This window comes from Triticum urartu, chromosome 4 (genome assembly GCF_003073215.2).
Source record: "Triticum urartu cultivar G1812 chromosome 4, Tu2.1, whole genome shotgun sequence".
In the NCBI taxonomy this organism is placed as follows: domain Eukaryota; kingdom Viridiplantae; phylum Streptophyta; class Magnoliopsida; order Poales; family Poaceae; genus Triticum; species Triticum urartu.
In genome coordinates, this window is record NC_053025.1 from 155509289 (window position 1) to 155653467 (window position 144179).

Below are 144179 nucleotides of genomic sequence, written 5' to 3' on the forward strand. Positions count from 1 at the left end.
GGAGAGAGGGAGTGAGGAGGGGAGGCGGCGGCTCACAGGGGTGCTGCAGGGGTTCGGGCAGCGGGGGAACGAGGAGGTGGACGGGGACGACGCGCGTAGACAGGGAAGTCCGGCGGCGTCCGGGACGGCTTCGGGCGACGGAGTCGGGGTCGAGGCGGCGATGGCGGGGCGGCGCCAGGAGGAAGCAGAGGCGCTAGGAGGTCGGTCGGGGAGGAGGGTTGAGGAGGCGGTGTGGGGAGGCGACGAGGAGGCGCCGGCGGAGACGGGCGGCGCCTGCCGACGACGGGGCGTAGGGATGAGGCAGCGGTGTTGGGGCGCCGTTTCCCCCGATCTAGATCGGGGGGAGCGAGGGAGACGCGCGGGGTGGGACGAGTGGGGGAGTGGGGTGCGCTAGGGTTTGGGTTCGGTCGCCCAGGGGAGTTAACGGAGTGGGGTGGGCCGGCTAGGTTAGAGGGCTGGCCGGCTGGGCCGTTTGGCCCAGTTGGCCAGGGGGTTTCTTTTTTTTTTGTTTTTTTACTACTTTTATGTTCTTTTTGGTTTATCTACTTTTTACTATTTTACTTTATTTCCAATTATTTTAGTTTTAGTAAAATATACACTTAGCTCCAAAAATAGTGTTTCAAAGTAACCCACTACCCTAAAAAGTTCCACCTCAAAATAAAATAGTTTATGATTTTATAAAATATCAAAGGCACTTATTTAATCATTTCAACTACTGTTTTAATCATTTTAGAGTATTAAAACATTTTATAAAAGTGGGGTTTCCAAACCACAATTAACTTTGCATTACTTGGCACAACCCAGACATTTTAGTTTTAAAGTTTGAAAACTTTTGTTGTTTGCCTTTAATTCAATTTTGAATTTGAATCGGTTTTGAACTAACGCGAGATTAACAACAGTAACCGTGGTGATGTGGCATCGTTAACGTGGGATTACTGTAGCCTAATTATCCGGGCGTCACAGCAACCTACGTGCAACAATGGCTCCCAAGTTATAAGATTTATCTCCTAACACAGCACTCCTGAGAAAACTGAGGTCAGGGACACACATATGACATGCTTCATCTTTACCATGTAGGCACCTACCTATGAAGAGAGCAAAATAATGTAGAGCAGGAAAATGAATGCTCCCTATGGTAGCTTGTGCTATATCTCTAGATTCCCCCACAGTTATACTCGCAAGAAAATCTCTAAATTCAGATTTGCGAGGCTCACTAGCACTACCCCATTGTGGAAGTTTGCAAGCAGTGGTAAAATCCTCTAAGTCCATACTATAAGAATTTTCATAAAGATCAAACAGGACAGTTTGAGAATTACGTGAAGATGAAAATTCAAACCTCCTCACAAAGGAACTAGTGAGATAGTGGTACTGACGGTATTTTTCTGCCCCGAAGCTCACAAGATCAGCATTACGCAAATATGTGTTAAATTCTTCCTTAATTCCTGCTCGATCCATGAAGTCCTCTAAAGGCCATTCACAAGGCCACACTGGAGCGTCCCTTGGTGGCTCATCATCAGCATCACGCATTGCAAGCCTGGGTCATTGTTTCCTTGAAGAACCACCTTGGTACATTTTCCTAAACATATTTCTTCCTCTGAAAAATTCTGAAATGTTTAGTAACTTCAGATAAAAGTAAACCAAACTCAACAAAATTGGTAGCAACTACTCCTACAAGTGCCTAGAGCCTATATCATGCATCAAAACAACTTTGGAACATATAAATTTGACATGCAAGCTCAAGAACAGGGTCACCTAAGCAGCAAAAAAATGCAATGAATAAAGCACTAGAACAAAAACTAATTGGACCAATGGAGGAGTCACATACCAAGGAACAATCCCCCAAAGCAGTTTTGTGAGAGGTGGTATGAGCAAGGAGATAGAAAATTGCAGCAAAATGAGCTAGAACTCGTGCTTGAGCTGGATGGTGGTGTTTGTGGGAGGAAGAAGAAATTTGTGGGTGCGGGAATAAGTGGAGGGGAGCCACCATGGGACCACGAGGTAGGGGGCAAGCCCAGGGGTGTGGGCGCGCCGTGGACCCTCGTGGCCAGGTGCTTGCTCCCCCTGTTGTGTTCTCAGTGCGAGATATTCTCAAATATTCCAGAAAAAATCATATTTAAATTTCAGGGCATTTGGAGAACTTTTATTTTCGGGGTATTTTTATATTGCATGGATAATCAGAAAATAGACAGAAATTACTATTTTTGCTTTATTTAATATAAATAACAGAAAGTAACAAGAGGGTACAGAGAGTTGTGTTTTCTAACTTCATCCGTCTCATGCTCATCAAAAGGAATCCACTAACAAGGTTGATCAGGTCTTGTTAACAAACTCATTCCGAATAGCATGGAAACGGAGAATTTTCGAATAACACTAGGTTACCTCAACGGGGATATGCACATCCCCAACAATAAGAATATCATATTTGTTCCTGACAGTAGATAGAGGAAATTCAAAACCTCCAAAAATAATCGATGGAATTTTTCCAATAGAATTGATACTGTGGTCTTGAGGTTGTTTCCTCGGAAAGTGTACCGTATGCTCATTACCATTAACATGAAAAGTGACATTGCCTTTGGTGCAATCAATAACAGCCCCAGCAGTATTCAAAAAGGGTCTTCCAAGAATAATAGACATACTATCATCCTTAGGAATATCAAGAATAACAGAGTCCGTTAAAATAGTAACGTTTGCAACCACAACAGGCACATCCTCACAAATACCGACAGGTATAGCAGTTGATTTATCAGCCATTTGCAAAGATATTTCAGTAGGTGTCAACTTATTCAAATCAATTCTACGATATAAAGAGAGAGGCATAACACTAACACCGGCTCCAAGATCACATAAAGCAGTTTTAACATAGTTTCTTTTAATGGAGCATGGTATAGTTGGTACTCCTGGATCTCCTAGTTTCTTAGGTATTCCACCCTTAAAAGTATAATTAGCAAGCATGGTGGAAATTTCAGCTTCCAGTATCTTTCTTTTATTAGTGACAATATCTTTCATATACTTAGCATAAGGATTCATTTTGAGCATATCAGTTAATCGCATATGCAAAAAGATAGGTCTAATCATTTCAGCAAAGCGCTCAAAATCTTCATCATCCTTTTTCTTGGATGGCTTAGGAGGAAAAGGAATGGGTTTCTGAACCCAAGGCTCTCTTTCCTTACCATGTTTCCTAGCAACAAAGTCTTTCTTATCATAACGTTGATTCTTTGATTGTGGGTTATCAAGATCAACAGCAGGTTCAATTTCTATACCATTGTCATTACTAGGTTGAGCATCAATATAAACATCATCATTAACATTATCACTAGTTTCATGTTCATTACCAGATTGTGTTTCAGCATCAGAAATAGAAATATCATTGGGATTCTCAGGTGGTTTAACAATAGGTTCACTAGAAGCATGCAAAGTCCTATCATTTTTCTTTTTCTTCCTTTTAGAAGGACTAGGTGCATCTATATTATTTCTCTGAGAATCTTGATCAATTCCCTTAGGGTGGCCTTCAGGATACAAAGGTTCCTGAGTCATTTTACCAGTTCTAGTAGCCACTCTAACAGCATAGTCATTGTTCTTAGTATTCAATTCATTGAGCAAATCATTTTGAGCTTTAAGTACTTGTTCTACTTGAGTGGTAACCATAGAAGCATGTTTACTAATAAGTTTAAGTTCACCTTTAACATTAGCCATATAATCACCCAAGTTTTCAAGCATATTAGCATAGCGTTTTAATTCTCTACCAAGATAAGCATTGAAGTTTTCTTGTTTAACCATAAAGTCATCAAACTCATCCAAGCATGGGCTAGCAAACTTAGTAAATGGGATTTCAGCTTTATCGTATCTATAGAGAGAATTTACCTTTACTACCGGTATCGGGTTATCAAAACCATGTGTTTCTTCAATAGGCGGTAAATTAAGACCATGTATTTCTTCAATAGAGGTAAATTCTTAACATCTTCAGCTTTAATACCCTTTTCTCTCATGGATTTCTTTGCCTCTTGCATATCTTCAGGACCGAGAAATAAAACACCCCTTTTCTTTGGAGTTGGTTTAGGAATAGGCTCAGGAGTTGACTCAGGAAGTGTCCAATTATTTTCATTTGTCAACATATTATTCAATAGAATTTCAGCTTCATCTGGTGTTCTTTCCCTGAAAACAGAACCAGCACAACTATCCAGGTAATCTCTGGAAGCATCGGTTAGTCCATTATAAAAGATATCGAGTATTTCATTTTTCTTAAGAGGATGATCAGGCAAAGCATTAAGTAATTAGAGAAGCCTCCCCCAAGCTTGTGGGGGACTCTCTTCTTCAATTTGCACAAAATTATATATATCCCTTAAGGCAGCTTGTTTCTTATGACCAGGGAAATATTTAGCAGAGAAGTAATAAATCATATCCTGGGGACTACGCACACAACCTGGATCAAGAGAATTAAACCATATCTTAGCATCACCCTTTAATGAGAACGGAAATATTTTAAGGATATAAAAGTAGCGAGTTCTCTCATCATTAGTGAACATGGTGGATATATCATTTAATTTAGTAAGATGTGCCACAACAGTTTCAGATTCATAGCCATAAAAAGGATCAGATTCAACCAAAGTAATTATATCAGGATCAATAGAGAATTCATAATCCTTATCAGTAACGAAGATAGGTGAAGTAGCATAAGAAGGATCATATTTCATTCTAGCATTCAGAATTTTTTGTTTAAGCTTAGCTAATAATTTCTTAAGATCACTTCTATCATTGCAAGCAAGAAAGTCTCTTTTAGTTTCTTCATCCATAACATAGCCCTCAGGCACAACAGGTAATTCATATTTATTAGGAGAGCCTTCATCATCACTGTCATCGGTATTATCTGTTTCAATGATTTCATTCTCTCTAGCCCTAGCAAGTTGTTCATCAAGAAATTCACCAAGTGGCACAGTAGTATCAAGCATAGAAGTAGTTTCATCATAAGTATCATGCATAGCAGAAGTGGCATCATCAATAATATGCGACATATCAGAATTAATAGCAGAAGCAGGTCTAGGTGTGGCAAGCTTACTCAAAACAGAAGGTGAATCAAGTGCAGAGCTAGATGGCAGTTCCTTACCTCCCCTCGTAGTTGAGGGATAAATCTTGGTTTTTGGATCTCTCAAGTTCTTCATAATGGTAAGAAGATATAAATCCCAAGTGACTCAAAGAATAGAACTATGCTCCCTAGAAATGTCGCCAGAAAATAGTCTTGATAACCCACAAGTATAGGGGATCACAACAGTTTTCGAGGGTAGAGTATTCAACCCAAATTTATTGATTCGACACAAGGGGAGCCAAAGAATATTCTCAAGTATTAGCAACTGAGTTGTCAATTCAACCACGCCTGGATAACTTAATATCTGCAGCGAAGTGTTTAGTAGTAAAGTAATATGATAGTAGTGGTAACGGTAGCAAAAGGTAACGATAGCAAAAGTAATATTTTTGGTGTTTTGTAGTGATGATAGCAATAGCAACGAAAAAGTAAATAAGCGAAGAACAATATATGGAAAGCTCGTAGGCAATGGATCGGTGATAGGAAATTATGCCGGATGTGGTTCATCATGTAACAGTCATAACCTAGGGTGACACAGAACTAGCTCCAATTCATCAATGTAATGTAGGCATGTATTCCGAATATAGTCATACGTGCTTATGGAAAAGAACTTGCATGACATCTTTTGTCCTACCCTCCCATGGCAGCGGGGTCCTAGCGGAAACTAAGGGATATTAAGGCCTCCTTTTAGTAGAGTACCGGACCAAAGCATTGACACATAGTGAATACATGAACTCCTCAAACTACGGTCATCACCGGAAGTGGTCCCGATTATTGTCACTTTGGGGTTGCTGGATAATAACACATAGTAGGTGACTATAGACTTGCAAGATAGGATCAAGAACTCTCATATATTCATGAAAACATAATAGGCTCAGATCTGAAATCATGGCACTCGGGCCCTAGTGACAAGCATTAAGCATAGCAAAGTCATAGCAACATCAATCTCAGAACATAGTGGATACTAGGGATCAAACCCTAACAAAACTAACTCGATTGCATGATAAATATCATCCAACCCATCACCGTCCAGCAAGCCTACGATGGAATTACTCACGCACGACGGTGAGCATCATGAAATTGGTAATGGAGGATGGTTGATGATGACGATGGCGACAGATTCCCCTCTCCGGAGCCCCAAACAGACTCCATATCAGCCCTCCCGAGAGAGTTTAGGGCTTGGCTGTGGCTCCGTATTGTAAAACGCGATGAATCCTTCTCCTTTATTTTTTTCTCCCTGAACATGAATATATGGAGTCAGGGTTTAGGTCGGTGGAGCTCCAGGGGGCCCACGAGGTAGGGCGCGCCCCCACCCTCGTGGCTAGGGTGTGGGCCCCCTGGCCTTGATCTTTTGCTAGTATTTTTTATTATTTCCAAAAATATGGTCTATGGAGTTTCAGGTCATTCCGAGAACTTTTGTTTCTGCACATAAATAACACCATGGCAATTCTGCTGAAAACAGCGTCATTCCGGGTTAGTACCATTCAAATCATGCAAGTTAGAGTCCAAAACAAGGGCAAAAGTGTTTGGAAAAGTAGATATGACGGAGACGTATCATTGCTTCCCTTCAATCATAAGAGCCCTGTCATACTAACTCCTGGTAGTTAGTGAATGTTGCTACCATCAATTGCATGCTCATCTCATCATTCAACCCTTCCATAAACTTCTCCTGCTTCGCAGCATCTGTGGCCACATCATATGGGGCATAGCGAGATAACTTATTGAACTCATCTACGTACTGAGCCACAGTACGATTTCCCTGGTAAGTTGCGAAACTCACGCTTCTTCATACTCATAGCTCCAGTTGAGACATGAGCAGTGTGGAATGCTTGCTGAAACTGATCCCAAGTGATATTGGCTATAGGGAAAGTGGCTGTGTAATTGTCCCACCACGAGGCTGCTGGTCCATCCAACTGATGTGCGGCAAAACGCACCTTCTCTACATCTGTGCAACCTGCGGTGGTCAACTCCCTTCCAATCTTGCGTAGCCAGTCATCCGCAACTATTGGCTCGGTGCTACTGGAAAACACCGGTGGCTGCAACCTTAGAAAACGGGCTAAGTTGTCAACTGGAGGTGGTGGTGGCGGGTTGTTGTTGTTGTGTTGGTTCTGGACTAATAGCTGCATCAAGGCATTCTGCTGCTGGATCAACTAGGTGAGCTCCGGTGGGAAGGCAAATCCGGGGTCATGTCTCGGAGGCATCTGATGGGTTTAGTGGGGAGAGATTAGAATAGAATGAGGTCTAGTGAGGAAACACTACCCATATGCACATGAGTCAAACACAATCATATCACACCAAATCAATTCAAGCAAGGGCATACAATCAGTCTAGAACTATTGTTACAAAAGTGCTCGGACTACTACTATGTACACGGGGAATACTACTAATCTTATGGTGGTCATCTAGAAATTTTGTTCGATGGAAGACTCCATGATATCCGCTCCAGCTTCGTCTTCATAATCATCATCACTATTGTCAGGGTCGGAGTCTTTGTCGTCGATGATGATGTAGTCTTCAGAATGAATTTCCTTGGGTTCGTCATCTTCTCCTCCTGGCGCGGGGTCTCCCATGAATACTCTGAGCTTCCTTGTCAGGTTGTCATTCATCTCCACTAGTATTGCGATTTCCTCCTCATATTCGTCGCATTTAGACTTGAGTTCCTCATCTAGCTCCATGTTCCTGGTCATCGCCTTCTTCAAATCTATCATGCTTGCGCACATCTGGTTCTCCTGTCAACGGATGTGCTGGTTTAACTCCTGGATGAAAGCTGCAATGGACTTGTTCTTCTTGGTGCTGATCATCTCCCATTGCTCATATCGGTGCCCACATATCTGGTAGATAGTGTCCTTCAGCTCCTGTTTGTAGACTTCTCCAATTTGTCCCATTGCAATGTGGGCTGCCATGCTCTTGCCTTGACTCCAGGTGGGTGCATCAAAGGAAAACTCTATGGGCTCAGTGACTGGCATGAATGTCCTTCCTGGAACTTGAACTCGAATCATCCAACACTCCTCTTCTGGTAAAGTGGTGGTGTAGGTCCTAGTGAAGCTTGGTATTCCGATGTTAAGGTACCTAGTGACTTCCTTCAAGTGTCGTGCAAAAAGTGTGTCTTCATCCGGTTGTGCAAACTTGTTCCTTGAGTCCGCCATCCTAAAGGGTAGAAAATGGAGAGGAGTCAGAAATGAGTAGAGAAGAGTGACCTATGGCTCATCTTAGTGGGTGTGTCCTACATTCAACGTGTGCTCTGAGACCATCTTCTAGCGATCCGACCTCAGACGGTCAAATCTCTGTGTTCAGTGTCATCCCTGGATCGGTAATGCTGACACACACAGTACTCGAAGGATTTATAACAGAGTAGCAATCACACACTTATTACATCGAATGTCTCAAAATGAGAACTTATTACAATAAATATGGCTTAAGCTTAAGGCCACCTAGATAAGATAACAGCGGAAGGCTTGGAAGATAAAGTGAGTCCATCAACTCCAACGGCATAGCTGAGTGCATGACAAACGACCTAGCGCACCTTACTCCTCGTCTGAAAAGTCTGCAACATGATATGTTGCAGCCCGAAAACGGGTCAGCACATGGAATATGCTGGCAATATAACACAGTAGAGCAATGAACAGATAAATGCTATCACCATATGCATATATGGTTGGTGGATGCTCTATGGTTATAATTTTTACAATTTTCCCTACAACAAAGGAATATATTTTATTTAACTATCATTGTGGTTGAGACATTGAGAATGGTAACCCCATCTCAATCCCAATTAAAAAGTGTACATTAGCAACCCAACAAATTAATTTAGAGTGATGAGATCAAACCTATAATTCAAGTACCAGATACTCAAGTTGTCCATAACCGGGGACACGGCTAACCATGATTAGTTTGTACACTTTGCAGAGGTTTGCGCACTTTTCCCCACAAGACTCGGTCTCCTTTGTTGGATTTCTCGCACTACATGGTGTTTGAGAAATGGATGACCAAGACACAGTCTTTCAGAAGCATTAACTCTAACCCCGGGTAGACAGTACCAACCTACATCGCCTACATCTGCTAGCCTACCACTTGAAGAGGTCATGCAACATCCTCAACTATGCTAGAGCCCATAATAGCTTGTGGCTGCACGTGGAAGTTTCTAGCATGAATAATCTTATGATCCCTTTGAGCCTGGGTGGAAGACCATAGGAGGATCACACGGTATAACCCCGGGATCTCCTAGGACAACATCCGTATAACCCCAGGTGCCCAAACCAACAATCCACCCAGATGTGTATTAAAGTTGCCACCTTAAGTTGCACCATTAGTTAACAATCTCACATCCGTCATGGATACACTCAAACCCAATCCACGTCTATGAGCATCGAATGGCGATATAAGCATAACGTAGAAGTAACTCACAAGGTTTGATAATAAAACAGGTAATAGGTTCTACCTCATCATCTACTTCCCAATACCCACAAGTTAAACACTCCTAATCATCCAGTGTTTGAGGATTGTAACTAATGCATAAAAACTGGGTATGAAAAGAGTATGATCAATGTATTAATTGCCTTGCTGATGATCCGCAAAACCTAGTGACTCGCAGTAGCACGCTTTGCACTCCGGGAATTCTACCGCAAACAAACAATAGCATACATAAACACTCAAGCAAAGATGCACAGGTAAAACTCAAATAAGAAGATATAACTAGAAATTTCAACTGAAGAACTCCGGTTTGGAAAAAGAATCAAATCAAACGGAGCAACAAAACTCAAACTACAAAAGAAACAAGATCCGTTTACTAATCTGGACTAAAGTCAAATTTTACAGTACCAAATCTTGTTCAAGTTGGTTAAACAGAAAGAGGGCTTCAAGACGAAGATCTAGGCGCTTGTTTCACCTGATTTGGATAAACGAGCGAAAAGATAAACTAAAATGAAGATCAGGGCAGAAATCGCGATCGAAAATAATCGCGGAAAAACCCTGGAAAATAAAACGAGACGAACAGACTAACGAACAAACGCTCGCTGTCTGGGGCTAACTGACGAACAGCGTTCGTTAAAACGAACGTTCGGACGAACTTCTGCTATTTAACTGAACCGAAGAAAACCGAACAAAAAGCGATCTAAAAATAGAACCGATCTAGGGTTTTTACTGAAAACAAAATCGATGAAAACCGGCAAAGAAAACCGGCGACGTGAACTCCGGCGAGGCGGCGGGCGGCGGCGCGGGAGGCAGCGCAGCGGCAGCTGCGCGCGGCTGTGGTGGCGGCGGTGGCTGGGCGGCGCTAGGGTTGGGGTTTGGGGCGGCGGCGGCAGCGGCTGGGCCTCGGGGCGCCTCGGGCTTATAAAGCCTGAGCTCGGACGAGTCCGGCTCGGGCACGACCCGATAGGTCGGTTGACTTTTTTTTAAATAATCCTGACACGGGAAAACTAACAAAACAAATACTAAACGGAGTCCAAAAATCCTGAAATAAATTTTCACGCTCCTCTAATAATATTGCGGACAAAGTGAACATTTATTTGGGCCTCTAATGCAATTTTGAAAAACGCATATTTTTCCTAATCAAAATAAAATAGCAATAAAATCCAAATCAAATTATTTATTTGATTTTAACATTTTCCTCCAATATTTATTTTATTTTGTAGAAGTCATATTATCTCCTCTCATATATTTTAATATGAAATATTTTCAAAGGGAAAATAATTAAAACCAAAATGATCCTTGTTTCGATATTTGAAAAAAAAATCAAATATGAAAAATCGTGAAATCCCCAACTCTCTTCGTGGGTCATTGAGTTGCTTAGGATTTTCTTGGATTGCAAAACAAAATGCAGTAAAATATGATATGCATGAATGACCTATTTATAACATTCCAAATTGAAAATTTGGGATGTTATAAAAATTCTCCACACCGCCACCTCGATCTCCCTCCTCTTCCCCATTCGATGGGCTCGTTAGCGGCAAGAGGAGTGGGGACTCATCCATTTTGTTTTTTCCCTTCATTTTTGTTTTATTCGCGGCATCAATGGCGTGTTGGAATAAGGTCTCTCCAGCTCTCCCTAGCTTGACGACGTCTGATTTGGGCCTATGAATGGCATGTAAAGTTTGTGTCACCAAATCGGTTGGCTCTCTTTGGATCTTGGCATTTTGTGTGTCTGTCAAGGAGTGCAATTGGATGGCTATTGTTGCAAAAACCTCGACATCTTCTTCTGCATTGCTCTACGCAGAATTTGGTTTCTCCAACTCTCTGGCAGTGGTGATGGATTACAAACCTGTACTGTGATGCTTAAATTGATGATTCTTCAACTACTTTCATATCTCATGTTGAGCAGTGAGTGGCTATTGTGGTATTTAAAGCCTAGTATGATGAGAGCATTTGTGTGTGTCCCTATTCTTTACTGTTGGTTTGGTGCAATTTTCAATATACGACGGGTGAGTGAGGAACTATAGCTGAAGTGTGCTGCCACAATGTTCATGTTTTAGTTGACGCCCTTGTTGCATGGCTCCTAGACACAATATATCCACTTCGCCATGTTGAAGCAAACTAAAGCCAGAAAACACCAAACTAAGACGATGAAATGCTAACAATGATAACCCACACCTCACACCACTTTTCCCCATCACTTATGTTTTTTGAACGAAGGTAGAAGATGAGCTTGGTATTATATAGGCAATGCCATCAACCGACCAAGATCGTAGGAACCAAAACTACAAACAGAAGAAAAATAGGGATGCAACATTTCAACCCCAAATAGGTACACAGTGTTGAAGCAAAAAAGATACATATTTGAGGCCCTCAACCACTAACACTCTAACAATAGAGAAAGAAATAGAACTCTCAAGGGGAGTCACACCACTAGAAATGGATCCCCCCTTTGAAGGCTCCGTGTTGATGGTTTGATACCATAGCATCATTCGCCTCCATCTCTAACGAAGGCCCCTGCTCCCATTGTCCTGGATAGAAGAGCGCACACTATCGGTAAGGTAGAACTGCTCACCCAAGAGCATGCATGAACATTGGTAATGCTGCCAAATAGAAGAAAAAACATCAGGCATGCCCACCCACCAAGCACACTCGCGGACCAAAGTAGCCACCCACACCACTAATCACGCTGAAGATGCAACATCATTATCGCCATAGAGCGGGTCCCCTCTCGCCCAAGCTTGAGGGCTCCGTCCCATCGAACAAACTGGGATATATGGGGAAGAAGAGCATGGAAGGTGAGGATCATACCGACCCTGCATGGAGGTGTGTCACCCTTATAAATTGAAACAAGCCGCCACGAGACATATGCCAAGCATGTATCAGCCCCCACACCATCCCACAGACCCAAGATGGTGCATCCAAGGAGGTGAGGACATCGTAGCACCGCCACCACCCAATCATAGGGATTGAGAGTTCTCACCTAGGCGCATGGGAGGTAGGAAAGAGGGATATATACCTCGATGTCGCCTCCAAGGGGGCGAACGATACCTAAAGCATCATCAACGTCGTAGCCTCCTACTTCTTGAGCTTGTGTTGGTTTTTTCCTTGAAGAGTAAAGGGTGATGCAGCAAAGTAGAGATAAGTATTTCCCTTAGTTTGAGAACCAAGGTATCAATCCAGTAGGAGACAACGCACAAATCACTGAATACCTGCACAAACAATCAAACAACTTGCACCCAACGTGATAAAGGGTTTGTCAATCCCTTCATGGTTATTTGTAAAGGTGAGATCTGATAGAGATAGATAAATGATAAAGTAAATATTTTTGGTATTTTTTCTTTATAGATCGGAAAGTAAAAGATTGTAAAAATAGTAGATCGGAAACTAATATAGTAGATCGGAAACTTATATGATGGAAAATAGACCCGGGGGCCATAGGTTTCACTAGAGGCTTCTCTCAAGATAGCAAATAATACGGTGGGTGAACAAAGTACTGCCAAGCATAGAAAAGTGCAAAGTTATGATGATATCTAAGGCAATGATCATGAATATAGGCATCATGTCCGTGTCAAGTAGACCGAAATAATTCTGCATCTACTACTATTACTCCACACATCGACCGACTCCTACCTGCATCTAGAGTATTAAGTTCATGAAAAACAGAGTAACGCATTAAGTAAGATGACATGATGTAGAGGAATTAACTCAAGCAATATGATGAAACCCCCATCTTTTTATCATCGATGGCAACAATACAATACGTGCCTTGCAGCCCCTACTATCACTGGGAAAGGACACCGGAAGATTGAACCCAAAGCTAAGCACTTCTCCCATTGCAAGAAAAACCAATCTAGTTAGCCAAACCGAACCGATAGTTCGAAGAGAATTACAAAGATATCAAATCATGCATAAAATAATTCAGAGAAGATTCAAATAATATTCATAGATAAGCTGATCAGAAATCCACAATTCATCGGATCTCGGAAAACACACTGCAAAAAAGTATTACATCGAATATATCTCCAAGAACATCGAGGAGAACATGGTATTGAGAATCAAAGAGAGAGAAGAAGCCATTTAGCTACTAGCTATGGACCCGTGGGTCTGTGGTAAACTACTCACGCTTCATCGGAAGGGCAATATAGTTGATGTAGAAGCCCTCCATGATCGAATCCCCCTCCGGCAGGGTGCCAGAAAAGGTCCCTATATGGGATCTCACGGGTACAGAAGGTTGCGGCGGTGGAAAAGTGTTTTCGTGGATGCCTATAGTGGTTTGGGGATATTTGGGAATATATAGGCGAAAGAATTAGGTCAGGAGGGTCACGGGGGGCCACAAGGGTGGGGGCGCGCCCTACCCCCCTGGGCGCGCCCTCCGTCCTTTTGTCCGCCTCGTGGCTCCTCCGACTTCATCTCCAAGTCTCCTGGTTTTCTTCTGGTCCAAGAAAAATCATCGCGAAGGTTTCATTCCGTTTGGACTCCGTTTGGTATTCCTTTTTTGTGAAACTCAAAAACAAGGAAAAAACAGGAACTGACACTGGCTCTAGGTTAATAGGTTAGTCCCAAAAATAATATAAATGGCATATTAATGGATATAAAACATCCAAAACAGATAATATAATAGCATGGAACAATCAAAAATTATAGATACGTTGGAGATGTTTCAAGCATCCCCAAGCTTAATTCCTGCTCGTCTCGAGTAGGTGAATGATAAAACAGAATTTTTGATGTGGAATGCTACCTGACATACTTATTCATGTAATTCTCTTTATTGTGGCATGATTGTTCAGATCCATAAGATTCAAAACAAAAGTTTAATATTGACATAAAAACAATAATACTTCAAGAATACTAACAAGGAAATTATGTCTTCTCAAAATAACATGGCCAAAGAAAGCTTATCCCTACAAAATCATATAGTGTGGCTATGCTCCATCTTCATCACACAAAATAATCAAGTCATGGACAACCCTAATGACAAGCCAAGCAATTGTTTCATACTTTTGGTGTTCTCAAACCTTTTCAACTTCCACGCAATACATGATCCCGAGCCATGTACATAGCACTATAGGTGGAATAGATGGTGGTTGTGGAGAAGACAAAAGGAAGGAGATAGTCTCACATCAACTAGGTGTATCAACGGGCTATGGAGATGCCCATCAATAGATATCAATGTGAGTGAGTAGGGATTACCATGCAACGGATGCACTAGAGCTATAAGTTTATGAAAACTCAAAAAAGAAAACTAAGTGGGTGTGCATCCAACTTGCTTGCTCATGAAGATCTAGGGCAATTTGAGGAAGCCCATCATTGGAATATACAAGCCAAGTCTATAATGAAAAATTCCCACTAGCATATGAAAGTGACAACATAGGAGACTCTATATCATGAAGATCATGGTGCTACTCTGAAGCACAACTGTGGAAAAAGGATAGTAACATTGCCCCTTCTCTCTTTTTCTCTCATTTTTTGTTCCTTCTCTTTTTTTTGGAGACTCCTTTGGCCTCTTTTTTATTTCCTCACATGGGACAATGCTCTAATAATGAAGATCATCACACTTCTATTTACTTAGAACTCAAAAATTACAACTCGATACTAGAACAAAATATGACTCTATATGAATGCCTCCGGCGGTGTACCAGGATGTGCAATGACTCAAGAGCGACATGTATAAAAAATGATGAAAGGTGGATTTGCCACAAATACGATGTCAACTACATGATCATGTAAAGCAATATGACAATGATGGAACGTGTCTTAATAAATGGAACGGTGGAAAGTTGCATGGCAATATATCTCGGAATGGCTATGGAAATGCCATGATAGGTAGGTATGGTGGCTGTTTTGAGGAAGGTGTATGGTGGGTTTAAGGTACCGGCGAAAGTTGTGCGGCACTAGAGAGGCTAGCAATGGTGGAAGGGTGAGAGTGCGTATAATCCATGGAATCAACATTAGTCATAAAGAACTCACATAATTATTGCAAAAATCTATTAGTCATCGAAACAAAGTACTGCGCGCATGCTCCTAGGGGGATAGATAGGTAGTAAAAGACCATCGCTTGTCCCCGACCGCCACTCATAAGGAAGACAATCAAAAAATATCTCATGCTCCAACTTTGTTGCATAACGGTTCACCATACGTGCATGCTACTGGACTCACAAACCTTAACATGAGTATTTCTCAAATTCACAACTACTCACTAGCATGACTCTAATATCACCATCTTTATATCTTAAAACAATCATAAGGAGTCAAACTTCTCATAGTATTCAATGCACTTTATATGAACGTTTTTATTATATCCCTCTTGGATGCCTATCATATTAGGACTAAATTTATAACCAAAGCAAATTACCATGTTGTATAAAGAATCTCAAAATAATATAAGTGAAGCATGAGAGTTCAACAATTTCTATAAAATAAAACCACCGCCGTGCTCTAAAAAGATACAAGTGAAGCACTAGAGCAAAATTGCCCAGCTCAAAAGACATATTTGAAGCACATAGAGTATTCTAATAAATCATGATACATGCATGCCCCTCTAAAAAGGTGTGTACAGCAAGGATGATTGTGGCAAACTAAAAAGCAAATACTCAAATCATACAAGACGCTCCAAGAAAAACACATATCATGTGGTGAATAAAAATATAGCCTCAAGTGAAGTTACCGATAGATGAAGACGAAAGAGGGGATGCCTTCCAGGGCATCCCCAAGCTTAGGCTCTTGGTTGTCCTTGAATATTACCTTGGGGTGCCTTGAGCATCGCCAATCTTAGGCTCTTGCAGTCCTTATTCCATAGTCCATCAAATCCTTACCCAAAACTTGAAAACTTCACAATACAAAACTCAACAAAAAATCACATAAGCTTCATTAGTATAAGAAAATAAATCACCACTTTTGGTACTTTTGTGAACTCATTATTTATTTATATTGGTGTAATATCTACTATATTACAACTTTCCATGGTTCATACCCCCCGGTACTACTCATAGAATCATCAAAATAAGCAAACAACACATAGAAAACATAATCTGTCAAAAATAGAACAATCTGTAGCAATATGTAACTCTCTAACAGTTCTGTGACACCAAAAATTCTAAAACATTAGGAAAACATAAGCAATTTTTTTATTAATCTTATGTGAAAAGAATCAGTATTTTATTATGCTTCTATAAAAAATGAAAATTATTTTCCTGGGCGCAAAAGTTTCTATTTTTACTAAGATCAAATCAACTATCACCGTAAGCCATCCCAAAGGTCTTACTTGGCATAAACACTAATTAAAATACAAAACCACATCTAAACAGAGCCTAGCTGAATTATTTATTGAAAAATAGCAAGGAAAAGTATTGGGTTGTCTCCCAACAAGCGCTTTTCTTTAAAGCCTTTTAGCTAAGAATTGATAACTTCGATGATGCTCACATGAAAGACAAGAATTGAAGCACAAAGATAGCATCATATAGCATGTGACAAACACATCTAAGTCTAACATACTTCCTGTACATAGGCATCTTATAGGAAAATAAATTATCAAGACAAGGAAAAACTACCATATGTAAGGAAGAAGAAACGAACAATAGCAATCTCAACATAACGAGAGGTAATTTAGTAACATGAAAATTTCTACAACCATATTTTCCTCTCTCATAATAATTACATGTATGATCATAATCAAATTCAACAATATAACTATCACATAACATATTCTCTACATGATCCACATGCATGCCAAGTTGACACTTGTCGGTGTACTAGAGTAGGGGTACCCCAGTACCCCGAACTTGTGCACGGGCAGTCGCAGCACTCCCGTGGCAAGGCTTGCCGGGTGACCGCCAAGACCCTCCGCGGCTACCTTGAAGACCATTCTAGAGCATAGTACTCAAACCAAGGCCCCGGCAAGAGGAGCTTGCCGGGAAGAATACAAGACCCCGGCAAGAGGAGCTTGCCGGGAAGGCTATCAGAAGCGTCCCAAGGCCCCGGCAAGAGGCGCTTGCCAGGAAGGCCAACCAAGGCGTACCAGGAAAACTTGCCGCGGCGCCCCATGCGCCCCGGCAAGGCCCGGTGAGCGACAAGCTCCCGGACATGACAAGACGACGACCGCGGCAAGGAGCTTGCCGCGGGAAGCCCCCACTTCGTGCCCACGCTCCAGCACACCCGCCCACGTGTCGCTCTGGGGCCCCTCCCAAGCGCACGTGGCGGGAGGCCGCGCAGCGAGGGGTGCGCAGTGGCAAGCAGGCGCTGACAAGATAACCACCATGGCTAACGGTGGCGTCCCTAGCAAGCCTCTTTCGGTACTGTTTAGGCGACACAGACGGGCATTTAATGCCCTTGTCCCCTGCCGTCAGGGTTAGGTACGATAGCACTGTAGCAGGTAGCTGTGCCTGCTACAGCACCTAGCTGCCCCTACTACGGCACCTTTCCATTTTTGCCCTTGACCCCCGTTGCTCTATGTCGGTAACCCCTTGAGCATATAAAAGGAGGCCCGAGTGCAACGGGAGGGAGGAGAAGGGGGACGGCCATTTTCATACACACACGCAAGGTCTCGTTAGCGGCCGGAGAGTACTGTAGCGCTCCACGCTCCCGAGCTAGAAAGCAATACAATCCACAAAGCAGGAGTAGGGTTTTACGCATCCGTGCGGCCCGAACCTGGGTAAATCGCCCGCGTGTTTCGCCTCGATCTGCTCTTTGCGCGACCTCCGCCCCCCGCCGAACCGAAAGGGACCCAGTCCGCCGGTCCCATAGGTGTCCGTGGATCAGCTACCCCGGCATCCTTGGCGCGCCAGGTAGGGGGCGTCGAAGTTGTGCGAACCAGATCCGGCGTTCTCGCGGGTTAGATCTTCATCGTCTTCAGATCCGGCGTTTCCGCGAGCTAGATCTCCATCATCTTCACCAACATGCCGCCAAAGAAGAAAGTTTCGGAGGCAGCTGCTCCATCCGCGCCGAGCCACCCGCCGCCGGAGCAAACGGTTGGTGAGGCAGGCGCCGGCGGAAGGGCACGCGTCGACGAGGGAGCTCGCGGTGCTGCCGGGTCCAAGGACAAGGCTGCGCTGCCCATCGGTGGCGTAGCCGGCTCCCACAACGACCGGGCGCACTCCAAGACCTCGGCGTCCGTGCATGCACCGCGCCCATCTCAGGAGGCGCGGGACCGGCAGCGTCATGGTACTCACGGTACCATGCGTTCGCTAGATCAAGACCGAGCTGGTGGATCTCGGAGCGCTCAAGACCACCATGCACGTCCACACGCCGGCGCGAGCGACACACGGTCGCCCGGACGGGATACTGCTCCTTCTAACGTGGTTAGAAGTCCGAGCATATCCCGCTCCTCGCACCGTTCGCTACCGCCGCCCGCCACCGCAGCAAAAGCTCTAGCGTGAGCTCAGCTGCTCCTAGACTACCCTCCAGCGGCAGACAAGATCGACGACTGGAGGGCCACTATCCAAAGTCTCATCGGCTTTGCAAATGGCGACACTCCTCGGCAGCCGGGCACGTCACAGCTGCAGCGAGTCAGCCAGGCGCGGACCGGTGGTGACAAGACGGGTGGGGGTGCGACTACTGTGCACTCCCCACCCCGAAGGCCAAGATCGCCGACTCGCCGGATCCACCTCGACAGCGACTCCGCCGCGTCGTCAGATCTGCGAGCTCGTCGCGATCAACGCCAAGTTCTTCAAGAACGACAGCAGGAAGAGGCTCGTACTCGCATCGAGCGTCGGAGAGAAGCGCGGCGTCAGTCAGACCAGCGCGCTGGGCCCTCTGTTGACATGCATGTGCCAGGGGAACCAGGTGACTTGCCGTACACGGTAGGTTGCCCTACGTTCACTCATGAGCTGCAAGTCCAGTGGCCCAGTACGAAGAACTTCAAACCGGACGTACCAGAGAAGTACGACGGCAAGTTGCATCCGTCGGAGTTCCTCAGCATCTACACCATCGCGGTGCAGGCTGCCGGGGGACGGGACGACAAGATCCTTGCCAACTACTTCCCGCTGGTGCTCAAGCCCAACGTCAGGTCCTGGCTCATGCACTTGCCGGACAACTCCATATCCTCCTGGGCTGATCTGTGCCATCAGTTTGTCGGCGCCTTCACAGGCGGCCACAAACCTCATGGCCAAGAGAGCGATCTTCATCTGCTCGTCCAGAAGGAAGGAGAGCCCCTGCGCCAGTACATCCAGAGGTTCAGCCGTGTACACCACAACATCCCAAATATCCACCCTGCCGCGGTAATCAGCGCGTTCCATCAGAACGTGCGTAACCGCAGGATGCGAGAGGAGATGGCGATGTGCAAGATTCGGGACGTCAGCGAGCTATATGCCCTGGCCGACAAGTGTGCACGCGCTGAGGAAGGGAGGAAATTCCCCGGAGAAAGCGCTGGTGCAGAAGGATCTGACAGTGAGGATGCTGCCCCGGCAAAGAAAAACTGGTGGCGCAACAGGAAGAAGAGAGGCAAAGAGGTGCTGGTCGTTGAGCAGTCCGGCGATGAAGGTGGCGCCAAGAAGGCTACGGTTGGCAGCTCCGGCAAAGAAGTTGCCGCCTGCACCAACTGTCAGGCCGTGGCAGTCGCCGACAAGCGGGACGGCTCCGGCAAGCAATATTGCAAGATTCACCGCACCAAGGGCCATGACCTCCAGAGCTGCAAGAAGGTCGAGCAGCTTGTCCAGCAACAGAAGGCTGAGTACGAGCGACGCGACAAGGAGAGAGCCCAAGGCGGTGCAGAGAGACCTGGCCAGAAGCGCACCGGCCAGGAAGGACGCCGCGGCAAGGCCAAGCAGCGGCAAGGAGACAGACCTCCCCGCGGCCGCGACAAGGATGAAGACGACGATGACGACGAAGACATGGATGACGTTGAGACCAGTGAGCAGGAGTTTCAGAAAGCCACAGAGGTCTTGTGCGTTGACGGTGGTGCTTCTCTGCATACCTCGCACCGCCAACTCAAACAGTGGGTGCGGGAAGTCAATGCAGCAGAACCACCCATCGAATCGCGCAAGCTTCTGAAGTGGTCCAGCACGCCTATCATCTTTGACATTGAGGACCACCCTGATCGCACAACTGCGGTCAGGTGTCTGCCGATGTTGGTTTCACCAACTATCCGCAACCTCAAGGTCACCAAGATGCTAGTTGACGGCGGGGCCGGCTTAAACCTGATCTCCTCCGCTGTACTCCGAAAACTCCAGATCCCTGACAGCGAGCTCGAAGAGACCGGTACATTCCAAGGAATCAATCCGGGAAAGAGCAAGCCGAAGGGGAAGGTCACGCTGCCGGTAACATTCGGCAGCGAGCTAAACTTCAGGACTGAGAAGGTCACGTTTGACGTTGCCGACATTCCATTGCCCTACAATGGGATACTTGGCCGTCCAGCACTCGCCAAGTTCATGGTGGCCTCTCACTATGCATATAACGTCCTGAAGATGCCAGGCCCGATAAGCGTCATTTCTGTCCCTGGCGACAAGAAAGATGCTCTTATCTGTGCTGACAAGATCTACCGGGAAGCAGCAGCCACGGCAGATCGCGACCCACTTGCCGCTGAAGCTCCCGGAGGGAAGAAGACCAAGTCCGGCAAGAGTTCTAGTGCCCACTCCGGCAAGCGCACCTCCTCGGAGTGCTGCGCTGCCATCGAGGACGCACCATCGAGCTCCGCCGGCAAGACCAAGTCCGGCAAGAGTTCTGGTGCCCACTCCGGCAAGCGCACCTCCTCGGAGTGCTGCGCTGCCGTCGAGGACGCACCATCGAGCTCCACCGGCAAGCGCGAGAAGACGATGGCAGCTCCGCCTGAGATGAAGAGGGTATCCGCCAAGGAGGACGGCACTGGTGGTACCTTCACCATCAGTGCCACGCTTGACCCTAAATAGGAAAGCGCGCTCGTTGCTTTCCTGCGGGCGAATGTCGACGTGTTTGCATGGCAGCCGTCTGACATCCCGGGTGTTCCCAGGAAAGTGATTGAGCACCACCTTGCCATTTGCCCCCATGCGCGGCCCGTCAAGCAGAGGGTCAGGAAGCAGGCAGTGGAGCGCCAAGAATTCATTGCAGAAGAGATCAAGAAACTGGAAGCAGCAGGCCTCGTCAGAGGAGTGCTCCATCCCACGTGGTTGGCCAATCCTGTAGTCGTGCGCAAGGCAAACGGGAAATGGAGGCTTTGTATCGATTTTACCGATGTTAACAAAGCTTTTCCCAAAGACCCATTTCCTTTGCCGCGCATTGACCAGATTGTTGACTCCACAGCCGGATGTGATTTGCTTTCGTTTCTTGATGCATACTCAGGATATCATCAGATCTTCATGGCAGAAGAGGATGAGGAGAAGACCGCATTTATTACTCCATGTGGCACGTACTGTTTTGTACGGATGCCTTTCGGATTAAAAAATGTTGGTTCAACGTTTGCAAGAGTAGTCCATATTGCTCTTGGGCCACAAATACACAGAAATGTGGAAGCCTACATGGATGATATAGTGGTCAAGATCAAGAACAGAGCAACCCTGACTCAAGATTTAGACGAGACCTTCGCAAATCTGCGCAAGATCAGCCTCAAGCTCAACCCAGAGAAGTGCGTGTTTGGAGTTCCCTCCGGCAAGCTTCTCGGGTTCTTCGTGTCTCAGCGGGGAATTGAAGCCAATCCCGACAAGATCAAGGCCATTGAGAAGATTGAAGCACCAAAGCGTGTCAAGGATGTACAGAAACTTGCCGGTTGCGTGGCTGCTCTCAGCAGGTTCATCTCTCGGTCTGCTGAGCGCACCTTGCCGTTTTTCAAATTATTGAAAAAGGCAGGTCCAATGAAATGGACCCCGGAAGCGGAGGCTGCGCTGCAAGACCTGAAGAGATACCTGTCCTCCCCTCCAATACTTGTCGCGCCTAAGCCACAAGAGAAGTTGCTGCTGTACATAGCGGCAACCAATCAAGTGGTTAGTGCTGCGTTAGTAGCAGAGAGGGAAGCAGATGATGAGCCAGCAACCACGGCAAGCGCATCCAGCGACAAGCAGGGGGCTTCCCCGGCAAGCTCTGGTCCTGACAAAGATGAATCTGCGCCGATGCAAGAGGAGATACGGAAGAAAATGGTGCAGCGCCCAGTTTACTTTGTCAGTTCCCTCCTGCAGGGGGCTAGGACAAGGTACTCTGGTGTGTAGAAATTGCTTTTCGGCCTTCTCATGGCCTCGAGAAAGCTGCGCCATTACTTCCAAGCACACGAGATCACAGTTGTCACTCGCTTTCCGCTGAAGAGGATACTGCAGAATCCAGAAGCGACAGGCAGGATTGTTGAGTGGGCACTGGAACTGTCAAGCTTTGGCCTCAAGTTTGAAAGCACTTCAACTATCCAGAGCAGAGCATTGGCAGAATTCATAGCAGAATGGACGGCAACACCAGATGAAGAAATTCCAGAAACGAGCATCCCCGACAAAGAAGCAGGCAGAGAGTGGCTGATGTACTTTGATGGTGCCTTTTCGCTGCAAGGCGCCGGCGCTGGCGTGCTGCTTGTCGCACCCGCCGGAGAGCACCTCAAGTACGCAGTCCAGATGCACTTTCCCAAGGAGCAAGCAACAAATAATACTGCAGAGTATGAAGGCTTGCTTGCCGGTCTCCGGATCGCGGCAGACCTTGGGATCAAGAAGCTCATTGTCAGGGGTGACTCACAGCTTGTCGTTCGCCAAGTAAACAAGAGTTATCAGAGTCCATTGATGGAAGCCTACGTCGACGAAGTGAGAAAGCTGGAAGAGCGTTTTGACGGCCTGCAGATGGAACATGTTCCAAGAGCTCAGAACGTCATCGCCGATGGCCTGTCAAAATGCGCTGCACTTAAGTTACCTGTGGAACCAGGGACTTTGTGCTCAAGCTGACTCAACCGTCCGTAACACCATCAGCTGGGCAGAGCAAGAAGAGGAAGTTGATTCCTGGTGACTATTTGCCGGCAGAGCTTCCCGAAGCCGCCGCCAAGAAGGTCCCCAAGATCAACGCCAAGAGTGCTGAGGAGCAGTCTGCTCCGGCAAGCCCTAGGGTTTGTTCCGTTGTAGCAGAAGTTCCCGACGAGTTTTGCTCCGGCAAGCTTGTCGGGGAACGTCACGCTCCGGCTGAGCCACAGGTTCTCGCCGTAGAAGCGGACGTTCCCGCAGCAATCCCCAAGATCAACGCCAAGACCGCTGAGGAGCAGTCTGCTCCGGCAAACCCCAGGGTTTGTTCCGTTGTAGCAGAAGCTCCCGACAAGTTTTGCTCCGGCAAACTTGCCGGGGAACGTCACGCTCCGGCGGACCCGCAACTTCTTGCCGTAGAAGCGGACGTTCTCGCAGCCGCAGAATTTCCTTTAGTCCTTGTTGTCGAGCCACAAGCTCCAGCATGGGCACAGCAGATCGTCCATTTCCTCCAGACAGGAGAACTTCCCGAAGAGCAAGAAGAAGCCGAAAGAGTAGCCCGGCAGTCAAGTATGTACCAGTTCGTCGACAAGACACTGTACAGAAGAAGACTCAACGGTGTGAAATTGAGGTGTATTCCCCGGGAAGATGGACAAAAGCTGTTGGCAGAGATACACGGAGGCATATGTGGTCACCACATTGGCGCAAGAGCACTTGTCGGCAAAGCATTCCGGCAAGGTTTCTTCTGGCCGACAGCCTTCCAGGATGCAACTGCACAAGTAACCAAGTGTGAAGCATGCCAGTTCCATTCCAAGCAGATACACCAGCCAGCTCAAGCTCTCCAGACGATCCCTTTATCCTGGCCATTTTCGTTCTGGGGGCTCGACATCCTCGGCCCCTTTCCCCGCACTGTCGGGGGCTTTGAGTACTTGTACGTTGCAATCGACAAGTTCACAAAGTGGCCGGAAGTGGAACCAGTGAGGAAGGTGACCGCACAGTCAGCAGTCAAGTTCTTCAGGTCGATTGTTTGCCGCTTCGGGATCCCTAACAGGATAATCACCGACAACGGTACGCAGTTCACAAGCCACGCCTTCATACAGTACGTCCAAGATCTCAGCGCCAAGGTCTGCTTCGCTTCTGTTGCTCACCCGAGAAGAAACGGTCAAGCAGAGAGGGCAAATGCTGAGGTGCTGCGCGAGCTCAAGACCAGAACTTTCGACAGGTTGCACAAGTGCGGAAGAAACTGGATCGAGGAGCTACCGGTGGTTCTTTGGTCGATCAGAACGACACCAAATCGAGCCACTGGACAGACACCCTTTGCTCTAGTCTATGGAGCAGAGGCAGTTATCCCCACGGAACTCGTACACGGGTCACCTCGAGTGCTCGCTTACGATGAGCTTGAGCAAGAGCGGCTGCGGCAGGATGACGCGCTGCTCCTTGAGGAAGATCGTCTTCAGGCTGCTGTGCGAGCTGCTCGCTACCAGCAAGCTTTGCGCCGCTACCATAGCCGCAAAGTTAATGCCAGAAGTCTCGAGGAAGGCGACCTTGTTCTTCGGCGCGTTCAGTCGGCCAAGAATTCCAACAAGTTGAAGCCGAAGTGGGAAGGCCCTTACCGGGTGAAACGAGTCACAAGGCCTGGCGCTGTCCGCCTTGAGACCGAAGATGGCGTTCCGGTGAGCAACTCCTGGAACATCGAGCAACTTCGTAAGTTTTACCCGTAAGGCGCGGTTGTCGGACCCTATCCGGCAACCACCCTTTTGTACAAGTCTTGCCGCTGTTGCATGTAATCCTTTGTACAAAGCCAGGCGCAGACCCTGAGCACCAGAAAATGAAGCGCTGCCACCCCGGGGTTATAGCATGCATGCTAGGTCGAGTCTCGTCCTTGGTTAGGGTTGATAGTGCCTAACAGCGGCTAACCCCTAACTTAGAGGTCGAGTGTCCGTCCCTTTGCTTTTCCTTTCGTTCGCAGGGCTCGCATATCCTGGCCAGACCGCTTAAGGACGAAAAGGAGAAGAAGGGCGCGCCGGCACTGGGGCCCCGGCAAGTCAGCGTTGCTAGGGGCTGCGAGTGCCAAGGGTCATCCCCGGCAAGCCAGGGTTGCCGGGGGCTGCGATATCAGATAAGTCTTTCATCCCTCATCATGCACCCTCTTATGGACTGGGGCGTGCGAAACCGCATTTCTTCCCGAAAATTGCCGTGCTCCCTCAACTCTAGGCCCTGGAGCGCGTTCCCAGGGCCAAGTTGGGTCGTAGTCGCGGCAGGAAAGGGATGAAACGAAGGGGCCGCACCCACCTTGTTCCCACCTCCGTCAAAGGCGTGAGAAAGGTCGAGCGACGTGGGAAGGCGGCAGGGCCTGTTGCCAGGAGATGAAACGTCTGTCTGAAGGACACCAAGGATTTGCTCCTTGGCATGGGTTCAACCCGCGAGACAAGTAACCCGGCAAGCATCCCCTTTTCATTAAAAAACATCCCGTACAGGTACAGTCCGTAGAGGATGAAAAACATGAAAGAGAGGATCACAAGTTTTAGATGCAGCTAAGGCCCGAGGGCTTACAAATTAAAAAGATAAGATGCCCGTAATCCCTTTCCTGTCCCTCTCTTCAGGAGGTAGGTCAAGGAGGCGGGAAGGGCAAAAGAGGCGCCTAGGCGAACTACGGGTGCCAGAAGACACCAAGAGAACATCCGGGGGGAGCCGACCGAGGGCTTGACGGTGATGGCGACGCCGGAAGCGGCGCTCGAAGATGGGGCGGCAGGACGTCAGCATGCTGTCGAGGGCACCACGCCCTCGTACTCCGACCTGACGGCCCTGTCGCCAGCCCTCTTCCCCTTCCGTGGCCTCCCTACGCCAGCCGCCAAAGGAGACGCCCCCGGGGAGTTCAAGGAGCCGGCGACGCGGATGATGGGGTCGCCGGTGCCGCGCGGAGCGGCGCCCGATACCTAGTCGGACCCGCCATCCCGCCACCCGCTACCCTCATCATCGCTGTCGCTCTCCTCCTCGTCACTCTCGCCCGAGGGGGAGCCTTCACTATCGGAGGAGCTGTCCACGCAGCACTTCGCCCGAGTGCCGAAGCACCCGAAGGCCTTGACGGAGAGGAGATCGCCCTCCATTAACTTGAAATGGAGGGTTAACCCGTTCATCAGGTTGTGGATACGGGCGAACGTCTTCCACCCTCGATCAAGATACATCACATTAGGGGCTGGGAACACAACGCGGACTCGCGTGCCGCTGATCCCACAGCCCCTCATGTGCAGTCTCAATGTCTCGGGCGGGTCCAACTCCATTGCGCTCGCAAATGGAGCTGGAAGCCGGAGGCGACGACGAGGCGCCCGGCGCAGCCTGACGAAGAACTCGCAAGGGTTGTCCCCTATATGGACCGCCGTGGGGAGAGGGACCGCCGGTGAGGCGAAGCTGGCGCGCCGCCCCGTCCGCCTCTTCCCCGAGCGCCTCGACCCCGTCCTCGACCTCGTCCACGGCCTCGCCCCCTCCCTCTTCCCCTTGTGGCTAGCTCTGCCACCACGAGCGCGGGAGAGGGAGGAGGGCGCTGCCTAGCGGCGACCCTCGCCGCCACCGATGAAGGGCCAGGGTTCCTTTTCTCCATGGCGAAAGAGAGAAAGGGGAGCAGAAGCTGAAGAAAGGAGGAGATGGGAGAGTGCGGGCTTCTATGCCCCTCTCCCGCTCCTTATAAAGGAGTGAGGCGGGGGCGCGGCCGGCCCGCTCGGCGAATCAAGGCACGAGAAGAGCAGGGGGTCAGGGCCAACCCACTGCCTCTGCTCGCGGCGGCCCAGCTTCCCACTTCCACCGTCCGCGACTCCAAGCGCATGAGAGCCGCGTGGCGAGGATGCGGAACCGAGGCGACGAATGAGGCGGCCTCGCCCCCACCCCGTGATCGCGGGGAGTGGGCGCCTCAGAAACCGCGCACTGGCCCCGTCCAGTAAATGCACCACGCCCCCACGCCTACCTCCGTTTAAGAAGGAGGGCGTAAACCGTTCCCTTCATCATGGCCTGACGCATGCTCGCGGGGCTTAGCCCCGCACACGCTGCCCACGTCACCCACGACGCCGCGTTTGACGCGTGCCGTTCTGGGCGTGCGCGGTGGAAGCGGAGAGATATGCGGCGCGACCCAGGCCGCGCGTGCCCGTGCACTGTTTTTGGGCCTGGCCCAACAGCGCTCGGCACCGTGTCTGGCCCAGGCCCGGGGGCTCCTGTCAGTGTACTAGAGTAGGGGTACCCCAGTACCCCGAACTTGTGCACGGGCAGTCGTAGCACTCCCGCGGCAAGGCTTGCCGGGTGACCGCCAAGACCCTCCGCGGCTACCTTGAAGACCATTCAAGAGCAAAGTACTCAAACCAAGGCCCTGGCAAGAGGAGCTTGCCGGGAAGAATACAAGACCCCGGCAAGAGGAGCTTGCCAGGAAGGCTATCAGAAGCGTCCCAAGGCCCCGGCAAGAGGCGCTTGCCGGGAAGGCCAACCAAGGCGTACCAGGAAAACTTGCCGCGGCGCCCCATGCGCCCCGGCAAGGCCCGGTGAGCGACAAGCTCCCGGACACGACAAGACGACGACCGCGGCAAGGAGCTTGCCGCGGGAAGCCCCCACTTCGTGCCCACGCTCCAGCACACCCGCCCACGTGTCGCTCTGGGGCCCCTCCCAAGCGCACGTGGCGGGAGGCCGCGCAGCGAGGGGTGCATAGTGGCAAGCAAGCGCTGACAAGATAACCACAGTGGCTAACGGTGGCGTCCCTAGAAAGCCTCTTTCGGTACTGTTTAGGCGACACAGACGGGCATTTAATGCCCTTGTCCCCTGCCGTCAGGGTTAGGTACGATAGCACTGTAGCAGGTAGCTGTGCCTGCTACAGCACCTAGCTGCCCCTACTACGGCACCTTTCCATTTTTGCCCTTGACCCCCGTTGCTCTATGTCGGTAACCCCTTGAGCATATAAAAGGAGGCCCGAGTGCAACGGGAGGGAGGAGAAGGGGGACGGCCATTTTCATACACACACGCAAGGTCTCGTTAGCGGCCGGAGAGTACTGTAGCGCTCCACGCTCCCGAGCTAGAAAGCAATACGATCCACAAAGCAGGAGTAGGGTTTTACGCATCCGTGCGGCCCGAACCTGGGTAAATCGCCCGCGTGTTTCACCTCGATCTGCTCTTTGCGCGACCTCCGCCCCCCACCGAACCGAAAGGGACCCGGTCCGCCGGTCCCATAGGTGTCCGTGGATCAGCTACCCCGGCAACACTCTTCTGAAATAGTGGGATTATCATAAAATAAAGTCATGACCTCTCTAACAGTTCTGTGACACCAAAAATTCTAAAACATTAGGCAAACATAAGCAATTTTTTTATTAATCTTATGTGAAAAGAATCAGTATTTTATCATGCTTCTATAAAAAATGAAAATTATTTTCCTGGGCGCAAAAGTTTCTATTTTTAGTAAGATCAAATCAACTATCACCGTAAGCCATCCCAAAGGTCTTACTTGGCATAAACACTAATTAAAATACAAAACCACATCTAAAGAGAGCCTAGCTGAATTATTTATTGAAAAATAGCAAGGAAAAGTATTGGGTTGTCTCCCAACAAGCGCTTTTCTTTAAAGCCTTTTAGCTAAGAATTGATAACTTCGATGATGCTCACATGAAAGACAAGAATTGAAGCACAAAGATAGCATCATATAGCATGTGACAAACACATCTAAGTCTAACATACTTCCTGTACATAGGCATCTTATAGGCAAATAAATTATCAAGACAAGGAAAAACTACCATATGTAAGGAAGAAGAAACGAACAATAGCAATCTCAACATAACGAGAGGTAATTTAGTAACATGAAAATTTCTACAACCATATTTTCCTCTCTCATAATAATTACATGTATGATCATAATCAAATTCAACAATATAACTATCACATAACATATTCTCTACATGACCACATGCATGCCAAGTTGACACTCTTCCGAAATAGTGGGATTATCATAAAATAAAGTCATGACCTCTCCAAACCCACTTTTATCAAAAACTTCATAAGATTGAACGTTATCCAAATATGTGGGATCTAAAGTTGACACTCTTCCAAAACCACTTTCAATATTATTGCAAACATTATTATCAATCTTATATTCATCATGGGGCTTAAATAAATTTTCAAGATCATAAGAAGAATCACCCCAATCATGATCATTGCAACTAGTAGACATAGAAAAATTAGCATACCCAAGCTTAGGGTTTTGCGTATTATTAGCACAATTGAAATTAATAGAATTTATAACATCATTGCAATCATGCTTTTCATTCAAGGAGCTATCGGGAATCACTTCTTTCAACACTTCATCACAAATTTCAGATTCACAATTTTCAAGCAAAACTTCATAAAGATAATCTAGCGCACTCAAATCACTAGAAATTGGTTCATCAAAATTGGATCTCTTAAAAAGATTATCAAGGGGATGAGGATCCATATCAATAGATTTTTAGAAAGCAAAGATGCAAGCACATGGCAACACAAGCAAAAGGCATACGGAAAAGCGGACGGAAAGAAGGGCGAAGAAAAAGGCAAATATTTTTGAAAATCATTTTAGAAGCGGGGGATAGGAAAACGAGAGGCGAATGGCGAATAATGTAATGCAAGAGATGAGAATTTATGATGGGTACTTGGTATGTCTTTACTTGGCATAGATCTCCCCGGCAACGGCGCCAGAAAGTCTTCCTGCTACTTCTTAAGCTTGCGCTAGTTTTTCCCTTGAAGAGGAAGGGGTGATGCAGCAAAGTAGAGATAAGTATTTCCCTCAGTTTGAAAACCAAGGTATCAATCCAGTAGGAGACAACACACAAATCACCGAATACCCGCACAAACAATCAAACAACTTGCACCCAACACGATAAAGGGGTTGTCAATCCCTTCACGGTTATTTGCAAAGGTGAGATCTGGTACAGATAGATAATCGATAAAGTAAATATTTTTGGTATTTTTGGTTTATAGATCGAAAAGTAAAAGATTGCAAAAATAGTAAATCGGAAACTAATATTGTAGATCGGAAACTTATATGATGGAAAATGGACCCAGGGGCCATAGGTTTCACTAGAGGCTTCTCTCAAGATAGCAAATAATACGGTGGGTGAACAAATTACTGCCGAGCAATTGATAGAAAAGCACAAAGTTATGGCGATATCTAAGGCAATGATCGTGAATATAGGCATCACATCCGTTTCAAGTAGACCGATACGATTCTGTATCTACTACTATTACCGCACACATCGACCGACTCCTACCTTCATCTTGAGTATTAAGTTCATGAAGAACAGAGTAACGCAGTAAGTAAGATGACATGATGTAGAGGAAATAACTCAAGCAATATGATGAAAACCCCATCCTTTTATCCTCGATGGCAACAATACAATACGTGCCTTGCTGCCCCTACTGTCAATGGGAAAGGACACCGCAAGATTGAACCCAAAGCTAAGCACTTCTCCCATTGCAAGAAAAACCAATCTAGTTGGCCAAACCAAACCGATAGTTTGAAGAGAATTACAAAGATATCAAATCATGCATGAAAGAATTCAGAGAAGATTCAAATAATATTCATAGATAAGCTGATCATAAATCCACAATTCATCAGATCTCGGCAAACACACCACAGAAAAGTATTACATTGAATATATCTCTAAGAACATCGAGGAGAACATGGTATTGAGAATCAAAGAGAGAGAAGAAGCCATCTAGCTACTAGCTATGGACCCATAGGTCTGTGGTAAACTAGTCACGCTTCATCAGAAGGGCAATAGAGTTGATGTAGAAGCCCTCCATGATCAAATCCCCCTCCGGCAGGGTGCCAAAAAAGGTCCCTAGATGGGATCTCACGGGCATAGAAGGTTGCAGCGGTGGAAAAGTGTTTTCGTGGATGCTTCTTGTGGTTTGGGGATATTTGGGAATATATAGGCGGAAGAATTAGGTCATGAGGGTCACGGGGGCCCCACAAGGGTGGGGTCACGCCCTCCATCCTTGTGTCCGCCTCGTGGCTCCTCCGACTTCATCTACAAGTCTCCTGGTTTGCTTCTGGTCCAAGAAAAATCATCGCGAAGGTTTCATTCCGTTTGGACTCCATTTGGTATTCCTTTTCTGCGAAACTCAAAAACAAGGAAAAAACGGGAACTGGCACTGGGCTCTAGGTTCATAGGTTAATCCCAAAAATAATATAAAATAGCATATTAATACATATAAAATATCCAAAACAGATAATATAATAGCATGGAACAATAAAAAAATTATAGATATGTTGGAGACGTATCATAGCCGCTGTCATTAGCCAATGGATTACCCTGGTCTAGAGCTCCCAGCCCATCTCACACCAAGCTAGTCACTAGATCCAAATATACCGAACATGTGGAGCGAGCAACTAACATCGCACTCGTCGCCTTCAAATCCAAAGTAGGAGGATTGAGGGACACCCTCTGCATGATAACCCATGTTCATCTTCCCATGGCCGAAGGAAATGACTCCTAGCACCGGCGCACACAACTCATCATCGTATGGACATTGTATTCTCCACTTGAGGCTGCCACCTCGGAATCACTCTCACCAGCGGTCATGTGGCCCTTCTAGTGGCTACAATGGTGGTGAGGTAAGATAAAAAGGGGAGTGGATTATCCCAGGAGGATTCCCATTCACCCTCAGAAGGACGATGAAAGGGCTGAGACAAATTCTTATTATAATCTAGTCCAATCTTTTCACTCCAACATCGCTCATCTCAGATGGTCAATAAGAGAGGTTTCTTCCACTCCAACATGTATTTGAGTTCCTTGCGCTTCTTACACGACTCCTATGAGGAGGCATCTATCTATAGATATGGCCGAATGGAGATGGTTGCCCCTCCCTCTTTTGGTTTCACGGGGAATTAGCCTATTCTTCAGGCCGACTGGGCCCATGGCAGCAACACATATTGTTCTTTGGGCGTGTGAAGCTTTGGTTGTGATGGCTCCAATTTGTTTTGGCTATTCAGGTTGGATGGATTACCAAGTGAAGTGTCACACATGGTGAGATCTTGTTATAGTGCATTCACTTGCCATGCTTCGTATTCGCAGGAACTCCGACATTGGCTCCAGCTCATTCTGCCCTTTATGTGAGGTGGTGGTTTCGACCCCGATCACGTCTTGGGAGTGTCTTACTGCTGTTTTGAGCTGTCCTAGAGGTAGTGTTGGCCCATTTGTCCTACTCCCTTATGCAAGCAGTGGTCAGATCTTTGGTGGTTGCCCATGAGGTGATGTATATACGCAAGGGGGGTACAAAAGAATAAGAACCCGAGGACCTCTTCATAATTTCTTTTCTTTCTTTGTTTTTTCTTATAAGTCGGCCCGCTCCATACTGTTTTTCCCCAAGTATTAATGACAAGGTTATATTGCGAGATAGTTGTCCTAGCTACAAGAGCTGAAATTAATAAAGAAAAGGGGGGGGGGGGGGGGGTTGTTTGAGAGGATAAATAAGAGAGGGTTCTTTCACTCCAACTGTTGTATTCAATATTATTTCCCAAGAATGTTTACATGCTTAACAGGTTAAGAGTTGAAAAAGCGGACAATTAAACTCCGTTGTACCTATTCACTAGAATGAGCCTCATAGCAGGTTAAGAGACTCCAAAAAATTATCCACACTGATAAATGAAAAAATATGAGTTCAGACACTCTCCCCTGCCCCAGTCGCAGCTGGAAAATGTTGCCGAGCAAAGCTCACTAGTGGTGGCAGGACTCTCTTTCCTGTGAGGCGTTGGGGTCTTGCATTCCAACGTGGCATGGCGCCGCCTCGGCGGCGACGTGGCCTAGGCAATCGGTGGCCACTCCTTCCAGGCGCGGCTCCTCCCAGGTAGCATGACACAACACTCGGCAGAGCGACATGGATAACGATGACATCGTCTCTCTTCATTGTCGATGTGTCTTCGCCTCCTGGTGGTGTGCCTTTGGGTGTGCCCTGTAGCATCACCCTGGTTCCAACTTGTCACTTGGGTGCTCCTGCTGCTCACCAATAGGGCTCGGGCAACCCAGATCTGGTTGTTGCGGGCTCCTTGCTTTGACTGGCTTGGCCTCGTCTTGCAGGGTGAAGCGATGGCGGAAGATCTGTGGGACAACATGACTAGGTGAGTTCCGTGGGAGTTCCAAGATAAAGCCTTCCAACCACAACACTTGTTGGTGTTCAAACCTTCGCGAAGACGTCTCCAATGTAAGATTTTGGCGGTATCATCTTCTTTCTCCCCACAATCTCCGCCACTCGTACGTTGAAAGATGTTTTTGGCTCCATGGATGGCTCTTGCAGAGTGGCTTGTTGTCTAGTGTGTGGTTTTAGTCGCGTATCCACGTCTAGACTGTGTGTACTTGCATCATCTTCATTTGTCCAGTAGTTGTTCAGCAATGACCAATTTCTCTATTTTTTCCTACTTTTTCCTCCACTATGGCATATCTTGATGGGGAACGTTGCATGAAAAGTAAAAAAAATCGACAAACACCAAAGATCCAATCTAGAAGATTGAAAGGATCGAGAAGAGGTGTCTAGAGGGGGTGAATAGACTCTTAACAAAGAAAAGTAGCAGTTTTTAATTTCTTCAAGTTAAGGTGGAGTTTTAGCACAAGTTTAAACATTCACAATACATTTCAAGCAAGCATGGAAAGAGTATATGAGCAGCAGAAAGTAAATCATGCAAGTTGCAAGAATGTAAAGGGATGGCATTGGATTATGCAAATGCAATTGGAGACACAGAGATTTTGGCGTGGTTCCGATAGGTGGTGCTATCGTACATCCACGTTGATGGAGACTTCAACCCACGAAGGGTAACGGTTGCGCGAGTCCACGGAGGGCTCCACCCATAAAGGGTCCACGAAGAAGCAACCTTGTCTATCCCACCATGGCCATCGCCCATGAAGGACTTGCCTCACTAGGGTAGATCTTCACGAAGTAGGCGATCTCCTTGCCCGTACAAACTCCTTGGTTCAACTCCACAATCTTGTCGGAGGCTCCCAAGTGACACCTAACCAATCTAGGAGACACCACTCTCCAAAAGGTAATAGATGGTGTGTTGATGATGAACTCCTTGCTCTTGTACTTCAAATGATAGTCTCCCCAACACTCAACTCTCTCTCACGGATTTGTATTTAGTGGAAAGATGATTTGAGTGGAAAGAGACTTGGGGAAGGTTAGAGATCAAGATTCATATGGTTGGAATGGAATATCTTGGTCTCAACACATGAGTAGGTGGTTCTCTCTCTGAAAATGAATGCTGGAAGTGTAGGCATGATCTGATGGCTCTCTCCATGAATGAAGAGTGGGTGGAGGGGTATTTATATCCTCCACACAGAATCTAACCGTTACACACAATTTACCAAACTCGGCGGGACCGAATCAGAAAACTCGGTCAGACCGATTCAGTTCATAATGTGACCATTAGGCATTTTGATGGGACTGATATGATCAACTCGGTGGGACCGATGTGCTAGGGTTAGGGTAAAAGCTCAACTCGGTTTGACCAATTACACAAACTTGGTGGGACCGATTTTGGTAATAAGCAAAACAGAGAGTTGGTCAAGCAAACTCGATGGGACCAATTGCATATCTCGGTGGGACCGAGATTATTGCAACAGGTAACAGAGAGTTTGTGAGCCCACCTCGGTGAGATCGAGATCCCATCGGTGAGACCGAACTGATTTGGGTTTCTGGCAGTGGCTATGTCAAGTGAACTCGGTGGCGCAGAATAGATCAAATCGGTGCGGCCGAGTTTGACTTTTTGTTTGGGACATATGTGGAAATGAGAAAGTGGTTGAGGATTTTGGAGCATATCACTAAGCACTTTGAGCAAGCAAGCCATTAAGCATAACCTCATCCCCTTTTAATAGTATTGGCTTTTCCTATGGACTCAATGTGATCTTGGATCACTAAAATGAAAATGTAGAGTCTTAGCTTGAGCCAATCTTTGTCCTTAGCATCTTGAAGGGGTTCCGCATCCTCTTGTCCAAGCCACTCCACTGTTGAACTCATCTGAAATATACTAGATAAAAGTATTAGACCAACAAGAGATATGTTGACATTGATTACCAAAACCACCCAGGGAGCACTTGTTCTTTCAATCTCCCCCTTTTTGGTAATTGATGACAACATACATCAAAGATTTAGATAAAGATATAAAGAATAGTAGGTAAAGCTTTGGAAAAACATGTAACATGCATAGGCTCCCCCTACATGTATGCAATCATGTAAATATAGAATACAAGAGCATGTGAATGCATAATCATGATAGAGCAAGCAGTGAGTTACATGTATCTTGGCTATATGCATCAGAGCAAATGATGTGGATATAGGAATTTTACCTTCATGTTCATGAGTCCTTCTAGCAAACAATATGTACATCAGCAAGAGATCATCATGCACATTAGTGTGATGCATATACTTACCTTGTTGTCTTAAGCTGGCTTAGGAAGAGATGAACCTGATTAAACAAGGTTATATAACACAGATACATCCACTAGACAGAGCAAACAGTAAACCACAAGAGTACCAAGATTGGGATGACATGTAGAGAATGAGTACTAGGTACTCCATTAGATATAGACATGTCCCCAAAGGAAAAAAATATGCAATGAATTCAAGATTTCCTTCCCAAGAAGTCTTTATCCCCTTGAATCTTATATTGGGTAATGGGAGAATATAGGGAAAGGAGAATTAGAGCAAAACAAATCAGAGCACAAAAAAACATAACACAAACTAACATGTCTTTCCCCTCTTAAAGACATGTGACTTCTCTCCTCTTGAATACCAAGCATCTGGGGTCTCTGGGGTCTCTCTCTCTGTTTGATGTGATCAAGCATTTCTCCCCTTTGAAGTACTCTCCCCCTTTGAAGTACTCTCCCCCTTTTGAAGTAAGTAAGCTTTGATGTGATCTCTCTCTCCCCCTTTGACATCAATTTCCAAGAAGGATCTTCTGGAGGGTGAGTCAAGATAGGTTTGGTCCTTGAGTCACAGAGCAAAGTAGCATATAGAATGTGATGCTGGTAGAGGAAACGAATCATTGAGTGGAGCTGGAACAACTATGCAGGATGCAAGTGAAAAAGTGTCTGCTCAGCACTGAAATCGCTAACACTAGTTGTTTACTTCGGTAGCACCGAAATGGTTCGGTTTGACCGAAAGTAGCAACCCGGTGTGTCCGAGTTCAACACAGAAACACCATTTTGTCACCTCAACTCACTAGGCAGATAAAATCTCACAAGGATTTGCAAGGAATTAACTGAATTTACAATGAATTGGATGCAGGAAATGCAGAACAAATCAAGAAAACAAATCTAGATGAAGTATGCAAGAGACAAATGCAAGAACACAGAGAAGCACTAGGGAACTTTATCTAGAATTGGTCGGCGACAAAGTCACCTATGTTAGAGTATATTGACTGAGGAGTCAAGTGAGAACACTTGATCGTAGGTCATACTCATCGTTTAAGCTCAAAATGGGGTTACCATTTTTTGTTTAAGCATTTTGATGTATTCACATCTCGTTGAGCTGCTTTGACCCATGACTTGGGGTAAAGCTTCTCTAAGATGGAATAACATACCTTGGGTGGTGGTGTTGAACTTCATCATGTAGTTGAACTTCTGTGGAATGCTCAAGGTTGATGTAGCTCATCAATGGTTGGGAGCACCACTTGTAGTTTGAGTTCATCTACCTACATGGGTTAGTCTTGCAAGGAAGAGCACTTGTGTATCCAAAATGACAATCATGAAATTTGATACCAAATGAAATTTGATATATAGGATTTGTCAAAGGATATGTTTGAAGGGATTCATGCTTCCTTGTCTTCAACCATCATATTGTAGAGACTTGGTGATGTAGATATTGCTCAAGATGTGAGTGATTTGCAATCTCATAGATTTAGATTCATCCAAGTAGCTACAAGGGTTAGATAGCATGCAAAGGTGAAAATATATCCAAGACATATGATCATCATCATAAGAGAAATATTAAGGAATGGTCAAAGGCTCATGCCTTGCATGTATCCAAATGGAGTTTCTACTCCAAGTTTGAAGCATCAATGATGTTCAATTCACCTCTCAACCAGCAAAACACTTTCTCATCAACTGGTTTGGTGAATATATCCGCCAATTGCTTATCGGTACGAACATGCTTAAGATCAATGTCACCTTTAGCAACATGATCTCAAATGAAATGATGATGAACTTCAATATGCTTAGTTCGAGAATGTTGCACATGATTATGATCAATCTTAATAGGACCTTCATTGTCACAAAGCAATGGAACATGTTTCTGTTGGGGATCGTAGCAGAAATTTAAAATTTTGTACGCATCACCAAGATCAATCTATGGAGTAATCTAGCAACAAGGGGAAGGGGAGTGCATCTACATACCCTTGTAGATCTCTAAGCGGAAGCGTTACTAGAACGCGGATGAGGTAGTCGTACTCGTAGCGATTCAGATCGCGGTCGATTCCGATCTAAGCGCCGAACAAAAGCGCCTCCGCGTTCAACACACGTACAGCCCGGGGACGTCTCCTCCTTCTTGATCCAGCAAGAGGAGAGGAGAAGTTGAGGGAGAACTCCAGCAGCACGATGGCGTGGTGGTGGAGTTTGTGGTATTCCTGCAGGTCTTCGCCAAGCTCTACAGAGGAGAAGGAAGAGTTGGAGGAGGGAGGGGCTGCGCCAGGGAAGGGGTGCGGCTGCCCTCCCACCCCTCCACTATATATAGGGGCAAGGGGAGAGGGGGAGGCTCCCTAGGGTTTCCCCTAGGGGCGGCGGCCAGGCAGATTGGATCTCCCTAGGGAAAATCCTAGGGACTTGCCCCCCAAGCCAAGCAGGTGGAGGCTTGCCTCCCAAGCCAGGTGGAGGCGCCCCACCTCCCCATGTAACGTGGGAAAGGGTGTGGGGGGCGCACCACCCCTTAGTGGGCTGGTTTGCCCCTTCCCCTTTGGCCCATGAGGCCCTCCAACACTTGCTGGGGCTCCCGAAACACCTTTCGGTCATGCTGGCCATAGCCTGGTACCCCTGGAACATTTCCGGACTCCAATACCCTTCGTCCAATATATCGATCTTCACCTCCGGACCATTCCGGAACTCCTCGTGACGTCCGAAATCTCATCCGGGACTCTGAACTACCTTCAGTAACCACATACTATTTCCCATAACAACTCTAGCGTCACCGAACCTTAAGTGTGTAGACCCTACGGGTTCAGGAACCATGCAGACATGACCGAGACACCTCTCCGGCCAATAACCAATAGCGGGATCTGGATACCCATATTGGCTCCCACATGTTCCACGATGATCTCATCGGATGAACCACGATGTCGGGGATTCGATCAATCACGTATTCAATTCCCTTTGTCAATTGGTATGTTACTTGCGAGAGATTCGATCGTCGGTATCCCAATACCTCGTTCAATCTCGTTACCGGCAAGTCACTTTACTCGTTCCGTAACGCATGATCCCGTGACTAACTGCTTTGTCACATTGAGCTCATTATGATGATGCATTACCGAGTGGGCCTAGAGATACCTCTCTGTCATACGGAGTGACAAATCCCAGTCTCGATTCATGCCAACCCAACAGACACTTTCAGAGATACCTGTAGTGCACCTTTATAGTCACCCAGTTACGTTGTGACGTTTGATACACCCAAAGCACTCCCACGGTATCCGGGAGTTGCACAATCTCATGGTCTAAGGAAATGATACTTGACATTAGAAAAGCTCTAGCAAACGAACTACACGATCTTGTGCTATGCTTAGGATTGGGTCTTGTCCATCACATCATTCTCCTAATGATGTGACCCCATTATCAATGACATCCAATGTCCATGGTCAGGAAACCATAACCATCTATTGATCAACGAGCTAGTCAACTAGAGGCTTACTAGGGACATGTTGTGGTCTATGTATTCACACATGTATTACGGTTTCCAGTTAATACAATTATAGCATGAACAATAGAAAATTATCATGAACAAGGAAATACAATAATAACCATTTTATTATTGCCTCTAGGGCATATTTCCAACAGTTTCATGTAGATCCCATAATCTTTAAGAGTTTGGGTCATCCAAAGTAATTGAGCACAACATGAACCAGCGGTAATGTATTCCGCTTCGGCGGTGGATAAGGATACCGAGTTTTGTTTCTTGGAGGACCAAGAGACAAGAGATCTACCAAGAAATTGACAAGTACCCGAAGTGGACTTTCTATCAACCTTGTCATAGGCATAGTCCGATTTGGAATAGCCAACAAGATCAAAAGAAGACCTCTTAGGATACCAGATGCCAAAATTTGGTGTATGAATTAGGTGTCTCACTATCCTTTTCACAGCCTTAAGATGACATTCTTTGGGGGGCGCTTGATATCGTGCACACATGCACACACTTAGCATAATATCGGGATGGGAGGCACATAGATATAACAATGAACCAATCATAGAGAGATAAACCTTTTGGTCAACCGGTTTGCCATCCTTACTCAAGTCAACATGTCCACTAGTAGGCATGGGTGTATTCATACCTTTGCATTCTTGCATGTTGAACTTCTTGAATAAGTCCTTGGTATACTTTGTTTGAGAAACAAAGGAACCCTCCTTGGTTTGCTTGATTTGCAACCCAAGAAAGAACTTGAGTTCACTCATCATAGACATCTCAAACTTCTCCGACATCAGCTTTCCAAACTTTTCACTAAAATGAGGGTTAGTCGAACCAAATATGATATCATCAACATAAATTTGGCACACAAATAATTCACCATTAACCCTTTTAGTAAAAAGAGTAGAATCAATCTTTCCAATCTCAAAGCCTTTTTCAATAAGGAACTTGGTCAAGCATTTATACCACACTCTAGGAGCTTGTTTAAGACCATAAAGGGCTTTGTGAAGTTTGTAAACATGATCGGGTTTCTTAGGATTAACAAAGCCGAGAGGTTGTTTAACATAAATTTTATCCTCAATTTCACCATTTAGAAAAAGCACTTTTAATGTCCATTTGGTACAAGGTAATATCATGGTGATTTAAGTAAGATGTGGATGGACTCAAGTCTAGCAATGGGGGCATATATCTCACCATAGTCCATACCTTCGACTTGAGTGTAGCCTTGGGCGACGAGACGTGCTTTGTTGTGAATGACTTGTCCATCTTCGTCTTGCTTGTTGCGAAACACCCATTTGGTACCGATGATGTTGTGGTTGTTGTTGGGCTTCTCGACCAATGTCCACACTTGGTTCCTCTCGAAGTTATGTAGCTCTTCATGCATGGCATTTATCCAATCCGGATCTTCCAATGCTTCTTCAGCCTTCATAGGTTCAATTCTAGAGATGAATGAATAATGTTCACAAAAATTAGCAAAACGAGTTTTAGAGCAAGTGATTCTCCCGGTTTGGATATCATTGAAGATTTGTTCGACGGGATAGTCTCTTGGGACTCTTGCTCGAACTCGTGAGAGCTTTTGCTTGGGTCGGGGTGGAACATCTTCTTCATCATATTTTTCTTCTCCTTGGCCTTCTTCATTCTTGGCATTGTTGTTCTCTTGTCTAGGTGCAGAAGGAGGTTGATGAGGTTCATCTTGGTGTACTTCCTTGTTTTCTTCATATTGGCGTGTCCCACTTGTGGATGCTTCCATGTCAACTCTTGGTTCACCTTGTCGTGATGTAGAAACTTCCACTTGGACGGACGAGGTACTCTCCTTCACCTCCGTTGGACGAATCTTGCCAATAGACAAGTCTTGGATTGCTTCCGAAGGGTCTTTGTCTCCTACCTCAATTGGCAATTGCTCTACTTGCGAGCCATTAGATTCATCAGACTTCACATCTACCGTATCTTCAACCTTTCGGGTGAAATTGTTGTAGACACGGTAAGTGTGAGAGTTTGAGCCATAACCAAGTAGGAAACCCTCATGAGATTTTGGAGCAAATTTAGAACGATGAAGCTTATCAAGAATGTAGCACTTTGAGCCGAATACCCGAAAGTATCCAACTTGGGGTTTGTTACCGATGAGAAGCTCATATGCCGTCCTGTCGAGTAGCTTGTGAAGATACAAGTGATTTTTTGCATGACAAGCTGTCTCAATCGCTTTTGCCCAAAAGTGTTTTGGCGTCTTGTACTCATCAAGCATCATTCTCGCCATCTCAAGAACAGTCCGGTTCTTCCTCTCAACAATTCCATTTTGGTGAGGAGTGTACGTAGCCGAGAACTCATGTCAAATCCCTTCTTCGTCAAGAAAGTTATCCACTTTTGCATTCTTGAACTCCGTTCCGTTGTCGCTTCAAACCTTCTTGATCTTCACTTCAAATTGATTTTGGGCCTTTATAGCAAAGTTCTTGAATACCTTTTGGACCTGTGATTTATCATCAAGAAAGAACACCCACGTAAATCTTGAAAAATCATCGACTATGACTAGACCAAATGAGTTACCACCGAGACTTTTATAGGCATTGGGACCAAAGAGATCCATATGAAGTAGCTTGAGCGGTCTTCTCATGGTCATGATGTTCTTCACGGGGTGGCTTCCTCCAACTTGTTTTCCTGCTTGACAAGCACTGCACAATCTATCCTTGTCAAATATAACATCTTTCACTCCAAGGATATGATCACCTTTAATTAGCTTATCAAGATTTCATATGCCCACATGACCTAACCTTCTATGCCACAACCAACCTTTAGAAGACTTAGCAATTAAGCAAGTTCTAGGTTGAGCCTTTTTAGTGAAATCAACAATATATAGATCACCTCTACGTATACCGGTAAAGACCATATTATGATTATCTCTTCGAAACACTTGGCAATCTACTTCAGTAAATAGGACATTGAAACCAAAATCAACAAGTCTAGATACGAAAATTAGATTATATCCAAGCGATTCAATGAACATAACATTTTGTATGGAGCTATCATGTGAGATGGCCACCTTACCAAGGCCAACCACCTGACCCTTTGAGTTATCATCAAAAGTGACATACTTTTGAGGGTCGTCGTTTTCAGCAAGCTCACGAAACATATCCTTATCTCCGGTCATGTGATCGGTACATCCACTATCAAGGACCCATTCCTTTCCTCCATCCATGTAGCCGCGAAGATTAGCCATGAGGCCAAAGTGTCTCATAGACTCGTCGAGATCAAAGTCACTATCATCATCCCCATCATAATATCCATGTTCAACATCGTCTTGTGATGAATCAATTCCTAGAGAGAATGATTCATTAGATAAATGATCATCACAATAATCATCTTTATGAATTCTAATGGCTTTGGAGATGATATTGTTAATGATTCCAACATCTACTTTGGCACGCATGAGGTTAGTAAACTCAAATAGACAATCACCAAACTTAGGATCATTGGAATTCATCTTACTCAAGGCAATAGACTTATGAAGAATTTCATCTATATTTTGCAAGGAATAGTTTGGAATTGTTCCTCAAGAAATTTCCATATAGTGTAGGCACAATCAAGAGTAGGCAAGCAACCAATCAAGTTTTCAGGCAAACCTCTAGTGATAAGATTAACAGTTCTAAGGTTGCAGATCATGTCAATAGACTCTTCAAGGGTACGTTGCAAAGGATCAACATGGGGTGCACAAGGGCTAGTAATGTAATTGTTCAAATGATATTCATTGAAAATTTCAAGCATGTCAATTTTCCACTCATGAAAGAATTCTCCATCAAGTATAGGCACTCTATGTCTAAGACTCCCCAACGTAGACTCATCCATCTTCCTCCAATGGTGATTAAACCAAAGCAATGGAGACCAATGCTCTGATACCAATTGAAAGGATCGAGAAGAGGTGTCCAGAGGGGGGTGAATAGACTCTTAACAAAGAAAAGTAGAAGTTTTTAATTTCTTCAAGTTAAGGTGGAGTTTTAGCACAAGTTTAAATATTCACAATACATTTCTAGCAAGCATGGCAAGAGTATATGAGCAGCGGAAAGTAAAGCATGCAAGTTGCAAGAATGTAAAGGGATGGGATTGGAGTATGCAAACGCAATTGGAGACATGGGGATTTTGGCGTGGTTCCGATAGGTGGTGCTATCGTACATCCACGTTGATGGAGACTTCAACCCATGAAGGGTAACGGTTGCGCGAGTCCACGGAGGGCTCCACCCACGAAGGGTCCATGAAGAAGCAACCTTGTCTATCCCACCATGGCCATCGCCCACGAAGGACTTGCCTCACTAGGGTAGATCTTCACGAAGTAGGCGATCTCCTTGCCCGTACAAACTCCTTGGTTCAACTCCACAATCTTGTCGGGGGCTCCCAAGTGACACCTAACCAATCTAGGAGACACCACTCTCCAAAAGGTAATAGATGGTGTGTTGATGATGAACTCCTTGCTCTTGTGCTTTGGTGTGTTGATAAAAGGTAATAGTCTCCCCAACACTCGACTCTCTCTCACGGATTTGGATTTGGTGGAAAGATGATTTGAGTGGAAAGCGACTTGGGGAAGGCTCGAGATCAAGATTTTCGTATGGTTGAAATGGAATATCTTGGTCTCAACACATTAGTAGGTGGTTCTCTCTTAGAAAATTAACGCTGGAAGTGTAGGCACGATCTGATGGCTCTCTCCACGAATGAAGAGCGGGTGGAGGGGTATTTATAGCCTCCACACAGAATCTAACCATTACACACAATTTACCAAACGTGGGACCGAATCAGAAAACTCGGTTAGACCGATTCAGTTCATAATGTAACCGTTAGGCATTTTGGTGGGACCGATGTGCTAGGGTTAGGGTAAAACCTCAACTCGGTTTGACCGATTACACAAACTCAGTGGGACCGATTTTGGTAATAAGCAAAACAGAGAGTTGGTCAAGCAAACTCGGTGGGACCGATTTCATATCTCGGTGGGACCGAGATTATTGCAACAGGTAACAGAGAGTTTGCGAGCCCATCTCGGTGAGACCGAGATCCCATCGGTGAGACCGAACTGATTAGGGTTTCTGGCAGTGGCTATGTCAAGTGAACTCGGTGGTGCCGAATAGATCAAATCGGTGGGGCCGAGTTTGACTTTTGGTTTGGGACATATGTGGAAATGAGAAAGTGGTTGAGGGTTTTGGAGCATATCACTAAGCACTTTGAGCAAGCAAGCCATTAAGCAACACCTCATCCCCTTTAAATAGTATTGGCTTTTCCTATGGACTCAATGTGATCTTAGATTACTAAAATGAAAATGTAGAGTCTTGAGCTTGAGCCAATCTTTGTCCTTAGCATCTTGAAGGGGTTCCACATCCTCTTGTCCAAGCCACTCCATTGTTGAACTCATCTGAAATATACTAGACAAAAGTATTAGTCCAACAAGAGATAGGTTGACATTGATTACCAAAACCACCCAGGGAGCACTTGTGCTTTCAAATATGCATAGATACGAGAGAGGAGTGTGTCTACATACCCTTGTAGACCGAATGCGTTAGTGTCGTAACACGGTTGATGTAGTCGTACTCTTCACGATCCAATCATGATCCAATCCGATCTAGTACCGCACGTGCGGCCCGCCGATTTTAGCACACGTACGGCTTGGCGGCGTCCACTCCTTCTTGATCCAGCAAGCGAGGGAAAGGAGGTAGATGAGATATGAACCAACACGATGGCATGCTTGTGGTGGTGGCAGCGGCATTCCGGCAGGGCTTCGCCAAGCGCGTACTGGTGAAACATGGAAGGAGTTGGGAGAGGTAACGGCCGAGGGTGGAAGGTTGGCTGCCCTCAAAGCCTCCCCACCTTTATATAGGCGTGAAGGGGGCTGGTGGCTTGACCTCCAAGCCCCTAGGGTCATTGGCCAACGTGGGAAGAAGGAAATCTCTCATTTCCTTCCACACCGATTGCTATCCCCCCTTTTTAGGGATACTGATCTTATCCCGTTGGGATATGATACTATTCCTTTTAAGGGGGATCTTGGTGCACCTAGAATAGGGGTTTGGGGCCTTTCCCCACTACCCACATTCATGTGGGTCTCCCCATGCAGGTGGCCCCCGCTCTGGAACCTTCTAGAACCTTCCTGGCATAGTACCGAAAAACCTGAACTTTTCTGAAACCCCGATAACAACTTGCCATATATGAATTTTTACCTCCAGACTATTCCGGAGCTCCTCGTGATGTCCCGGTTCCCATTCAGGACTCCAAACAACATTCGGATTTTCCACTATTAATATCTCAATACTACCCTAACGCTACTAAACATTAAGCATGCGAGGCTACGGGTTCGAGAATCATGTAGACATGACTGAGACTCCTGTTTGATCAATAATCAATAGCGGGGCCTAGATGCCCATATTGATTCCCACATATTTAGCAAAGATCTTTATCGGTTGAACAACGATGTCAAGGATTCAATTAATCCCGTATGTAATTCCCTTTGTCCGATGATATGTTACTTGCCCGAGATTCAATCGTCGGTATCTCCATACCTAGTTCAATCTCGTTACTGGTAAGTCTCTTTACTCGTTCCGTAATACAAGATCTTGTGACTAAACTCATAGTCACATGAAGCTTCTTAGGATGCTGTATTACCGAGAGGGCCCAGAGATATCTCTCTGTCACATGGAGCGACAAATTCCAGTCTCGATCCATGCAACCCAACAGACACCTTCGGAAATACCTGTAGAGCACCTTTATGATCACCCAGTTACCAAGTGATGTTTGATTGCACACAAAGTATTCCTCCGATATCCGGGAGTGGCATGATCTTATGGTCTAAGGAACTGATACTTGACATGAAGAAAGTTGTAGCAAATAAGTAAACGTTCTGATGCTTAGCTTATGATTGGGTCTGTCCATCACATCTTTACACATTTTTTTACGAATCATTGACACAACATGCCGATCCTATCTAACATAAACAAGTAAAATGCAAAACTAGGGTAAACCTGTGTTAAAAGTCTCCAAAATCTGATATTTCGATAGAAGTTCCACTAAATGGGGTAGTATGTCTCACAAATGCGCAACTACAGGGTAAAATGTGGAATTCACTCCCGAAAAATATATAAAATATTGGTTCAGGTTTGGCTCCACGGCATGGCGTAGGTGATACTGCCAATTGTGTGTTTCATTGTAGTGATTTCCTTAAACCTCTTGTCACCAGCTACCTAGTAGTACCAGTCTATCGTCCCCTAGTTTTGGTGGTAAATTAATTCACCGTGTACTACACATACATACCTACCTTTGACGGGATGCATGGCTACTACAGGAAACATGTTTAAACAGATGTAAACAAGACCTGCTGTTTATGACTTTAAGACACTCCTGATGGAGAAAGCTTGCATGATTCGGCCAGACCAGAGGGCCCCCCTGCCCCGCCTGATTGTTTTGCCAGGAAGGATCAAGGTACAAGGTTGGGCTGGCTGCACACAGATTTTAGTTGTGGTTTTTGACATGGGAGAGTGCCAACAAGCGAAGTGGATGTAGAAGGTAGTAGCACGAACCCCACTTGCTAGTGCAGGGGAGAACAGTGGTTATGAACATGACGGACTCATGTACGTCTGTGCCGATCGATGCAGTTCATCAGTTCACCCTGAGTCAGTGTGTACAGCCGAAGAACAATCATATGGCAAAAGAGCTCGACTAATCCTGCTGGACATGCGAGCAAATAAACAAAATGTTACTTATCATTTACAACACGTGCTGAAAAAAGGCATCCGGTTGCGGAGACCAGTTATGTAGTAGGTGACCATGCTGTTCTCGTGCATGCACCAGGAGCTACATGACCTCGTCGAGGCCCGCGTTCCCACTTCATGCCTTTTTTGCCTTGTAATTATTGTTTGCTATTTTATTTTGTTTAACTCAAGCCGATTCATGTCTGGTGCTTGTGTATGTGCGCGCGCGCGATTTTGGGGGGCGGTTCGCTTGTTCCACATGCCGTCCCAAGCCACGCTACCCGGGGAACCTTGTGTGAGATCCTCCGCAGGAGGGGTGGCGGCGGGTGCCGCCCGGTGGGTGGGTCAATTCGACTCAACAGGGGTGTAAGACGCTACATCTAGAGTTCAGCGGTATACATCCCAGATGTATACTTAACTTTTGCGACGCCCCATTCATAACCGTGCACTGATCAAACGTATATCATGCACTATCACGAACGATGACTCCACGTTAATATCACAATAACTTTTGAAATTTTCATGCCTATATCTAGTGGACGAGCTTGCAGGGTAGGTCAATCTGCAACAAATTGGGCTTTCCTCGGCCCATTGGCTGACAGTAATAGGCGTGAATGCTTCAAAGCTGGATAAGCAATGACCCATGTAGCCTTGATGTATCTCCGCAAGTGCCCATATCTTATCAAATTCTGCAAAGAAAAAAAAGTCTATTGGGACTAGCCTATTGATAAAGTGCGAGAAAGCCTAGTTGCGTGTTTACGTGTTTGCTTGCAGGAACTTCTAAGCCTTTGTAAATTATATATAAAAATGAACATACGTCGATACATAACATTTAGGGGAGGCCACACTGTATATAAATGGACCGAACAAGAGGGCCGGGGGGGCACGAGGGCACCTCACATGGCCTCACACTATGGCCATGAGACCCACATGCGCGGGTCCCTTAGAATTTTTTCCCTGAGGTCTCTTTTTACAACAAGGCAGGTCACGATCAAGCCTTCATATTTTTTTTTAAAGATTTTCTGGAGTTGTGGATTTTCAGATATTAAGAGACAACGATGGGAGGCAGAATTCAGCATCCAGAAGAGCTCCCGGAAAGTTAGATCTAATCTCGGGGGAGTCTCTCGTCGTCCACAACAATGGTCCAAGGAAGGATTCTGCATGCACCACCATCTACTTTTTAGTATGGGCTTTTCCATCACAAAACATGTGTAATCCATTTTGACACTTGATTTCTTGCACTATACATTATGTCTCCATGATTTATTGCATATTATGTTAATTTTTAAGCAGTAACTTGCTCTATGGGATTGGTGATATAGTATGAAGATTAGTTTTTTTTGCGGGGGGGAAGTCTTTCATTACTTAATGTGGTGCATCATTCTTACAAAGACTAACAACTTCATCAGTGCCTCCTCCTAACCACACCGCAGTGCGAGGAATGCACCGTCCATAGGTAGCGAGATAGTTATTAACTTTATTCTGAGAACGACTAATCTTAGTAACGAAGATCTCCCTATCATCTTTCATCATCTCCTGAATCTCTCCGACTAGCACCATATGCCTCGAACGATCAGGTACTGTAGCTTGCAGCATCGCCACCGCCTCGGCGCTATCAAGTTCCAACTGTATGGGGCAGTTGGTGCGGTGTAGGGCAATAGCTAGGCCCTCCTTGCGCGCCTCCAACTCGGCTACAAGAGCGTCATCACGTGCAAATAATTGCCTGCAAGCCGAGTATATGATCTGACCTTGTGCGTCCCGCAGTACCATGCCGCAACCGCCGGTGTTGTTGCTTGCCACATAACTACCATCAGTATTGAGCTTGGCCCAGCCAACAACCGGCTTGCTCCACTTGAGCTCCATGCATGCGTTCCCGGCCGGCCGCTGATCAGGAGCTGGACGTACACGGCTAGGATACAACACCATTTTTCCTTTAGCTTGGTCATGACGTGGAAATTGCTGTAGGCACAACAATGAGTTTATGTAACTCTGAAGAAATCTGCGGGAAGCTTCAGTAGGCGGTGGTAGTTTGTCATGGGTGATTTTGTTTCGGACATGCCACGTACGCCAGGAGACCATCAATAGAACCATGCGACTGAGCTCCGGCAGCTGATCAAGCACCCAAAGGAGCCATTCCGGCCCTATGTTGCACACTTCGTCCACGTTCGGGAGTGGCCAGTCCTGCGCCACGGCTCTTCATAAATCCTTCGCATGTGGGCATCTGCACATCGTGTGGAAACCGTCCTCGCGTTCCAATCCACAAAGGGGACAAACATCATTAGTTTCTAAATTGTGGAAAAATTTGTTTGCCCAAGTAGCAAGAGAATTTGTCGCCAATCTCCAGGCAAAAACTCGCACCTTAGGAGGAGCAGGGCACCCCCATATGGTCTTCCAGATGGCGCGACGGCCGTCCGGTGCCCTGCTCGACGCACTTGTGAAAGTGCAACTATCCCTGGATGGTTTTGGTAATTCCTAACAACATATAGCTCATTGAGCTAACATTATTCCAAGATTAATATTTCAGGAAAAGCTCAATGAATGGCATGGCATGGATGAGGAAAGTGGATCCCTCAAAATTCTAAGGACAAAAAGTTTGGCTCAAGCTTGAAGCTCAAGACTGTACATTTTATATTTTAGTGATCCAAGATCACATTGAGTCTATAGGAAAAGCCAATACTATCAAGGAGGGATGAGGTGTTGCTTAATGGCTTGCTTGCTCAAAATGCTTAGTGATATGCTCCAAAATCCTTAACTACCTTCCCACATCAACATATGACCTAAACCAAAAGTCAAACTCGGCCCCACCGATTCTTTCTATCCGGCGCCACCGAGTTTCAAATGTCATAGCCACTGCCACAAACCCTAGGCAAATCGGTCTCACTGATAGGGATCTCGATCTCACCCAGATGGGATTTTAATCTCTTTGTTTCCCTTCGTAATGTTTCGGTCTTACCGAGATGAGCGATCGGTCCCACCAAGATTGCAATGTAAACTTTCTGTTTCCCATTTGTAACATTTCGGTCTCACCGAGATGAGCGAATCGGTCCCACCGAGTTTACCTGACCAACTCTCTGGTTAGCTTATTACCAAAATCGGTCCCACCGAGTTTGTGTAATCGGTCACACCGAGATTACATTATGCCCTAACCCTAACCATATCGGTCCTACCGAGTTGCATCTCAGTCCCACCGAAAATCCTAACGGTCACTAGGTTTGCTGAATCGGTCCGACCGAGTTTAACCATTCGGTCCCACCGAGTTTGGCAAATTGTGTGTAACGGTTAGATTTTGTGTGGAGGCTATATATACCCCTCCACCCACTCTTCATTCGTGGAGAAAGCCATCAGAACATACCTATACTTCCAATACACATTTTCTGAGAGAGAACCACCTACACTTGTGTTGAGGTCAAGATATTCCATTCCAACCATATATCTTGATCTCTAGCCTTCCCCAAGTTGCTTTCCACTTAAATCTTCTTTCCACCAAATCCAAATCCTGTGAGAGAGAGTTGAGTGTTGGGGAGATTATCATTTGAAGCACAAGAGCAAGGAGTTCATCATCAACACACCATTTGTTACTTCTTGGAGAGTGGTGTCTCCTAGATTGGCTAGGTGTCACTTGGGAGCCTCCGACAAGATTGTTGAGTTGAACCAAGGAGTTTGTAAGGGCAAGGAGATCGCCTACTTCGTGAAGATCTACCGCTAGTGAGGCAAGTCCTTCGTGGGCGACGGCCGTGATGGAATAGACAAGGTTGCTTCTTCGTGGACCCTTCGTGGGTGGAGCCCTCCGTGGACTCACGCAACCATTACCCTCCGTGGGTTGAAGTCTCCATCAACGTGGATGTACGATAGCACCACCTATCGGAACCACGACAAAAACATCCGTGTCTCCAATTGCGTTTGAATCCTCCAAACCCTTCCCTTTACATTCTTGCAAGTTACATGCTTTACTTTCCTCTACTCATATACTCTTTTGCATGCTTGCTTGAATTGTGTGGAGATTGCTTGACTTGTGCTAAGATAGCTAAAATCTGCCAAGAACTAAAATTGGGAAAAGGTTAGATTTTTATTTGGTCAAGTAGTCTAATCACCCCCCTCTAGACATACTTTCGATCCTACAACTTGCTGTAGGATGCTCGCTCTCGTCCATGGCAAAGCGATATGCAGACCGAACGGAGAAGATGCCAGACTTCTCCGGTGCCCACGCGAGCACGTCGTCGGGGACACGTGGTGATGTTTTGATGTGGACGATTATGTCGATGTCGACTGGCAGGAAGTACTGTCGAAGAAGATCCAATCGCCAGCCGCCATTGGTGTCGAGGAGGTCGGCGACCCGCTGAAGTCTGCAGGTCCCTTGAGGCGAGATGAGCGTGCCCGACGGCTCCCGAGGCAGCCACCAGTCATGCCAAATACAGATTTGTGTCCCTCTGCCCACCCTCCAAATAAGGCCTTTTTTCGAAAGCTCCAGGCCATATTGAATAGTTTGCCAAGTTACAGATGCATTACTCGAAAAGACCGTATCCTCAAGTCGTCCCTCCAGATAATATCGGGCTTTAAGAACCTGCGCGCAAAGACTGTCAGGCTTTGTTAGAAGCCTCCATGCCTGCCTCGCCAGCAGTGCTTGATTGAACACCCTGAAATCTCGAAAGCCCAATCCACCACACGACTTATGTTTCTGAATTTTCGGCCAGGCTATCCAATGGGTTTTCCGCTTCCTCTCCGAGGAGCCCCACCAAAAATTACGTACCATCCTATTAAGGTCATCGCAAATGGACATAGGGAGTTTAAAAACGCCCATCATATATGTGGGAATAGCTTGAGCGACCACCTTAATCATTGTTTCCTTGCTTGCCAGAGATAGAGTGTCACCCCACGCGATAATTCTCTTTGTCAAACGAGCTTGCAGATTCTGACATTTTCCTTTGGACATTCGCCCATCCGGAGTAGGCAGCCCCAAGTACTTCTCTTCAAAGGTAGATAACTGAACTTGCAATGTAGCATGGACGCTTTCCTGGACATTCTCCAAGCATGAAGCACCAAACATAATACTGCACTTAGCCGGGTTAATAAGTTGTCCAGTAGCGCCCTCATATGTCATAATTATGGCTCGTACCTCCTCTGCTTGGTGTGTCTCTGCTTTGAAAAACAGGAGGGTGTCGTCCACGAATAAAAACATGAAGCGGTACCCTAGGGTTTGGCGGAAACGGGGCGGCAGTCCGCCGCCGCTGTCGTGGCCACAAGCTATCTTCGCCAGCGAGTCTGGCATCTACTCTGCCGGTGAACCTCGTTCATGCGACGGACCCGTTGCGGCTGCGTCCGCCCGTGCGGCTGAGTACGCCCTCGCGACTGTGCCCGCCCGTGCGGCTACGTCCGCCATGATTGAAGCAAGGTTAGGCCTTGCGGCCACGCCCATCCCCATGGTTGTGCCAGATCCATCCATTGATGTAATCCAACAAGTCAATGATCTGGACTTCAGAGAATACCAACGAAGTAGCTCACGTCCGACTGGGTTGCAATTTGATCCTGGAGGTCTTGTCACCAACTCTAGGCCTGCTTGGCTTGTTCTCCAAAAGCCCTTACGAGCACAGAGGCAGGTTTTGAGCAATGAGGTCTGCAACAACCAAGCATCCATACTGAATCCCTCGCATCAACAGGGGGCTGTCCTAGTGACTACCTCAGTGGTTCTTGCTGGCGGTGGGGGTGAAAAAGGGACATCCGACGAGGAACCCACCCGCCCAAAGCCGTCTAGCGAGCATGCCGAGGAGGTAATGGGGCGGTACCCTTCCTCGAGGGGTTTGAATACCGCTGTTCGAAGGAATATACGTCGATCGATCACACCGCCATTGCCACCGCCGCCGCCGCTGGAGGCACCACAATTTCCTCGAACAGAGTTACAGGGGAACTAGATGAGCAACTTAAATCTTCTGAGTTGGAATTGCCGAGGAGGAGGGAACCCTCGGACTGCTCGTGATCTTGTGAGCTTGGTGCAGACCCATTCTGCTAGTATTGTTTTCCTTTGTGAAACTAGGCAATCAAAAGATAAAATGAAGAGATATCGACCCCGTTTAGGTCTTGGTGGTTTTGATGCAGTGGACAGTACCGGTCTAAGTGGAGGGTTAGCTCTCTACTAGCATGAGTCAATTGATCTTGATGTAAAAGATATGAATGATCGATATATTGATGCATATGTGACTCCTGCGGTGCGTGAACCTCCATGGAGGCTTACCTGCGTCTACGGCGAGCCCCAAACGGAGGACCGTCATCGCATGTGGTCGCATCTCCGGGACCTTAACCAACTAGTGAGCATGCCTTGGGTGGTGATTGGTGACTTCAATGAGGTCATGTGGGGCTTCGAACACTTCTCCGAAACTCCTCGTTTGGCAGGTCAGATGATTGATTTTCGTGATGTTTTGGAGTTATGTGGTCTTGGTGATCTTGGATTTTCAGGTCTCCCATACACCTATGACAACCGACGGTCAGGTAGAGCCAACGTCAAAGTACGGCTCAACCGTGCGGTTGCCAATAATGAGTGGAGAGACATGTTCCTGGAGGCCGGTGTTAAGCACTTGGTCGCTCCATCTTCTGACCATGCACCCATCCTTTTTCGGTGCACGGCCGAGCCACCCTGTGAGAATGTAGGAAGGAGATGCCGCCACTATGAGGTGGCCTGGGAGCGGGACCAGGCCCTACCCAAGGTGATCTCGCAAGCCTGGGTTGCCGCCGGTGCTATGGGTCACCTCGGCGATGTTGCGGTGGCACTAGGCAATCTCATGCACGCACTACATGGATGGAGCAAGAAAAAGTTTGGTAATGCTGTCAAAGAAATTAATAAAGCTCGCTCACATCTTGAAGAACTAATGGGTATGAATGCTGACCAACGATCTATCAGGGAAGCTAGAGATCGCATGAATGAATTTCTTTACAGGGAAGAGATGCTTTGGATGCAGCGTTCCAGGATTGACTGGTTGCGGGAAGGAGATCGAAACACAAAATTTTTTTCACCGCAGGGCAGTCTTGCGCGCACGCAAAAACCGTATCAAATCACTGGTTGATGATGTTGGGGTTGCGCACACAGATACTCCCACTATGGCTGATATGGTGACTAGTTATTTCAAGAATTTGTTTACTGTTGATCCGTCATTGTGTGCAGATCCCATCATTGAACTTACTGATGCTCGTGTTACTGACAATATGAATGAAGGGTTATGTGTTGAATTTTCTGACAAGGAGATTGCAGATGCTTTGTTTCAGATTGGGCCTCTGAAAGCACCAGGTCCGGATGGCTTCCCTGCTAGAATGTTCCAAAGGAACTGGTCAGTCATGAGGGACCAGGTGATTGCTGGCATTAAGGAATTCTTCAGGTCAAGAGTCATGCCAGAGGGGGTGAACAATACTGCCATTGTGCTTATCCCCAAAGTGGATACTCCTGTAAAACTCACAGACTTCATGCGTATAAGCTTATGTAATGTTATTTATAAAGTGGTCTCCAAGTGTCTGGGTAATAGGCTACGACCAATCCTTGACGAGATTATTTCGCCAGAGCAAAGTGCTTTTGTGCCAGGCAGGATGATCACAGACAATGTGTTAATCGCCTTTGAGTGCATTCATAATATTCAGCAGGAGAAGGTCCCTGATAATAGTTTTTGTGCGTACAAGCTAGATCTCTCCAAGGCATATGACATGGTTGATTGGGTTTTCTTGAAGCGGACGATGCAAAAGATGGGTTTCGCTGACCGATGGGTGAACTGGATAATGACTTGTGTCACCTCGGTTAGATATACGGTTAAATTTAATGGCACCCTCTTGGACTCGTTTGCACCGTCACGTGGGCTATGGCAAGGTGACCCCCTCTCCCCGTTTTTATTCTTGTTTATTGCTGATGGACTTTCTGCTCTGTTGAAGGATGGTGAGATGAAAGGAAAATTTACACCCGTGAAGGTGTGTCGGCGGGCACCTAGTATCTCTCATCTTTTAGTATGAAGATTAGTTACAGATAGATAGTATGAACTAGTGCGTGTGTTAATTTATGTGCTATCATTTACGAAAATACAAAGGTGAACACGGTTTCACATGCACCCTGGTGAATAGTAAATTCAAAAAAATACTAGAAAAAGTTTGAAAACCTGATTTTTTTTGTGTTTCAAATTTAGTCGACTATTCTACTCACGTGTGAAGTTTCATGAAGTATTGACTCCCATGGTAATCTTAGTGAGAAAATACAATTGAGACCATACTATCCATCAACAGTGTTTTTCTAGTATAGCTTTGATTTTATCATTTTTTCCCAAACTACCACGGATGTGATTTTATCATGAAATTTCATACGCGAGCATACTGGTTGACTATGTATATGACAAAAAAACAGATTTTTAGAATTTTTTTGGTATTTCTTTTGAATTTACTATTCATAAGGGGTCGCATGGAACCATGTTAACCATATCCGCGTTCGGTTTTGGCTTTTGTTTGAGTGCACATGCACACTAGGACAACACTAAGGGCATGCAATGTGTTATAATAATTTTATGCAGGGATAACAGAGTGACAGAACTCCATTCCCCAGGCCCTGGAGTTAAAACATATAGGAGTATGTGGATCGTAAGTCTTAAAGAACCATAATAATTTTTCATATTTGTGGATTACTTGCTGGGAGTTCAGTCATAAGTAGATGCTAGTTAATGATTTTGTGAATGTTAGTTTAGGCTTCGTCGTAGGAATAAACATGAGCTTAACTAGTGAAGGAAAATAGAAAGTCCATATTACATAATGCCTTGCATACCCACATTATGCAGAGTATCTTGATTATGGCATTGAGATTAAAAATCACATGGGTAGATCACTCAGATGCGTCTTTGTGTTGCCTTTATCCAAAAAGACACTCTATAAAGAAATAACCAATTGCCTAGGAAAATGCTCTGCAACATGCTAACTAATTTAGTTTCTTGGAAACTAATTAATACAACACCCAAATTTAATTTACTTGCCTCTATAAAAGAACAAACTCATTTCAACTTCACTCCAAATAAAGTAGACATTAGAAGTCCATAGAAGGTGAGTGACATACATAACTTAGAGGATATGAAACCAACTTTTTCCTCCTACAGAGTTTGACACCCAATACTCCCATAATCAACCTGGGGGGGTCACATGGCTGGTTCATGCACCATCTCAGGTTGGTTATTTCGGCACGAGTGCAATCAAATGTCGCATGCATGATTGGCGCGAGCTTTAGTGGTAGCGGCTAGATCAACAACGTGAGTTTGGCGGGTTTCAAACAACTGTAGTTGCGATCTCATGTTGGCGGGCCACTCCATCCCAAGAGGTGGTCGTCTAGGTGCCTCGTTCGTGCATGTGCTTGCTACCTCTTGAGCACTGTGTTGGTTTTTCCCCGAAGAGGAAGGGATGATGCAGCAGAGTAGCGTAAGTATTTCCCTCAGTTTTTGAGAACCAAGGTATCAATCCAGTAGGAGGCTACGCGCGAGTCCCTCGTACCTGCACAAAACAAATAAATCCTCGCAACCAACGTGATAAGGGGTTGTCAATCCCTACACGGCCACTTACGAGAGTGAGATCTGATAGATATGATAAGATAATATTTTTGGTATTTTTATGATAAAGATGCAAAGTAAAATAAAAGCAAAGTAAATAGCAACGTATTGGAAGATTAATATGATGAAGATAGACCCGGGGGCCATAGGTTTCACTAGTGGCTTCTCTCAAGAGCATAAGTATTCTACGGTGGGTGAACAAATTACTGTTGAGCAATTGACAGAATTGAGCATAGTTATGAGAATATCTAGGCATGATCATGTATATAGGCATCACGTCCGAGACAAGTAGACCGACTCCTGCCTGCATCTACTACTATTACTCCACTCATCGACCGCTATCCAGCATGCATCTAGAGTATTAAGTTAATGAAAATAGAGTAACGCCTTAAGCAAGATGACATGATGTAGAGGGATAAACTCATGCAATATGATGAAAACCCCATCTTGTTATCCTCGATGGCAACAATACAATAAGTGCCTTGCTGCCCCTACTGTCACTGGGAAAGGACACCGCAAGATTGAACCCAAAGCTAAGCACTTCTCCCATTGCAAGAAAGATCAATCTAGTAGGCCAAACCAAACTGATAATTTGAAGAGACTTGCAAAGATAACCAATCGTACATAAAAGGATTCAGAGAAGATTGAAATATTGTTCATAGATAGACTTGATCATGAACCCACAATTCATCGGTCTCAACAAACACACCGCAAAAATAAGATTACATCGAATAGATCTCCACAAGAGAGGGGGAGAACATTGTATTGAGATCCAAAAAGAGAGAAGAAGCCATCTAGCTAATAATTATGGACTCGTAGGTCTGAGGTGAACTACTCACACTTCATCAGAGGGGCTATGGTGATGATGTAGAAGCCCTCCGAGATGGATACCCCCTCCGGCGGAGCTTCGGAACAGGCCCCAAGATGGGATCTCGTGGATACAGAAAGTTGCGGCGGTGGAATTAGGGTTTTGCCTCCGTATCTGATTGTTTGGGGGTATGTAGGTATATATAGGAGGAAGGTGTATGTCGGTGAAGCAACAGGGGGCCCACGAGGGTGGAGGGCGCGCCTGGGGGGGGGGGGTAGGCGTGCCCCCTACCTCGAGGCCTCCTCTTTTGTGTCTTGACGTAGGGTCCAAGTCTCTGGATCATGTTCGGTGAGAAAATCACGTTCCCGCAGGTTTCATTCCGGTTGGACTCCGTTTGATATTCCTTTTCTTCGAAGCCCCGAAATAGGCAAAAAAAACAGCAATTCTGGGCTGGGCCTCCGGTTAATAGGTTAGTCCCAAAAATAATGTAAAAGTGGATAATAAAGCCCATTAATGTCCAAAACAGTAGATAATATAGAATGGAGCAATGAAAAATTATAGATACGTTGGAGACGTATCAAGCATCCCCAAGCTTAATTCCTACTCGCCCTCGAGTAGGTAAATGATAAAAAGAGAATTTTTTTATGCGGAGTGCTACTTGCCATAATTTTAATGTAATTATTCTTAATTGTGGTATGAATATTCAGATCCAAAAGATTCAAGATAAAAGTTCATATTGACATAAAAATAATAATACTTCAAGCATACTAACTAAGCAATTATGTCCTCTCAAAATAACATGGCCAAGGAAAGTTCATCCCTACAAAATCATATAGTTTATTCATGCTTCATTTTCGTCACACAAGAATGCTCTCATCATGCACAACCCCGATGACAAGCCAAGCAATTGTTTCATACTTTAGTAATCTCAAACCTATAAACTTTCACGCAATACATGAGCACGAGCCATGGATATAGCACTCTGGGTGGAATAGAATATGATGATGGGGTTTATGTGGAGAAGACAAAAAGGAGATAGTCTCACATCAACGAGGCTAATCAACGGACTATGGAGATGCCCATCGATTGATGTTAATGCAAGGAGTAGGGATTGCCATGCAACGGATGCACTAGAGCTATAAATGTATGAAAGCTCAACAAAAGAAACTAAGTGGGTGTGCATCCAACTTGTTTGCTTACGAAGACCTAGGGCACTTGAGGAGCCCATTGTTGGAATATACAAGCCAAGTTCTATAATGAAAAATTCCCACTAGTATATGAAAGTGACAAAACAAAAGACTCTCTATCATGAAGATTATGGTGCCACTTTGAAGCACAAGTGTGGAAAAAGGATATTAGCATTGTCCCTTCTTTATATATATTTTTTATTTGGCCTTTCTCTTTTTTTATTTGGGACAATGCTCTATGAATGATGATCATCACACTTCTATTTATTTACAACTCAAGAATTACAACTCGATACTTAGAACAAGATATGACTCTATATGAATGCCTACGGCGGTGTACCGGGAAATGCAATGAACCAAAAGTGACATGTATGAAAGAATTATGAACGGTGGCTTTGCCACAAATACTATGTCAACTACATGATCACGCTAAGCAATATGACAATGATGAATATGTCATGATGAACGGAATGGTGGAAAGTTGCATGGCAATATATCTCGGAATGGCTATGGAAATGCCATAATAGGGAGGTATGGTGGCTGTTTTGAGGAAGATATAAGGAGGTTTATGTGTGAAAGAGCGTATCATATCACGGGGTTTAGATGCACTGGCGAAGTTTGCACCAACTCTCAATGTGAGAAAGGGCAATGCACGGTACCGAAGAGGCTTGCAATGATGGAAGGGTGAGAGTGCGTATAATCCATGGCCTCAACATTAGTCATAAAAAACTCACATACTTATTGCAAAAATCTACAAGTCATCAAAAACCAAAGCACTACGCGCATGCTCCTAGGGGGATATATTGGTAGGAAAATACCATCGCTCGTCCCCGACTGACACTCATAAGGAAGACAATCAAATAACACCTCATGTTTCAAATTTGTTACATAACATTCACCATGCATGCATGCTACGGGACTTGCAAACTTCAATAGAAGCATTTCTAAATTCACAACTACTCAACTAGCACGACTTTGATATTATTACCTCCATATCTCAAAACAATCATCAAGCATCAAACTTCTCTTAGTATTCAAAACACTCATAAGAAAAATTTATTCATCTTGAACACCTAGCATATTAGGATTATTTAAGCAACTTACCATGCTATTTAAGACTCTCAAAGTGATCTAAGTGAAGCATGAGAGATCAATAGTTTCTATAAAACAAATCCACCACCGTGCTCTAAAAGATATAAGTGAAGTACTAGAGAAAACTATATAACTCAAATGATATAAGCGAAGTACATAGAGTATTCTAAAAAATTCCAAATCATGTGTGGCTCTCTCAAATGGTGTGTACAGCAAGGATGATTGTGCTAAACTAAAAATCAAAGACTCAAATCATACAAGACGCTCCAAGCAAAACACATATCATGTGGTGAATAAAAATATAGCTCCAAGTAAAGTTACCGATAGAAGTAGACGAAGAGGGGATGCCTTCCGGGGCATCCCCAAGCTTTGGATTTTAGGTGTCCTTAGATTATCTTGGAGGTGCAATGGGCATCCCCAAGCTTAGGATCTTGCCACTCCTTGTTCCATAATCCATCAAATCTTTACCCAAAACTTGAAAACTTCACAACACAAAACTTAAAGTAGAAAATCTCGTGAGCTCCGTTAGCGAAAGAAAACAAAAGACCACTTCAAGGTACTATAATGAACTCATTATTTATTTATATTGGTGTTAAACCTACTGTATTCCAACTTCTCTATGGTTTATAAACTATTTTACTATCCATAGATTCATCAAAATAAGCAAACAATACACGAAAAACAGAATCTGTCAAAAACAGAACAGCCTGTAGTAATCTGTAGCTAGCACAAGATCTGGAACCCCAAAAATTCTAAAATAAATTTCTGGACGTTAGGAATTTATCTATTAATCATATGAAAAAGAATTAACTAAATATAACTTTCCAAATAAAAATGGCAGAAGTTCTCGTGAGCGCTAAAGTTTCTGTTTTTTACAGCAAGATATCAAGACTTTCCCCAAGTCTTCCCAATGGTTCTACTTGGCACAAACACTAATTAAACACAAAAAACACAACCTAAACAGAGGCTCGATAAATTATTTATTACTAAAAAAGAGAAAAAGCAAGGAATAAAAATAAAATTGGGTTGCCTCCCAACAAGCGCTATCATTTAATGCCCCTAGCTAGGCATAAAAAGCAAGGATAGATTTAGGTATTGCCATGTTTGGTAGGCAATCCATAAGTGGCTCTCATAATAGATTCATAAGGTAATTTAATTTTATTTCTAGGAAAGTGTTCCATGCCTTTCCTTAATGGAAATTGGAATCTAATATTTCCTTCCTTCATATCAATAACTGCACCAATTGTTCTAAGGAAAGGTCTACCAAGAATAATAGGACATGAAGGATTGCAATCTATGTCAAGAACAATAAAATCTACGGGCACATAATTCCTATTTGCAACAATAAGAACATCATTAATTCTTCCCATAGGTTTCTTAATAGTGGAATCCGCAAGGTGCAAGTTTAGAGAGCAATCATCAAAATCACGGAAACCAAACAAACCACACAAAGTCTTTGGAATCGTGGAAACACTAGCACCCAAATCACATAAAGCATAGAACTCATGATATTTAATCTTAATTTTAATAGTTGGTTCCCACTCATCATAAAGTTTTCTAGGGATAGAAACTTCCAATTCAAGTTTTTCTTCATAAGAATGCATCAAGGCATCAACGATATGTTTAGTGAACGCTTTATTTTGACTATAAGAGTGAGGAGAATTTAGCACGGATTGCAACAAGGAAATACAATCAATCAAAGAGCAATTTTCATAATTAAATTCCTCGAAATCCAAAATAGTGGGTTTAGCAACATCTAGGGTTTTAATTTCTTCAATCCCACTTTCATCAATTTTAGCATCAAGATCTAAAAACTCCAAATTCTTGGAATGCCTTCTAGGTAATGGTGGATCATATTCAGTCCCATCATTATTAAGATTCATATTGCAAAACAAAGATTTAATAGGGGACACATCAATAACTTCTAGATCTTCATCTTTATTTTCACAGGAACTAGAAGAACACGCTCTTATAAAGGCATCTTTCTTAGCACGCAACCTAGCGGTTCTTTCTTTGCACTCATCAATGGAAATTCTCATGGCTTTGAGAGACTCGTTGATATCATGCTTAGGTGGAATAGATCTAAGTTTCAAAGAATCAACATCAAGAGAAATTCTATCAAGTTCCTAGCCAACTCGTCAATCTTAAGCAATTTTTCTTCAATCAAAGCATTGAAATTCTTTTGCAAAGTAATAAATTCTTTAATATTAGATTCAAAATCAGAGGGAGTGTTATTATAATTTCCATAAGAATTGTTGTAGGAATTACCATAATTATTAGAGGGATTACTAGGATAAGGCCTAGGATTAAAATTTCCTCTATACGTGTTGTTACCAAAATTGTTCCTACCAACAAAATTCATTATTATTCTCAATAAAAGTAGAGAAGGGCATATCATTAGGATCAGAAAAAACACTCTTACTAGCAAATAATTTCGTAAGTTCATCCATCTTTCCACTCAAAACATTAATTTGTTCTATCGCAAGCACCTTTTTATTAGTAGATCTTTTAGTATGCCATTGAGAATAATTAACCATAATATTATCTAGGAGTTTAGTAGCTTCTCCTAAAGTGATTTCCATAAAAGTGCCTCCCGCAGCCGAATCTAAAAGATTTCTAGAAGCAAAATTCAGTCCGGCATAAATTTTTTGTATAATCATCCACAAATTCAAACCATGAGTAGGGCAATTACGTATCATTAATTTCATCCTCTCCCAAGCTTGTGCAACATGTTCATGATCAAGTTGCTTAAAATTCATAATATCATTTCTAAGGGAGATGATCTTAGCGGGAGGAAAATACTTAGAGATAAAAGCATCTTTGCACTTATTCCATGAATCAATACTATTTTTAGGCAAAGACGAAAACCAAGCTTTAGCACGATCTCTAAGCGAAAAAGGAAATAGCTTAAATTTAACAATATCATTATACACATCTTTCTTATTTTGCATATCACACAAATCAATGAAGCTATTTAGATGGGTAGCGGCATCTTCACTAGGAAGGCCGGAAAATGGATCTTTCATGACAAGATTCAGCAAGGCATCATTAATTTCACAAGATTCAGCATCAGTAAGAGGAGAAATCGGAGTGCTAATAAAAGCATTGTTGTTGGTATTGGTAAAGTCACACAATTTAGTGTTATCTTGAGCCATCGTGACAAGCAAGCAATCCAACACACAAGCAAACAAAAAGCAAGTGGGCAAAAAGAGGCAAACGGGAAAGAGAAGGAGGATAGAGAGAGAGAGGGCGAATAAAACGGCAAGGGTGAAGTGGGGGAGAGGAAAACGAGAGGCAAATGGCAAATAATGTAATGCGAGAGATAAGGACTGTGATGGGTACTTGGTATGTTGACTTTTGCATAGACTCCCCGGCAACGGTGCCAGAAATCCTTCTTGCTGCCTCTTGAGCACTGCCTTGGTTTTTCCCCGAAGAAGAAGGGATAATGCAGCAGAGTAGCGTAAGTATTTACCTCAGTTTTTGAGAACCAAGGTATCAATCCAGTAGGAGGCTACGCGCGAGTCCCTTGTACCTGCACAAAACAAATAAATTCTCGCAACCAACGCGATAAGGGGTTGTCAATCCCTACACGGCCACTTACGAGAGTGAGATCTGATAGATATGATAAGATAATATTTTTGGTATTTTTATGATAAAGATGCAAAGTAAAATAAAAGCAAAGTAAATAGCAAAGTATTGGAAGATTAATATGATGAAGATAGACCCGGGGGCTATATGTTTCACTAGTGGCTTCTCTCAAGAGCACAAGTACTCTACGGTGGGTGAACAAATTACTGTTGAGAAATTGACAGAATTGAGCATAGTTATGAGAATATCTAGGCATGATCATGTATATAGGCATCACGTCCGAGACAAGTAGACCGACTCCTGCCTGCATCTACTACTATTACTCCACTCATCGACCGCTATCCAGCATGCATCTAGAGTATTAAGTTAATGAAAACAGAGTAATGCCTTAAGCAAGATGACATGATGTAGAGGGATAAACTCATGCAATATGATTAAAACCCCATCTTGTTATCCTCGATGGCAACAATACAATACGTGCCTTGCTGCCCCTACTGTCACTGGGAAAGGACACCGCAAGATTGAACCCAAAGCTAAGCACTTCTCCCATTGCAAGAAAGATCAATCTAGTAGGCCAAACCAAACTGATAATTCGAAGAGACTTGCAAAGATAACCAATCAAACATAAAACAATTCAGAGAAGATTCAAATATTGTTCATAGATAGACTTGATCATAAACCCACAATTCATCGGTCTCAACAAACACACCGCAAAAGAAGATTACATCGAATAGATCTCCATAAGAGAGGGGGAGAACATTGTATTGAGATCCAAAAAGAGAGAAGAAGCCATCTAGCTAATAACTATGGACCCGTAGGTCTGAGGTGAAGTACTCACACTTCATCGAAGGGGCTATGGTGATGATGTAGAATCCCTCTGTGATGGATACCCCCTCCGGCGGAGCTCTGGAACAGGCCCCAAGATGGGATCTCGTGGATACAGAAAGTTGCGGTAGTGGAATTAGGGTTTTGGCTCTGTATCTGATCGTTTGGGGGTATGTAGGTATATATAGGAGGAAGGACTACGTCGGTGAAGCAACAGGGGGCCCATGAGGGTGGAGGGCGCACCTGGGGGGGTAGGTGCGCCCGCTACCTCGTGGCCTCCTCTTTTGTGTCTTGACGTAGGGTCCAAGTCTCCTGGATCATGTTCAGTGAGAAAATCACGTTCCCGAAGATTTCATTCCGTTTGGACTCCGTTTAATATTCCTTTTCTTCGAAGCCCTTAAATAGGCAAAAAAACAGCAATTCTGGGCTGGGCCTCCGGTTAATAGGTTAGTCCCAAAAATAATATAAAAGTGGATAATTAAGCCCAACAATGTCCAAAACAATAGATAATATAGCATGGAGCAATCAAAAATTATAGATACGTTGGAGACGTATCAGTGCTTTGATTGGTGCATGATTCCGAGGAGTTCCGGGAGATGCTTGCGACCTTCTCTAGTGGACACCACGTGGTTCTACGTGGAGTATTGGATGGTACAACAACCGAAAGATCCATTATCAAGGTGGTGACTGGAATATCACATCATGTTCAAGGAGAAACCTCTTTTTCTGGTGTTTATTTGTCAGACTCTAACATCGACGAACATGCATCATTTCCTTGTCAAAGACGTTTAATCTTTGTCATGATATTTTGGTCTTGACTAGTTGGTATTGGTATCCAGATGAAACTTCCGGTCTAGTACATATTCGGTTGGATGTGACGACATCACGAGTGTGTTATCTTGAAAGCATTGCTGGACGAATCAATCATATTTTTATACACCATATATTGTATAATTTTGTCCTTGTTGTCCATGTCATGTAATCTTCTCATTGTTTACTTTCATCACATTGCCTTGCATTGGTTTTAATACTAATATTATGGTTGTGTTCACAATGGTGGATCTAGGATTTGACCAATGTGGGGGCAAGGCCGGCAAGCAGGGATAAAATTTAAACATTTGATAAAATAAATAAATTCAAAACACACGACAAATAACTGATAGTGTGTTGGCATATCATAATTCTGACATATCAATTTAGAATTACCAAAAGTACAATGCCGAGGGAGTACATGACTAGCATAGATTGCAAAAATACCTTGGAACATCAACTTACTTATCTACTTTGCAGGGGTATTAGCCATAAAAATCTAGACCACATCATCATCGGTCACCTTCGAGAATATATTTCACTCAATATACATGACCAAACAATCATTTAATAATTGACCACCCATACCATTTCTCAACTTGTTCTTCAGTAGCTTCATCGGGGAAAATACCCTTTCAACATTAGGTGTGGCAACCGGTAGAACCAACACCAATTTGAGAAACAGGTATACACTAACTTGTAAAGACAATCCCTTTTTTCAACAAGCTTAACTGAAATCTCAACAAGATTATTTAGAGTTTTGAACCTATCATCACTTCTCATGTCAGCAATAAAGGTATCAAGTTGGAAAGGGACTCTTATAAAATCCGATTGTGAAAAATCATTGGAATAAAATTGTTCTAGATGAAGTACTTTATCTCGATCATAAGAAGCAAAAGAATCGAGAGGGTTCAGAGCCGACATGCAATGAACAAACTCCATATTAATCTCATAAAAGCGACTATCAAGCTCTTGCAAAATAATAGCAATGACACCAAAACTTCTCTTCTATAATGATCATCAATTGTTTGATTTGCATAAAAATGATGTGATCTTCCACAATTACCATACCTAGCATCCGATAGAGGAATTTTGATTCCATTCTTAATGCAAAAGGACGTCACTATTTCTTGAGATCCATCCCATCCATGATCTCTCATATGTTGCATCCTCTCCTTAGACAAATCAACAAGGCTCATAGAATTAATAATGTCATGGTCTCTCATTTGCAAACATTGAAATAACTCATCAGTTTATGCAAGTATGACGAGCATCAAGTGTGCATTGAAAAGAAATACTTATGACTCAAAAGCTTCCACAATTGTATGTACTTTTTAGCCAATCATTTCTATGTACGGGATATTTTCCAATCTTCATGAGAACTACACGGATTGTGGAATACATAGTAATGATGTGCACAGTGGTTTTGTAATGAGAACCCCAACAAGTTTCCATTGGCTGTGCTAACCCCATCATTTGGTTTAATCCACGTCCACTTTGTGCTTCACCATCTTCAAGTGCTTTCAAAATTTCTTGCGCTCTAACATTTGGAAGCATGTCATGGAACTTACAAGAAAGTCCAATGATATTCAATAGCTAAGAGACTTGATGAAAAGACCACACCGACCCACTATTAGCTTTGGCAACGACAACAAGAACCAACTAGAGTGTGTGCAAAGCAATGGATGTAGTAAGCGCACGGTGACTCATTCCTAATCAATGTTTTAGCCCCTTGATCTCACTTTTCATGTTACTAACCACATCATAACCTTGTCCACACACTTGAGAAAGAGTCTAATGATGGGCATCAATTAACAACTCAATCGTTATCTTCAATGACAAAGAGGTGGCATTAGCCACATTACTTCAAGAAAGTGCTCACATACCCAAGCAAGTTTATGAACATAGCAGAAGAAAAGAGCTAGTTGTTCCTTGTGAGATACATCACTAGGATCATCAACTAGGATTCCAAAGTGACCATCACCATTTTCCTAAATTATGTGTCTATTAACCTCCATCAAAGAACAATTGATGATTTCTTTTTGTATTCTACGACAAATTGGCTTACATTTTCTTGGAGCATTTTTCAATACAATCTTGTCGATGTCTTCATTATTTGTAGCAAGCCAAGCTAGAAGTTCAAGAAAGTTTCCTTTGTTGCATGAATGCCCACTTTCATCATGTCCAAGGAATATCAATCCTTGTCCCAAAATAAACCTCAATCTTCTAATCGAATAAGTCAGCCTATCAATGTAAAGATTTCTGTTCACTTCAGGTATCTTAATGATAACATTAGAAACCAAAGATTCTGGATTCACAAAGAAGCTGAACATCTCTTGATCTACATAACGTATACCTTTTATACCACCCACATGTGTGGTAAGTCTCTCACATTTGTCCCAACTTCTCCAACCACCTTCAACAAAGTTGTTGCCACCCTTAGATTTCACCTTAAACAAGTAGCACACAAAGCAAAATGACGCATGCTCTTTTATGCTATATTCAATCCAAGGGTACTTATTATACAAATGACTAGAGAAGTGTCGATTTCCTCCTTTTATTTCTCTGACCAGATAGTCATGTTTGTTAAGTCGACATACCGCTTCGCCATGGACGAGCGTGACGTCCAAATGCGAGTGCATCGAGCATGGCGCCGGATGGTTGTCACGCCATCTAGAAGACCATGTGGGGATGGCCTGCTCTCCCAAAGGTTTGGGTGTTTTCTTGGTGTTTGGTTTCCAACTCATTAGCTATGTGGGCAAATAAGCATTCATGACAGTTGGAAACTAACAATGTGTGCCCTCTCTATGGTATGGAACACGGTGTTGATTTCCATGCTCTGTGCAGGTGCCCTTGAGTGGTGAGCCTGGCGCATGATGTCGAAGGACAGGACGATCCTAGAGATTGTTGCAGTCTAAAACATAGGGCCAGAGTGGCTCTTTGACGTCCTACAACCACTCTCCAACACGTAACACATGGTGGTACTGATGACGCTGTGGAGTTCCTGGCCTGTGTGTAATGAGATTGCACATGATAAGGCTCTAGCGCTCACAGAAGTGTTGTACGGTTCTTGCATGGCAATATAACATCACTTATGTGTGTCCAGCAGCACCCACATGCCAAGATGGTCTAGGGAAGAAGGTCCTTTTGAAGACCTTGCGTGCCATGCAGCAACTGTGGTCAGCCCTAGAGAAGGCAAGTGCAACAACCCTGAGCTGCGGGCTAAGCGCTGGGAACCACCACTAGAAGGTTAGCTCAAGTTAACTGTGAATGGCGACACGGGCATGGTGCTTCGGAATGCAGCCGGTTAGATCATTTTTTCTTCTAGTTGTCATTTCTTCACATGCGATAACACGCTCGTGGTTGATCCGCAAGCATGTCAAGAGGGAGTTGCACTCGCGTTGGAGTGGAGCTCGTTGCCATTTATTCTTGAAACATACAGTACTAAAGCGATGATGATGCTTACTCAGGATAGTATCAATAGGACCCATGATTCTTCCTTGTGCATGTCAGATTTGGGGCTCTGCTAACCTAAGATAGATTCAAACTCTGGGGTGCGTGCGAAGAACTCAACCTCTCCAGTCTGCCAACTCGACAATCGCACGACCTAGCTCGATGAACTGAGGAAGAACGAGACAAGGCAGTTTACCCAAGTTTGGGCCACCTTGCGGTGTAATACCCTACTCTTGCTTTGTGGTGGATTAGCCTCGAGGTGGGTAGGATGAACTAGTACAATAGAAGAACAACCTCAGGAGGTGCGTTCTTGCGCATGTGAGGGTGTGGATGGTCTGAATCCCCTCTCTATGGTGGTGGCTAGGCTATACTTATAGTGGCCTTGGTCCTATTCCCAAAATGAAGGCGCGAAGGGATCCCATAACGGCCGAATTCGAAGGAAGACAACTAGTACATCTTATCCTGACGAAAGGTGGTCTGCGCCTACAAAGCTTCTGGTCGTGACGTTGTGGTGGGCTCGGCGATGACCTCCATCCTGTCGTCCTGGTGGTCTTGGTCTTGTAGCATGGAAATGGAAACCTTTGGTTGATTCCTTGAGACTCCGTGCTTGTCCTTGCCTCTTTAGTACCAAAGAGGAAACTGTCGGCGTCCTGGGAACTGGGGTACCCAGACTTGCCTGCCTGCAGCTCAGGGCGTGGCTCCACCAGTGGCCTGGTACGACCCATATTCATCAGCCAACGCTCAAGACCCTCGCGACGGGCCAAGCCTCTCGATACGGACGGCACAAGACCTCCTTAGGGGCAGCCTCCTAGGCTAGCTCGGGAGTAGCGAAGAGATCAAGGCAAGGGGCACCTCGTGAGGTTCCCGTGACGTGAGCCATGACGACCAAGGCCAGGCGGGCACCTGCGGGCGCAGGGTGCCAGTTTCCTCTTTGGTGCTAAAGAGGCAGGCGTAGGCAAGGGGTCTCGAGGCGTCAGGCAAAGGTTTCCATATCGGTGCAACAAGACCAAGACCAGCAGGACGGCAAGACAGAGGTCATCACGGAGCCCACGACGGCGTCACCACCAGAGCCTTTGGCAGGCGAAGACCACCTTCTGTCAGGATAACTTGTATTCGTTGTCCCCCTTCAAACTGGCCGTTGTGGGATCCCTCCCCGCCTGATATTTGGGGAGAGCACCCGGACCTCGATAAATAAGGCTAGCCACCACCATAGTTAGAGGGGGCTCAGATCTAGAAAGGAGGATTCATATCATCCCCAACCACACAAGCTCATCGAGCTCAAGAACACCTCTCCTCAAGAGGTTGTTCTTCCCTTGTACTTGTTCATCCCCGGCCTACAAGGCAATCCACCACACCACACTGGAGTAGGGTATTACACTACAACGGTGGCCCGAAGCAGTATAAACTCTTGTGTCCTTTGTTCCATGGGTTTGGCAAGCTAGGCTTTGAGATCGTTGCGAGAGTGCGAGCTAGGGGGGAGAGATCTTCATGCGCACCCTAGTGTTTGAACCTCAAGGGTTTGCCAAAACCCGTAATCCGACATTTGGCGCGCTAGGTAGGGGGCGCCGAGGTTCCATCCTTCCGTCGGCTCCGCCTCTCCGACCGGTCCCCATGGCCAGCGCGGCTCCTCTAACTGGATCGGCAAGCGACCCCGACGGCGCCAGGGGGCTTAGGGCCTTCACCCCCGCCCTGCAGCGGGTGCGGTGGCCGCTGATGTCTACTGCAGAACTGAAAGTGCATTATATCGACTAGAGGAGGGGGTGAATAGGCGATTTTTATGAAAGTCTTCAAAACTTGGGAGTTATGAAGACAAACAGTGAAGATTATGCCTATTACTATGCAGCGGAAGTTAGATTACACTAGGCCAGCCATGGTCATGTATTCAATAGAGTGAAAGCACAGTGACAAACAGCTTCAGTGTAATAAGGATCAAGTAGGAAGAAGTTATGAAGCCAAACAGATCATGCATTCACGTTGTGAAGACAAATGATAAAGCAAGCATGCAATGACTTCACAATAAGTAACAGCAAGGGAAGGAAGTGAAGATGAAACCAGTGACTCGTTGAAGACAATGATGTGTTGGACCAGTTCCAGTTGCTGTGACAACTGTACGTCTGGTTGGAGCGGCTAGGTATTTAAACCTTAGGACACACAGTCCCGGACCACCCAGTCCTGAACACACAGTTCAGGACACCAAGTCCTCACCGTAATCTCCTTGAGCTAAGGTCACTTAGTCCTCGCCCAATCACTCTGGTAAGTCTTCAAGGTAGACTCCCAAACCTTCACAGACTTCGTTCACTGGCAATCCACAATGTCTCTTGGATGCTCAGAACGCGACGCCTAACCGTCTGGAGGATTCACAGTCCTCAAGTGTAATAAGTCTTCAGATCACACAGACAAGAAGACTTAAGTGATGCCCAATTTACTCTGGCTCTGGGTGGTTAGGGCTTTTCTCCTCACTAGGAATTTTCTCTCAAAGGCTTCGAGGTGGGTTGCTCTCAAACGACAAAAGCCGTGCACTGAAATCTGAGCAGCCAACCGTTTATGGTTGTGGGGGTGGGCTATTTATAGCCACTTGGCAACCCGACCTGATTTGTCCGAAATGACCCTGGGTCACTAAGGAACTGACACGTGTCTCAACGGTCAGATTTCGAACTCTCATGGCAACTTTACTTGGGCTACAAGCAAAGCTGACTTGTCCGGCTCTAGACAAGATTTGCTCTCATTGTCTTCACTCGAAGACATAGGTTTTTGATTTAGGCATCACTTCAGTCATTCTGACTGGTTCTCCTGGACCCCACTTAACAGTACGGTGGTTCCTATGACACAACAAGAATAAAAAGAACTACGAAGGATCTAAGTCTTCGAGTTCCATAGGCTTCATAACGTGTCTTTTGTTGTCATAGTCTTCAACATGAATATCTTCATATACCACCTTTGTCTTCAATGTCTTCATACATTTTTAGGGGTCATCTCTGGTAGTAAAACCGAATCAATGAGGGACTTCAACCTGTGTTTTCCTGCAATTCTCACAAACACATTAGTCCCTCAACTAGGTTTGTCGTCAATACTCCAAAACCAACTAGGGGTGGCACTAGATGCACTTACAATCTCCCCCTTTTTGGTGATTGATGACAAACTAGTTGAAGTTTTCAACGGGGAATATAACGTGTGAAGTCTGTAAAGGAATTGTCATCATAAGTTGCAAGTGCTCCCCCTGAAGATGTGCATATAAGTTAATTTGCTTTTGGAATGCAAATACACATGGCAGGTTGTACTTGTGGAGATTAGCTTCAGCTTATGATGACAATCTACTATGCATGTGAAAGTATATGAAGATAATAACATGCATAATGGAAAATGGACGTCTGCAGAATGAAATGAGTGCGGAATCTATCGTCGCAAAAGGAGTGGTAAAACAAGTAGCAGACGACCATCGAGTTTTCGTGTTTACAACTCAAAAGAATCAAATGAAGCAAAACAAGAGTTGCAAACACGAAGCAAATATAATAAAACAAGGCACCCGCCCATGTTGACCCGCTTGAAGACTATAAACATCATATGCTTCTCCCCCTTTTGTCAGGAATGACCAAAAAGGTTGAAGACATAGAGTTTACTACGCGTTCCCAGGCGCAGCAGGGTCGGTGGAGTTGTTTGGCGGTGCTGAGCTTTGAGGTGCTGAAGCGGGTGGTGGTGAAGTAGCATCATCATCGTCATCAATGATCCTCGCAGTGACGGTGGCAGCAGATGAGGAATACTCAGAGTCTTCAAGTGACGGTGTATTGCGCATCACAGCCCTCCTAGGAGGTGTGGTGTCAAATTTGAAGCGCTCTGTGAAGCCATCCTCTTCAAGTTCAGCTTCAGTGCAGATCATTGAGAGGCCTTTCCAAGTGCGGCGACAAGTCTCATGTGTAACGAAGGCATTCTTGGTGGCCAGGTTTCGAAGACGATTGACATCCACCAAGAGGCTCTTCATCTGACGTTTCAGCCAGTCGTGATGCCTATCTTGCTTTTGGTGAAGGGCCACAAGAAGCTCTCGGTCAGTGAGGACACGAGCACGCTTCTTGGGTCTTGGAGTGTTTGTGCTATCTGTGGCTTCAGTTGATGCAAGGGCACGTGTGGTGCCAGCCAATGGATACACTCTTGAGATGGCTTCAACACCTTCGACATTTTGAGTGAAGCTCTGGTGTTCGGCATTTTGAAGACTTATTGGTTGCTTGGCAGGCTCAGGGTATATTGCTTCAGCAGAGGTGTCCACATCCGGCAAGAAGATCCGATGGTTGCGGGCTGAGGGCTGATATGAAGTTGCAGAGTGAATCTTGATCAGCCTCATAACCCAAGGAGCATAAAACTTCAAACCAAAGAGATCTGAGCCGGGTGCTGCAAGTTGGCGTATAAAGAGATCCTGTGCGTTGAAGCATTTGCCATGCAGAATACAGAAGATGAGAGTCTTCATTGCACCTTCAACCTTGGCATATGGAGAGTGCCCCTTAATGGGCCATAGAGTCCGCCTGACGATGTGATATATGGTTCTGGGCAGGTACTCTAAGTCTTCAACGAAGAACTCAGTTGGATAGGGTGCATCATGAGGCAATGGCTTCATCATCGAGAGCATCTGACTCATATTTGGCTCAGGACGCTGAAATATGCTCTCAATTGCTTCAGCATGGAGTTGGCAGCCTTCTTCGAAGAATTCGCCAGGAGTGGGAAGGCCGGTAAGCTCAATGATATCGAAAGCATTGGCTTCATGATGAACATTGCCGGTCATCCACTCCAGGACCCAAGTCTTCGGATCTCTGTTGTAGCCTTTGATATGCAGGGTGGCATAGAACTGGAGCAGAAGCTCTTCATTCCAGTGCTCTTCATCGGTGATAAACGGCAGCAGACCCACTTGCTTGAAGCAATCCAGTGCGTCTTCCAGGCTAGGCAGGCCAGCAACAGCTTCAACCTCAAGGCGCTTGTGAGGAAAGATGCGGCCTTGGTTGTATAGGATGCATGAATAATAGCTGCGCTGTTGATAGCTCCAGAACCTATCTGATACAATCCGTTCCCTTGAATAAGGGTTCTTGGAGCTGTTGAAAAACGTGTTGTCTGCCCTGAAGCTGTTTACATCAAAGGAGCCAGGTGCTGATGCAGGACCTGGGAACCTTGGAAGCCTTGGGATCGGCTTCTGGACCTGGGGCCTGTGCGCAACATGATAGTTGAATTGGGGACCGGCAGCAGACTCAGGCACAGAAGGTTCAGGAGCAGTAGCTTCAGTGTCTTCTGAAGCTGTTGTTGGGGAGGGCTCCACATTTGCTTCGGCGTTGTTTGTGGCAGCCTCAACATTTGCAGCCTCCACACGTGTAGTGGCAGGGACGAACTCAGGCACATTCTCCTGGAGAACTGCTTCTTGGTGGTGCGGCGGAGTTGGAGCTTGTGGTATTTCTGCATGCTCTTCGGCTGATGCAGCCGGAATGTCGTCAGCAGCCTGAGCCCTTGGCCCTTTGCGAAGCCTACGGAATGTAGGCGATGCCGGTGGAGTTGCAGTGGGCTGGGGCTCATTATCTTCCTCCTGTGGGCGATCTGCCCACGATGCATCTTGTGTGATTGGCGTCAATGTACGACCAATGCTGATCAGTTCACTTGTCTCAAGCTGAGGAAGGGCTGCATCACCTTGGACATTGTCTTGGAGACCAACGTCTTCAGCAGCGTTGGGGTCGGCTGCTGGAATGTTTTCAGCATGCGGAGCCTCTATGAAAGCAGGCTCATGCACTGTTAACTGACGATCTGCGTCAGGATAGCGGACGGAGAGGGGTTCAACTATCAAGGGCTCTGTGGGAGCAGCCCGAGATTTCTTGGTCTTGCACTTCTTGATGGTGGGGTCAGAAGGAGAGGCTTCAGAGTGTTTCCTCTTCCTAGCTTCAGCCTCTGCAGTCCGTGTCTTCTTGAGCTCTGAGGCGGTTGATCGACTCTTTGGCTTCGAGCCAGTCGTTGCAGTGGGGAAGACAATCGGAGCAGTTTCTGACCTTAGCGCCTCTGGTTCAGGCACAGCAGGCTTCTTTTTCTTCTTCGCGGCCACCCTGGGGTCAATGCCGGGACGCCCAAGTGCCTTGCGCTTCTCGGCCTCATTGTAGGCCTGCATGCAGCGATCAGCCAGAGTCTTCATGCGCTCTCGCGAGTCTTGAGCTTCGGCACGCATCTTCAGAAAGTTCTCTTTCATCTCGTGCATCATGATCTTGAAGTTTTTCACTTCTTGCACGCTGAGCTTGGCCACGTGCTTCTTGAACTGAGCCTTTTCAAAATCAATTTTCTGCTTCAGTTCAACAATGCTCTGGGCTATTGCAAGTTCTGAAGCAATTGCGCCTTGAAAGGCAACGCTGAGGCCTATGGGCAGCTGCAGATCGTTGAAGCTGATGTCCGGTGAGGCAAACCATTCATCGATGAAGTTGTGGATGATGGCGACATCAAGCAGAGGCAGATTGTTGAAGATTTCAGCCTCCTCCTTGCTCTTGATGAGCTGATCAAGAGCGTCATCTCCAAGATCTTCATCGCTTGATAGATCAATGGTTTCGCAGCGCAGAATGGCAGCAGCTGTGAGCTCTTTGCCTGTGTGTGGCTGAGGCTTCTTGGGGCTTGGAGACTCGTGATAAGTCTTCAGACTGCACACTGGCTTCAGGAGGTGCAGTTGCCAATGGCTTCGCTCTTGAGATTTTGGGAGAAGCGGCTGGCTTTGAAGCTTTTGGCTTCTTCTGCTTTGGCTTCGGCGCAGCAGGGTCATCATCAGACTCAGTATCTGCTGGAGGGTCATTCACGGCAGTCCCTTGGACTAGAATGCGGGTGATGAGGCCTGCAAGATTTGCATACGGCCCGATGATATTGGGATCAGCGTCGCGTGTGCCATCTGCCCTTGGTTCAGAGGGACCAGGGTTGAAGTCTAATCCCAGCTTCTTCTTGTTTTGCTTTGCAAAGTTCTGAGCAAATTGGAAGTTGCGCTTGAACAGATTGTCATCGCGACACCAGAGAAGTGATGACGGATGTGCTTCAGCTGGCTGTGGTCCTCTCACCATGCATGGATAGAAGCCTTGAGCAATGGCTTCGTCTCTGGACCTGGGTACGAGATTTTTGTATAATACGTCTCCCCACGGTCTCTTGATGGCGCACTTTTCGGCATACTCTTGAGTGATGAAGCGGTATTGAAACCATTGCTCTGCCCAATATCTTCGAATCCATTGGATTTGTGTCTTGCGCTGACCATAGCTTTCTTCAGGATCAGTTTTGTACATCTCTGCCAATTCATCAGGCAGATCCTTGGAAGTTCCACCACGTCTCTGTCTGCCTCCCTTCCTTGCTGCTGTTTCTGACGCCATGAATCTTAACTTGGAAGGCTTCAAGATGTTCAAAGTTTTCAAAGGCTTCCTTTTGCTTGACCAACAAGAACTGGCTTCAGGAGAGTTGATGTGATGCTGCAAGTACTCTGCAAATGAATGCAGACTATGAGAACCAAAGGATTCTCCCACAGACATGTACCTGTGACAGCATTAAGGTGCGAGGGAAGGGGAAGAGGTCATATGCATTCTCAGAAGATTTTGAAGATAAATCGGTTTAGAAGACATTGACCTCATTGTGTGAAGACATTCACTTATAGATAAGAAGTTGGTTCCAGATTTGTACGAACCCATAGATCAGTACAAGTGAGGAATCTAACTACTTTATGAAGCACAAGTGAATATACTAGGCATGTTATGAGATGCAGACTGAGAGAGATGTAACTTGTGAGAGCAGAAACTTCTTATGGCAGAAAGTGACTGAACTATAGGATCAAGAGAGGCTGTAAAAAGAAGTTTTATTTACCACACTGGAACTGCTAGACGAAGGAAGTTGATGCCGAGTAGTTCAGTCCTCCGTGCCCTAACTTGGCGACAGAGAACACCTACGGCGACGGCGGAGAGGACGATGTCCGCGGTCGGCGTGAGGACGGCGTTGGAGAGGTTGCGGTAGCAAAGCGCTTCGTCTCCGGCGTCGTCGAGTGCTAGCGGTGGCGCTAGGGCTCGTGCGAGGATGGAAGAAGGAGATAATGACTGCGGTAAGTGTGAATTTATAGACTCAGAGGCGGCACTGTGCTATTACGCAGGTGCCCCTTGCGGTTCGCATTTGAGGCACGCGTGGCCAGTTAGCGGAAGTTTGGGGTTTGTTCCACGTACCACGCACGCCTAAATTGTCGGGCGGTCGTTCCTGCTTCTCTGGATCTTATGTGGAGGAATGAGCATTAAAAACGGACTTTTATGGTTGTCTCTATGTCTTCAGCTGACAAGGACACAGTGAAGACATTCGACAGTTTCAACAGAATGCATATGACTTGGAGAGATAGAGTTTGAGATAGAAAGCATAGAGAGGTTAGGGTCCGATCACATTCACTTAGTTCAAAAGATTCAACCAAGAAGACATAGCTATAAGTGAATGCTGTAGAGGACAGAACACTAGAGCATATATATATATATATATATATAATCATCGTAGTGAAGATAATCATGAAGATATGTTAAGTTCGAAGCCAAACCAATGTGAAGATATTGCAAGGTAACGCCATGTGTTAAACACTTCAAAATGGAACGTTTGGTGGTGGCGTTACCCACCGTATAGGAAGTATTAGACCCAGACACGGCGCACAATTATCATGGCGCTCCGAAGTCAAATTCCACATTAATGTATTCACACTTAGAATGTATGTCTTCATTGATTGAAGATATACTTTACTTTGTGTGTTGCACATCTAAGTCATCAATAGGCATAAGTGTTAGGATGTGTGCCTGATCACAGGACATTTGAGGATTCCAAGATATTTAGCTCACACCGTAACTTGCAAAACCTCTTCTCATCCAAGGGCTTGGTGAAGATATCTGCCAATTGCTCTTCAGTGTTGACGTGTATGATATCAATGTCTTCCTTCACAACATGATCTCTGAGAAAGTGATGGCGAATTTCAATGTGCTTTGTCTTCGAGTGCTGAATTGGGTTGTTGGCAATCTTGATGGCGCTTTCGTTGTCTCAGTAAAGTGGCACTTGCTTCAGATGAATGCCATAATCCTTGAGTGTTTGCTTCATCCACAGAAGCTGAGCGCAGCAAGATCCAGCAGCAATGTATTCAGATTCGGCAGTGGAGAGAGATACACAGTTTTGCTTCTTTGAAGACCAACATACAAGTGATCGTCCCAGAAAGTGACATGTGCCTGATGTAGACTTGCGATCAACTTTGTCACCAGCATAATCAGCATCCGAAAATCCAACCAAATCAAATTCTGAGCCCTTTGGATACCATAATCCTAGAGTTGGGGTGTGAGCCAAATATCGAAGAATTCGCTTCACAGCTAAGTGATGCGACTCCTTTGGTGCCGCTTGAAATCGAGCACACATGCAAACACTAAGCATGATATCTGGCCTAGATGCACATAAATAAAGCAAAGACCCAATCATGGAGCGGTATACCTTTTGATCGAACTCTTTACCATTGTCGTCAGGACCTAGATGATGTTTGGCTGGCATTGGTATTGTGAAGCCTTTGCAGTCTTTCATACCGAACTTCTTCAGGCAATCTTTGAGATACTTCTCTTGAGATATGAAGATGCCATTGCGCTGTTGTCGGATTTGAAGACCAAGAAAGAACTTCAGCTCCCCCATCATGGACATCTGATATTGCTCTTGCATCATATATCCAAACTCTTCACTGTACTTCCGATTGGTGCAGCCGAAGATAATGTCATCCACATATATTTGGCACACAAACAGTTCACCATCGTATGTCTTCGTGAAAAGAGTGGGATCCAGGGAACCAGGTATGAAGCCTTTGCTCTTCAGAAAGTACTTGAGTGTATCATACCAGGCCCTAGGGGCTTGTTTGAGGCCATACAGTGCCTTGCTGAGCTTGTATACCATATCAGGATGTTTTGGATTTTCAAAGCCAGGTGGTTGTGCAACATACACTTCTTCTTCAATCTTGCCATTGAGAAAGGCACTTTTCACATCCATTTGATATAGAAGTATGTTATGATGATTTGCATAGGCCAGCAGTATGCGTATGGCTTCAAGCCTAGCCACAGGAGCAAAAGTTTCATCGAAGTCAATGCCCTCTACTTGAGTATATCCTTGAGCAACGAGACGAGCTTTGTTTCTGACAACTTGACCATGCTCATCTTGCTTGTTGCGGTATATCCATTTGGTGCCTATTATTTTGTGCTTCCGTGGATCGGGACGCTTAACCAGTTCCCATACATTATTCAGCTCAAACTGTTGAAGCTCTTCTTGCATAGCTTGAATCCATTCAGGTTCCATGAAGGCTTCTTCAACTTTCTTGGGTTCTGATATTGAGACGAATGCGAAATGCCCACAGAAGTTTGCTAGCTGAGTTGCCCTTGAACGAGTGAGTGGACTAGGTGCATTGATGCTGTCAAGTATTTTGTCAATCTGTACTTCATTTGCAACACGAGGATGTATAGGGCGAAGACTTTGCTCTTGCTGATCTGCGTTGTTGTTTGGAGGAATGACTTCATGCTGAGCATTGTCTTCATGTTGATCAGGAGCTGAGATGATGAGTTCTTCTTCAGGATGAGCTTCAGAAGGCATAATCTCTCCAGTTCCCATAAGCTTGATTGATTCACTAGCTGGGACTTCATCTAGCACATTTGGCAGTTGCTCTCTTTGTGAACCATTTGTTTCATCAAACCGCACATCCACTGTTTCGACCACTTTGTAATGGAAGAGATTGAAGACTCTGTAGGAGTGTGAATCCTTTCCATATCCAAGCATAAAGCCCTCATGTGCTTTTGGTGCAAACTTTGAGGTGTGGTGTGGGTCCTTGATCCAGCATTTTGCGCCAAATACTCTGAAGTAACTGACATTTGGCTTCTTGCCAGTTAGGAGTTTGTAAGATGTCTTGTTCAGAAGCTTGTGAATATAAACACGATTGATTGTATGGCATGCAGTATCAATGGCTTCAGTCCAGAATTTTCTTGGAATCTTGTATTCATCTAGCATTGTTCTGGCCATCTCAATGAGTGTTCTGTTCTTGCGTTCGACGACGCCATTCTGCTGTGGCGTGTATGGAGCTGAGAATTCATGTGTGATGCCCAAGGTATCCAGATATGTATCAAGGCCAGTGTTCTTGAATTCAGTGCCATTGTCACTTCTGATGTGCTTTATCTTGGCGCCAAAATTGTTCATAGCTCGATTTGCGAAGCATCTGAAGACATCCTGCACTTCAGTCTTGAAAAGGATTATGTGCACCCAAGTATATCTAGAATAATCATCAACAATTACGAAGCCATAGAGGCAAGTAGTAGTAGTAAAAGTTGAGTAGTGAGTGGGACCGAAAAGATCCATGTGGAGCAGTTCGAAGGGTTGTGTAGTAGTCATGATTGTCTTCGAAGGATGTTTTGCCCTTGTCATCTTCCCTGCTTCACAGGCACCGCATAAATGATCTTTCTTGAACTTGACGCCCTCGATGCCTATGACGTGCTTTTTCTTCGCAAGGGTGTGGAGGTTCCTCATGCCAGCATGCCCAAGCCTCCGATGCCAAAGCCAGCATTCTGAAGCTTTTGCAAGAAGACATACTGCAAGTTGTGGTCCTGCTGAGAAATCTACCACGTACAAATCACCTTTCCGATACCCTTCAAACACTAGAGATTTGTCAGATTCCATTAGCACCAGGCAACGATATTTTCCAAACATTACAATCATATTCAAATCGCAAAGCATTGAGACAGACATTAAGTTGAAGCCAAGGGATTCAACAAGCATGACTTTATCCATGTGTTGATCCTTTGAGATTGCAACTCTACCTAGACCCAATACCTTACTTTTACCAGTGTCAGCAAATGTGATGTGGCTCTTGTCGGATGGACGTAAAGTTGAGTCCATAAGAAGGCTTCTTCTGCCAGTCATGTGATTTGTACACCCACTATCGATAATCCATTCTGAAGACTTTGAAGTCGCTGGTGTCGTACCCTACAGTGCAGTTAGGGGGATAGGCTTTACGAAGAGAATTTTGAAGCATAAACATTTGACGAACCAGTGGGTTATGAAGACTTAGATCCAGATTAGGACTAATAGGGAGAGTAGCATGTGATTCAGGAGCAAAGTACATAATGATGCCATTCGGGCATTTTATCTTGCGCCCTACAAGATTTTTAAGGTCCCCAACAATAGCATCAGAAGATTTTGTTTTTCTGCTGGAGACCTTTCCCTGCAAAAGAGAGTTAAGCTTTCTTAACCACCCACATCTTCAAGGGTGGCTTAGAAGCAATAAGTCTAAGTGCAGCATCTGAGAACTTTGGCTTTGGAGCCCTAGCAAACAGTCTAGCAGGGGGACAATAGTAATCATAAGAATAGGCAGAATAGTTCTTATTCATATGAACATGGCGGTTTGATGAACCGTTCTCATTTTCATATGCCTGATTATGGTTTCCCTGCAAAACATTTGTGTTAGTACGACTCTGGTGAGTCCTCCGTCTGTATGAAGCCTTTGGACCATATGAAGCCTTTGGTCTGAGGTTTGTCTTCTTCAAGTGAGGTGTCAAGAAGACATTCACAGGAAGATTTTCCAGACATGTTTTCGGAACCCAGATCTTCTTCAAAGGCGGTCCATTCCTGCAGTTAGTACCAATGTACCTGGCAAATACTTCACCATTCTGACTCTTAAACAGTTTGTAGTTTGCATCAAAGGATTCATAAATGATAATGGGGTTAGCACAAGTGAAGCCAGATAGATTGGATGGATCTGCTGAGGATTCCTTTGCAGCAACCCATGTGGTTTTGGGGTACCGCTCAGGTTTCCAGTAAGAGCCATATGCATTAATTTTCCTCACGAACCCAACACCCTCTTTCCTAGGGTTTCGGTTCAGAATCTGCTTCTTAAGGACATCACATAGTGTCTGATGCCCTTTCAGACTTTTGTACATCCCTGTTTCAAGCAATGTCTTCAACATAGCATTCTCATCAGCAATAGCAGTGGTATCCTCAGCAGAGGGGCTAGTTACCACGTCTACAGTTGAAGATATTGCAACAGCAGTAGCAGTGGAACATTCAGCAACAGAATTAGCATTATCACGCTCAATGCATTTAAGACATGGTGGTTCAAATCCTTCCTGAGCGGGACTGATCTGTTCGGAGCGAAGTGACTCGTTTTCCTTTTGAAGATCTTCATGAGCCACCCTCAATTTCTCAAGTTCTTGCTTCCTTTGAAGATAATCATAGGAAAGCTTTTCATGAGTTGTTGAGAGAGTATCATGACGATCTTCAAGTTCCTGATACTTAACGTGAAGGTTTTTTATGTCTTCAATTAAGGATTCAGATCGAGTCATTTCAGCACCCAACAGATCATCGCTTCTGTCTAACAGTTTTTGAATATGTTCCATAGCTCTCTGTTGTTCAGTTGCAATTTTAGCAAGTGTTTTGTAGCTAGGTTTTGAATCAGATTCAGAGTCATCGTCACTAGATGTTTCATAGCGAGTAGTGCGTGTGTTTACCTTGGCACCGCGTGCCATGAAGCAGTAGGTAGGAGTGGAGTCGTTCTTGTCATTTGCGTCGGCGTCGGTGATGCAGTCATTGTCTTCAGTGTTGAAGATGGACTTGGCGATGTATGCTGTAGCCAGACTCGCAATGCCAGAATCAGACTCCTCCTCAGACTCCACCTCTGCCTCCTCAGATGCGGACTCCTCCTCTGAATCCATCTCCTTTCCAACAAACGCACGTGCCTTGCCAGATGAGCTCTTCTTGTGTGATGAAGACTTTGATGAAGACTTGGAAGAAGACCTTGAGTATTTCTTCTTCTTCTTGTCGTCAGAATCATATTCCTTGCTCTTCTTCTTCCTTCTGTTCTCATTGTCCCATTGTGGACACTCAGAGATGAAGTGTCCAGTTTTCTTGAACTTGTGACATGTTTTCTTCTTGTAGTCATGAGCAGAAGCTTCATCATTCCTTGAGATTGATCGTGAAGATTTTCTGAAGCCTTTCTTCTTGGTGAATTTTTGGAACTTCTTCACTAGCATTGCAAGTTCTCTTCCAATGTCTTCAGGACCATCAGAACTGCAGTCAGATTCTTCTTCAGATGAGGAGACAGCTTTTGCCTTCAAGGCGCGAGTTCGCCCATAGTTTGGACCGTAGATATCTCTTTTCTCAGAAAGCTGAAACTCATGTGTGTTGAGCCTCTCAAGTATGTCAGACGGATCGAGTGTCTTGAAATCAGGACGTTCTTGAATCATCAGGGCCAGGATGTCAAATGAACTATCAAGTGATCTCAGCAGCGTCTTGACGATTTCATGTTTGGTGATCTCAGTGGCGCCGAGGGCTTGAAGCTTGTTTGTGATGTCAGTGAGTCTGTCAAATGTGTGCTGGACATTCTCATTGTCATTTCGCTTGAAGCGGTTGAAGAGATTGTGAAGGACACTGATTCTTTGATCTCTCTGGGTTGAGATGCCTTCATTAACTTTGGAGAGCCAGTCCCAGACCAGTTTGGATGTCTTCAAGGCACTCACACGGCCATACTGTCCTTTGGTCAGATGACCACAGATGATATTCTTGGCAGTAGAGTCCAGTTGAACGAATTTCTTGACATCAGCAGCAGTGACACCTTCTCCAGCCTTGGGAACGCCGTTCTCGACGACATACCATAGGTCGACATCAATGGCTTCAAGATGCATGCGCATCTTATTCTTCCAGTAGGGATATTCAGTTCCATCGAAGACGGGGCAAGCAGCGGAGACTTTGATTATCCCTGCAGTCGACATAGCTAAAACTCCAGGTGGTTAAACCGAATCACACAGAACAAGGGAGCACCTTGCTCTGATACCAATTGAAAGTGTGTTATATCGACTAGAGGGGGGGTGAATAGGCGATTTTTATGAAAGTCTTCAAAACATGCGAGTTATGAAGACAAACAGTAAAGATTATGCCTATTACTATGCAGCGGAAGTTAGATTACACTAGGCCAGCCATGGTCATGTATTCAATAGAGTGAAAGCACAGTGACAAACAGCTTCAGTGTAATAAGGATCAAGTAGGAAGAAGTTATGAAGCCAAACAGATCATGCATTCACGTTGTGAAGAGAAATGATAAAGCAAGCATGCAATGACTTCACAATAAGTAACAGCAAGGGAAGGAAGTGAAGATGAAACCAGTGAATTGTTGAAGACAATGATGTGTTGGACCAGTTCCAGTTGCTGTGACAACTGTACGTCTGGTTGGAGCGGCTAGGTATTTAAACCTTAGGACACACAGTCCCGGACACCCAGTCCTGAACACACAGTTCAGGACACCAAGTCCTCACCGTAATCTCCTTGAGCTAAGGTCACTTAGTCCTCGCCCAATCACTCTGGTAAGTCTTCAAGGTAGACTCCCAAACCTTCACAGACTTCGTTCACTGGCAATCCACAATGTCTCTTGGATGCTCTGAATGCGACGCCTAACCGTCTGGAGAATTCACAGTCCTCAAGTGTAATAAGTCTTCAGATCACACAGACAAGAAGACTTAAGTGATGCCCAATTTACTCTGGCTCTGGGTGGTTAGGGCTTTTCTCCTCACAAGGAATTTTCTTTCAAAGGCTTCGAGGTGGGTTGCTCTCAAACGACAAAAGCCGTGCACTGAAATCTGAGCAGCCAACCGTTTATGGTTGTGGGGGTGGGCTATTTATAGCCACTTGGCAACCCGACCTGATTTGTCCGAAATGACCCTGGGTCACTAAGGAACTGACACGTGTCTCAACGGTCAGATTTCGAACTCTCATGGCAACTTTACTTGGGCTACAAGCAAAGCTGACTTGTCCGGCTCTAGACAAGATTTGCTCTCATTGTCTTCACTCGAAGACATAGGTTTTTGATTTAGGCATCACTTCAGTCATTCTGACTGGTTCTCCTGGACCCCACTTAACAGTACGGTGGTTCCTATGACACAACAAGAATAAAAAGAACTACGAAGGATCTAAGTCTACGAGTTCCCTAGGCTTCATAACGTGTCTTCTGTTGTCATAGTCTTCAACGTGAATATCTTCATATACCACCTTTGTCTTCAATGTCTTCATACATTTTTAGGGGTCATCTCTGGTAGTAAAACCGAATCAATGGGGACTTCAACCTGTGTTTTCCTGCAATTCTCACAAACACATTAGTCCCTCAACTAGGTTTGTCGTCAATACTCCAAAACCAACTAGGGGTGGCACTAGATGCACTTACAAGAACCTTCTTCTTGTAGACATTGTTGGGCCTCCAAGTGCAGAGGTTTGTAGGACAGTAGCAAATTTCCCTCAAGTGGATGACCTATGGTTTATCAATCTGCGGGAGGCGTAGGATGAAGATGGTCTCTCTCAAACAACCCTACAACCAAATAACAAAGAGTCTCTTGTGTCCCCAACACACCCAATACAATGGTAAATTGTATAGGTGCACTAGTTCGGCGAAGAGATGGTGATACAAGTGGTATATGGATAGTAGATAATGGTTTTTGTAATCTGAAAATATAAAAACAGCAAGGTAACTAATGGTAAAAGTGAGCATAAACGGTATTGCAATGCGTTGAAACAAGGCCTAGGTTTCATACTTTCACTAGTGCAAGTCCTCTCAACAATAATAACATAATTGGATCACATAACTATCCCTCAACATGCAACAAAGAGTCACTCCAAAGTCACTAATAGCGGAGAACAAACGAAGAGATTATGGTAGGGTACGAAACCACCTAAAAGTTATTCTTTCCAATCAATCCATTGGGCTATTCCTATAAGTGTCACAAACAGCCCTAGAGTTCGTACTAGAATAACACCTTAAGACACAAATCAACCAAAACCCTAATGTCACCTAGATACTCCAATGTCACCTCAAGTATTTGTGGGTATGATTATACGATATGCATCACACAATCTCAGATTCATCTATTCAACCAACACATAGGACCTCAAAGAGTGCCCCAAAGCTTCTACCGGAGAGTCAAGACGAAAACGTGTGCCAACCCCTATGCATAGATTCCCAAGGTCACGGAACCCGCAAGTTGATCACCAAAACAAACATCAAGTAGATCAATAGAATACCCCATTGTCACCATGGGTATCCCATGCAAGACATACATCAAGTGTTCTCAAATCCTTAAAGACTCAATCCGATAAGATAACTTCAAAGGGAAAACTCAATCCATTACAGGAGAGTAGAGGGGGAATAAAACATCATAAGATCCAACTATAATAACAAAGCTAGTGATACATGAAGATCGTATCACCTCAAGAACACGAGAGAGAGAGAGAGAGATCAAACACATAGCTACTGGTACATACCCTCAGCCCCGAGGGAGACCTACTCCCACCTCGTCATGGAGAGCACCGGGATGATGAAGATGGCCACCGGAGAAGGATTCCCCCTCTGGCAGGGTGTCGGAATGGGTCTAGATTGGTTTTCAGTGGTTACAGAGGCTTCTGGCGGTGGAACTCCCGATCTATTGTGCTCCCCGAAGTTTTTAGGGTATATGGGTATATATGGGAGGAAGAAGTACGTCGGTGGACCTCCGGGCTGTCCACGAGGCAGGGGGCGCGCCAGGGGGGTCCATCTCCGATACTCCGTGGGCTTCTTCTGGTCCAAAAATAAGTTCCGTGAAGTTTCAGGTCAATTGGACTCCGTTTGATTTTCCTTTTCTGCGATACTCTAAAACAAGGAAAAAACAAAAACTAGCACTGGGCTCTGGGTTAATAGGTTAGTCCCAAAAATCATATAAAATAGCATATAAATGCATATAAAACATCCAAGGTTGATAATATAATAGCATGGAACAATCAAAAATTATAGATACGTTGGAGACATATCAGCCGCGCAAGTTCAAGCCAAAGATGCCACCCTCTACGACGGCGTGGCGGATCCGTTGACCTTCCTGCTGGCATACGCGAGGCCATCTTGGAAGCTGGGGGCGACGACAAGGTCATGGCCAACTGGTTCCCCATGGCCCTCGCTGGCGCGCCGCGCGCCTGGCTGCTCAACCTGCCGGGATCTTCTGTAGCCTCTTGGGAGGAGCTATGTGGCCTTTTCGTCACACGCTTCGCGGCACCTGCGCATGTCGCCCTCGCGGCCCTCCTCGGCGGCTCGCGAGCACCGCCCTCGGACCGCCACACCAAGTAGTTCTTCCACCAGATCGGTGCCGCCTCTATGTAGTGGGGATCCCCTCCAGGATGGGCGGCGCCCAAAGCCGACCTCACCTTCGACTCAGGTGATCACCCCGCTACCACGGCCGGCTCGGGTGCACTGCCAATGCTCTGCACGCCCACCATCTACAATGTCGCCATGACCAAGACCCTCATCGATGGTGGAGCAGGCCTGAATGTGCTCTCTATGAAAGCTTTCAGCTTGCTTCACGTGTCGTACGGACGGCTCCGCCCACCAAGCTTTTCTTCGGAGTCGGCAGTGGGTCCACCAGCCCCTTGGGGCAGATACGCCTCCCGGTCACCTTCGGTACCCAGGAAAACTACCGCACTGGGCTCATCGACTTTGACATCGCCCGTATCGGCCTCCCGTACAACGCCATCCTAGGGTACCCAGCTTTGGCTCGGTTCATGGCAGCGACCCATCCGTCCTACAACATCATGAAGATGTCGGGCAGCAGCGGCGTCCTCACCATGGCCGGAGACACCAAGGAAGCTCTCGTGGCTCTCAAGCTTACCTTCAGGGCCGCAGCGGCAGCGCGCCCAGCCGGTGAAGCCACCCCATGGGCTAAGGAAGCCGTGCCGAGAAATAAGAAGCAGATGTTCACTCAAGACCGGGCCGAAACGAAGCAAGTACCGGTCGAGGAAGGTGGATCCTCGGGGGCCCACTTCACCATAGACGTCGGCCTCGACCCCGGTCAAGTGGAGGCATTAGTGAAGTTCTTGCGCACGAACAAGGAGGTATTCGCCTGGGAACCCAAGCAGCTGGTAGGGGTCCCAAGGGGGTAATCGAGCATCACTTAAGGGTGTGCCCCAATGTGCGCCCTGTGAAGCAGAAGGCGCGACGACAGTCCACGGAGAAGCAATCATTCATCGTCCAGGAAACTCGCAAGCTAGAGGCGGCTGTCGGATTTCGGGTTCCGGCAGACCCTTGAGGTTCGAACACTGGGGTGTGCACGGCGATTTCGCCTTCTACCTACCTGCATCCCTCTGCCTCGCTAAGATCTAAGCTATGGAAAGAACAGCGCAAGAGACACGGAGTTTATACTGGTTCGGGCCACCGTTGTGGTGTAATACCCTACTCCAGTGTGTGGTGTGGTGGATTGCCTCTTGGACTGATGATGATGAGCAATGCAAGGAAGAACAGCATCGCGAGGGTCTGTTCTTGGCTGGGGTGATGAACTGCTGGGAGGAGTTCAATCACCCTTCTCTCTCTCTCTCTCTCTCTCTCTCTCTCTCGTCTTGATTCTCTCTCCGATTTCGATCCGATCTCCCATCTCTGATCTCCGATCTCCCATCTCCGATCTCCGATCTCTACCCTGTGGGTGGCTAGTCCTATTTATAGGCAAAGGCCCTAGGTCTCTTCCCAAATATTGAGCGGGAAGGGCGCTAACAATTGGCCATTTTGAAGGGGAACATCTGGTACACTTATCCTGACTAAAGTTGGTCCTCACCTGCCAAAGGCTCTGGCAGTGACGCTGGCTTGGGCTCCACAATGACTTCCTTCCTGCCGTTGGGCCGGTCTTGGTCTTGTTGCACCGAAACGAGTGCCTTTGCTTGATGCTCTCGCCTGCGCTTGCTCCCTTTGCACCAAAGAGGAAAGGAGGACACTGCGCGGGCTGGCGCCCACCTGGCACCCTTGGTCGTCATGGCTTGCGTCACAGGAACCTCGTGAGGTACCCCGCCTTGATCTCTCCGCCTCCTCGCGAGCCAGCCTGATGAGGCCGTGCCTGAGGAAGCTCCGTGTCGTCTGCCCCGTGAGGCATGACCCCTCGCGAGGGTCTTGGGTCTGTGTTGATGAAGATGGGCCATGCTGGGCCCCTCCTCGAGCCATGCCGCAGGCCGCAGGCAGGCAAGTCTAGGGACCCCCGTTCCCAGAACGCCGACAGTAGCCCCCGGGCCCAAGGCGCGCCCGGACTTGGCCGTGCAGGGAGGCGAAAGGGCAAGAGCGAAGCGCCGTGGGCCCTAACAGCCTGCGGCCTTGGGTGCCGCGTGGCGGTTGATTGGACGTGGGTGTCTCCACTTCCCCACGACGCCTCGGCAACTGCGCGGATTGGACAAGTCCCTGCATGCAAAGCGGGTCATGATTACCTGCGATCGTGGGGGCCGACGGTTGGCCCTCGCCGGCTATAAGTACGGATCGGCGCGCGCCCTTCCAGTTCATCCCCCCTCGCTTCTCCTTCTTCTTCATGGCCCCGTCGAGGAGGTTCTCGGCCGCAGAGAAGGGGAAGGCTCACCAGGTTGAGCCTGCCTCTCCCCCGCCCAAGCGCGGCCGAGGGCGCCCTCTCAAACATCCTGTGGCCACCACGACAGCTCCCCGCGGCCGTGGAGACGATTTCCAGCACGGTGACGGGCGGACTGCTGCGGCCGGGGGGCGCGCTTCGGTTGCGCGTTCCCCTAGGTCGCGCTTTCGCACTGCAGAGGTGCTGCCGGAGTTCGTTGTGTGGTCGGCGAAGCCGACTAGCACCCGGCTTTAACTTCCTCGCTTCCTCCTCGGCGAGCTCCCGGCCGGCGCCCCGGGTGGCCTCTGGCTTCAGGCAGACGGCTGCTGCAGCCGGGCCTCATGGGCTTCACTGGAGGTCTCCACAGCCGGGAGCCTGGCCTTGACCCGCGGTTGGCAGACGTTTGCCCACGCGCGTGGCCTGAGCCGTCGGTGCACCCTGCACTTCAAGTTTGACGGCGATGCCACCCTCTACGTGAGGGTGTTTGGGGAAGATGGTCGCCGCGCAGGGTGCTGCCCTGAGGACGATGACCATGGCCGGGAACCTAGCCCCGGCGATGATGGAGAGGACAGCGCTCGTGTGATTGGAGGCGCTCAGGGTTCCCCAAGCTTCACCGGTTCTTCTTCAGGCGGCGACTCTTCTAGCGGTGGCCGCGGTCAGCCTCCACGTCGTCGTACCTGCTTGGGAGGTGGTAGCGTGTCTGCCCGCCGTCGCGCCTTGGTGAAGCGCGAGAGGGAGTCTGCCTGAGCCCCAGAGGCAGCTCGAGTCTTCCCTGCAGGCCGGTGTGAGGCAAGCTGCGCCTGATTTGCTCTTTCTTTACCTTTTTCCTGTGTAAAAAGACAGTAGCATGGAGCCCCGCGGGGGCATGTTTGGGTTATTGCTGTTAATCATCGCTTTGCTTCCGTTATCGTGCCTTCCGGCTACGTGCCCGCGCGTGGATAGTTCCCGGCCCCAGCCGTGGGGGGGGGCGACCGACCCAGGCCTTGTGTTTGTGTCGCAGTGCCCGTGGGGCACGGACTGGAGGGGTGCTCCTGTAATGGACCCAGGTCGCGAAACCTTTGAACGACTAGGACAGGAACACTCGCGAGGGCGCTCGGCTGCCCCCCTCGCGAGGCCTTGCATAAGAGAAATCGAGGCAGGAGAGTGAAAAGTTGAAGAACCACAAGCCAAAGACGCAACAGCTTCAATAAAACTTCGAATGGGAATGAACAAGCCAACTGCGGAAAGCAAATGAAAAAGCCGCGTCCGGCACCTAATCTAGTCTTCGACGTCTTCTCACCAGCGCGGAGCTAAGTGCTGCCACTGGGCGTGGGAGGGAGCCCTAGGGCCTGAGGACGGCGCTCCTGAGACTCCGGGGCGTGTACAGCCCCAACTCATTGTTACGTGAGAGTGTCACGAGCGGCGAGCTTCACAGGCATTGGCCTTCTTCACAGGCTCCAGGCCTTTCTTGGGGAAAGCAGGCTTCACGGGCAGTTGCCCTCTTCACAGGCTCCGGGCCTTTTCCAAAACGCGACAGCTTCACAGGCATTCGCCTTCTTTACAGGCTCTGGGCCTTTTCCAAAACGCGACAGCTTCACAGGCATTCGCCTTCTTCACAGGCTCTTGGCCTTTTCCAAAATGCGACAGCTTCATAGGCATTCGCCTTCTTCACAGGCTCTGGGCCTTTTCCAAAATGCGACAGCTTCATAGGCATTCGCCTTCTTCACAGGCTCTGGGCCTTTTCCAAAATGCGACAGCTTCAGAGGCATTCGCCTTCTTCACAGGCTCTGGGCCTTTTCCAAAATGCGACAGCTTCACAGGCATTCGCCTTCTTCACAGGCTCTGGGCCTTTTCCAAAATGCGACAGCTTCACAGGCATTCGCCTTCTTCACAGGCTCTGGGCCTTTTCCAAAACGCGACAGCTTCACAGGCATTCGCCTTCTTCACAGGCTCTGGGCCTTTTTAGGGGTAGAACCTCCGGAGGTGCTGGATGTTCCATGCGTTCTGGACCGGCACCCCTTCCTGAGTCTCCAAGCGCGCGGAGCCGGGCCTGGAAACATGAACAACCTTGAACGGGCCCTCCCACATGGGAGAGAGCTTGTGCAGTCCCTCCCTGGAGAGAACCCGCCTGAGCACGAGGTCTCCTACCTCGAGAGTTCTAGGGCGGATGTTGCGGCAGTGATATCATCGCAGCGCTTGTTGGTACCTCGCCGCTCGTAGCGCGGCTTCTTGGCAACGTTCCTCCCCCAGCACGAGGTCCATCCCCCGCATGGCGTCCTGCTGCGCCTCGTCGAACGCCACGACCCGCGCGGAGCGACATCTGACCTCGTGAGGGAGGACCGCTTCGGCTCCGTAGACCAGGAAGAACGGGGTCTCTCCAGTCGGCTTGGTCGTGGTTGTGCGGATGGACCACAACACGGACTGAAGCTCGTCGTACCAACCTCTGCCGCAGGCCTCCAGCTTCTTCTTGAACGTCCTGGTCTTGAGGCCCCTCAGGACCTCTGCGTTGGCTCGCTCGGCCTGGCCGTTGCTTTGGGGGTGCGCCACCGAAGCGTAGCATATCTGCGTTCCAAGGTTAGCACAGTATGTTTTGAAGAGGTTACTAGTGAACTGCGAACCGTTGTCTGTGATGATGCGGTTCGGCACCCCGAACCAGCTCACGATGCCCCTCATGAGGCGCTGGTACGTGGCAGCCACGTTCGGCAAGCCGTAAGGCATGCGAACGTAGCTGTGGGGTGGACCTTCGCAGCGCCCCACTCGCGAGGGCCAGAGGCGCTTCAGAGAGGCGACTCGATTGAGCCCTGGTATGTCGATGCAGACGCGCAGCCCACCATCCTCACCTGGATGGGGAGCCACAGCTGGTAGGCAGCGGCCGCCTCTCATGACTCTTGACTCCTGTAGCTCCTAAATGGCCTTGCTGACGAACTCCTGAGGGTCTGGCCCTCCTTGCCTTAATCCTTCTTGAGGGAAACATGCTTCGAAACACGCCTCCATGTGGTGCCCAAGCGCCTCCCTCGTGACCTTACCCTGGTCGGTGGCCCTCCAGGGGAGAGCCCCCGAGCCCTGCCTGAGGAGGGCGCCGGGCGCGCTTTCCTATGCAATGGAAGGAGGTTCCCCCTGGGCAGGCGCGGGCCCTGAGGGGCCTACCTCCTGAGGGGCCGGGCCGGACGATGTCTTCTTCTTCTTGGGGGCGGTCTCGGCAAGCCTCCTACTTCTGCGATCCGGGTCTTCCAGCGATGCGGCCTGAAAGGCTCGTTCCAGGGAACACACCGCGTCGTTCTCTTCACAGGGCACCATGATGACTCCGCCACTTCCTGGCATCTTGAGGACGTTGTAGCCGTGGTGAGTTACGGCCATGAACTTGGCCAGCGCTGGGTACCCAAGGATGGCGTTGTACGGCAGGCGAATGTGAGCGACGTCAAAGTCGATGAGCTCGGTGCGGTAGTTGTCGCATGCCCCGAAGGTGACAGGGAGGCGGGCCTGCCTAATCGGGACCGTGGAGCCGTTGGTGACTCCGGAGAAAGGCTTGGTCGGCTGAAGCTGGTTGTAGGGCACTCGGAGATTGTTGAATGTTTCCACGGATAGGACGTTGAGCCCTGCCCCGCCATCGATGAGGGTCCTGGTGACCACCACGTTGCTGATGATTGTGGAACAAAGCATCGGGAGGACTCCAGCTGTGGCCGCACACTTGAGCTGATCTGCTGAGCTGAACGTGATGGCGCATGCCAACCACCTGAGAGGGCGCGTGGCTTCGAGCTTGGGGAGGACTGCATTCACTTCGCGGGCGAACTGCTTGAAGATGCGTTGAGAGGCTAGGGCTTGAGCCCCGCCCAGGATGCAGGCGATCGCGCGCGGCTCCTGGAAGCCCCCAGCCCCTCCTCCTGATGGCGGTCCTCGTTTCTCCTTGGCTACGGCGGCAGCGGAGGGAGGCCTGCGTTGCCTGGCGGGCGATCCTCGCGAGGCTGATCCCTCCAGTCTCCCTCGCGAGGCGGGTCTTGCCATCGATCCTCGCGAGGTCGATCGCGCCACCCTTGGCGCAGGCAGCGGTCTTCCCAGTGTCCTGCATTCCTTCCTCCTCCTCGACCGTAGCCCCGGTCACCGCGGTCGGGGCGACGGCCGATCCTTCCTTCTCGCACGGCTCAGAGCTCTTGACATTCGTTGGTGTTGTGGGTGTGGAGGTCGTGGTACACATAGTACCGACTGCCCTTGGAAGATTCGGGCTAATCTCTGCCCCGCTTGGTATCTGGTTCTATCGCGAGCACGACAGCCCCCTTGCGCTTCACATCCTTGGCCTTGGGCTTCTTCTCTTCTGGGTCCGCGGCAGGCAGCTCGAGGAGGGAGAGACGCCCTTCTTCAGCCCTGGCGCACTTGGTTGCCAAGTTGAACAACTCCAAGGAAGTGCACAGGTCTTCATGCATCGCCAGCTCCTCCTTCATCTTGACGCCGCGCACGCCGTCGGAGAAGGCTGAGATGATGGCCTCCTCGGTCACCTTGGGAATCTTGAGGCGTGCGTTGTTAAAGCGCTGGATGTAATTCTGCAGGGTCTCTTCGGGTTGTTGCTTGATGCGGCCCATGTCGCTCACAGCGGGTGGCCGGTCGCGAGTACCTTTGAAGTTGGTGATGAAGCGGGTGCGCATCTCGTCCTAGGAGGAGATCGTGCCTGGAGCCAGGTTCAGGAGCCAGATGCGGGCCCCGTCCTTGAGCGCCATGGGAAACCAGTTTTTGCCATGACCTTCTCGTCTCCGTTGGCAGCTTCGATACTCAGCTCATAGAGCTGGAGGAACTCCGCAAGGTCGGCCGTGTCGTCGTAACGAGGAGGCAGGTCTGGCTTGAACTTGCCGGGCCACGCGATGCTGCGTAGCTCGGTGGTGAAGGCACGGCAGCTTGCTGTGGCCACGGGAGGCCTTGGGTGACGGAGAGCTTGGTCTTGCATGTCCCCATGCGCTGCGGCTGGGAGCAGCGCGGGGTCTTGACGTGCGGGAGCAGGAACATGGTCGCGACGTGCTGGAGCAGGGAGCGTCCGGGCAGCTTCTTGCGGGCGAGGGACTTCTTGGCATCTCTACTCTTGCCGCACTGGCACCTGACAGAGTGGGTTCCGCCCAGGGGCCACGCGCCTTGGAGCCATGGCGCCTTCTTGAGGAGGAGGCGGCTGGGGTGCCGCCGGAGCTTCGTCGCCCACGCGGGGCGGGGTGCGGTGCAGCGGAACGGACAGCGCAGGAGAGCCCCCTGCGGCGCGGACGAGCTCGGCGACGCGGTCCTGCCATTCTTCATAGACGTCGTCGACGGGACAGTAGCGCAGGAGCTCGTTTGCCGCGATGAGCACAGATCGAGCCTCCATGGGTGCGCGGAGCGCGCGGGACGAAGAACCAGCTGGGGTGAGCGAGGGAGTAGCGGTGCGGCCGTCTTGCCGCATGGACGGATGCTAAGACGACGCTTGCTGCTCGTCCCCCGCCGGGCCGGTGGCGGCATTGACGGCAGGTGACGGGGAACAGCAAGGACGCCTGCCGACAGGAGCCGTCTGGGCGACGCGGGAAGCGAGAGCGGCCCAGCGCTCGGCGCGGGCCCGACGAGCATCAGACATGGACGCGATGGTCGGAGGAGAACGGGTTGGTGGGAGACGAATTTCGGCGCACCCCTACCTGGCGCGCCAAATGTCAGATTTTGGGTTCCGGCAGACCCTTGAGGTTCGAACACTGGGGTGCGCGCGGAGATTTCGCCTTCTACCTACCTGCATCCCTCCGCCTCGCTAAGATCTAAGCTATGGAAAGAACAGCGCAAGAGACACGGAGTTTATACTGGTTCGGGCCACCGTTGTGGTGTAATACCCTACTCCAGTGTGTGGTGTGGTGGATTGCCTCTTGGGCTGATGATGATGAGCAATACAAGGAAGAACAGCCTCGCGAGGGTCTGTTCTTGGCTGGGGCGATGAACTGCTGGGAGGAGTTCAATCACCCTTCTCTCTCTCTCTTCTTGATTCTCTCTCCGATTTTGATCCAATCTCCCATCTCCGATCTCCCATCTCCCATCTCCCATCTCTACCCTGTGGGTGGCTAGTCCTATTTATAGGCAAAGGCCCTGGGCCTCTTCCCAAATATTGAGCGGGAAGGGCGCCAACAATTGGCCATTTTGAAGGGGGACATCTGGTACACTTATCCTAACTAAAGTTGGTCCTCGCCTGCCAAAGGCTCTGGCAGTGACGCTGGCTTGGGCTCCACAATGACTTCCTTCCTGCCGTTGGGCCGGTCTTGGTCTCATTGCACCGAAATGGGTGCCTTTGATTGATGCTCTCGCCTGCGCTTGCTCCCTTTGCACCAAAGAGGAAAGGAGGACACTGCGCGGGCTGGCGCCCACCTGGCACCCTTGGTCGTCATGGCTTGCATCATGGGCACCTCGTGAGGTACCCCGCCTTGATCTCTCCGCCTCCTTGGGAGCCAGCCTAATGAGGCCGTGCCTGAGGAAGCTCTATGTCGTCCGCCCCACGAGGCTTGACCCCTCGCGAGGGTCTTGGGTCTGTGTTGATGAAGATGGGCCGTGCTGGGCCCCTCCTCGAGCCACGCCGCAGGCCGCAGGCAGGCAAGTCTGGGGACCCCCGTTCCCAGAACGCCGACAGCGGCGGGTGTCATTTGTGAGTCCGATACCCAGAGTGGCTGGCGAACCCCGTCGTCATGCCAAAGAAAGGCGGGAAGGAACACATGTGTATCGACTTCACCAACCTCAACAAGGCATGTCCCCAAGACCCGTTCCCGCTTCTGCATATTGACCAGATCGTCGACTCCATCACCGAGTGCGACCTGCTGTGCTTCCTCAACGCGTTCTCGGGCTATCACCAGATCAAGATGGCAGTGGAGGATGTGGAGAGGACTGCCTTCCTGACCCCGTGCGGGTGTACTGCTACACCTGCATGTCGTTCGGACTGTGCAACACTGGGGCAAACTTCCAGCGGCTGATGCACATCGCCCGGGGTCAGCAACTCGGTAGAAACGCCGAAGCCTACATCGATGAAATCATGGTAAAATCTCGGGTGGCGAGAACCCTGATTCAGGACCTGGAGGAGACCTTCGCTAGCCTGCGCCAAGTGGATTTGCGGCTCAAACCGGAGAAGTGCGTGTTTGGTGTTCCCTCCGGCAAGCTACTGGGTTTCCTCGTTTCTCACAGAGGGATCGAGGCTAACCCCGAGAAGGTCAAGGCAATAGAGGACATGAGCCCACCACAAACTCTCAAGAAAATGCAGAAACTTGCAGGCTGCGTGACCTTGCTGGGGCGCTTCATGTCCAAGCTGGGGGAGTGCGCTCTGCCATTCTTCAAGCTAATGAAGAAGAAAGGCCCGTTTGAATGGACCCCAGAGGCAGATCTAGCGTTTCAAGACCTCAAGAGATACCTAACCAGCCCACCGGTGATGGTGGCACCTCGCCCCCTCGAGCCTCTGGTGCTCTATCTGGCCGCTACTCCTCACTCCGCCAGCGCGGTATTGGTGGCGATTCGGGAGGAGCACTGGGCCAAGAACCTGCAGCGCAATACCGCGTCCCCGGCTGAAATGGTGTAGTCACAAGACGGCGCTGCTAAGGCCAAGACGATGCCCACAGATGGTCACACCCCACGAGACGGCGTTCAAGGGCCCGTGGAGGCCCAGACGGGCGACAAGGCTCCTGAGGTCCCCCCACCTCAGGAGGCACCACAACCTCCGGAGGACACGGTTCCATTAATGCTCCCACCCTCGTCGAGCACCTAGTATACTTTATCAGCACCGTGCTGCGGGACGCGAGGGCACGATACCAATGCCGCAGAAGCTCTTGCTCACGCTCCTGGTGGCCTCACGCAAGCTGCGCCATTATTTCCAAGGCCACCCAATTAAGGTCGTCTCAGCCTACCCTCTGGAGAGAGGGTGCTCCGGAGCCCCAATGTCGTGAGGAGAATCGATGAATGGAAAATTGAACTACAAGCATTTCAGTTGGAGTTCAGCACGACCGGGATGTCGGCATTCTGGGAACGGGGGTCCCCAGACTTGCCTGCCTGCGGCCTAGGGCGTGGCTCCACCCGCGGCCTGGTACGGTCCATCTTCATCAACCAACGCTCAAAACCCTCGCGAGGGGCCAAGCCTCGCGAGGCGGGCGACACAAGACCTCCTCAGGGGCGGCCTCACTAGGTCGGCTCGCGAGGAGCGGAGAGATCAATGCGAGGGGCACCTCGTGAAGTTCCCGTGACATGAGCAATGACGACCAAGGCCAGGCGGGTGCCAGGCGGGCGCCAGCGGGTGCAAAGTACTAGTTTCCTCTTCGGTGCTAAAGAGGCAGGCGAAGGTGGGGAGTCCCGAGGCGTCAGGCAAAGGTTTCTGTATCGGTGCAAAGAAACCAAGACCAGAAGGACGGCAAGACGAGGTCACCACGGAGCCCACGACGGCGTCAGCGCCAGAACCTTTGGCAGGCGAAGACCACCTTTTGTCAGAATAACTTGTATTCATTGTCCCCCTTCGAATTGGCCATTGTGGGATCCCTTCCCTCCTAATATTTGGGGAGAGGACTCAGGCCTCTATAAATAGGACTAGCCACCATCATAGGGAGAGGGGCGATCGGATCAATCAGACCATCCCAGCCACACAGGCTCATCGAGCTCAAGAACACCTCTCCTTAGGAGGTTGTTCTTCCCTTGTACTCGTTCATCCCCAACCTACAAGGCAATCCACCACACCACACTGGAATAGGGTATTACACCACATCGGTGGCCCAAACCAGTATAAACTCTTGTGTCCTGATACGTCTCCGTCGTATCTACTTTTCCAAACACTTTTGCCCTTGTTTTGGACTCTAACTTGTATCATTTGAATGGAACTAACCCGGACTGACGCTGTTTTCAGCAGAATTGCCATGATGTTGTTTTATGTGCCGAAAACAAAAGTTCTCGGAATGACCTGAAACTCCACGGAATATCTTACAATAAATAATAAAAAATCCTCGCCAAATGAAGACCAGGGGCCCCACACCCTTTCCATGAGGGTGGGGGCGCCCCCCCCCCCCCAGGGCGCGCCCCCACCTCATGCCACCTGGAGATCTCCCGACTCCAACTCTATATATCTGCTTTCGGGGAGAAAAAAAATAAGAGAGTAGATTTCATCGCGTTTTACGATACGAAGCCGCCGCCAAGCCCTAAAACCTCTCGGGAGGGCTGATCTGGAGTCCGTTCTGGGCTCCAGAGAGGGGGATTCGTCGCCGTCGTCATCATCAACCATCCTCCATCACCAATTTCATGATGCTCACCGCCGTGCGTGAGTAATTCCATCGTAGGCTTGCTGGACGGTGATGGGTTGGATGAGATTTATCATGTAATCGAGTTAGTTTTGTTAGGGTTTGATCCCTAGTATCCACTATGTTCTGAGATTGATGTTGCTATGACTTTGCTATGCTTAATGCTTGTCACTAGGCCCGCGTGCCATGATTTCAGATCTGAACCTATTGTGTTTTCATCAATATATGAGTGTTCTTGATCCTATCTTGCAAGTCTATAGTCACCTATTATGTGTTATGATCCGTTAACCCCGAAGTGACAATAATCGGGATACTTACCGGTGATGATCGTATTTTGAGGAGTTCATGTATTCACTATGTGCTAATGCTTTGTTCCGGTTCTCTATTAAAAGGAGGCCTTAATATCCCTTAGTTTCCATTAGGACCCCGCTGCCACGGGAGGGTAGGACAAAAGATGTCATGCAAGTTCTTTTCCATAAGCATGTATGACTATATTTGGAATACATGCCTACATTACATTGATGAATTGGAGCTAGTTCTGTGTCACCCTATGTTATGACTGTTACATGATGAACCACATCCGGCATAATTATCCATCACTGATCTGATGCCTACGAGCTTTCCATATACTGGTTTACGCTTATTTACTTTCCCGTTGCTATTGTTACAATCACTACAAAATACCAAAAACATTACTTTGCTTTCGTTACTCTTTCGTTACCGTTACCATCACTATCATATTACTTTGCTACTAAACACTATGCTGCATATATTAAGTTTTCAGGTGTGGTTGAATTGACAACTCAGCTGCTAATACTTGAGAATATTCTTTGGCTCCCATTGTGTCGAATCAATAAATTTGGGTTGAATACTCTACCCTCGAAAGCTGTTGCGATCCCCTATACTTGTGGGTCATCAAGACTAATTTCTGGTGCCGTTGCCGGGGAGCATAGCTCTATTCCTTGAGTCACTTGGGATTTATATCTGCTGGACACTATGAAGAACTTGAAAGATGCTAAGACAACAATTTATCCCTCAACTACGAGGGAGGTAAGGAACTGCCATCTAGCTCTGCGCTTGATTCACCTTCTGTTATGAGTAAGCTTGCGACACCTAAACCTGCTTCTGCTATTCGTTCTGATATGTCGCATGTTATTGATGATGCTACTTCTGCTATACATGATACTTATGATGAAACTACCTCTATGCCTGATACTACTATGCCACTTAGTGATTTTTTTGAGGAACGACTTGCTAGGCCTAGAGAGATTGAAAATATTGAATCTGATTATGAAGATGAAAGTGATGATGAAGAATCACTTGTTATTCATGAGGGTTATTTATTTGATCAAGAAGCTTCTTTAGCTATTTTAGCTTGCAAAGATAGATACAAACTCAAAAGGTTATTAGCTAAATGGAATAAGCAATCTCTAAATGCTAGGATGAGATCTGACCCTGCTTTTGCTACTTCACCTATCTGTGTTACTGATAAGGATTATGAATTCTCTGTTGATCCTGATATAATTACTTTAGTTGAATCTGATCCCTTTCATGGCTATGAATCTGAAACTGTTGTGGCACATCTTACTAAATTAAATGATATAGCCACCCTGTTCACTAATGATGAGAGATCTCACTACTTTTATATCCTCAAAATATTTCTGTTGTCATTAAAGGGTGATGTCGGTGTCAAAACCGGCGGATCTCGGGTAGGGGGTCCCGAACTGTGCGTCTAGGCCGGATGGTAACAGGAGCCAAGGGACACGAAGTTTTACCCAGGTTCGGGCCCTCTCGATGGAGGTAAAACCCTACGTCCTGCTTGATTAATATTGATGATATGGGTAGTACAAGAGTAGATCTACCACGAGATCAGAGAGGCTAAACCCTAGAAGCTAGCCTATGGTATGATTGTTGATGTGTATGTTGTCCTACGGACTAAAACCCCCTGGTTTATATAGACACCGGAGAGGGTTAGGGTTACATAGAGTCGGTTACAATAGTAGGAGATCTGAACATCCGTATCATCAAGCTTGCCTTCCATGCCAAGGAAAGTCCCTTCCGAACACGGGACGGAGTATTCAATCTTGTATCTTCATAGTCCAAGAGTCCGGCTGAAGATATAGTTCGGCTATCCGAACACCCCCTAATCCAGGACTCCCTCAGTAGCCCCTGAACCAGGCTTCAATGATGACGAGTCCGGCGTGCAGATTGTCTTCAGCATTGCAAGGCGGGTTCCCCCTCCAAGTACTTTATAGAAGATTTTAAACACAAAGATAGTGTCCGGCTCTGCAAAATAAGTTTCCACATATTGCCATAGAGAAAATAATATTTACACAAATCTAATCTGCTGACGTATTCCATAGTGCGACACACCACGGCCAATCTTTTATCCGAGTCATTTCATTATCCCACCTCGGCGCGTCATGCGAGGCAGTTTCCTTGGCACGTCTTGTCAAAGCAGAGATCGTGTCCCCTTATTTCGGGATTCTCATCAATACGGGCGTGGGTAACCCAACCGTTTCTAGGACTCCTAGATTATAGGCAAGTCCAAACGGACACGGAGACGACACTTAATGTTCGCCTCTTTATAAAGGGACGAGGCTTTTTATTTTTCCCTCCCGTGCTCAATCAAATCTTTCCCCCACCTCAAGCTCAAACGCCCAAAGTTCAGGTCGGGAGCTCCGAACCTTTAGTCATGTCCGGATCTAGCCTTCAAGGCCAATGGGTGCCTTCCTCCATTACGGAAGAAGACGTCAAAAAGTTGAGGCAGGCCAGATATCTGACCACCGAGATTCTGCATCGGCTGCCTCCCCGGGGCAGGCCGTCCCCTCCCCCGAACCCAACGAGAGCGTCGTGTTCGTCTCCCACTTCCTCTGAGGTCTAGGCCTTGCATTGGATCCTTTTGTCAGGGGCTTGATGTTTTACTACGGGTTAGATTTCCATGATCTAGCTCCGGACTCCTTTCTTCATATCACGACGTTTATTGTTGTGTGCGAGGCCTTCCTCCGGGTTACCCCTCACTTTGGTCTATGGCTCAAGACTTTTGAAGTAAAGCCGAAGATGATCGAGGGGCAACATGCGGCGTGTGGAGGTGCCTCAATACACAAGATGATGGGAGCTGCATGGCCCAAAGGTTCCATTCCAGAGGTGTCTGAATTGTGGCAACAGGAGTGGTTCTACATAACGGCTCCTAGAAGTGCCAAGTGGGCAGCCGCCCCCGTTTTCCGCCCGGGCCCTCCTTCACAACTGATGTCATGGATTAGCAGAGGATTAAGCTAGGGTCTGGCCAAGGACGTGCCTATACTGCAAAGCCGCATTCAAGATCTCTTTAATGGAGATTTCAGTTTGGTCGCGGTAACACAAGTTATGCTAGTTCGCCAAGTCCAGCCTTGCAAATGCCGGCCTCTTCGCTTGTGGGAGTTCAATCCCGAGGGACCGTGCGCCATTTGAAATTTCCTCGGCCTGACGCATGAGGAGATGTACAAGTTGTTCTTCGGAACTCAAGTGGAGTGTCCGGAAATTACCGAGGACGTGGGCTTGAGTAGCAACCATGCCGCCGAACAGGTAAGGCATCTTCCGACCGAGCGTACTACCTCTCCTTTGATGTGAAGTTATTTCTGAGAGTTCGCTTTTTGACCAGGACTGGCTAACGAAGGCGAAGTTGATTCGGTGCTCGGCCCCCCTCCCTGAGGGTTTGGAAAATCCGATATTGGAAAAGATGCTCCAGACCGCACCTTGCCCGGAGCCCTTGAAGGAAAATGCGGGCAGTCGCGGGCCCCAAACGCTGGCCTCTCTAGCCAAGGGAGCGAGCATCTCCATGAAGGAAGACGACCAGAAGAGGAAAAGGATTGCGTCTGGGGATTCGAAAGCCGAAGCTTCCAAACGGGAGAAGAAGTCTCCCACAGAGGGTCCTACCCCGGGGGATGCGGTTGCCGCACAAAGTCCGCGGGGGATCAATTCTCCCACGAGTCGTAAGTGACCCAAAATACCTTAATAGTACAGATATGTCGTCTTTTCTTCTGAGAAGATAACTACTACATGTATCTTTGCAGTTCGGGCCTTAGCCCCTCTCAAATGAGATCGTCTTCGGGGGATCTTCTTCCAGAGATGATGGAGAGCGAAACGCCTCCTCCGGACTCCTCCGCTCCGGAAGCGGGTGACCCTGAGGTGTCGTCGCGGAGGGCCTCTCCGAGTCCGGTGAGGCCAGAAGATAATCCTGTCGACCCCCGAAGTTCCCAGTGTCCGGCTCCCGAAGAGAGCAGACAAACGACTCCGGCACCGTCTAGTGTGCGGTCGGATGTTCTGAGGGAGTTGGTGGGGCGAGCGGCCATCTCAGATGAACACCGTGTGCTGATGAATACGGTGATGGAGAGAATCTTGTCTGCCGAAAGCGGATTGCATAAAGCTTTTATGAGTCTACTGACAGGTTTTGAGGTACGTAAAATAATGTATGATAACCCTGCACATGCTAAGTGTGCCCTGTGTAGATAGTAGCCCCTGAGACTCTGGTTGTCGTTGGGAACGACGATGATCAGAGGATCATAATCCCAGGTAGTAACCATACTGCCTCTATGAGCAGGTGATGGAAGCTCCGGTGGCTAGCCGGACTAGCGAGTTTGCCCATTTAAGATGGCAATTGGATGCGGCAAACGCCGACATCGAGCTTGTTAACAAAAGGCTTAACGAGGCGCAGGGTAAGTGTTATTATCTGGTAAATGCCGCATAGTGAGAGCAGCATGAAGCTAGTATGTTTAACATGTTATGACTGCAGATGGAGCTGCCACTGTTGAAGCCTTGCGGGCGATTGCCCGAGCCAAGGAACAAGCGAAATTGGATAATGCGACTGCTTTGAAGGCGGCCGAAGAGTTGCGAGCCGAGAAGGCCGCGCATGGCGAGAGCCGAGATAAGATGGCCAATATGGCCATAGAATTAAAAGCCGCCGTCGACCGTTGCCGGGTTCTTGAAAAGGAAAACCAGGCGAAGGCATCGGACCTCGAGAAGGCTGCTGCAACGGGAAAAGACCTCCGCTCTGCTATGAGGGCAAAGAAGGAGGAGCTGCGGGAAGCCGGGGATATTGTAGGTGGGAAACCCTTTATGTTGCAGAGGAAGTTCGGAGATCCACGGTATGCCCCTCTGGATCGGCTGTGGAGTTCGGAGGATGCGTATATGGATTTGGCGGCGAGCGCTGCTGATGCGGCCAAGTACTTCAAGGGTCAGACGGACCGTGAAGTGGACCAGCTGTTTTGGACACAATTCCATTCTCCCGAGCGTCCACTTTCGTTGTCTGACCAACTAGCCGAATGGGCCGAACTAAATAGGTTGTCCGAACTCGCCACGAGGTCTGTTGTGGATCAGCTATGGCCGGAAAGGCTAAAACCGAACATGGTTTGGTGCAGCAGTTCCTTGACGTGGTGCCGTGCATTAATGCGATGAAGAGGTCGGCGTGTATAGAAGGCGCACCAATGGCCTTTGCCCGTGTTAAAGCAAACTGGGCAGAGATGGACGTTACCACTGTTGCAGGGCGGGATTCGGCCATAGGTCGAAGGGCTGCTGAGCACTACTTTGAGGAAGTTCTTGAGGGTGCTCGTTTCATAGAGACCCAGTGCTCAAAAAACATTATGTTTGAGTGATATGTAATCTCATTGTAAGCGAAATGCTTTTATAAATTTTCATAAGGCTACTTTTATACTTTTGCCTGAAAGTAATATGATGCCTCCTGGGCGGCCGTTTATGTATACATGTATATAACCTGAAAGATTGCAGTCGTCGGCTTCAACCCCCACGCATATAATGCGGGGGTGTTCGCAAAGACACACGTTCACACTTAACCCAACGTCTTGGTCCTATAAAGGAGGTGATAGCGGAGCGAGCGAGGCAACCGTACTATAATGCTTTAACACTTTCACTTAGCCATAGGAGTTTGACAGTGGGGCTACTAGATAGCCCCTGGTGGCTCCACACTCTCCCGACCCCGGGGTGCGTACATGCCTGGCCGGGAAACGGCCCTTCGTTAAGGCGGGGGAATTCTAACATTCCCATAGGTCGTCGAGTGGTTGACCAGTCTCATGCTATATCATGACAGTCAGTTTTCGGCTTTCTCTACTGAGGTGCTCGTCCGGATGAACCAGGGCACAATCGCAGTAGTTCTCCTGGTGCTACCTTAGCCGGTAAAGCGGAACGTAAGGCACCAAAACACAGGAGCCGGGCAAACCCAACATTTGACCAAAGACAATGATTCGGAGCTGATGCATATAGGGCCAAACTCGCGCCGCCGAACACTCCCTAAGGTATTTGGTCTTTGTGGTATAAATCGGGCCTAAAAATGGCCTTTGAAAGAAGCCCCTTGTGTCCAGGTACGTGCATTATTCTGGCGTGGCCACATGCCAAGACGTCAGCATCCTTCTCAATGGTGGATATGTATCAACAAGAGACAGTAAAAAAGGATTACGCAGGGTCTTAATCTAAAAAGAATCCTTGGGGCGGGTCCCTGCTGCACGTCTGCGCCTGTGTATCCGTTGTGCCGTATCCTGGACGGGTGTAGCACGATGATTGTCTGTAAAAGAGAGGAATTTGGGTGAAAAGGTGGTCGTGCAAAAAGATAGTTTTCTAAAGAAACCATGTGTAATTCAAGAGGAGGAGAAATTGCCACTTGTCTGCATGCGTGGAGCCCCTTGTATTGAAAAATAGGGGTGTGACCGTTTATGCGGTATAAGTAGTGGCGCCGGACTCGATTAGTTGTGTCTGAGGTCTTGACGACCTATTGGATGCTTTCGTTGGTCCGGGCGCCTTTAGTGTGCGGCTGCCAAGGCAGCCTCACTCTCTTCGGCGCGCAGAGATTGCTTGATACTTTCGTGCACTGAAATGATGCCTCGTGGACCGGGCATCTTGAGTGTAAGGGAGGCATAGTGTGGTATTGCATTAAAGCGAGCGAAAGCTTCGCGTCCGAGCAGTGCTTGATAGCCACTTTGGAACGGAGCGATGTGGAAAGTTAAATGCTCGTGACGGAAGTTATCGGGGGAGCCGAATATGACTTGTAATAGGAGGGAGCCCGTGCAACGAGCCCTTGGTCCTGGCGTTACTCCTTTAAAGGTAGTGTTGCTATGGCGAATTTGTGTTGGGTCTAACCCCATCCCACGAATTGTATCCTGATATATTAGGTTTAGGCTGCTGCCGCCGTCCATCAATACTCGTGTGAAGTGATATCCGCCAATTACTGGGTTTAACACCAGGGCGGCCCATCCTGCATGTCGGATACTTGCTGAGTAATCGCGATGGTCGAAAATGATCGGTTGAGATGACCAGTGGCAGGACTTCGCGGTGATAGGCGCTTGGGTATATTTTTCTGGGAGTGCCGCATTGCTTTTTCCCTTGATCACGTGTAACACGTTTACTGTTTTGACTTCGGGTGGAAATTTCTTTTGTTCCCCCGTGTCTCGCTTGGGAGGTTCGTCCTCGTCTTCACTTGGTGTATCCTCCCCCTTGTGTACGGCGTTGAGCTTGCCGGACTGCTTGAAGACCCAACATTCTCTTTGGGTACGATTGGCAGGTTTGCCAGGGGTACTATGGATCTGACATACTTGGTCCAGAATTTTGTTGAGGCTGGACAGTTCATCCCTGGTGCCTTTAGGGGGCGGCTTTTGGCCTGGCCGAGAGACTTTGAATCCGGCGTTTACTGTCGTGCCCTTCGTGCTGTCTTCTTTATTCCGGCGTTTGTTATTGCTGCTGCGCCGTGATTTCCCGTTTCCATCTCTAACTTCATATGTGTTGGGACCGCTAGTGCTGCATCTGGCTAGCCAGCTGTCCTCACCCGCGCAAAAGCGGGTCATGAGGTTTGTTAATGCAGCCATTGTTCTCGGCTCATTTTGGCCGAGGTGTCTGGTGAGCCATTCGTCACGGACGCTATGCTTGAAAGCCGCTAAGGCTTCAGCGTCCAGACAGTCGACAATCTGGTTCTTTTTAGTAAGAAACCTATTCCAAAGCTTTCGGGCTGACTCTCCGGGCTGCTGAGTTATATGACTCAGATCATCCGCATCCGGAGGTCGGACATAAGTCCCTTGAAAATTTTCCCGAAAGGCGTCTTCGAGCTCTTCCCAACTTCCAATGGAGCTTTCGGGGAGGCCTTTGAGCCAGTGACGAGCTGGCCCTTTGAGCTTGAGGGGTAAGTACTTGATGGCGTGGGGATCATCTCCTCGAGCCATATGGATATGAAGGATGTAGTCCTCAATCCAGACCCCCGGGTCTATTGTTCCTTCGTATGCCTCTATGTTTACGGGCTTGAATCCCTCTGGAAATTCATGGTCTAGCACCTCATCGGTGAAACACAGGGGATGTGCGGCACCCCTGTAGCTGGGTGTGCCATGTTGTTTGGACATTTGTTGTGTTGCATTGTATGTTGGGGCGCGCCTGCGTGGTCCATAAATGGATCTTGTTGCGCCGTCCTTTGGGTGCGAGCCCTCGCATGGGTCGCGTGTTGTATTGTGAGCGGCGTTGTATGCCATTCTGTGTTGATAGAGGGGTCGTCTATCCGACTGGGTGGCTGCTTTGATATTTGGTTGTGGGGGGTCGGAGGCCTCCTCATCGAATTCAGGTAGTAGCTTCCGCTTTGGGTAGCTCTTTGAGGGGCGATTGTCACCGTACATTGCTGTTGTATTGAGTATTTTACTCCATCTGAATTGGAGTGTGTTTTGCGCGGCCTTGAGCCTTCGCTTCTGCTTTTTAAGGCTCCTCGCGGTGGCAACGAGCCTTTTGCGGGCATTCTGGTGCTCCGGGTGCCTGTCCGGCGTTATGTCGTCCGGGCCATTATCCTTGATAGGATTTTTTTGTTCGGTTTGAACATCCGGATTGCCATTGTCCGGCAGCGGTTCGCCCTGCTCCAGCGCTGGGTCTGTGTGATCGCTATTTCTGTCGAGACGGGATTTGGGGCGGCGCTTTCATCGCCGTTTTGACTGCTTTTTGAGGGAACAAGCCTTCGGTGCGTCCTTCCGCTCCTCGTCGTCATCTTTTGGTGCGTTCACCGTGTATACGTCATATGACGAGGTGGCGTTCCAGGGCCCAACAAGCGCTAGTTCTTCATCGTCTCCTTCATCGGCGTCCATACCGTCGATGTCTTCGGAGTCGACTTCGAGCATGTCGGTTAGGTCGTCGATAGTGGCTACAAAGTGGGTGGTGGGTGGGCTTTGAATTTCTTCATCGTTCGTACCCCAACCTTGCTGACCGCAGTCCGGCCAGGGCTCTCCTGATAAAGAGAGAGACTTCAGTGTCTTCAAGATATCGCCGAAAGGCGAGTGCTGAAAGATGTTTACGGCAGTGAACTCCATGATCGGCGCCCAATCGGATTCGATTGGCAGGGGCGTGGAGGGTTCGGAGTCCGGAGAGGAGTCCGACTCCTTGGAGTCACGAGTCCCGCAGAATACGGGGCTGGTGTTCGGCTCAACCGCCGTTGGGATCGCAGCCCCTGAGGCGGCGTCCAACCGCCTATCCTCGATCGGCGCGGTTGGCTCCGGACTAAGGGTCGGAGCCGATGCGGGTGCGGCCTCCAAGGCACTATTTGGCGGCAAAGCTAGATCATGCTCGTCGTGACAGTGCGGCGCGCTCGGCAGTGGCTCAAATCCGTCGAAGATCAAGTCCTCAGGATGTTAGCCGTGTGGTTTAAACTTCTAAATCCGACCTGATGGCCAGGGGCGTAGCTTTCGATCTGCTCCAGATGGCCAAGCGAATTGGCCCGCAGTGCGAAGCCGCCAAAGACGAAGATTTGCCCGGGGAGAAAGGTCTCACCCTGGACTGCATCGCTATTGATGATCGTAGGAGCCGTCGGACCTCACAGCGACGGCACAGAGGAACTCTCAATGAAAGCACCAATGTCGGTGTCAAAACCGGCGGATCTCGGGTAGGGGGTCCCGAACTGTGCGTCTAGGCCGGATGGTAACAGGAGGCAAGGGACACGAAGTTTTACCCAGGTTCGGGCCCTCTCGATGGAGGTAAAACCCTACGTCCTGCTTGATTAATATTGATGATATGGGTAGTACAAGAGTAGATCTACCACGAGATCAGAGAGGCTAAACGCTAGAAGCTAGCCCATGGTATGATTGTTGATGTGTATGTTGTCCTACGGACTAAAACCCCCCGGTTTATATAGACACCGGAGAGGGTTAGGGTTACATAGAGTCGGTTACAGCGGTAGGAGATCTGAACATCCGTATCGCCAAGCTTGCCTTCCACGCCAAGGAAAGTCCCTTCCGGACACGGGACGAAGTCTTCAATCTTGTATCTTCATAGTCCAGGAGTCCGGATGAAGATATAGTTCGGCTATCCGAACACCCCCTAATCCAGGACTCCCTCAGGTGATGCTAAAATATGGTTTAATTCTCTTGATCCTGGTTGTGTGCGTAGTCCCCAGGATATGATCTATTACTTCTCTGCTAAATATTTCCCTGCTCATAAGAAACAAGCTGCTTTAAAGGAAATATATAACTTTGTGCAAATTAAAGAAGAGAGTCTCCCTCAAGCTTGGGGGAGGCTTCTCAAGTTACTTAATGCTTTGCCTAATCATCCTCTTAAGAAAAATGAAATACTTGATATCTTTTATAATGGACTAACCGATGCTTCCAGATATTACCTAGATAGTTGTGCTGGTTCTCTTTTCAGGGAAAGAACACCGGATGAAGCTGAAATCTTATTGAATAATATGTTGACAAATGAAAATAATTGGGAACCTCCTGAGCCAGCTCCTGCTCCAATTATTGATCCTATTCCTAAACCAACTCCGAAGAAGAGGGGTATTCTATTTCTCAGTCCCGAAGATATGCAAGAGGCAAAGAAATCTATGAAAGAAAAATGTATTAAAGCTGAAGATGTTAAGAATTTACCTCCTATTGAAGAAATACATGGTCTTAATTTACCGCCTATTGAAGAAACATATGATCTTGATCCTTTACTTATTGAAAAACCTCTAGACCTCGATAACCCGACACAGGTAGTAAAGGTAAATTCTCTCTATAGATATGATAAAGTTGTAATCCCATTTACTAAAATTGCTAGCCCATGCTTAGATGAGTTTGATAAATTTATGGCTAAGCAAGAAGACTTTAATGCTTATTTCGGTAGACAATTAAAATAAAATTCAAATATGCTTGGACACTTGGGTGATTATATGGCTAATTTCAAAGGTGAACTTAAACTTATTAGTAAACATGCTTCCATGGTTACCACTCAAGTAGAACAAGTACTTAAAGCTCAAAAGGAATTTCTCAATGAGATGAATAGTAAGAAAAATAATTATGCTGTTAAAGTGGCTACTAGAACTAGTAGAATGACTCAGGAACCTTTGTATCCTGAAGGCCACCCTAAGAGAATTGAGCAAGATTCTCAGAGAAATAATATTGATGCACCTAGTTCTTGTAAAAGGAAGAAAAAGAAAAATGATAGAACTGTGCAAACTTCTAGTGAACCTATTGCTGAACCACCTGATAATCCAAATGATATCTCTATGTCTGATGCTGAAACACAATCTGGCAATGAACATGAACGTAATGAAAATGTTAATGATGATGTTCATAATGATGCTCAACCTAGTAATGATAATGATGTAGAAATTGAACCTGCTGTTGATCTTGATAACCCACAATCAAAGAATCAACGTTATGATAAGAAAGACTTTGTTGCTAGGAAACAGGGTAAAGAAAGAGAGCCTTGGGTTCAGAAACCCATGCCTGTTCCTCCAAAACCATCCAAGAAAAAGGATGATGAGGATTTTGAGCGCTTTGCTGAAATGATTAGACCTATCTTTTTGCGTATGCGATTAACTGATATGCTCAAAATGAATCCTTATGCTAAGTACATGAAAGATATTGTTACAAATAAAAGAAAGATACCAGAAGATAAAATTTCCACCATCCTTGATAATTATACTTTTAAGGGTGGAATACCAAAGAAACTTGGAGATCCAGGAGTACCTACTATACCATGCTCCATTAAAAGAAACTATGTTAAAACTGCTTTGTGTGATCTTGGAGCCGGTGTTAGTGTTATGCCTCTCTCTTTATATCGTAGACTTGACTTGAATAAGTTGACACCAACTAAAATATCTTTGCAAATGGCTGATAAATCAACTGCTATACCTGTCGGTATTTGTGAGGATGTGCCTATTGTGGTTGCAAACGTTACTATTTTAACGGACTTTGTTATTCTTGATATTCCCGAGGACGATAGTATTTCTATTATTCTTGGAAGACCTTTTCTTAATACTGCAAGGGCTGTTATTGATTGCAACAAAGGCAATGTCACTTTTCATGTTAATGGTAATGAGAATACACTACACTTTCCAAGGAAACAACCTCAAGTTCATAGTATCAATTCTATCGGAAAAATTCCATCGATTATATTTGGAGGTTTTGAATTTCCTCTTCCCACTGTCAAGAAGAAATATGATATACCTATTATTGGGGATGTGCATATCCCCGTTGAGGTAACCTAGTGTTATTCGAAATTTTTTCCGGTTTCATATTAATCGGAATGAGTTTGTTAACAAGACTTGATCAACCTTGTTAGTGGATTCCTTTTGATGAGCATGATATGGATGAAACTAGAAGCACAACCTTCTGTACCTCTCTATACTTTATGTTATTTAGTTTAAATAAAATAAAAATAAATATTTTTCTGTTTGTTATCTGATTATCCATGCAATATAAAAATACCTCGAAAATAAAAGTTCTCCAAATGCCCTGAAAATTAAATATGATTTTTTTCTAGAATATTTGAGGATTTATGGAACAAAGAACACACCAGGGGGCCAACCACCTTGCCACGAGGGTGGAGGGCGCGCCCCCTGCCTCGTGGGCCCACGGTGGCCCTCCTCCACTTATTCTTGCACCCATCCTCTTCTTCTTCCTCCCACAAACATGAAAAACCAACTCAAGCACGAGTTCCAGCCCTCTTTGCTGTAATTTTCGATCTCCTTGCTCAAAGCACCTCTCACAAAACTGATTGGGGAGATTGTTCCTTGGTATGTGACTCCTCCATTGGTCCAATTAGTTTTTGTTCTAGTGCTTTATTCATTGCAAATTTTTGCTGCTTAGGTGACCCTGTTCTTGAGCTTGCATGTCAAATTTATATGGTCAAAAGTAGTTTTGATGCATGATATAGGCCCTAGGCACTTGTAGGAGTAGTTGCTATCAATATTATTGAGTTTGGTTTACTTTTATTTTGAAGTTACTAAAAATTTCAGAATTTTTCAGAAAATGATGAGGAGATTATTGAGGGGCTCATCGAGCCAAAGCTCGAAGGAAAAGGCACCGAAGCCTAAGTATAATTTGCCGCGCACCGCGGAGGTTCGGGCGTGTGAATGGCCTTCTGAGGATTTCTTAAGAGTAGCCGGGATTTATGAAGATTTCCATGAATTGGCTCATAATGCAGGCCTCACCGCTTTCCTCCACGACAAATGCGATCAGTATCTCTTACTCACAAATACCTTTGTGCAAAACTTTCATTTTCATTCTAGGAACTCACCACCCACAGTGTAGTTTCATTTATATGACAAGCACAAGGAGATGTCACTTTATGATTTCTGTCGGATTTGTTTAGTCCCTTTTTGGGGCAAGACAGAAGAACCACATCATGATGATGTGGAGGGGTTTATTGATACTATCACTGTAGGAGAAACTAGGAAGGTTTCCGATGCACGAATCACTAGCATACATTTTCCTGTTTTATGTTACTTTGCATTATTTGCTAGTCTTTGCTTAATTGGACGCGGAAACTGTGGAAACCTTAGTATCCCTGATATAATTATTCTGCTCCACGGTTTATACAGTGATAACACTTTTAGTATGGGCGGTATTATTGCTAAACGGTTAAGTCTGAACCGTACAAAGGGCCCCATCTTTGGAGGCATCTATGCTACACGCCTAGCTGCACATTTTAACATACCTATTAGGCATGCTGAGAAGGAAGAAAAAGTGCTGCCTCGTGTTTATCTAGATTATAAAAGTATGGTGGCACATGATTTTATTATAAAGAATAGGGCAGGAGAGCTTAAATATCAATTGTTCTTTAATAAACATCATCCTAAGACTATTACCCTGCCTGCTCCTTCTTTGTTTCATTTGACTGTAGGCACGTACCTTGTTCCGTTGACGGCTATTCACGCCTACCGGAACCCTGCACCAGCCGAGGAGCCAGAACCGGAACCACAATTTGATCCTTCACGACAGTCTAACTATCAGTGGGATCCGAAGATGATTGCCAGCCAGTGGCAATCGGAGCCTTCTTCTTCCTCATCGCAGTACGACCCCAACTATTATTATGGATATCAGCCAGGCCAGCCGTGGCCATAGACCAACTTAGGCCAAAAGCCTAAGCTTGGGGGAGTACGTATTTCTCACCGACATTACATTTATGTTCACACACAGTCATTGCTAGATGTCAGTGTTCATACTTTTTTCATTGTATCATCCTTGCTAGTTTATTTCCCTTTATGCTTTCTTCTTGTGTGTTTAATAAACCTTAAGAAAAACAAAAAAAATTAGTTGTAGCTTTTAATCAGTTTAATTTCCATGCTTGTAGTAGTAATAAAAAAGAAAACCCAAAAAGATTTCCCATTCTTCTTTTGCTTGTTGGGAGCTTTCCCGTGTAAATAGTTTTATTTCTTTTCTTTTCTTTGGGGGTCAGTAGGGGAAGACCATGATTAAATTGTTGAAATGGCTCTTATATGCATTATTGTTAATCTGACAAAAGAGCCCATATTGCCTTGTCTTCTCCTGTTTATTGAATGCTCACAGATTCCAGCTTAGTCCAATGCATGTGCAGTCTTATTATTATTCACATCGTTCGGTCGTGCAAGTGAAAGGCAATTATGATGATATATGATGGACTGACTGAGATGAGAAAATCTGGTACGGACTCGACCTCTTTTGTTTTTGTAAATATGATGAGTTCATCGTTCTTGATTCAGCTTGCTATGAATAAACATGTTTGCAATGACAATTATAGATCATAGTTGCCTGTGCCATGCTTGATTAGCTATGAGTTATAATGGTTTACCTTGCGTGCCAACATGCTATTGAGATGGTTATGATGTGGTATGATGGGGTGGTATCCTCCTTTGAATGATTTAAGTGACTTGACTTGGCACATGTTCACGCATGTAGTTGAAACAAATCAACATAGCCTTCATGATATCTATGTTCACGGTGGATTATATCCTACTCATGCTTGCATCCAATGTTTATTAATTTTAATGCATGTACATGGCTGCTGTCGCTCTCTAGTTGGTCGCTTCCCAGTCTTTTGCTAGCCTTCACCTGTACTAAGCGGGAATACTGCTTGTGCATCCAATCCCTTAAACCCCAAAGTTATTCCAGATGAGTCCACTATACCTTCCTATATGCGGTATCTACCTGCCGTTCCAAGTAAATTTGTATGTGCCAAACTCTAAACCTTCAAATAATCATCCTATTTTGTATGCTCGAATAGCTCATGTATCAACTAGGGCTGCATGTATCTTCCATGCTAGGCGGGTTATTCTCAAGAGTGGACTACGCTCCTCACTCACGAGAAAATGGCTGGTCACCGGGATGCCCAGTCCCATGCTTTATGCAAACTAAATCAAAAATAATTGCTAAACAAAACTCCCCCTGGGACCTGATGTCTGTTGGAGGCACTCGTTGTTTCGAGCAAGCCATGGATTGATGTTTGTTGGTGGAGGGGGAGTATAAACTTTACCATTCTGTTTGGGAACCGCCTATAATGTGTGTAGGATGGAAGATATCGCCATCTCTTGGTTGTTATGTTGACAATGAAAGTATACCGCTCAAAGTGTTAATTATCTCTATTTCAAAACCGAACTCTGGCACCTCTACAAATCCCTGCTTCCCTTTGCGAAGGGCCTATCTATTTACTTTTATGTTGAGTCATCATCCTCTTATTAAAAGCACTAGCTGGAGAGCGCAACTGTCATTTGCATTCATTACTGTTAATTTATATTGGGTGTGACTATGATTGGATCTCTTTTACCATGAATTACAATGTCTAGTCAGTCCTTGATCTTTAAAGGTGCTCTGCATTTTTGTTTTTGCAGTCTCAGAAAGGGCTAGCGAGATACCATCTTGTTATATCATATTATGATTGTTTTGAGAAAGTGTTGTCATCCGAGATTTATTATTATGGCTTGCTAGTTGATTATGCTATTGATATGGGTAATCATGAGACCTGAGAATTATTGCAAATGTGGTTAGTTATAATCTTTGCCGAAAACTTGAATGCTAGCTTGACATATTTACAACAACAAGAGCAGACAGAGTTTGTAAGAGTTTTTCTTTATTTCTTTCAATTTGTCAACTAAATTACTTGAGGACAAGCAAGGGTTTAAGCTTCGGGGAGTTGATACGTCTCCGTCGTATCTACTTTTCCAAACACTTTTGCCCTTGTTTTGGACTCTAACTTGTATGATTTGAATGGAACTAACCCGGACTGACACTGTTTTCAGCAGAATTGCCATGATGTTGTTTTATGTGCAGAAAACAAAAGTTCTCGGAATGACCTGAAACTCCACGGAATATCTTACAATAAATAATAAAAATCCTCGCCAAAGATGAAGACCAGGGGGCCCACACCCTTTCCATGAGGGTGGGGGTGCCCCCCCCCAAGGCGCGCCCCCTACCTCATGGCCCCCCTGGAGATCTCCCGACTCCAACTCCGACTCTATATATCTGCTTTCGGGGAGAAAAAGTAAGAGAGAAGATTTCATCGCGTTTTACGATACGAAGCCGCCGCCAAGCCCTAAAACCTCTTGGGAGGGCTGATCTGGAGTCCGTTCTGGGCTCCGGAGAGGGGGATTCGTCGCCGTCGTCATCATCAACCATCCTCCATCACCAATTTCATGATGCTCACCGCCGTGCGTGAGTAATTCCATCATAGGCTTGCTGGACGGTGATGGGTTGGATGAGATTTATCATGTAATCGAGTTAGTTTTGTTAGGGTTTGATCCCTAGTATCCACTATGTTCTGAGATTGATGTTGCTATGACTTTTCTATGCTTAATGCTTGTCACTAGGGCCCGAGTGCCATGATTTCAGATCTGAACCTATTATGTTTTCATCAATATATGAGTGTTCTTGATCCTATCTTGCAAGTCTATAGTCAACTATTATGTGTTATGATCCGTTAACCCTGAAGTGACAATAATCGGGATACTTACCGGTGATGACCGTAGTTTGAGGAGTTCATGTATTCACTATGTGCTAATGCTTTGTTCTGGTTCTCTATTAAAAGGAGGCCTTAATATCCCTTAGTTTCCATTAGGACCCCGCTGCCACGGGAGGGTAGGACAAAAGATGTCATGCAAGTTCTTTTCCATAAGCACGTATGACTATATTCGGAATACATGCCTACATTACATTGACGAATTGGAGCTAGTTCTGTGTCACCCTATGTTATGACTGTTACATGATGAACCACATCCGGCATAATTATCCATCACTGATCCGATGCCTACGAGCTTTGCATACACTGGTTTACGCTTATTTACTTTCCCGTTGCTATTGTTACAATCACTACAAAATACCAAAAAAATTACTTCGTTTTCGTTACTCTTTCATTACCGTTACCATCACTATCATATTACTTTGCTACTAAACACTTTGCTGCAGATATTAAATTTCCAGGTGTGGTTGAATTGACAACTCAGCTGCTAATAACTGAGAATATTCTTTGGCTCCCCTTGTGTTGAATCAATAAATTTGGGTTGAATACTCTACCCTCGAAAGCTGTTGCGATCACCTATACTTGTGGGTCATCATGTCCCTTGTTCTTCAGGTTCGGTGAGCTAGGTTTTGTGATCGTTGTGAGAGCGTGGGCTGGGGGGAAAGATCTTCGTGCGCACCCAAGTGTTCGAACCTCAAGGGTTTTTCCGGAACACATAATCCGACATTTGGCGCGCCAGGTAGGGGTGCGCCGAAGCTTCCCTCTCCGTAGCGGACCCGCCGCCGTCCCGCGGTTCCGATGTCTGGCGATTCGAGGACCCAAGCTGACCGTTGGGCGGCATGTGTTGGGGAACGTAGTAATTTCAAAAAAATACCTACGCACACGCAAGATCATGGTGATGCATAGCAACAAGAGGGGAGAGTGTTGTCCATGTACCCTCGTAGACCGAAAGCGGAAGCGCTAGCACAACACGGTTGATGTAGTCGTACGTCTTCATGATCCGATCGATCAAGTACCGAATGTACGGCACCTCCGAGTTCAACACACGTTCAGCCCGATGACGTCCCTCGAACTCCAATCCAGCCAAGTGTTGAGGGACAGTTTCGTCAGCAGGACGGCGTGGTGACGATGATGATGTTCTACCGACGCAGGGCTTCACCTAAGCACCGCTATAGTATTATCGAGGTGGACTATGGTGGAGGGGGGCACCGCACACGGCTAAAAGATCAAACGATCAATTGTTGTCTCTTTGGGATGCCCCCTGCCCCCGTATATAAAGGATCAAGGGGAGGAGGCGGTCGGCCAGGGAGAGGCACGCCAAGGGGGAGTCCTACTCCCACTAGGAGTACGACTCCTCCTATTCCTAGTAGGAGTAGGAGAGGGGGAAGGAAAGGGAGAGTAGGAGAAGGAAAGAGGGGGCCGGCCCCCCTTTCCCTAAACCAATTCGGTTTATCAGGTTGAAGCTTTTTCACATAAGCATCGCAGCCCCAAACTTTCAGAAATGACAACTTTGGTTTTTAACCAAACCACAGTTCATAAGGCGTCGTCTCAACGGATTTCGATGGTGCCCTATTTAACGTGAATGCGGCAGTCTCTAAAGCATAACCCCAAAACAATAGCGGTAAATCAGTAAGAGACATCATAAATCGCACCATATCTAGTAAAGTGTGATTACGACGTTCGAACACACCATTACGCTGTGGTGTTCCGGGTGGCGTGAGTTGCGAAACTATTCCGCATTGTTTCAAATGAAGACCAAACTCATAACTCAAATATTCTCCTCCACGATCAAATCGTAGAAACTTTATTTTCTTGTTACGATGATTTTCAACTTCACTCTGAAATTCTTTGAACTTTTCAAATGTTTCAGACTTATGTTTCATTAAGTAGATATACCCATATCTGCTTGAATCATCTGTGAAGGTTATAAAATAACGATATCCGCCATGAGCCTCAACATTCATCGGACCACATACATCTGTATGTATGATCTCCAACAAATCTGTTGCTCTCTCCATAGTACCGGAGAACGGCGTTTTAGTCATCTTGCCCATGAGGCATGGTTCGCAAGTACCAAGTGATTCATAATCAAGTTGTTCCAAAAGTCCATCAGTATGGAGTTTCTTCATGCACTTTACACCGATATGACCTAAACGGCAGTGCCACAAATAAGGTGCACTATCAATATCAACTCTGCATATTTTGGCTTCAATATTATGAATATGTGTATCACTACTATCGAGATTCAACAAAAATAGACCACTCTTCAAGGGTTCATGACCATAAAAGATATTACTCATATAAATAGAACAACCATTATTCTCTGATTTAGGTCTAATACTGACCACTCTTCAAGGTCGCATCAAACAAGATCCAGATATAATGTTCATGCTCAATGCTGGCACCAAATAACAATTATTTAGGTCTAATACTAATCCCGAAGGTAGATGTAGAGGTAGCGTGCCGACCGAGATCACATCGACTTTGGAACCATTTCCCACGCGCATCGTCACCTCGTCCTTAGCCAATCTTCGCTTAATCCGTAGCCCCTGTTTCGAGTTGCAAATATTAGCAACAGAACCAGTATCAAATACCCAGGTGCTACTGCGAGCATTAGTAAGGTACACATCAATAACATGTATATCATATATACCTTTGTTCACCTTGCCATCCTTCTTATCCGCCAAATACTTGGGGCAGTTCCGCTTCCAGCGACCAGTCTGCTTGCAGTAGAAGCACTCAGTCTCAGGCTTAGGTCCAGACTTGGGTTTCTTCTCCTGAGCAGCAACTTGCTTGCTGTTCTTTTTGAAGTTCCCCTTCTTCTTCCCTTTGCCCTTTTTCTTGAAACTGGTGGTCTTATTGACCATCAACACTTGATGCTCCTTCTTGATTTCTACCTCCGCAGCTTTTAGCATTGCGAAGAGCTCAAGAATTGTCTTATCCATCCCTTGCATATTATAGTTCATCACGAAGCTCTTGTAGCTTGGTGGCAGTGATTGGAGAATTCTGTCAATGACGCTATCATCTGGAAGATTAACTCTCAGTTGAATCAAGTGATTGTAGTACCCAGACATCTTGAGTATATGCTCACTGACAGAACTATTCTCCTCCATCTTGCAGCTGTAGAACTTAATGGAGACTTCATATCTCTCAATCCGGGCATTCTTTTGAAATATTAACTTCAACTCCTGGAACATCTCATATGCTCCATGACGTTCAAAACGTTGTTGAAGTCCCGGTTCTAAGCCATAAAGCATGGCACATTGAACTATTGAGTAGTCATCAGCTTTGCTCTGCCAGACGTTCTTAACGTCATCAGTTGCATCAGCAGCAGGCCTGGCACTCAGTGGTGCTTCCAGGACGTAATTCTTATGAGCAGCAATGAGGATAATCCTCAAGTTACGTACCCAGTCCGTGTAATTGCTACCATCATCTTTCAACTTTGCTTTCTCAAGGAACGCATTAAAATTCAACGGAACAACAGCATGGGCCATCTATCTACAATCAACATAGACAAGCAAGATACTATCAGGTACTAAGTTCATGATAAATTTAAGTTCAATTTAATCATATTACTTAAGAACTCCCACATAGATAGACATCCCTCTAATCCTCTAAGTGATTACGTGATCCATATCAACTAAACCATGTCCGATCATCACGTGAGATGGAGTAGTTTCACCGGTGAACATCACTATGTTGATCATATCTACTATATGATTCACGCTCGACCTTTTGGTCTCCGTGTTCCGAGGCCATATCTGTTATATGCTCGGCTCGTCAAGTTTAACCTGAGTATTCCGCGTGTGCAACTGTTTTGCACCCATTGTATTTGAACGTAGAGCCTATCACACCCGATCATCACGTGGTGTCTCAGCACGAAGAACTTTCGCGATGGTGCATACTTAGGGAGAACACTTTATACTTTGATAATTTAGTGAGGGATCATCTTATAATGCTACCATCAATCAAAGCAAGATAAGATGCATAAAATATAAACATCACATGCAATCAAAATAAGTGATATGATATGGCCATCATCATCTTGTGCTTGTGATCTCCATCTCCGAAGCACCGTCATGATCACCATCATCACTGGCGTGACACCTGGATCTCCATCGTAGCATCATTGTCGTCTCGCCAATCTTATGCTTCTACGACTATAGCTACCGCTTAGTGATAAAGTAAAGCAATAGAGGGCGATTGCATTGCATACAATAAAGCGAGAACCATATGGCTCCTGCCAGTTGCCAATAACTCGGTTACAAAACATGATCATCTCATACAATAAAATTTAGCATCATGTCTTGACATATCACATCACAACATGCCCTGCAAAAACAAGTTAGACGTCCTCTACTTTCTTGTTGCAAATTTTACGTGGCTGCTACAGGCTTAGTAAGAACCGTTCTTACCTATGCATCAAAACCACAACGATAGTTTGTCAAGATGGTGCTGTTTTAACCTTCGCAAGGACCGGGCGTAGCCACACTCGGTTCAACTAAAGTTGGAGAAACTGACACCCACCAGCCACCTGTGTGCAAAGCACGTCGATAGAACCAGTCTCGCGTAAGCGTACGCGTAATGTCGGTCCGGGCCGCTTCATCCAACAATACCGCCGAACCAAAGTATGACATGCTAGTAAGCAGTATGACTTATATCGCCCACAACTCACTTATGTTCTACTCGTGCATATGACATCTACGCATAAACCTGGCTGGATGCCACTATTGGGGAACGTAGTAATTTCAAAAAAATTCCTAAGCACACGCAAGATCATGGTGATGCATAGCAACGAGAGGGGAGAGTGTTGTCCACGTACCCTCGTAGACCGAAAGCGGAAGCGTTAGCACAATGCGGTTGATGTAGTCGTACATCTTCACGATTCGACCGATCAAGTACCGAACGTACAACACCTCCGAGTTCAGCACACGTTCAGCCCAATGACATCCCTCGAACTCTGATCCAGCCAAGTGTTGAGGGAGAGTTTCGTCAGCACGACGGCATGGTGACGATGATGATGTTCTACCGACGCAGGGCTTCGCCTAAGCACCGCTACAGTATTATCGAGGTGGACTATGGTGGAGGGGGGCACCGCACACGGCTAAAAGATCAAACGATCAATTGTTGTCTCTTTGGGGTGCCCCCCTGCCCCCGTATATAAAGGATCAAGGGGAGGAGGTGGCCAGCCAGGGAGAGGCGCGCCAAGGGGGAGTCCTACTCCCAATAGGAGTAGGACTCCTCCTATTCCTAGTAGGAGTAGGAGAGGGGGAAGGAAAGGGAGAGTAGGAGAAGGAAAGAGGGGGCTGGCCCCCCTTGCCCTAAACCAATTCGGTTTGGGCCTTGGGGGGCGCGCACCACACTTCCCTTGCTGCCCTCTATTTCCACTAAGGCCCATGTAGGCCCATTAAGCCCCCGGAGGGGTACCGTTAACCCCCGGTACTCCGGTAAAATCCCGATTTCACCCGGAACACTTTCGATATCCAAATATAGGCTTACAATATATCAATCTTTATGTCTTGACCATTTAGAGACTCCTCGTCATGTCCGTGATCACATCCGGGACTCCGAACAACCTTCGGTACATCAAAACTTATAAACTCATAACATAACTGTCATCGAAACTTTAAGCGTGCGGACCCTACGGGTTCGAGAACTATGTAGACATGACCTAGACACGTCTCTGGTCAATAACCAATAGCGGAACCTGGATGCTCATATTGGCTCCCACATATTCTACGAAGATCTTTATCGGTCAGACCGCATAACAACATGCGTTGTTTCCTTTGTCATCGGTATGTTACTTGCCTGAGATTCGATCGTCGGTATCTCAATACCTAGTTTCAATCTCGTTACCGGCAAGTCTCTTTACTCGTTCCGAAATACATCATCCCGCAACTAACTCATTAGTTGCAATGCTTGCAACGCTTAAGTGATGTGCATTACCGAGAGGGCCCAGAGATACCTCTCCGACAATCGGAGTGACAAATCCTAATCTCGAAATACGCCAACTCAACAAGTACCTTTGGAAACACCTGTAGAGCACCTTTATAATCACCCAGTTACGTTGTGACGTTTGGTAGCACACAAAGTGTTCCTCCGGTAAACGGGAGTTGCATAATCTCATAGTCATAGGAACATGTATAAGTCATGAAGAAAGCAATAGCAACATACTAAACGATCGTGTGCTAAGCTAACCGAATGGGTCAAGTCAATCACATCATTCTCCTAATGATGTGATCTCATTAATAAAATGACAACTATTTGTCTATGGTTAGGAAACTTAACCATCTCTGATCAACGAGCTAGTCAACCAGAGGCATACTAGTGACATATTGTTTGTCTATGTATTCACACATGTATTATGTTTCCGGTTAATACAATTATAGCATGAATAATAAACATTTATCATGATATAAGGAAATAAATAATAACTTTATTATTGCCTCTAGGGCATATTTCCTTCAGCATGTCCCGCCCGGGCACCGCCGTCCGCCCAAGAAGACCTCAATTCCGCACTCCAGGCGGCCCGCGCGCCGCCCAACGCCCGTGGCCGCGGGCAGCGCGGATCGACGTCCGCCACCCTCATGATGCGGCGCATGCGGGCCGCTGCAAGATCCGCAAGCTACGCAGCAGCGACAGCGCCGCACACCCGACGGGAACATGCGAACCTGCGAGCCGCGCTCGTGGTGGCGCGGGAGCTGCTGCGGTGCCGGCTGATGGAGGGCGGCCGTGACGCGCTGCTGGAACGCGTCACTGAGCTATTGGATGTTGCGGCCAGGGGTACACCACCTTTCTGCTCCCTACTTACATCTCAAGTTGTGGCCAGATCGCACGATGGGCCTCGTTGCGCCCGCGCGCTCCCAGGTGCGCCAGGAGGGCTCGCCAGCGCCAGCACGACCGGTGGTATCGGACATCCGGCCACGCCCTTGCCTCCGCCAGGAGGCATAGGCATGGGTGTCGCTCCTCACGGTCCCAATCGAGCGCCACCACACAACCACCAGGAAGGCGCACCGGGCTATACAGCGTGGGGCGCAGGGTGCCTTGGCGGAGGTCTCGGCGAGGCAGCTCAGGAAGCTTATGTGCCCTGCATGGTGGATCAGGAGTACACGCCAGAGAACGACCCCTGCACGTTCCATGAGCCGGGCTGGGAGGAAGAGATGCTAGAGGCCGAGGCCTTCTACGAGCCATCCAGGAGCCTCGCCGACCCCGCCGGTGACAACCACCCCAGGGTACCGCTAATATCTCAGGAGCAGGAATATGCTAACCATGGGCCGTAGGTGGACTAAGCTGCGGCGGTTGACGGCGACCCCAGCGCTGCAGCCCCACTCCATTCAGGAGCGGCGCACTAGGGGCTGCATGGAAGGGGTCCGGAGCAAGGCCCTCCCTCATGTCACGCGAGGCAAGGCGTCATCCGGAGGTAGGTCCTCTCCTGGGGAGGCACCGGCGAGCCCTCCCCCCGTCAGAGGGCCCGTGGTCGCAGAGGGCGCCACTAGCGTCCCCTTTGCCCATTGTCCTCGTCCTGGTTTCCGGACACTCCAACGGTGGTCGAGGGTGGCGCAAGGCAGGGCCCTCGTCTGGCGATATGAAGTAAGGCTCGTGCCTGTGAAGGTCTCCGCCCGTGACACTCCCACGTAATAATGAGTGGGGCTGTACACGCCCTGGAGTCTCAGGAGTACCGCCGTCGGGCCTCGGGGGCTCCCGCCCATGTCCTAGTCGAAGCACCATGCCCAGCGTTGGCCATCGACGTTGTCCCCCAATGACTAAGCTCAAGGCTAGAAAAGGCACTAGGCTCCGCGCTAGTGGGAAGACGAGAAGACTAGCTAGGTGCCGGACGCGGCCTTTTTGCTTTCAACCCCTTTCTCTGTAGCTCGGTTTACCGCCTTTTGGATTTGAATTCACAGTGGTATTTTCATTGGCAAAACATGGGGGGCATCTTTTCTCGTTCATATTGGTTTCTTGAGTTTCCCGGCTCCGCGCCTTGTTTGAGACTGGTGCCTGCTGCCCCTTCCTCACGAGCGCTGCAACGAGCTGGGGTTGGGCGTGGTATGAATGAACATCTCAGCATGGTCTAATGCCCGTCTCCCAGGACCCTCTCAGGTGGACTAGTGACCTCCGCAGAAGCCCGAAACCTCACAAGTCCGTGGAGGACTCCCCTCGGGAGAACCACACATCGACAACTATAAGGCCAGTGCGGGGCCCGCCTAGACTGAGGTAAGTTACTATGGCGAGCACGAGGAAGAACTTGAGAACTCGCTAGAGCACGGCTTAAGTCCGGCTCAGGGAATAAAACAACAGTCTGATTACATGAGGGGCTCCCCCCCCCAAAATACACTCACATCGTAGGGGGCCATGCCCAAGCTTTTTTGCATGCAGGTTCAGGACAAGGAGCGCAGGCTCAGTCGGACATATCGCTCGCAACATCTTCCGGATCGCTCCCGGACACGCTACTGGCATCGTCGCCGGCGTCGTCTTCATCATCATAGACCACGTCGCCTTCATCCGCCACGACCACCACAGCCTCGCCGTCGGAAGCAAAATCTCTAACCAGAGCATCCACGTTATCATCCACACAGCGCGCCAGGTCGCCCCGAATAGCTCCGGGGACTGGGGCGGTGGCGGCATCGAAGTCGAAGTTGGGGTCTGTAGGATCAAAAGTATTTCTAGAGGGGGGTGATTAGACTACTTGACCAAATAAAAATCTAGCCTTTTCCCAATTTTAGTTCTTGGCAGATTTTAGCTATCTTAGCACAAGTCAAGCAATCTCCACATAATTCAAGCAAGCATGCAAAAGAGTATATGAGTAGCAGAAAGTAAACCATGCAACTTGCAAGAATGTAAAGGGAAGGGTTTGGAGGATTCAAACGCAATTGGAGACACGGATGTTTTTGTCATGGTTCCGATAGGGGGTGCTATCGTACATCCACGTTGATGGAGACTTCAACCCACGGAGGGTAACGGTTGCGCGAGTCCACGGAGGGCTCCATCCATGAAGGGTCCACGAAGAAGCAACCTTGTCTATTCCATCACGGCCGTCGCCCACGAAGGACTTGCCTCACTAGCGGTAGATCTTCACGAAGTAGGCGATCTCCTTGCCCTTACAAACTCCTTGGTTCAACTCCACAATCTTATCGGAGGCTCCCAAGTGACACCTAGCCAATCTAGGAGACACCACTCTCCAAGAAGTAACAAATGGTGTGTTGATGACGAACTCCTTGCTCTTTTGCTTCAAATGATAGTCTCCCCAACACTCAACTCTCTCTCACAGGATTTGGATTTGGTGGACAGAAGATTTGAGTGGAAAGCAACTTGGGGAAGGCTAGAGATCAAGATTCATATGGTTGGAATGGAATATCTTGACCTCAACACAAGTGTAGGTGGTTCTCTCTCAGAAAATGTGTATTGGAAGTGTAGGTATGTTCTGATGGCTCTCTCCACGAATGAAGAGTGGGTGGAGGGGTATATATAGCCTCCACACAAAATCTAACCGTTACACACAATTTGCCAAACTCGGTGGGACCGAATGGTTAAACTCGGTCGGACCGATTCAGCAAACCTAGTGACCGTTAGGATTTTCGGTGGGACTGAGATGCAACTCGGTAGGACTGATATGGTTAGGGTTTGGGCATAACGTAATCTCGGTGTGACCGATTACACAAACTCGGTAGGACCGATTTTGGTAATAAGCTAACCAGAGAGTTGGTCAGGTAAACTCGGTGGGACCAATTCGCTCATCTCGGTGAGACCGAAATGTTACAAAAGGGAAACAGAGAGTTTACATTGCAATCTCGGTGGGACCGATCGCTCATCTCGGTAAGACCGAAACGTTACGAAGGGAAACAGAGAGATTACAATCCCATCTCGATGAGACCGAGATCCCTATCGGTGAGACCGATTTGCCTAGGGTTTGTGGCAGTGGCTATGACATTTGAAACTCGGTGGCGCTGGATAGAAAGAATCGGTGGGGCCGAGTTTGACTTTTGGTTTAGGTCATATGTGGGTGTGGGAAGGTAGTTGAGGGTTTTGGAGCATATCACTAAGCATTTTGAGCAAGCAAGCCATTAAGCAACACCTCATCCCTACTTGATAGTACTGGCTTTTCCTATAGACTCAATGTGATCTTGGATCACTAAAATATAAAATGTAGAGTCTTGAGCTTCAAGCTTGAGCCAAACTTTTTGTCCTTAGAATTTTGAGGGATCCACTTTCCTCATCCATGCCATGCCATCCATTGAGCTTTTCCTGAAATACTAATCTTGGAATAATGTTAGCTCAAGGAGCTATATGTTGTTAGGAATTACCAAAACCACCCAGGGATAGTTGCACTTTCAGGGTCGGCATTCTGAAGGTTGCTGAAGACGTGGGAAAATGCATGCCCAAGGAGGTCGCGGCTCCTTTCATCAACAAGCTCGCTAGCTCTCTCAGCCCGGTCCTCCAGGCGCGTCACAATGTCAGCGAAAAAGCGAACGTGGTTGGCGTAGTCTTCTGCATGGGGATGCGGGGCGTATTCATCATAGATAGCACCCGGTTGGCCCTCACCCTAAGGTCATGGAGCATGGGGGCGTGTTCGTGTTGCAAAGTCAGTCGGCGGATCACCTCCTCCCTGCTCTGCTGTGCAAGGGACTCGGCGGCGGTAACTCGCTGCTAGAGCGGAAGCAGTTCAACACGGGCAGAGGCCAACTCAACCTGCACGGAGATCAAAGCAGCTACATCGGCCTTCTCGCGCTACTCCGCCTCAGTCAACCTCGACCTAAGAGCGGTGGTCCTGCCCTCAGCTTCGGCGGCCATGAGCTTCAGCTTCAGGTCATGCCTATTGGCAAGGTCAGCGCGAGCCTCCTCCACCTGTGGTCCACTTCCTCCTGGATCCTGGCCTCGCACACACTAACGACATCCTCCGCCTGTGCAACCTGTCGCTCCCTCGTCTCCAACCGCTCAAGCTCGAGGCTACGCTCGGTGGCCTCCAGCATTAGCGCTTCCTCGCTGTCGGATTTCAGGTTCCGGTAAAACCCTTGAGGTTCAAACTCTGGGGTGCGCACGAAGATCTCTCCTCCCCCTAGTTCACACTCTCACCACAATCTCAAAGCTCAGCACGTCGAGCTCGCAGAACAAAGGACACAGGGTTTATACTGGTTTGGGCCACCGGTGTGGTGTAATACCCTACTCCAGTGTGGTGTGGTGGACTGCCTCTTGGGCTGAGGATGAACGAGTACAAGGGAAGAACAGCCTCCTGAAGAGAGATGTCATTGAGCCCGGTGAGCTTGTGTGGTTGTGGATCATCTGAGTGGTCCAAGACTCGTCCCCTCCTACTATGGTGGCTAGTCCTAATTATGGAGGCCCTGGTCCTCTTCCCAAATGTTGGCAGGAAGGGATCCAACAATGGCCAGATTTGAAGGGAGACAACTAGTACAAGTTATCCTGACAAAAGGTGGTCTTCGCCTGCCAAAGGCTCTGGTGGTGACGCCGTCCTGGGATCCATGGTGACCTCTGTCCTGCCATCCTGGTGGTCTTGGTCTTGTTGCACCGATATGGAAACCTTTGTCTGATGCCTCGGGACTCCTCGCCTGCGCTTGCCCCTTTAGCACCAAAGAGGAAACGAGTACACTGCACACGCTGGCGCCTGGCAGGCCTTGGTCATCATAGCTTACGTCACAGGGACCTCGCGAGGTGCCCCTCGCCTTGATCTCTCCACCCCTCATGAGCCAGCCTGGTGAGGCTGCCCCTAAGGAGGTCTTGCGTCGTCTGCCTTGCGAGGCATGGCCCCTCGCGAGGGTCTTGAGTGTTCGCTTCTGAAGATGGGCCGTACAGGGCCGCTGGTGGAGCCATGCCGTGGGCCGCAGGAAGGCAAGTCTAGGGACCCCCGTTCCCAGGACCCCGACAGTAGCCCCCGGGCCCAAGGCGCGCTCGGACTTGGCTTCGAGGCGAAGCCAAGGGGCAAGTGCGGAGCCCCGCGGGCCCCAACAGCCTGCGGCATCAGTTGACGCGTGGCGAATAATGGGGCATGGGCGTCTTCGCTTCCCCACGCTGCCTCGACAACTACCCGACTTGACAAGTTCCTGTTGCATGCAGAAAAAAGGTTATTATTACCTTAGATCGTGGAGGCCGGCGGTTTGCCTCTTCCTGGCTATAAATGGGAAGGGGGGTAGAGCCCCCGTCACCCATCTCTTCCTTCACTCCTCATGCTTCTTCTCCCTTGCTTCACTACTAGGAGCGACACCTATGGCGCCGGTGAAGAGGTTCTGGGCCGCAGAAAAGGGCAAGGACCTCCAGGAGGGCCCTGTCTTGCCACCACCCAAGAGGGGGCGTGGTCGCCCACGTAAGCATGTCGCGACCCCCACCGTGGCCCCTCGCGGCCGCGGCCGCGCCTCCTCGCGCAGTGGGAGTCGCCCAGGTTGTGGTAGTCCCGTCGATGAAGTGAGGCCCGCCATGGTTGCGTGGCCTCTCCGGCTGCGCTTCCACTCGGTGAAGGTGCTGCCGGAGTTCGTCGTGTGGTCGGAGAACCCGGCCGGCACCTGCGTTCAGCTCCCACGGTTCTTCGCTTGCAAACTGACGGCCGCAGGTCCAGGCGGTCTCTGGCTGCAGGCGGACGGCTGCTGCAGCAAGGCTTCGTGGGCCATGGTGGAAGTCTCTGTCGCAGGCAACGCAGCCCTGACCCGCGGCTGGCAGACGTTTGCCCACGCGCACGGCCTTGGCAGGCGGTGTACCCTCCACTTCAAGTACGACGGCGGTGCGACCCTCTACGTGCGGGTATTCGGGGAAGATGGTCGCCGTGTTGGATGCTACCCGAGGACAACAACAGTGGCGAGGTGTTCGGCCTTGGCGACGGTCATGACGAGGATGAAGGCGGACTCGTCCTCGGCGCTGGCCGCGACTCTTCCAGCTACGACGGCTCTTCCTCCGGCGACAGCTCTAGCAGCGACAGCTATGACCAGCAGCCACGCCCGCTTCGAAGGTGGTAGCGGATTGTCCCGTCGCCGCGCCCCAGTGAAGCGCGAGGAAGGGTTGGTTGAGTCTAGGGGGCGCCGAGGGCCCACCCTCGCGACCCGCTGCGGGGGCACGCGCTGCTTTCGTTTTGTTCTTTCCTTTCTTCCTACATTAAAAAGAAACAAGTATGTGGGCCCTGTAGGGGCCTGCCACTTACCGTAATTTCCAAGTCGCTATGTTATGTTTATCATTCCTATGTCGTATTGTAGTATCAGTGTTTTATGTAGGCGTGTAGAGATAACTTAGCTTGATGTGTCTGAAGTATTTTCTGCCTCGTGAGGTGCGCCTCTCCCAGTACCTGGTGAGACCTCCTTGCCATTGGCTTGGGAGGCGTCGAGGAACTGCAATTTTTTTAAGAACCTCTTATTATTCCAAGCCTAGGTCGTAGGTGCGGCCGGCCATGACCTAGGGCTCCACATCGCAATACCCGAGGGGCACGGATTAAGGGGGAGCGCTACCTTGTGAGCTCGAGCGAGGGTACCTCGCGAAAAACAGGAAAAACGCTCACGAGTGCACCTCGCGAAGAAGAGGAAAAACGCTCACGAGTGCACCTGTCCAGCCCCCTCGCGAGGCATGTGAGGGAGGGTACGGGCCCAAACAAAGAAGCGAGGAAAAAACAGAGGAAAAAGGCAATCGAACCAAGACAACAAGAAACACCAGAATGTGAACTTTCAATAAAGAGGGGCAAGCCAACTACGGAAAGCAAGTGATGTCAGAGGGCGGCACTCCCGAGACTCTGGGGCATGTACAGCCCCACTCATTATTACGTGATTGTGTCACGAGCGGAGACCTTCACAGGCACGGGGCCTTGCTTCACAGGCATTGGGCCTTGCTTCATGGGTAGAACTTTTGGAGGTGCCGGATGTTCCAGGCGTTCTGGATGCGGACCCCGTCCTGCGTCTCCAGGTGCACGGCGCCGACGCGGGCGACCCTAAACGGGCCCTCCCACATGGGCGAAAGCTTATGCAGCCCTTCTCTGGAGAGCACCCGCCTTGGGACGAGGTCGCCCACCTCGAGCGTCCTGGAGCGGACGTTGCGGCAGTGATACCGCCGCAGTGCATGCTGGTATCTGGCCGCTCGGAGCGTGGCTTCGTGATGGCATTCCTCCCCCAGCACAAGGTCCATTCCCCGCATGGCGTCCTGCTACGTCTCATCAAACGCCAAGACCCTGCGCGGAGCGATGCTTAACCTCATGAAGGAGAACTGCTTCTGCTCCGTAGACAAGGAAGAACGGGGTCTCACCTGTTGGCTTGGTGGCGGTGGTGCAGATGGACTATAGCACAGACTAGAGATCATCGTGCCAGCCCCTGCCGCAGGCCTCAAGCTTCTTCTTGAAGGTCCTGGTCTTGAGGCCTCTGAGGATGAAAGTGCATTATATTGACTAGAGGGGGGGTGAATAGGCGATTTTTATGAAATTCTTCACTGAGGAATTTGCCGGTGAGGAAATTCCTTAGTGAAGAACTACTAGCAGCGGAATAAGTACTCAAAAGTAAACATAACAGAACACAAGCATAGTCATCATGATGAAATGAAGACAGGCACAGAGTACAGGGAGCGTAAGCATAGGATAACACAGGATGAAGACAAACAGACTGAAGAAATTGAATCGAGGAAATTGAGAAAGTCTTCAGTCAAAGTTTTCAAACACAGATATGAACAAGCACATGACACAGTTATGAGGAAATGAAAGAGTTGAGGAAATAGAACCAGTAAGCTTGGTGAAGACAACGATTTGGTAGACCATTTCCAACTGTTGTCTCAGTTGTACGTCTGGTTGGAGCGACTGAGTATTTAAACTCGAGGACACACAATCTCGGACACCTAGTCCTGAGCACGCAGCTCAAGACACCAAGTCATCACCGTATTCTCCTTGACCTAAGGTCATACAGACCTCGCCCAATCACTCGTGGTAAGTCTTCAAGCGACTTCCAAACCTTCACAAACTTGGTCACTTGGCGATCCACAATTCCTCTTGGATGCTCTAGACCATGACGCCTAACCGTCTGGAAGAAGCACATTCTTCAAAGGTAACAAGCGTCGGATCCATGCAGGATCAATCTCTTCAGTGATGCTCAATCACTTGGGGTTTGTAGGTGTTTGGGTTTGGGTTTTTCCTCACTTGATGATTTTCGCTCAAAGTCCTCAGAGGATGGATTGCTCTCAAATGAAAAGTGTCAGTTTCTCTCGGAGCAGCCAACCAGCTAGTGGTTGTAGGGGGAGGCTATTTATAGCCTAGGGAGCAGCCCGGCATGATAAGACATAAATGCCCTTCAATGATATGACCGTTAGGTGGATAGATATTTTGGGACAGCTGGCGCATAGCACAGCAACGGTCGGAATTTTGAGTGGCAAAATCATCAGGGCTATCATGTTCCTCACTGTGTAGGCAATCCGCACTGGCGAATTCCTAACTCCTCAGTCAGAACAACTTCCTCAGAGACCAGAAGAACTTCGTCTCTGTCACTGAAGAATATGACTGGATTGTATGAGATTTCCAATGGCTTCACTCGAAGGGATTGGTAGGTGTAGGATTTTGAGTTGAGCATCACATGGAAATTTTTCCTTAGTATTTCCTCGACCCCCTTTAATAGTATGGTGTTTCCTATGACTCAAGAAAGAGAAAATGAAACTACGAAAACAAAAGTCTTCACGCTTCATGTTCCTCGAATGAATACCAAGTCTTCAAGGTCACACCAATTTCTTCACTTTCAAAGTCTGCAGAAAGCCAAAGTCTTCAGTCGAAGAACTTCATTTTTAGGGGCCGACTTTCTCTGTAAATATCAAACTCCTCATAGACTTATAGACCTGTGTACACTCACAAATGCATTAGTCCCTTAACCTATAAGTCTTCAATACACCAAAATCACTAAGGGGCACTAGACGCACTTACAATCTCCCCCTTTTTGGTGATTGATGACAATATAGGTTAAGTTTTCAACGGGGATAAATATATGAAGTGTAAATACTGATATTGAGGAATTTGATTGCAAGATATAGAAGAACTCCCCCTAAAGATGTGCATAGTGAGGAATTTGCTTTTGAAGCAATGCACACTTGAAGAGTTGAATCATGGAGATCTCCCCCTATATCTTGTAATTCATACACGCATTTGACATATAACAGTGAAGAATTCGAAATGCATGATGAAATATGGTGACTGATGTAATTCAGCATGCGTGCAATAATATTAACGAGGAATAAGCATGCAGAAAAATGTCGCAAGAGTATCAGAACACCATCGGGTTTAAGTTTACAACTCGATCCAATAAAGTCTCAGAAGAACGAGAGTTGTAACTTGAAAAAAACGCCCATATAGAAAGACCCGCTTGAAGACTAACTCAAAATTCTCCCCCTTTGTCATCAAATGACCAAAAGGATCGAACATGAGGACTAACGCCCCTGCAGAATATCAAGTTGATGAAGGAGCGCCAGTGTTGTTGGGGTCGTTTGTCGTAGTAGGGCCTGCCGCAGTGTCGTCCAAGTCTTCATTCTCATCAGTGTCGCACGATGAAGAATATGAGCTGGCCACGAAGGAAGGAACCTTGACCTTCTTGAATTTCTTTGGTGGAGGTGCGGACTAGTCAAAATCTTCCTTGAGACCCATTTTCTTTAGATCTTCTTCACCATACAGATGTGACAGTGTTGCCCAGGTGCGACCGAAGACTTCATGGAGGTAGTAATGGTTTTTCTTCACTGCATTATGTGTAGCAGTCATGTCGTGAAGAAATGAACCAAACTGACGCTTAACCCATTTATGATTTCGATCCACCTTCTGGTGAAGACTAAGCAGAAGCTCACGATCAGTCATCACACGAGGAGTAGTGGTTTGAGGAGTAGACTTGGGTGCATTGGCAGCGTCATGTGTGGCAGAGTCATCATTGGTGGAATAAGAGGTAGCTTTGCGAAACTGACCATCCAATGGACGAATGCCTTCATCTATAACAGCTGGTGCCTTGCCCTTTTCATCAACTGAGGAATAGGTCTGCTTGAGGACTTCAATCAGGGGCAAGTAGCTGAGGTGATTCTGAAAATCAGCTTTGTAGTTGAGTGAAGACCTTGTTCTGAGGAATCTCATAATCCAAGGTGCATAAGGCTTCAGCTCAAATGGAGACAGTGCAACATTTGCCAGAGTCCTCATGAAGAAATTGTGATAATTGACAGGAATGCCATGAACAATGTTGAATACCAGATTCTTCATGATGCCAACAATTTCCTCATCAGATGAGTCGTGGTCTTTGATAGGACTCATTGTCCTCGTAAGAATATGATAGACAGTTCTGGGCACATAGAGTAATTCCTTCACGAGGAATTTGGTTCGAGGGGCCTGACCTGGCTTCAAAGGTTTCATCAGAACCTGCATGTAGTGATTTGTAAGCTCAGGTTCACTGTAGATGCAACGAGCTTCTTCAAGGGGAGGACTGAGTGGTAAGGCACGAAGCAATTCAGAAGCTGGCGCAGTGTAGTGAGTGTTCTCAGATATCCAGTCTAGCACCCATGAATTCACATCTTCAGAATCTCCTATGAAGTTGCATAGAATTGAAGAATCAGTTCTTCATTCCAATCAGAGATGTCAGAGCAAAAGTTTAACAGTCCAGCGTCGTGAAGAACACTGAGGACTAGCGTGAAACACGGCAGAGATTCCATATCCACGTGAGGAATGTGCTCATGGTAGAAGATTTTCTCTTTGTTGAACAGCACTGAGGAATAGAAATTTGCTTGACTAGCAGTCCAGAAACGCCTCTTCCCAATGCGAGCAGAATCATATGGGTTGTAGTCTTCGAAGAATACGTGCTCGCCAAAGAAATCATCAGCCTTGAACTTTTACTTGCGTGAGAATGGATCCTTTGCCTTGGGCAAAGGAGTGTTAGTGAGTTGCATCACGACCTCAGGAATCGCAATCTAAGGTTCTTCAGGCTGAGGAATTTCTGGTTCCTATTTAGTGGCAGTCTGCGTCTTCAGATGTTCAGCAGCAACAGTTTCTTCAGCACTGGTGGCTGGAATTTCCTCATGTACAGATGAAGTGGGGTGAGTTTCTTCAGAGCCCATTTGAACAGTTTGTGTAGGTGACTGAGGTATTTGCTGCAACGGTGTGAACATTGGAGAGTTTGGATGCTGACTTTCCCAGAATTCATCACTTATTACTGGTGTGGAGTAGCCAATGTCCACATCTTCATCTTCCATTTCTTCAATGCTAGCCTCTTCAGCTATGAACTGAGGCATGGGCGAGGAGATGACAGGTGTTGAAGGGATCGCATCCACGTCAATTTCTTCATCAATCTGCTCTGACGAAGCAGTAGAATGATTTTCTTCATCAGATCCGCTAGGGATCTCATATTCTTCACCAAAAGGAACAAGGTCCTTTGATGGCATGGTTGAGATTGGAACAGCATCAATGGGATTAGCAAATGAATTGGTCAAAGGCATCATCTTCTTCGGAGCTGAAGAATCTGAAGTGGCTGATGCTTTCCTTTTCTTCATTGCTGCACGCTCTGCAGCCTTGCTTTTCTTCACATCTGATGCAGATGGAAGTATCGGAGTTGGTGTTGGCGCAAGAGGAGCAGAGGAATCTGGTTGATTTTCTTCAGGCACAACTAATGCAGTTGCCCTGATTTCTTCAGTTTCTTCGGGCGCACCACTAGTGGATGCCCTGGCAATTTCTTCAGCGACTGGAATGCAGTCATCAGCCCTAGAACTCACATTTTCTTCAGCAGCCTGATTTTCATCAGCGGTGTTGGCATGTTCTTCAGTCGGCTGAGCAGATGCTTCAGCCTGAGGAACTTCCTGTTGCGTTGGGGCTGCAACATTTGAGGTGAAGTTATCAGCGAGTTTCACAAAATGAACTTTGGCTCCAAGCCAATCAACATGATATGCGTCAAATTCATCACTGAGTTTCTTGATCTCAGATTGAGTAGTGACAAGTTCTTCAGTTGTCATAGAGACAACGTTTTTCTTCAGATAGTACTCCTTCTTGTACTGCGCTTTCTTGATCTGCCTGGCCTTCTCAAATTTCCATTTTTCTTCTTGGATGAAGTGGGTCAGCATGTGACTTTGGCCAGGAGTCAGCTTGAAGTCAGGCATGGGAGTGTGATAACCCACAAGTATAGGGGATCGCAACAGTTTTCGATAAGTAAGAGTGTCGAACCCAACGAGGAGCTAAAGGTAGAATAAATATTCCCTCAAGTTCTATCGACCACCAATACAACTCTACGCACGCTTGACGTTCGCTTTACCTAGAACAAGTATGAAACTAGAAGTACTTTGTAGGTGTTGTTGGATAGGTTTGCAAGATAATAAAGAGTACGTAAATAAAAAGTAGGGGCTGTTTAGATAAAGAAACAATAAAGTAAATATAGTGAGTGTGGAAAAGTGGTGGTAGGAGTTGCGAAATTGCCCCTAAGCAATTGACTACTTTACTAGACCTATAGCAAGTATTATGTGGGAGAGGCCACTGCTAGCATGTCATCCCTTACTTGGAATTCTATGCACTTATGATTGGAACTATTAGCAAGCATCCGCAACTACTAATGTTCATTAAGGTAAAACCCAACCATAGCATTAAGATATATTGGTCCCCCTTCAATCCCGTATGCATCAATTTCTATGCTAGGTTGAAGCTTCTGTCACTCTTGCCCTCCAATACATAGTCCTATCAACATACAACTAACCCTATGGTGTGATCCACGCGCGCGCTCATATGATGGGCACCAAAGGACAGCAACATAACCACAAGCAAATTAAATCAATCATAGCAATTCATCAACCACCGATAGGACAATGAAAATCTACTCAGACATCATAGGATGGCAACACATCATTGGATAATAATATGAAGCATAAAGCACCATGTTCAAGTAGAGGGTACAGCGGGTTGCGGGAGAGTGGACCGCTGTAGATAGAGGGAGGAAGGTGATGGAGATGTTGGTGAAGATGGCAGAGCTGTTGGTGAAGATCGCGGTGATGATGATGATGGCCACGACGGTGTTCCGGCGCCACCGGAGGAGAGGGGGAGAGGGGCCCCCTTCTTCCTCTTCTTCCTTGACCTCCTCCCTAGATGGGAGAAGGGTTTCCCCTCTGGTCCTTGGCCTCCATGGCATGGGAGGGGTGAGAGCCCCTCCGAGATTGGATCTATCTCTCTGTTTCTCTCTGGTTCTGCGTTCTCGTCTGGCTCTCTTTCACCGTTTCGTATATATATGGAGATCCGTAGCTCCGATTGGCCTGAAACCTTTGCCGTGATTTTTTTCCCGAATATTAGCTTTCTTGCGGCAAAAGAAGAGCGTCAACCGCCTTACGGTGGGCTCATGAGGGTAGGGGGCGCGCCCTAGGGGGGGCGCCCCCTGCCTCGTGACCACCTCGGGCACTGGTTCGCGTTGATTTTCCTTCCTAATTTTTCATATTTTCCAAAAATAAGCTCCGTCCATTTTTATCCCGTTTGGACTCCGTTGGATATGTATATTCCGCGAAACCAAAAACATGCAACAGACAGGAACTAGCACTGGGCACTGGATCAATATGTTAGTCCCAAAAATAATATAAAAATTTGCCAAAAAGTATATGAAAGTTGAGTAATATTGGCATGGAACAATCAAAAATTATAGATACGACGGAGACGTATCATCATCCCCAAGCTTAACTCCTGCTCGTCCTCGAGTAGGTAAATGATAAAAAAGATAATTTTTGATGTGGAATGCTACCTATCATAATCTTGATCATATGTCTAATCATGGCATGAATATTAAGACACGAGTGATTCAAAGCAATAGTCTATCATTTGACATAAAAACAATAATACTTCAAGCCTACTAATAAAGCAATCATGTCTTTTCAAAATAACAAGGCCAAAGAAAGCTATCCCTACAAAATCATATAGTCTGGCTATGCTCCATCTTCACCACACAAAATACTCACATCATGCACAACCCCGATGACAAGCCAAGCAATTGTTTCATTCTTTTGACGTTCTCAAACCTTTTCAACTTTCTCGCAATACATGAGTGTGAGCCATGGACATAGCACTATAGGTGGAAAAGAATATGATGGTGGAGAAGACAAAAAGGAGAAGATAGTCTCACATCAACTAGGCGTATCAACGGGCTATGGAGATGCCCATCAATAGATATCAATGTGAGTGAGTAGGGATTGCCATGCAACGGATGCACTAGAGCTATAAGTGTATGAAAGCTCTAACTGAAACTAAGTGGGTGTGCATCCACCTTGCTTGCTCATGAAGACCTCGGGCATTTGAGGAAGCCCATCATCGGAATATACAATCCAAGTTCTATAATGAAAATTCCCACTAGTATATGAAAGTGATAACTCAAGAGACTCTATATGAAGAACATGGTGCTACTTTGAAGCACAAGTGTGAAAAAAGGATAGTAGCACTGCCCCTTCTCTCTTTTTCTCTCATTTTTTTTTATTTTTTTATTTTATTTTTTTGGTGGGCTTCTTTGGCCTCTTTTTTTATTTGGGCTTCTTTGGCCTCTTTTATTTTTTTGTAAAGTCCGGAGTCTCATCCCGACTTATGGGGGAATCATAGTCTCCATCATCCTTTCCTCACTGGGGCAATGCTCTAATAATGATGATCATCACACTTTTATTTACTTACAACTCAATATTACAACTCGATACTAGAACAAAGATATGACTCTATATGAATGCCTCCGGCGGTGTACCGGGATGTGCAATGATCTAGCGTAGCAATGATATCAAAAAACGGACAAGCCATGAAAACATCATGCTAGCTATCTTACGATCATGCAAAGCAATATGACAATGAATGCTCAAGTCATGTATATGATGATGAAAGTTGCATGGCAATATATCTTGGAATGGCTATGGAAATGCCATGATAGGTAGGTATGGTGGCTGTTTTGAGGAAGGTATATGGTGGGTTTATGGTACCGGCGAAAGTTGCGCGGTACTAGAGAGGCTAGCAATGGTGGAAGGGTGAGTGTGCGTATAATCCATTGACTCAACATTAGTCATAAAGAACTCACATACTTATTGCAAAAATCTATTAGTTATCGAAACAAAGTACTACGAGCGTGCTCCTAGGGGGATAGATTGGTAGGAAAAGACCATCGCTCGTCCCCGACCGCCACTCATAAGGAAGACAATCAATAAATAAATCATGCTTCGACTTCATCACATAACGGTTCACCATATGTGCATGCTACGGGAATCACAAACTTCAACACAAGTATTTCTACAATCCACAACTACCCACTAGCATGACTATAATATCACCATCTTTATATCGCAAAACTATTGCAAGGAATCAAACATATCATATTCAGCGATCCACAAGTTTATGTAGGATTTTATGACTAACCATGTGAATGACAAGCTCCTGTCATCTCTCTAAATAGATATAAGTGAAGCACGAGAGTTTAATTCTTTCTACAAAATATATGTCCGTGCTCTAACAAATATAAGTGAAGCAAAAGAGCATTCTACAAATGGCGGTTGTCTAAGTGAAGAGAAACAGGCAATCCAAACTTCAAATGATATAAGTGAAGCACATGAAGCATTCTATAAAGTCATACTCAAAAGATATAAGTGAAGTGCAATGAGCATTCTATAAATCAACCAAGGACTATCTCATACCAGCATGGTGCAAAAAATAAACATGAAAACTAAAGCAAAGACACTCCAATATTGCACATATCGCATGAACGAAACGAATCCGAAAACATACCGATACTTGTTGAAGAAAGAGGGGATGCCTCCCCAGCATCCCCAAGCTTAGACGCTTGAGTCTCCTTGCATATTTACTTGGGGTGCCTCGGGCATCCCCAAGCTTGATCTCTTGCCTGTCTTCCTTCTTCTCACATCGAGACCTTCTCGATCATCGAACACTTCATCCACACAAAACTCCAACAGAAAACTCGGTAAGATCCATTAGTATAATAAAGCAAATCACCACTATAAGTACTGTTGCAAACCAATTCATATTTTTTTTGCATTGTGTCTACTGTAGTATAACTTTTTCATGGCTTAATCCACTGATATAAATTGATAGTTTCATCAAAACAAGCAAACTATGCATCAAAAACAGAATCTGTCTAAAACAGAACAGTCTGTAGCAATCCGAACATTCACCATACTTATGATACTTGAAAACTTCTGCCAAAATTAGTAAAAATAAACAATTTGTACATCAAGACAGTGCAAAAAGAATCAGAACCATTTGACGTTCCAGTAAAAAATTAAAATTCATGCACTACAGCCAAAGTTTCTGTCCTGCACCGCACAAACCATCAAGCAAATGTAAACACCCTAAAGGCAAACCTTGGCACATTATTTTTATAATACAATTGAATTGTACAAGGGGATAATTATTTTTATTGAAAAGTTTCTGTAATCAAGATTCACAAAGTTGCCGTGAGCATGAACAAAGTTCAAGGAGCTCTCCCACTTCAACAATGCTTGTCTTTCTCACTTTCGCTTTTCTTTTTGAAAAAGTTTTGGGTTCCCCTCTTTATTTTTGTTGTTTTTAAACTATATGAAAGCACTCAACAGAAATAAATGACTCTCTAAAACTTCCGGGTTGTCTCCCTGGCAGCGCTTTCTTTAAAGCCATTAAGCTAGGCATATAGTGCTCAAGTAATGAATCCACCCGGATCCCAAGGTATATCAAAGCCAATTTTAATTAACAATGATTTGTAATTTAGTAGTGAGCACAAAGTAACATATATCATGTAATGACGAAGTCTAACTCTCTTCCTATGCATCGGCATGTCATAAAATAACAATTCATGCACACAAAGTAAAGGCCAATGCATAGTATAAACAGTTTCTTGCAATTTTATCATATTAGAAACATAGAGAGGTGGAGATATAGTTCCTCTGTCATAATAATTGCAAGTAGGAGCAGCAAGCACATGCATATTATATTTATTGAAATCATCATGTGCAACGGTAAAAGGCAACCCATCAACATAATCCTTAATAAGTGCAAACTTCTCCGATATAGTATAATCGGGAGAATTCAAAAAGATAATAGGACTATCATGCGTGGGTGCAATAGTAACAATTTCATGTTTAACATAAGGAACTATAGCAAGTTCATCTCCATAAGCATAATTCATATTGGCATCTTGGCCATAAGCATAGCAAGCATCATCAAAAAGGGATATTTCAAAAGAATCATAGGGATTATAACAGTCATCATAGCAATCATCCTTCGGTAAGCACGAAGGGGAATTAAAAAATGTATGAGTTGAAGAGTTACTCTCATTAGAAGGTGGGCATGGGTGATCAATCCGCTCTTCCTCCTTTTGTTCTTCGCTCTCCTCATCATCTTTTTCATCCAATGAGCTCACAGTTTCATTAATTTCTTCTTCCATAGACTCCTGCAAAATATTAGTCTCTTCTTGGACAGCGGAGTATTCCTCAATATATTGTTTAACATAGTTATTAGAAGCATAATTATCATAGCAATATTTAATTATAGCAAAATTTTCAGATTTGTGAAAAGTAGCATCATACTTTTCAATCAAAGAAGCAATTTCATAAGCACCCTCGAAAGCAACAAATTCTTCAATTTGTTGAACATCATAGTAGTTGTAAACACCCTTAGCATATGAAGATACGATTCCATTATCACTAAACTCACATTGATAGGGAAGGTGTTTCTTAGGGTTTTCAGAACAACAAGTAAAATCATATATTTCACATAAATTCCAAGCATAGCATTGCAAACGTTGAATTTGACCCCATAATAGTTTACCTTTTTCAGATATACAGTGTCGCACATAACAAGCATGCTCATCTAAAGATTTGCCCACAACTAAGCTAGTTTGGGTTTCGGCACGAGCACAAAGGGATCGAAGATGATCCAAGTAAAAAGCATCAGTAGTGTGATAGATTTTGATTGGTTCTTCAACCATTGGTTCAGTAGGTACAACTAATTTTTTTGGTATTTTGCATTTTCTACCCATAACTAAAGATATAAAACAACTAAGAACAGCAAATAAAAATTACTTAGTGATAAACCAAACAAGCACACACGAGAATATTCACCCCACACTATTGCTCCCCGGCAACGGCGCCAGAAAAAGGTCTTGATAACCGACAAGTATAGGGGATCGCAACAGTTTTCGATAAGTAAGAGTGTCGAACCCAATGAGGAGCTAAAGGTAGAATAAATATTCCCTCAAGTTCTATCGACCACCGATACAACTCTACGCACGCTTGACGTTCGCTTTACCTAGAACAAGTATGAAACTAGAAGTACTTTGTAGGTGTTGTTGGATAGGTTTGCAAGATAATAAAGAGTACGTAAATAAAAAGTAGGGGCTGTTTAGATAAAGAAACAATAAAGTAAATATAGCGAGTGTGGAAAAGTGGTGGTAGGAGTTGCGAAATTGCCCCTAAGCAATTGACTACTTTACTAGACCGATAGCAAGTATTATGTGGGAGAGGCCACTGCTAGCATGTCATCCCTTACTTGGAATTCTATGCACTTATGATTGGAACTATTAGCAAGCATCCGCAACTACTAATGTTCATTAAGGTAAAACCAACCATAGCATTAAGATATATTGGTCCACCTTCAATCCCGTATGCATCAATTTCTATGCTAGGTTGAAGCTTCTGTCACTCTTGCCCTCCAATACATAGTCCTATCAACATACAACTAACCCTATGGTGTGATCCACGCACGTGCTCATATGATGGGCACCAAAGGACAGCAACATAACCACAAGCAAATTAAATCAATCATAGCAATTCATCAACCACCGATAGGACAACGAAAATCTACTCAGACATCATAGGATGGCAACACATCATTGGATAATAATATGAAGCATAAAGCACCATGTTCAAGTAGAGGGTACAGCGTGTTGCGGGAGAGTGGACCGCTGTAGATAGAGGGAGGAAGGTGATGGAGATGTTGATGAAGATGGCGGAGCTGTTGGTGAAGATCGCGGTGATGATGATGGCCACGGCAGCGTTCCGGCGCCACCGGAGGAGAGGGGGAGAGGGGCCCCCTTCTTCCTCTTCTTCCTTGACCTCCTCCCTAGATGGGAGAAGGGTTTCCCCTCTGGTCCTTGGCCTCCATGGCATGGGAGGGGTGAGAGCCCCTCCGAGATTGGATCTATCTCTCTGTTTCTCGCTGGTTCTGCGTTCTCGTCTGGCTCTGTTTCACCATTTCGTATATATATGGAGATCCGTAACTCCGATTGGCCTGAAACCTTCTCCGTGATTTGTTCCTGAATATTTTCTTTCTTGCGGCAAAAGAAGAGCGTCAACCGCCTTACGGTGGGCTCACGACGGTAGGGGCGCGTCCTAGGGGGGGCGCACCCCCCTGCCTCGTGACCACCTCGGGGACTGGTTCTCGTTGATTTTCCTTCCGAATTTTTCATATTTTCCAAAAATAAGCTCCATCCATTTTTATCCCGTTTGGACTCCATTTGATATGGATATTCTGCAAAACCAAAAACATGAAACAGACAGGAACTGGCACTGGGCACTGGATCAATATGTTAGTGCCAAAAATAATATAAAAAGTTGCCAAAAAGTATATGAAAGTTGAATAATATTGGCCTGGAACAATCAAAAATTATAGATACGACGGAGACGTATCAGAGTGTTGGGGTCCTTGTGCCAAACGTCAATGTATTCGAGGATCAACTTGGGATCCAAAAGCAGTGGCACATTTGTTCCCTTGGCTCTAGCGGCCCTGACTTGCCTATCTCTGATGATTTCAGCAAGTTCATCATCATCAGCTTTGTCTTCTTCAGACGGCACTTGGAAGGTGACCTGCTTCTTCTGAGGACTAGGGCGAGGACCTCGTCCAGAAGTGGCATTTGTCTTCAGTAGAGAGGGTCCCGTTGAGGAATTTGGTGCAGCTGAGGAACTAGCTGAAGCTCCTGAGGCAATTGAGATGCCCGTGGTCCTTTGACACGTGGCAAGATGCACAGGTGCAGAGGACTTTGTCGGAGCGGCCGAAGACTTTGGCGGAGGAGCTGAGGACTTTTGAGGAATAGGAGCAGCATGAGGAATTTGCCGTGAGGGCTTTGAGGATTCTGGCCGTGAGGGCATTGCTGAGGAACTTGGCCTTGAGGGCACTGTTGGTGAAGCACTTGGCTTGCGTGCAGGCTTCTTTGACATAGCCTTCTTCGGCTTGACAGCAGAGGCCTCAGCAGAGGTAGCAGCAGCCGTAGAGTCTTCATTGAATTTCCTCACTGCTTCTCTGGCTTGCTTAGCCAACTTGGCTTGGCGCTTGGCCCATTCATCAGGATAGTCCTCACCGTGCTTGAGGCTGGTGGGATCAGCTATTTGGCTAGGTGCCAATGGAGGTCTTGGGCATGGAGGATTGAGTGTGAATTTCTTCATGTACTTGGGAGTAACATACCTGTACTCCCTCCACTCTCTTGCCCATCTCCTTTCTATCCTCTGTATGCGCACCTTGCGTTGATTTTTGTCCTCTTTTCCAAACTTGGCCTCATCAGGAGTGCAGTAATCCTTGTATATGTCATCAGGGATTTCAAACATTGTGTTGACCTCAGCCCTCTTTCCTCCTTTCTGTGGCTTCTTATCGTCAGCCATTTTCTTCAGTTGAGGAATTTGAACAATTGAATTTTCTGAAGAAGTATGCAACTTTTCTTCGAGGAACGCTGCAAATGAGTTAAGTTGATGAGAACCTAGTGATTCAGAAGCTGACATGAGTACCTTTGAACAGAGTATAGTTGCGAGGAATTTGGAGAGGTCATATGTGTTCTCAGAAGGTTTTATAAAGAACAAGTTTGAGGAATTTGACCAGATGAGTCTTGGAGAATTTCACTAAGCATTCTTTGTCTTAGGTTCCAGAGATGTGTAGATCAAAAATCCACACATTTGAGGAATCTTAAAGAAAAACATAGCTTAGAGAAACGAATCAAGAATAGATGATATGTGAGGTGTTTTAGTGTGTGAAGATATGAAGAAAAACACCTTTGAAGATTTTGTAGATAATCATTCGAACCAACGAGGGCAGTAAAAGTAACTTTTAATTACCCTTGATGAAGAACACGACGAACAGTGAGGTGGAGAGGTGAAGTTCGTCTGTGTAGATCTTCCACGCCCTAACTTGGCGGAGGAAGACGGCTACGGCGGCGGCGGAGTGAAGATTTCCGCGGCCGGCGCGAGTACGGCGGCGACGAGGTCGAGGCAGTGAAGCTCTTCCTCACTGGCGACGATGAAGTAGAGGCGGCGCTAGGGTTTGAGAAGCTCGAGCTGGAGAGAGGTCGAGCGGAGTAAAAGAAGTGAGGAAGGGGAAGAGGGGTATTTATAGCCATGGTGAAAAACTGTTCACCCGAAGAAATTGGACGAATGTGCCCCTGACCCTTCTCATTCGCATGACATGTGTCACCCACGTACTGAGGGGTGGGGATCGTGTGCGATCGTGGGTGAAAGGATAAGTGTATCGTGGGATGCGGAATGGTTTGAGCGGCAAAGCCGAAAATTTAGATAAGATAGGTTTTAAAGTTCAGTTCGCAATTTCTTCAGCTGACAAGGACACAGTGAAGATTTTGAACGAGTTTCAAATAGAACGCACATGAAGAATTTGTGAACGGATTGGGTTGAGTTTAGCATAGATGGGGAAGGGTCCGATCACATTCACTTAGCAGAAAAACCAACTTGAAGAATTAGCAATAAGTGAATGTTGTAGAGGACATAAACTCATATATATATATAGCCAATGAAGAAAAACGACGGAAACAGTGAAGACACTGCAAAGTTGAAGAATATGAACAACTGAGGAATTTCAACTTTTGGTGGTGGCGTGACCCACCGTATAAGAATGATGATTTTAGACACCGCGTACAATTATCGTAGGGTTCTGAGAATCAAATTCTTCATTAATTTCTTCACACTAAGAGTGTTATTCTTCATTGATTGAGGAAAAACGTTTCTTCATGTGTTGCACATCTAAGTCATCAATTTTTCATAAGTGTTAGGATGAGTGTCCTTTTCAAAGAACATTCGAAGAATCTAGGATATTTAGCTCGGACCGCAACTTGCTAAATCTCTTCTCATCCAAGGGCTTTGTGAAGATATCGGCTAGCTATTCTTCAGTCTTCACATGCTCAATAGAAATGTCGCCCTTCAACACATGATCACGGAGAAAATGATGACGAATCTGAATGTGCTTAGTCTTCGAGTGCTGAACTGGGTTGTGAGCAATCTTGATGGCACAATCATTGTCACAGAAGAGAGGCACATTCT